Here is a 144,179-nt window from a genome sequence, read left to right as displayed (position 1 = left end):
CTCTCACCTGCGAGGCTGCAGGTTCAAGCCCCACTCCTGAACATGAGCACATAATCCATGCTGACACTTCATGTGGTAATCAGAGAGTGCTGCACCTTTGGAGGTGCTGCTTTTTAGATGAGGCCCCAGCTGCTATCCCAGGTGAACAAAAAAGATCCCATGGCTATGTTTGAATAAGAACAGGAAAGTTCACCCAGTGTCCTGGCCAATAAAGCACCAGCAGATTATGTAGTCATTTATCTCATTGCTGTTTGTGGGACCTTACTGTGTACAAATTGGCTGCCGCGCTTTCCTAGGTTACAAAAATGACTACACTTTAAAAGCACGTCATTGGCTGTGAATCGCTTTGAGATCTGAGATCATGCAAAGGGCTATGTATTCTTTCTTTGTATAGAGCTCAAAGTCAGGAATGTGATGGAATACTCCCCATTTGACTAGATGGCTGCAGCTGCAGTAACACTGAAGAGCGCAACATCAACTCGTGTGACTAGCACGCATAACACTGGAATCAATATTCACCCTCTCCGCCAGTGCGCACTGTGGCTGCAGTATGTCATAGTTGCAGAATGCACTGCAGCACTTCGCCAAAGTTACTTTGACAGCACCACCATCCCCTGAAGCCTCTTATACCAGAAAAGTCAAAGGCAGCTCGGTCATGGGAACATTAGCATCTCCACAAGCTACAAACCCAACCTGATTTGGACATACATCACCATTCCCTCATTGACATTTGGTCAAACTCCAGGGGCTGGAATTTACTTACCGAGATGAGTTGGGGGCGGGACTGCTGCCTTCCGGGTTCTAGTCCTGCCCTCAGCGACGAATGATGAACTGACGCTCTTTTGCCCTGATTGGCCTTGTTAAGCCCGTCCTGCGAGCTTGCCGGACAATTAAGGGAAAGCCGGTGTCAGATGACGTCAGTTGATGATGCTTCATCTGCCGGTTTTCTTAAAGGCATATGCACCACACTTGTTTGACAAATGATTTGACAGTGTTTGACAGCATTGAGATGCTGTTAGACACGGACAATCACTGTCCAAAGGTGAGCCCTTGCACCCAGGCTCTCCAATTACTTTCTCCTTAGGATAAAACAGATGGCAGATGCAGCTGAGATTGCAGAAGCCATCTGTCAATTCTCCCAATGAGATGAGCCTACACAAACACTTCACAGCTTGTCACCTAAACATCTAAACACATTGGCCTAGAAATTGAGTTTGCGCTGCGCCGGGGCTTTAGCGCTGGAAGTTAGCGCCAGCGCTAAGTCCCTTTGCGCGCGCCAAAAATTCAGTAGCGCCGCGCCCAAACGGCTGCCGGCGCTACTGAAGGGTTTTAGCGCCTGAAAACTGGCGCAACGCGCCGCATTGCGGCACTATTCCGGCGCTGCGGCCCCCGCTGCGGTGCGGCAGGCTCGGGAAGTGCAGGCCTCCTCCTTCCGTTAAGGAGGAGCTGCCTGCACCCGGCCGCGGCCCGCGGAAATCTCTTCAAAAATGAGCCCGGCACCTCAGACAAGTGCCGGGCTTGCATCTGTTCCGGGGGGGGGGGGGAGAAGTCCGGGGAGGGAGCTGCGGGCAGGCGGCCGGCGGGAAAGCGGCCGGCCGCCGCGGGGCCTTTAATGCGCCGGCGCAAACACATGTTGGACTCTGTTGCCAGAGTCTTAGTTGCGGCTGCCACGGGCGAGGCGGCCGCAACTGAATTTCGGCGCTGGGGCCCGTCGGCATGGCAACCGGGACGCTGCGCACACCGATGACGTCATCGGTGCCGGCGCAGCGCTACCGGTGCAACGCCGCTTTAGGGCCCCAGGGAATTTTTCAACTGGCCATAACTCTGGCGCTAGTCCCTCTAGCGCCTCAAAAGCGGCGCTAAGGCTCGTGAATTTCTAGGCCATTAAACATTACTTTCATAACATTTCCTTACCTCTGATACTAACCACTGTCACCTTGCATCCTTCACACCACTTCTGCAGCTGTCATCCAAACACTACTACAGACCCACAGCAGGCCTCACTTACCCTGGCGGGGTACCCCGATGTCAGGAACCCCGCAGCAGAAGACTCAAAATGGGAAAAGCCTCTTAACCGCTTGGAGTCGGGTCCCTACGCAAATCGGGTACCCGACTCTCAGGAAGATTGGTTGGAGGTGGGTTGGGAGCGGGTTCGGGACCCACTCCCATTTTTTTTGAATTTCCCAGCAATCCCGCCTCCAAACCTGCCTCCTCGGGGCTGGTAAAATCCAGGCCCAAGAGTTCATTCCCTAACAGAATCACGGGAGTCCCATCATCACAAGGACTATAGCAGTTGAAGGAGAAGATGCTGGTGGAGGAAGGGATGGAGATAAGGGTAGACGAGCAGGACCAAAGGAGGAAGGGGATGGGAACAAGGGAGAAAAGGGAGGGAAATTACTTTATTGGGGGAGAGAAGCTGACAAACTCTCTCAGGGAGCAGAAGCAGTTCTCTTTCTTCCTGAAGTAAGATTTAAAAATGAGCGTAACAAGGGCACGTTTAGTAGAACACAATTGCGCAGCAAAATGTTTAAAGATGAAATGTACTAATTATTCGTATGTTTAATTGCAGAAATGACCATACCAGTTTAGAGAGATGAAACTTACAAAAAGAGACAATGACATAACCCTTTTCTGGAAAAACGAAACTTAGTAGTGGTCAAGAGAGAGAGGGTCTTGTTTCTCAGAAATCACATGACCTGATGACTCATTTCCAAGAAATCAGAGGGGCCACAGGCCCATACAGTGAAAAGTGAAACTTATGTTATCGGTTACCTTGTAGAAGTTAGTTAGTGATTAATGTATAGACTTTTAAATCGATTGGACCTCTGGAGTAGGAGGTCTCGGAATATGTGTATAACTGTGTAAACCTCAAGAGATTCGGTGGAGTTGGAGCCTTGTGTTGGGACGCAAGAGCCATAGCTCCCCAGGCCTGAATAAACCATTTTTACTTCAATTATTGGGTCTGTCTTTCTTACAACAAGCCAGTGTTGTCAACTTTGTATATCACTCAGTCCACACTTTGGGGGCTTACATCAATTGGCGATGAGGATGGGATGCACGTTCTGAACCAGACTCTCGGACAGCGTTAACCTAAGACGGGTGAGTATGTTTTAATTACCACCTGTAAAATTAGGGGTTAATCGCTGGCGAGACATTGAGTCAGAATCGACGTATAAAAGAACTATAAGGAGAAAGACACCCTTAATTGAAGGCGGTTAAAAAGGTAGGGATAAGGTGTTCCCTAAGCCGTATAGCGGCAAACCGACAGGGGCGGAAAGACCCCTACCCCGGGAGGCGGGAAATCCTCATTTAGCCGTGTGGCGGCAAACCAACAGGGGCGGAAAGACCCCTACCCCGGGAGGCGGGAAATCCTCATTTAGCCGTGTGGCGGCAAACCGACAGGGGTGGAAAGACCCCTACCCCGGGAGGCGGGAAATCCTCATTTAGCCGTGTGGCGGCAAACCGACAGGGGCGGAAAGACCCCTTCCCCGGGAGGCGGGAAATCCTCTTTATCCATGAGACGGCGAAATCTCAACAATTGAATGAATGGGTGCACCGTGGTGAGTGAATGAGATAAAACCCTACGGTCATAAAGAGGTTAGAACGGACAAGGGTGAGGTCTGTCCCCAGCACCTAGCCTGAGCCTGAATTAAGAGGACAGTAGTCCCATGTGACGGCCAGGATCAAGTAGGACGCCGGGAGCTACAGACCCCACAGTACCGAAACCTCGGAACTAAAGGGCTGGTGTGTTTAATGAAACGAAGTGACTAACAGAAAGCAAGAAACTAACTAAGGTAACGCTATAGGGGTGAGCAACGTAGTGTATAAACCTAATTCACCAATACCGTGAATTACGCATTAAACATAGCAGTTAGTTATGACTAAGAGGGACCTGGATTCTATAACCCGACTCCTGGAAAAAAAAAACAGTGCAGAGAGCCAAAGGCTTGGTAGGGAGGAGCTAAAGATAAAGAGGCAACAGATAATGTAAGGAATTGAAACAGAAGGGAGAGATAAAGAAGGAAAAAGATCTAATTTGCAGGCGAACCAATTTGAAACCCCAGCAAAAAAAAAAGAAACAAACAGGGATTTGGAAACTAGGGAAAGCTGTTGAGTCACCGAGTTAAAAAGGAAGGAAAAGATAAACTTAAAGTTTTACCAACATGGAAGTTATTAGCATCTGTACCAAGACAAGTAAAACACGAGATTCGCTGAGTGAAAGGAACCTTAGACATATGCTGAAATTACAGTTTGTATAAAAATGTGTGAGTGTGGATGTTTTCCTGATTAGGAATGTTTAAGAGGTTACAATATTCCTTTGTCTGAAAATCTGTCCGTTAAGAAAAAGAAATGTCTGCTGTGTGTTGTAGCCCCACCCACTTCTCTGTGTTAAAGAAAAAGCATTTAACCCCTTTGTCTTGTCGGGGATTTTGGAAGTTTAAGAATGTGCAAATAAGATTGTGCCCTCAGAATGAAAAAAACCTATTACAATTTGAGTTAAGCTGGAGTGTAAAAACTGAGAAGAGCAACAAAAAGTTTGTTTAATGAAAGATTAAGTTTCAGTCTAAGATCTAACCTTGAAGTTATGAGGTAAATTAACCTATTAAAACCAGACTTTCATTGTGGCCACAGTGAAATTCTGGTTGATGTAAATTGGTGTAGTCCAAATTGAATAAGATAACTCCACTCCGCAAGAATATCTGATAGCGGCAGGTCCCTTTACAATATTTAATTGACTATGGTACTGGAAGCCTTATAGAAGGCGGGACTAGAGTTAAACCTTAGAAAGGTATAGGTAGGGAAGGATGAAGTAGTCGACCTAGGATACATAGTGACACAAGGGAAGAGACAAATGCCCAAAAACAGATGGGAGGGGCATTAGGACTGGCTGCGTGCTTTGATTGCTCGCAAGCTTCTAGGGATGGCAGCAGGAAGGGACCGCGCCAGAGAGGGGAGGGGGATCCGAGGATGTTTGTTGACGCATTGGTAGGGGGCCGACAGTGCAAAATGTTAATAGACACAGGAGCCACAATCTCATTGACAGACTTACCCTTACCCCAAACGAAACTTTCAGTTAGTATAGCAGGAATCGGTGGACGAAGAATCAGGACTTATAAGAGCGAAACAGTCTTACTAGAAATTGGATGTATAATAGTACCTACACAGTTGTGGGTATGCGAGAACACCGAAGGAACAATCCTAGGGATAGACATACTGCGAGAAGTAGGAGCTTTAGTCGACCCTAAAGCGAATGAAGTGTACTGGCTCCCAGATTATAAGTCAAACAAACAGGCAGGCCCGGGAAACAAAGTAGAAATGGCCCAGCCTATACAGGATTTGATCAAAGGGGGGTAGCCAAAGGAAAATGTGTAAACCTATATAGATAGTCGGAATGCCTTTGGGGTGGTGTTTGATTACATGATAGCGGGAGTAGGCAGGGATATATGACACCAGGAGAAGACCCGTAAGAGACAAGAATATAATCAAAGAATTAGTAGGAACCTCTCTCCTACCCAAAGAGTCTGTAATAATAAATTAAAGCACACAAGAGGATGGGCAGCTAAACGATCAACTGAGAGAGGGAATCTGACCAATGAAGCCCAAATGTTAATGTTGAATCAAAGTGTGAAACCACAACTGTCTTTCAGTCAGGGATGTTTTTTGGGTTGCGTGAAGTGACGCAATAATGTTTAGCTCCACCTTCAAAAGCCTGCGAAGGAGTTAACCCTTTCCACTGACAGCTGTTTGAGTTCACCAAGCAACAACTTCAGTATTACTGAATAGAATTTAAAGATATTGGACATTAATAAATGTAAATTTCTTAATGTTGAGTTAATATTTCCCCACAGTGATAGAAGGAAAATTAGAATTTGATAAATGGAAGTTATCTTATAAACTAATTGCAGCACCATCTCAAACGGCCGGGAGACTGCTGGGGAAGCTGTCCTGATACCCAAAGATAAATCTGGACAGATAGTTAGAGACATGAGGCCAAAGACCAACAGATTATACGGGATCGAGAACAGGATACACGGGACGACCAGAAGGAGGTCTTAGCAATAGATAGCAAAGTGATAGCAGAAATAATACCAGCCAAACCAGGGCTAGCACCCAGATGGTCAGGACCTTATGAAGTATTAATGAATAATGACACATGTGCTCATGTAGATGGGTCTGGAACGGGTAAAGGAAGGTGGAAACACTGGACTCAGTTAAAAATATATAAGAAAGACAATGAGTAAACCAGAGATGGTGCCCTTTTTGACAGAGTGAGGAGTATACTAGAAGATATAAAGAATGGGAAGGGGAGTTATTACATATATCAATGATAGGGCTGTGTATGATGATAATAGGCTGTGTATGATGATAATATTATATGCCATAGTTTGCATCTTCAGGTATGTCTGGGGACAGAGCCACAGAACAAGAAATGAACCAGATGTACAGCATTTTGAACTGATAAAATGGATAAGAGCAGAATAATTCTAACTGGCTGGTGACGACCAGCCCCCTTTTTGTAATTACAGGAACATCGGACGTCCGGAATGAGATGGAGCGTCCTCGCCTTGATTCTAGGGATAAATATAAGTATTGCCATTATCGAGGGGGATTAGTAATAAGGAGAACACAGGATGAGGTGTATTTTAGTGTAGCACATAGAGTTACTAAGCTTGCCATTAATATGAGTACTTTTGAGATACAAAACAAACCTGGAACTCCCTGTGGGTAAAACACTTAGAGGATCCACAGGAAAAATCTGTCTTACAAAGATGTAAAAAACGGGGAGTATTGGAAGCGACCGGAGCAGGGTATGCGGCCGGGTTAGCAACAGTTAATAGCTTGGACATAGAAGGAGTAAACGAAGGAGTAGAAGAATTACAAGCAAAAATAGAGAAGTTACTAAAACAAGCTACTGGAAATAGCCAGCAATTGACACTGGCAGGGAAACCAAACAATAATGCAATTGTCTGGGGTGGAAGAGATAGTAGCCCCCCATGCAGAAACAATCAATACAATTATTGATAGACTTAATAATGCTTCGCGCCAAACCGATAAGGAACTAATATGTGCCACATAGGGCTCATGGCTATTGTCGAATGCTCAGCATAACATGAGGCAAATAAATAATGGACAGATCCCTGATTGGATTACTAATAAGGATCTGGAACCTTGGATTGACACAAATAAAAGCCTATGCAAAGGATGTAAAATGGGACAAGTATACCGGGCAGGCGATTGTCTGACCCCATGGACTAAGATGATTGGCTTTGTACTGGCCATCCCACAATTCCCAGAAGGGGGACAACTCCGATACGACGTGATTAATATAGGAGAAGTACAAAGGGAAAGTGGGTTAAATATCATGATGTCCCTACCAAGGCGCTTTGGGAAAGGGATGAAGATAATAAACAGAAGAATGAAACCTAAAGGGGGGTGGTAGTGGACAGGTGCCACCACAAGGCAAGGACATGGGTGTGCACTCACGCCCCACCGAGGGAGACACATCCGAGTGCGGATTTGCGAAAATTACCAATTGCACCCTCGAGGTACACCCAAGGGGATACACCGGACCTGGGAAGCTTCAAGGAACAATGGGACCTGTTGTGTCACCACAATTGAACAGAAATATGAATATCAAGATATGGCTTATACCATTCCCCAACCAAACCGTTGTATTGGTCTAAAGATACCTACACAGATAGGAAAACCTGGTCATTTGATAATATGGGACTTACTAAAAAGGGTTGAAACTTATGTCATACCAGAGCCCAAGGCAACTCCTAAGTTAGAGGAAGCTTGGCAGAAGTTACGGCAGGAAACAAAGGAAATTTTAAAGTACTATCATAAAACAGAAGAAGGCTTAAAGAAACAACAAAAAGACATTAGTACAACATTAGAGGAAACTCACCCACTTCCTCATATTTTGATAATTGGGGACCAGGATGGTCGGGGACATTGGGCGCCTCAGTGATACAAGGCGTAATGATATTCCTCTTGGTTGTTATTCTGATATATTGTGTATTTTTATTTCTCCAGTGCCTTTGTGCCAGAATGAGTAAGGCCGAAATTGGTGCGGTGAAGGAAGTAGAGCCTGAGGAGGGGCAGGTAGCGATGTTAAGAATGGACAACTCCCCCGCCTCTCCAAGGCAAATGGTGTAAGACGCGATGGGACGCCCTGAAATTATATGGGATTAATTGGGCATGGTAATGAAAGACCGGGCCGGCCAACCGTAAGATGGAGGTGGCAGAAGGAGGGTGGTGAATGAGGATTGGTGTGTGATGACAGTCTCGAATTGGCACGTCACACACCCCACGTGGGAATGAGGGACAGGCTTGAGCAGAAAAGCCTCAACCATTAGTGCAGGGTCTAAGGGGCCCCGGGAATGGTTACACTGGAAGGAGTGCATAAAGGAAAGCCCACCCTAAAGGAAAGACCACCGTAAAGGAAAGATCACCATACCACAGGGGGGGAAGTCGGCCTCCAAATTAATAAGACATATACATGTATAACCTAGACTGGTAGAAGGCCAGGGAGTGCACGCTTTGGCAGACACCAGGCAGTGGAAATACATGTTGACCTGTTTTGGAACAATTGTCCAAAAGGTCAAAAGGAGGGACTGAAGTAAGATTTAAAAATGAGCGTAACAAGGGCACGTTTAGTAGAACGCAATTGTGCAGCAAAATGTTTAAAGATGAAATGTACTAATTATTCGTATGTTTAATTGCAGAAATGACCATACCAGTTTAGAGAGATGAAACTTACAAAAAGAGACACTGACATAACCCTTTTCTGGAAAAACGAAACTTAGTAGTGGTCAAGAGAGAGAGGGTCTCGTTTCTCAGAAATCACATGACCTGATGACTCATTTCCAAGAAATCAGAGGGGCCACAGGCCCATACAGTGAAAAGTGAAACTTATGTTATTGGTTACCTTGTAGAAGTTAGTTAGTGATTAATGTATAGACTTTTAAATCGATTGGACCTCTGGAGTAGGAGGTCTCGGAATATGTGTATAACTGTGTAAACCTCAAGAGATTCGGTGGAGTTGGAGCCTTGTGTTGGGACGCAAGAGCCATAGCTCCCCAGGCCTGAATAAACCATTTTTACTTCAATTATTGGGTCTGTCTTTCTTACAACAAGCCAGTGTTGTCGACTTTGTATATCACTCAGTCCACACTTTGGGGGCTTACATCACTTCCCCTCCAGTAGGTGTAGATGTTCTTGGTGGTTGATAGGGAGAAACTTGTTACCTTGAGGATGAGTTCATTGAGTGTATTAGGGATGGGTTTCTTGAGCAGTATGTAACTGAACCAACCAGGGGGCAAGCAACCTTAGATCTGGTCCTGTGTAACGAGACAGGATTAATTAAAAATGTCCTAGTAAAGGATCCCCTTGGAATGAGTGACCATAACATGGTTGAATTCCATATTCAGCTAGAGGGTGAGGAGGCTGTATCTCAAACAAGCGTGCTAAGCTTGAATAAAGGAGACTTTGAAGGTATAAGAGCGGAATTGAGTAAAGTGGATTGGGAAAATAGGTTAAAGGATAAGACGATACATGATCAGTGGTGTACATTTAAGGAGTTATTTTACAAATTCCAAAAAAAGTATATTCCACTGAGAAAAAAAGGGTGTAAAAGAAAAGACAGCCATCCGTGGCTAAGTAAAGAAATTAAGGATAGTATTCGACTAAAAACAAGGGCATATAAGGTAGCCAAATCTAGTGGGAGGATAGAGGATTGGGAAAACTTTAAAAGACAGCAAAAAATAACAAAAAGATTGATTAAGAAAGGGAAGATACATTATGAAAGTAAATTAGCAAAAAATATAAAGACAGATAGTAAGAGTTTTTATAGTTATATAAAAAGAAAAAGGGTGGCTAAAGTAAATGTTGGTCCCTTAGAGGATGAGACCGGGAAATTAATGGTGGGAAACATGGAGATGGCAAAAACACTGAATGAATATTTTACATCAGTCTTTACAGTAGAGGACACCAAGAATATCCCAACACTTGACAAGCAGGGGGCTATAGGGGGGGAGGAGCTAAATACGATTAAAATCACTAAGGAAGTAGTACTTGGTAAAATAATGGGACTCAAGGCGGATAAATCACCTGGACCTGATGGCTTACATTCCAGGGTTTTGAGGGAAGTGGCGGTAGGGATTGTGGATGCATTGGTAATAATCTTCCAAAACTCCCTGGACTCAGCAAAGGTCCCGGCAGACTGGAAAACTGCTAATGTAACACCCTTATTTAAAAAGGGCAGTAGACAGAAGGCTGGAAACTATAGACCGGTTAGCCTAACATCTGTGGTAGGTAAAATTTTGGAGTCCATTATTAAGGAGACAGTAACAGGACATTTGGATAATCATAATTTAATAAGACAAAGTCAGCATGGTTTTATGAAGGGGAAGTCATGTTTGACAAATTTGCTGGAGTTCTTTGAGGAAGTAACATATAGGGTGGATAAAGGTGAACCAGTGGACGTAGTGTATTTAGACTTCCAAAAGGCATTTGACAAGGTGCCACACAAAAGATTATTGCTTAAGATAAAAAATCACGGGATTGGGGGTAATATTCTGGCATGGATAGAGGATTGGCTATCTAACAGAAGGCAGAGAGTTGGGATAAATGGTTCATATTCAGACTGGCAATCAGTAACCAGTGGTGTTCCGCAGGGGTCAGTGCTGGGTCCCCAACTCTTTACAATCTATATTAACGATTTGGAGGAGGGGACCGAGTGTAACACGTCAAAGTTTGCAGATGATACTAAGATGGGAGGGAAAGTAGTGAGTGAGGAGGACATAAAAAACCTGCAAGGGGACATAGACAGGCTAAGTAAGTGGGCAGAGATTTGGCAGATGGAATACAATACTGGAAAGTGTGAGGTTATGCACTTTGGCAGGAAAAATCGTAGAGCAAGTTATTATCTTAATGGCAAGAAACTTGAAAGTACTGAAGTACAAAGGGATCTGGGGGTCCTGGTGCACGAAACTCAAAAGGTTAGTATGCAGGTGCAGCAAGTGATTAAGAAGGCCAATGGAATGTTGGCTTTCATTGCTAGGGGGATAGAATATAAAAATAGGGAGGTATTGCTTCAATTGTACAAGGTATTGGTGAGACCGCACCTGGAATACTGCATACAGTTTTGGTGTCCATACTTAAGAAAGGACATACTTGCTCTCGAGTCAGTACAAAGAAGGTTCACTCGATTAATCCCGGGGATGAGGGGATGGACATATGAGGAGAGGTTGAGTAGATTGGGACTCTACTCATTGGAGTTCAGAAGAATGAGAGGCGATCTTATTGAAACATATAAGATTATGAAGGGGTTGGATCGGGTGGATGCAGGGAGGATGTTCCAGATGATGGGTGAAACTAGAACTAGGGGGCATAGTCTTAGAATAAGGGGCTGCTCTTTCAAAACTGAGATGAGGAGGAACTACTTCACTCAGAGGGTGGTAGGTCCATGGAATATGCTGCCCCAAAAAGCTGTCGAAGCTACATCATTACATAAATTTAAAACAGAAATAGACAGTTTCCTAGAAGTAAAGGGAATTAAGGGTTACGGGGAGCGGGCAGGAATTTGGACATGAGTCTAGGTTCGGATAGGTCATGGCCCTGTGGGTAGCGGAGCGGGCCCACGGGCCGTATAGCCTGATCCTGCTCCTGTTTTCGTGTGTCTAATGCTGTTAGATTCAGGAGATAGTCCTGTCATAGTGGATTGGCGGTTAGGATCAGATCAGCCATGATCTTATTGAATGGCGGAGCAGGCTCGAGGGGCCAATTGGCCTACTCCTGCTCCTATTTCTTATGTTCTTATGTTCTTATAGTTACATCATCAACTGGCCCAATTCAAATAAAAGTGGAAGAGAATATGTGAACCTCTTACAGAAATGTTCTGACTTCATTCTTCTGGTGGGGAGCTTCATCAGATATCGGAAATTTCGGCACATGATTCTCTGAGTATTAATTTAAATGGCATGAAAATCATGTGTCATATGTGTCTGATTCTACAAAATGGTCTCTCACCAGGCCAGGAATGCAAAATGGAATATTATCTCTACTTTGTTCACAGTCATTATGGCTTTGGAGGGTGACATATTTATTACGAAAGATTTGTATCAAGGTCCCACATCTGTGATCTTCAGCCATCCCAATGATCTCCCATTTCTGGTACCTGAAAACTCAAGTTGCCACATAATCTAGGCTGGCACTCCAGTGGCATACTCAGGGAGTGCTGCATTAATGGAGGTGCCATACTTTCGAAGAGAAATAGTCTAAAGTCTTGACTGCCGATTCTGGTGGTTCAGGTGAACATAAAAGATCTCATGGCACTACTCGACGAAAGGCAAGGTGTTTTCCTGGTCTTGGTCAACATTTCCGCCCAATCAACAACACCAAAAACAGACTAGATTGTAATTTTATTTTAAATTCATTCCTGCGTTGTGGGCATCCATCGCTGGCAAGGCCAGCATTTATTGCTCATCCCTAATTGCCCTCGAGAAGGTGGTGGTGAGCTGCCTTCTTCAACCACTGCAGTCCGTATGGTGAAGGTACTCCCACAGTGCTGTTCGGGAGGGAGTTCCAGGATTTTGACCCAGCGATGATGAAGGAACGGCGATATATTTCCAAGTCAGAATGGTGTGTGACTTGGAGGGTAACTTGCAGGTGATGGTGTTCCCATGCGCCTGCTGCCCCTGTCCTTCCAGGTGTAGAGGTCAAATTTTTGGGATGTGCTGCCAAATAAGCCTTGGTGAGTTGCTGCAGTGCATCTTGTAGATAGTACACACTACAGCCACGGTGCACCGGTGGTGGAGGGAGTGAATGTTTAAGGTGGTGGATGGGGTGCCAATCAAGCGGGCGGCTTTGTCCTTTGTCGAGCTTCTTGTGTGTTGTTGGAGCTGCACTCATCCAGGCAAGTGAAGAGTATTCCATTACACCCCTGACTTGTGCTTCGTAGATGGTGGAAAGGCTTTGGGGAGTCAGGAGGTGAGACACTCGCCGCAGAATACCCAGCCTCTAGCCTGCGCTTGTTGTCACAGGGCTGGATTTTACCGGCCCCGAGGAGGCGGGACTGCCGGGAAAGTGGCAGAATTTGGGGGCGGGTGGCAAACCCACCCCCAACCTGCCTCCGTGCCCTCTTGCCAGGAGACGGGAAGCCGTATCACCCCAGGTCCCGTCTCCTTGGAGGCAGGAAGGGATTAAAGCCTATTAACTGCCTATTAACAGGCAGAAAATAGGATTATCCCCATTTTCCATCCTGAAGTGCGGGCTTCCCGACCTGGGGAAACCCCGTCGGGGTGTAGGAAGTGAGTAGGGGGTTTGCGGGGGTTTGCGGGGTCTGAAAGTGCAATGTAGAGGTGAGTGATGGGTGCAAGTGTGGAGTGGTAAGTATGTGAGGTGAGTGTAAAGTGTCAGAAAATGTTAACTTACCTTTGTTTCTACCTAGAGCCTTCAGCTGCTGTAGAGCCGGTGTCCCCGATATCTCCATTGTAGAGATCACAGACTGGCTGTTGCATCCTCCGATACAACAGCCAGCTGATTTCTGCAAAGTCAAAAGGTTTTTGAATCCTGAACACAAGGGCTCATCAAACTATACAGAATGTCAGTGTTTGACAGTTTCACAGAGCTGTCAAACGATGACATTTTTTCTTTCAAAAATTCTTGACAGATGACACGTCATACGTTGATGTGTTCTGTCACTGACTTCCACCTAATTGGCCTGCTGAGCCCGCCAGGCAGCTTAGGTCAATCAGAGGAAAATCCCGCTGGTTGGCCAGAAGCTGATGGAGGCGGGACTGAAACCCGGCAAGCAGCAGTCCCGCCTCTAACACGTCTCCATTCATAAAATCCAGCCCACAGTATTTATGTGGCTGGTCCAGTTAAGTTTCTGGTCAGTGGTGGCCCTCAGGATGTTGATGGTGGGTGATTCGGCAATAGTAATGCTGTTGAATGTCAAGGGGCGGTGGTTAGACCCTCGCTTTTTGGAGATAGTCATTGCCTGGCACTTGTATGGCGCAAATGTTACTTGCCACTTATCATCCCAAGCCTGAATGTCATCCAGCTCTTGCTGCATTCTGGCATGGACTGCTTCATTATCTGAGGAGTCACGAATGGAACTGAACACTGTGCGATCGTCAGCGAACATCCCCACTTCTGACCTTATGATGGAAGGAAGGTCATTGATGAAGCAGCTGAAGATGTTTGGGCCTGGGACACAGCCCCAAGGAACTCCTGCAGCTATGTCCTGGGGCTGAGATGATTGACCTCCAACAACCACCAGCCAGTGGAGAGTTTTCCCCCTGATTCCCATTGATGTCAATTTTACTAGGGCTCCTTGATGCCACACTCGGTCAAATGCTGCCTTGATATCAAGGGCAGTCACTCTCACCTCACCTCTGGAATTCAGCTCTTTTGGCCATGTTTGGACCAAGGCTGTAATGATGTCTGGAGCCGAGTTGTCTTGGTGGAAACCAAACTGAGCATCAGTGAGCAGGTTATTGGTGAGTAAGTGCCACTTGATAGCACTGTCGATGACACCTTCCATCACTTTGCTGCTGATTGAGAGTAGACTGATGGGGTGGTAATTGGCCAGGTTGGATTTGTCCTGCTTTTTGTGGACAGGACATTCCTGGGCAGTTTTCCACATTGTTGGGTAGATGCCAATGTTGTAGCTGCACTGGAACAGCTTGGCTAGAGGTGCGGCTAGTTTGGAGCACAAGTCTTCAGCACAACAGCCAGGATGTTGTCAGGGCCCATCGCCTTTGCTGTATCCAGTTTACTCAACCGTTTCTTGATATCATGTGGTGTGAATCGAATTGGCTGAAGACTGGCTTCGGTGATGGTGGGGACCTCAGCAGGAGGCCAATGTGGATCATCCACTCAGCACTTCTGGCTGAAGATGGTTGCAAATGCTTCAGCCTTGTCTTTTGCACTCGCGTGCTGGGCAATGCCATCATTGAGGATGGGGATATTAATGGAGCCTCCTCCTCTCATTAGTTGTTTAATGGTCCACCACCATTCACGACTGGATGTGGCAGGACTGCAGAGCTTTGATCTGATCCTTTGATTGTGGGATTGCTTAGCTCTGTCTATAGCATGCTGCTTCCACTGTCTATCATGCATGCCGTCCTGTGTTGCAGCTTCCCCAGGTTGGCACCTCATTTTTAGATACGCCTGGTGCTGCTCCTGGCATGCTCATCTGCACTCCTCATTGAACCAGGGTTGGTCCCCTGGCTTGATGGTAATGGTAGAGTGAGTGATATGCCAGGCCATGAGGTTACAGATTGTGGTGGAATTCAATTCTGCTGCTGCTGATGGCCCACAGTGCCTCATGGATGCCCAGTGCTAGATCTGTTCTGAATCTATCCCATTTAGCATGGTGGTAGTGCCACACAACATGATGGAGGGTGTCCTCAGTGTGAAGATGGGATTTCGTCTCCATAATGACTGTGCAGTGGTCACTGCTACCAATACTGTCATGGACAGATGCATCTACGACAGGTAGATTGGTGAAGACGAGTTCAAGTAGGTTTTTCCCTCGTGTTGGCTCTCTCACCACCTGCCCAGACTGGCAGCTATGTCCTTCAGGACTCAGCCTGCTCAGTCAATAGTGGTGCTACCGAGCCACTCTTTGTGATGGACATTGAAGTCCCCCACCCAGAGTACATTCTGTGTCCTTGCTACTCTCAATGCTTCATCCAAGTGGTGTTCAACATGGAGGGGTACTGATTCATCAGCTGAGAGAGAGCGGTAGGTGGTCATCAGCAGAAGGTTCCCTTACCCATGCTTGACCTGAAGCCATGAGACTTCATGGGGTCTGGAGTCAATGTTGAGGACTCCCAGGGCCACTCGCTCCCGACTGTATACCACTGTGCCGCCATCCCTGGTGGGTCTGTCCTGCCGGTGGGACAGGACATAAGGATGGTGATGGAGGAATCTGGGATATTGGGTGAAAGGTTTGATTCTCATTGTTACTTTGGGGCTGTTGCTGTGCACAGAATAACAGCTACCTTTGGCTACTTAACAAGTCACTGCATTTGAAGTGCTTTCCGGTATTTCAGAGAGATGCTATAAAAATATAAATCCTTCTTTCTTAATTTAAACCTTTGCAAACCAGAAATTGACAATGAGGATGTGCCTTTGCATGCTTCAGATTTATGGAAAAACGATATGCATTAATACCAACAAAACAATCTAATTTAATTCAGGCTTCAGAAAGTGTTATTGCTTGGGAGGTTGGAATAACTTTTAAAAGTTGCTGCTAGACAATCTGCTATTAATTTAAATTTCAACAGGGTCCTCTTATGACTAGGATTGTGCTCGTGCCCCAAAGGATTAGAACATCAAAGTGCACTGAAAGGCTGACTCAACTAGAAAGGGTCATCTTTCCCATAACGCTTCAAATTTTGAAGATTGCTTTCTTTAAAAAAAATAGCGCTTTAAGGACAACTAAATTATGATCTAACACTGGGAAACGAGCTTGATTGCAAATGATGTGACCCGATCTTTCTGAATGGTTGCACGTCACGCGCTGTTGCGGCAGCCACTGCTGAGAAAGTTTTATTTTTACACTGGCATCAATGTTGAGGCAAGATCTGAATGTAAAACGGCTGACCACAGACTGACAAATGATAATGTAGTTTGGCGTTCGCTGCAGAGAGAAAAAGTATTTGGAACCTGTTAAATTTCCTTTGCCTTTTAAGCATTTTCACTTGTCAGTTCACTCAATCTACTTCATATTCAGTTTGTGCTTTGACATTGTGAGAACGCAGCACACTGTGACTCCATGTGACTGAGCCCAGTGGTACTTGTTTGTCCCGTGATTAGTAGTTAGCCTTTTCTTCCGGTACCAGTGGGGAAACTAAACTCTGCTCATGAATATTTCATTGATACTGCTTGAGTGAGACACGGAGTCAGACCGCTTCCCAGGGTTGCTCTTCCTCGGAAACGGCATTCGCCTGCGGACAACTGAACTGACCCCACCCATTCATTTTTGTTTTAGTTGTGGCACTCCTAGTGCTTTACCGTATAACGTGCCTCGGGGCACGAAGACCCTCTTCAAGAATTGGCTATTGAAGGCAACTAATGATGGATGGCCCTATTACAAGCTACCCAGGAGTACCGCCAAAGCGCGCCAAAGGAACGCACAGTTCTCTGATCATGCCAGATCTCTGAACGAGCCATCCACTGGTCCCAGATAACTGATCAGCCTATGAACTGATTTTTCTGCTGAGCTATCTGAATCTAGATTCAAACTTGGATGAAACCGGCTTTTCTTTCCATAAAATAATCATCTTATCCAATGTTTTCTTAATAATAAATACAACAATTACAAAACGATTTGAACAAAATCTCCAGGAAAGAATTTCTGTGTATGTGCTTGGATGAATCAAAAGGACAGCCATCAGGTTCAGTTGAGATTCCCCTCCCTCGCCAGCCCACCCTTTGAGAATAACCCGCCAACACTCACTTTCTCACGTTACACATGGCCCATGACCTTTTGGATGAGGTAGCAGAGCGAAGCTTCTGGACGTGAAATTACCCCCAGCATAACTCGAGAAAGGGAGAACACGGCACAGAGGAAAGGTGTCAGTCTTATGTTTTGGATTTTGTTTTATATCTGCATTGCCTTGGTACTACAGAAGAACCAAATATGTCATATTAGTGAAACATAAGTTTAAAACAGACCTTCGAAGAATGTTTCACTCAAAGGGTGCAAAGCATTTGGAATACTCCAGCAGGATGAGATCGAAGAAATTAGGGGAGTTGAAAAATACAGCCAGATGCTTTGCTGCAGGAGTCAAAACACCAAAGGATCAAGCTCGATGGGAAAACATTTTCTTTCCTTTTCCCTGACTTTTTTTTAATGTTCTTAACTTTCTGAAGGACTTTTGGCGGCATCATACTTTATTTGTATTCCTTCATGTTCCAAACAAGTATCCTCTCAAGTAGAAAACTTAAGATGCTCGTACGTTAAGGCTGTCTGAAAGATACATGACATCTTCAGGTATATGAACAACATTAAGGTCTGTTTTGGTGATAGCTCATCCATCATGTAGCCTAGTTCTGTTCTACCAATTTCAATAAATCTTCCGAACACTGTGATTTTTTTTTGTTGCTTACTAACAGGAAAAGTAATGTTACCTGGATAGGAAATCAAAAAGATTCCTCAGATTTCTCTGAGGATTCCAGTGGCTTCTGTCACCTCAACCCTCGTACACTCCTACTGATTTGTTAATGCATAACATCTACTTCCTGGATCACTGACAGGTAGTCGTGTTAGAAGTGTCTCATATTAAAAGGACCATTTAAAAAAGGAATAAAGATAGAAATGAAAGAATGTATCCTTGCTATGCTTAACTGCATCAAAATATTAATTGATCTTCCAGTCAACCATTTCGGAGCATTAAAAAAAAATGTTCCGTGTGGTAACAGAGCCAATTTACAATTGGAACAAAACACTTGGCGAAGGGTAATGGGGTGTAAATGAATTAGAATAGATGAGAGATTAGATGATATGAAAGACTCCTGCCAGTACAAATGAATGTTGCTGTGAAAGCATCTCACAGACGTGATGCGGACAGTAATAGCAGCTGTACGGCTCAATAGTTCACCTATGTTTGGAGCGGAACTGAATTCATAAACCTCTTGATCAAAGCAGCTATCTAGCCTTGATGATATAGCCACCAAGGCCTAAATGTCACATCTGTGAAGAACTCCAATATATTCTTTCAGATCATAACCTCGGCCCCTATCATATTTTTATATATTTTTTATCCACACTTTTGGTTTGTGCCTTTTCCTTTTTTTTCTCTCTCCCACATGGCAGCTGTCTCTCACTATGCCAGCGTATTTCACACTTCATCTAGAGCCATTCTTTGTCTCTTTACCTGTCCTATTACCATCTCTTCTCGCCTTGAATATCTCTTAATGTCTCTTCACCTCTCACAGACCTTCCCCTTTGTCTTTCATCCCCTCCCCCATTTCCCAGCCCCCAAACTTGCTTTGTAATCTGTTTCATTTCCTGCTTTTTTCTCAGTTCTGACGAAGGGTCTTCGACCTGAAACGTTAACTCTGTTTCTCTCTCCACGGATGTTGCCTGGCCTGCTGAGTTTTTCCAGCGTTTTCTGTTGTTATTTTGGATTTCCAGCATCTGCAATATTTTGCTATCGTATTCTAAAGGTATCATGGATTTGCAAAATGTATTCAGCGTATCTGCACAACAAGGTCCAGAATCTGTACGATGGAGTCCGAATGCATGCACATTAACATTTTTTTGGTCTTTAAAATAGATGGGTTATCACCTCTGTTAAAATAGGGTGGAATTTCAGACAAATGCATTAATCATAGAATCATAGACGAATCATAGAAAGTTACAGCATGGAAGGAGGCCATTTCGCCCCATCGTGTCCGCGCCTACCAACAAAGAGCTCTCCAGCCTAATCCCACTTCCCAGCTCTTGGTCCGTAGCCCTGCAGGTTACAGCATCCCAAGTGCACATCCAAGTACTTTTTAAATGTGGTTAGGGTTCCTGCCTCTACCACCCTTTCAGGCAGTGAGTTCCAGACCCCCACAACCCTCTGGGTGAAGAAATTTCCCCTCAAATCCCCTCTAAACCTTCCCCCAATTACTTTAAATCTGTGCCCCCTGGTTTTTGACCCCTCTGCTAAGGGAAATAGGTCCTTTCTATCCACTTTATCTAGGCCCCTCATAATTTTATACACCTCAATAAGTTCTCCCCTCAGCCTCCTCTGTTCCAAGGAAAGCAAACCCAGCCTATCCAGTCTTTCCTCATAGCTAAGATTCTCTACTCCCGGCAACATCCTTGTAAATCTCCTCTGTACCCTCTCAAGTGCAATCACATCTTTCCTGTAATGTGGTGACCAGAACTGCACGCAGTACTCTAGCTGAGGCCTAACTAGTGTTTTATACAGTTGAAGCATAATCCCCCTGCTCTTGTATTCTATGCCACGGCTAATAAAGGCAAGCATTCCGTATGCCTTCTTAACCACCTTATCTACTTGGCCTACTACCTTCAGGAATCTGTGGACATGCACTCCAAGGTCCGTTTGTTCCTCTACACTACTCAGTGTCCTACTATTTAATGTGTATTCCTTTTCCTTGTTAGCCCTCCCCAAATGCATTACCTCACACTTCTCTGGATTGAATTCCATTTGCTACTGTTCTGCCCACCTGACCAATTTGTTGATATCTTCCTGCAGTCTACAGCTTCCTTCTTCAGTGTCAACCACACAGCCGGCTTTAGTGTCATCTGCAAACTTCTTAATCATACCCCCTATATTCAAGTCTAGATCATTGATATATACCACAAAAAGCAAGGGACCTAGTACTGAGCCCTGCGGAACCACACTGGAAACAGCCTTCCAATCACAAAAACAACCATCAACCATTACCCTCTGCTTCCTGTCTCCGAGCCAGTTTTGAATCCAACTTGACACTTTGCCCTAGATCCCATGGGCTTTTAACTTTGTGACCAGTCTGCCATGTGGACCCTTATCAAAAGCCTTGCTAAAGTCCATATACAATACATCAAACACACTACCCTCATCTACCCTCCTTGTTACCTCCTCAAAAAATTCAATCAAGTTTGTCAGACACAGCCTTCCCTTAACAAATCTGTGTTGACTATCCTTGATTAATTCGTGTATTTCTAAATGCCAAGAAGATTTATTCTGTCTTTCAGAATTCTTTCCAATAATTTTCCCACCACCGAGGTTCGGCTGTCTGGCCTGTAATTACTCGGTCTATCCTTTTCTCCCTTTTTAAACAAGGGTACCACATTAGCAGTCCTCCAGTCCTCCGGCACCACACCTGAAGCCAGAGAGGATTGAAAAATGATGGTCAGGGCCTCTGCTATTTCCTCTTTTGCTTCGCTTAAAAGCCTGGGGATTTATCCACTTTTAAAGCTGCTAAACCCCTTAATACTTTCTCTCTCACTATGTTTCTTTCATCTACTATTTCACATTCCTCCCCCCGATAGCGATGCCTGCTTCGCCCCTCTCCTTTGTGAAAACAGACGCAAAGTATTCATTAAGAACCCTATCGACGTCTCCTGCCTCCAAACACAGATTACCCTCATGATCTCTAATAGGCCCTATCCTTTCTTTAGATATCCTCTTACTCTTAATATATTTATAAAACATCTTTGGGTTTTCCTTGATTTTACTTGCCAAGAATTTTTCATGCTCTCTCTTTGCTTTCCTAATATCATTTTTAATTGCACCCCTGCACTTTCTGTACTCCTTTAAAGATTCTGGAGTATTTAGCCATCGGTATCTGTCATACGCCTCCCTTTATTCTTTATCCTACCTTGTATGTCTCTAGACATCCAGGGGGCTCTAGATTTGTTAGTCCCACCTTTTTTCTTTAAGGGCACATGTTTGGTCTGAACCCTTCGGATCTCCTCCTTGAATGCCTCCAGAGCAGTCTCTGACACTGATTTACCTTCCAGTCCACTATTGCCAAATTAAGCATTTATAATTTAGATTTAGTATCCCTCTGCATAACTTCAGGCATAGAATTTCGGGATTCAATAAAAAGCAAACAGGACAGAATTGATATCCTACTGAGAAAGTTTGTTATTCAAAAAGTTCAACCTTTATTTGTTTCTTTGAGTAAGATATATCTGGGTTGAAATTGCACGGTGCAGTAATTAGTAATGAACATGGAAATACCTTTGTATGAAATTCTTTCTTATTTTAATGAAGGCATTCTTCTTCTTAGGCAGTCCCTCGGAACCGAGGATGACTTGCTTCCACATTAAAAATGAGTTCGCAGGTGACTGATGAGTCCAATGCGAGACCTACAGTCTGTCACAGGTGGGGCAGACAGTGGTTTAAGGGGTGGGTGGGTGGGGTGCTTGGGTTGATGTGCGCTCCTTGTGCTGCCTGCGCTTGGCTTCTGCTTGCTCCCGGCAAAGAGACTCAAGGTGTTCGGCGCCTTCCCGGATGCTTCTCCTCCACTTTGTGCGGTTTTGGGCCAGGGATTCCCAGGTGTCGGTGGGGATGTTACACTTTTTCAAGGAGGCTTTGAGGGTGTCCTTGAAGCGTTTCCTCTGCTCACCTGGGGCTCTCTTGCCGTGCCGGAGCTCCGAGTAGAACGCTTGTTTTGGGAGTCTCGTATCGGGCATGCAGACAATGTGACCTGTCCATTGGAGCTGATCGAGTGTGGTCAAAGCTTCGATGCTGGGAATTAACCCTTTTATTTCAAGTACATCATTACTAATATTTCACATTACAATTTGAAGTACAGTTGTCAGATTTTCCATTTCTTCCTATCAAGTTAAATCACAGGTGCAGATACGCTTAGAAACTTTGCTGGAGGTTCCTTTCAGTAAGATCATGGGAAATTCTAAGTGGTTTATTCTATCATTCTTTTAGTAAAATTACCGTTTTTTACAGAGCATTTTTACGATGGCTACACTGCAAAAAGTTGGCTGTGAAGCACTTTGAGTCATCCTGAGGATGTGAAAGGCATTGTGTAAATGTAAATTCTTATTTTGAAAGGTGAGATAAGCTTCCCAAATTTCAAACGTGAAGCAGCATATTTCTCACAGTTGGGCCAGAAATTCGGGTCCCCACGGGTGAGTACACGCTGGGTACTCATGTGTAGGGCCAACGAAAGTGCCGGTTCCGTGCATGCACTGCGCATGTGCTGGAAACCGGAACTTCTGTTGCCTTGAAGGAAGGGGTTCACAGGTCGAACGCATGCGCCGGAGAGGCAGCGCGTAGGCCTGGTGTTAAGTCTGTGAGTTGTTCAAGTAATTAATACTCAGACTTAATCAGTAACAATAAAACAGGTCTTTACTGGTTGGAGGTAGGGACTACACTGAATACAAGGTTACTGCACAGTGCTTATATACCGGTGTGTTCACCCCCGGTATTACATCTACAGCAGCCTGAGAAAGTAGTACATCTCTTAAGGTGGAACAGGCTTAAGCTCTCTTAAGGTGGAACAGGTTACATACACAACACTCCTCCCTTCTTAGCTTTATAGTCATCCCCCCCATTTAACATAACGTAATAACATATATACATATATAACTTCATGTTTAACGTAACATATCACAGATTCAGTCTCTGCGAAAAACAGTTCACAGATTCAATCTCTGTGGTGTAGTCGGTTCACGTTACTCATTCAATAGTCCTTTCATGGATTTAACAGCTTGAACTTCCGAACTGATTTGGCTCCGTTCGGAGGGACCACGTGTGTGATCTGGTAGAGGTGATAATGGTTCAGATGGGTATCATCTTCTGCTTCGTCTTTTCCTTTTCTGCTTCTTAGAGACTCTCTGGGCTCCCCTGTCAGCTGCCAGCTGTAGCGCCACCATCTCCCTATGTTCCTTAGACTTTAAGTGATTCATCCTGATTTCTGCACTTTGGGAGTTTTCATCACAAGCTGGGCAGACCAGGTCACTATAATATTCAGTGTCACTCAATAGGTCATGGTAATATTCGGTGTCGTCCTGATCTAGGCCAGCGAGAGGGTCTTCTATTTCCTCCATACCCAGCTGGGCGTTAGCCAGCTTTTGTTCCAAGTCCAGACATCTTTCCTGAAGAGACTTCTTCATGCGTACCTCTTCATCCAGCTTTTTCTGGGCTTTCAGCAAGTCGTTTACTAATGACCTCATTTGAGATTTTGCTACTTCAACTTCTTTTGGAGATTGATTGATCGGACTATTCAATCTCTCTACCGGAGCAGCTGTTTCAGCGGTCTGTTGTTCTACGTTGACGTGAGTCAGCGTACTTTTGGCATCCAAGGGCTGCTCTGTTGCAGTCATCTCAGTCTGTGTTGCCACCTCAGCTCTTCCAATAACCTTTGAGAGCTCCGAACCCCTTTCGTTTGAATATTGAAGTTCGTGTTCAAGTTTTTCCCATTTCAGAGTCCTGTCCTTCAGCATATGCAGGAGTTGGCTGACCGTTAACTCCTCTGACATCAGACGTTTTGTGTGCTCCTGCTCCATTTGCTCCAGCAGCTGCTTCTGTTGTCTTTCCAAATGTTCCCACTCTATATCAAAGAACTCTTTCGTCGCATTCATCTCTTGCTCAAAACGGCGAATCATTTGTTCTAATTGCTGTTGCAGTTTGAAATGGAGTTGAGTTCGAGCCCGGTGTCCCTCAGAAATGTGCATGTCAGTAGACTGGACAGACTCAGAATTCTCTATCTCAGTGGAATTCTGTGCTGAAACTTTGTCTTTTGCACACGGGTTGGTCTTACCATCATCAGTTCCAGAGTCTGGGCTGATTATCTGCACCGAGTTCTCACTCTTTATGGCTTTTAGCGAATGCCAGTCCATATTTATGTTTCTAAACCACTCCCGGCCTAGTAGTGGTGGACCTCCCTCCGGTAGCACATATAAGTCCATTATTTGACTTCCTTCGCCCTTGTTGGCCACTGCAACCTTTATTGTCCCGATGGGGTACACTCTCTGCCCCGTGTAGGTTGTCAATATAATCTCCGTATCCTGTATGGGAATATGTTGGAATAACCTTCTGTAATCTTTCTTATTCATGACCGACAATGCCGATCCAGTGTCCAATTCCATTTTTACTTGGACTCCTTCTATCTGAAGAGTGACCCAAATTGTCTGGAGGTCTGCACCCTTACCAACGTTGAGTACCCTTAAGCTAGCCAGTTCAATACTGCTTAAGCCAGCCAGTTCATTACTGCTAGCGTCTGAATCGGACTCCTGTTCGGCCACCTTGTGTACCTTTGCGTATTTCCCTTGCGGTGACTTCTTGTTGCTGGTCTTCTTCCCTGACCTGCATACTCTAGCTATATGTCCAAGCCTACCACATGTTCTGCATTCTTGGTTTTTAAACCAACACTGGTTCTGATCATGCGTTGTCTTTCCACAACGATAACATTTAACAGAACTCACACCCAATTTGTGTGCACTGAGCTCCGGTGACCGTAGCTGCATTACTGCCGTGCCTCTCGCTGCGGCTTCGTGTGCTGCTGCCATAGTGACCGCCTTCTCAAGCGTCAGCTCATTCTCCTCGAGCAGTCGCTTTTGTGTATCTTGTTTAAATAAACCACACACAAATTTGTCTCGTAGTGCATCTGTCAGTCCCGTTCCAAACTGGCAATATTTCGCTAATTTACACAATTCCAGCAAATATTCAGCATTGCTTTCATGCTGTAGCTGCCTTCTGTCGTAAAATTTAAATCGTTCCGCTAGCATCAGCGGCGTGGGGTTTAGATGATCTTTCAGGACAGTAACAATCTCATCGAACGTCTTATCCGCCGGTTCATCTGGTGATAACAGGTGTTTCAATTGCCCGTATGTCTTCGCACCCATTAAATTTAATAATGTTAGAGCTTTATCTTGGTCACGAATTTTATTGGCCTCACAATAATTTTTTACTCTTTCAACATATATGGCCCAATCTTCGAGGTCACTATCAAAGGTGCTAATATTCCCGTGTTTAGGCATTGTAGATTTGCAATTTCTCAGATTTTATTTTCTTTACTTGTTATCAAAGATGGCGGCTTCCCGCTCTTGCCGTCGTCCTCCGCCCACAAAATGGCGGTTTTCCCGTGCTTGGCGGTCTTCACCCGTCCCCCGACGCCGTCTCCCTTCAGCCCCGAGTGCGGCCCTTATCTCCGCCGCGATCGATGGCCCGCGCTTTTCACTGCGGCTCTCGCGCCTTCAGTGTCTGCCGACGCTGCGCCTTTCAGCCCGAGTGCGGCCCTTATCAGGGATTGCGATCGCGATCGCCCTTGTACCTCCGACTTACCCCAGCCCTGTCTTTGCAGCCAACGCTGCTCGGCTTACCCACCACCGAGGTTGAAAAAGAAGCTGCAGGATGTCTTCTGCACTCCAGTTTTCAGTCGCTGATGGAGGCTTCAGGGTCCTAATGCCTGTCGCTTCCAGTGGGGTGGTGAGATTTGAAACCTCTCTTCACGTCCTGTCTGTGGACGAAGCCGCCGTGGAATAACTGCCGCAGGGTAAGAATCTGACTCGTCGCCAGTGTTAAGTCTGTGAGTTGTTCAAGTAATTAATACTCAGACTTAATCAGTAACAATAAAACAGGTCTTTACTGGTTGGAGGTAGGGACTACACTGAATACAAGATTACTGCACAGTGCTTATATACCGATGTGTTCACCCCTGGTATTACGTCTACAGCAGCCTGAGAAAGTAGTACATCTCTTAAGGTGGAACAGGCTTAAGCTCTCTTAAGGTGGAACAGGTTACATACACAACACCTGGAACTTCCGTTTTTTTTACAGGTTTCTTTGGGAGGGTAAGTCTCCAGCAGCTGTGCTTTTAAAAAGCAGTCGCAAGGCCTGCTTTTAACAAGGTAAGTGGTGAATTAAGTAAAATTAAAATATTTTTTCCACAGGTTTATTATTTTTAAATACTTTAAAGAAAGGTAAGTTTATTTTTAGCCCTGTTAAAAACTGTAATTAATTTTTTCAAAAATTTAAATTATTGTTTAAAATAGTTATTTTATGTAATTTATAGTTATTTTAAAAATGTGATTTAAAAAAAAATGTATTTGAAGTTTTGGTTAGGTTTTGGGGCCGATCTCTATTCATAGATTTGACAGCTCTTCCTGTCAAATCTATTGAATACAGATTCCCTGCTACCATTGGCTCTCCATGGCCCACGTGATCCCAGGGGACGCTTTGAACTAATTGCGCCCCTGGGATAAGCAAGCACTGCGCGCCAGCAGCTGGAGGAGGCCCAGGATCGGAATCCTATGTGGGCCCACAGCTCAACGGCCGGCATGCTAGGTAAGTGCAGGTCGGGGGCTTGCACCCGCGGGAAGCCTCCGACCCGAATTTCTGGCCCATTATCACCTGGTACAGAACTTCGTCCTGGGCATGATGACAACGTACTATTTTAGAGCCAGAATTACCCCACAGTGTCACTAATACTAGGTGAATGGAGGGAGAGCTGAGCCTCAGTAAAGATGCCCCAATAGTGCAAATTACGCTCAAAATTGGGCTCATTTTCTGAATTAAAATTTTTGCTCAAGTAACCGCTCAAATGTAAAATCTCCCATGAAACAGCGCAATCGGGCAGCGTTTTAGAACATAATTCTTTTTTTGCATTAAAAAATATTCCATGATGGGTTTATGGAAAGAAAGACTTGCATTTCTAAAGCGCCTTTCACAACTTCAGGACGTCCCAAAGTGCTTTACAGCCAATGAAGTAATTTTTGAAGTGTAGTCACTGTAACATTTGCATATTGATTTATCATTGGCCCGCAGGCATCTGTAAGGAATACCTATTATATTCACATGTGATCACATGCTGCGTTGTCATTGGCCTGCAGGCATCTGTAAGGACTGCTATTGTTTAGAGGACCCAGGGGCCCTGTCTCCATCTTGTCCACACGGTGCTGTACTGCTGTGAGTCAGATCAGATCTGATGCTTCATTAAAATAATTTAAACTGTAGTACTCCGTTGTCCTGCAATTTATTAGTTTTGTACAAAGTGTGCAAAATAAGACATGGTGTCAGAACAGGGATTTGAAATGGACATCGTTGGAGCTCCCTTACCTCGAATGAATTGGGGATCTTGGAACTTACCTAGAGAATGGAGCAAGTTCAAGCAACACGTGGAGTTGATCTTCTCGGGTCCACTCAAAAGTAAAGGGGAGGAAGAAAGATGCAGTTACCTACTCTTGTGGATCGGAGAAAAAGGGAGAGACATTTTTAACACATGGTCTCTCACCGCAGATGAAGCAAAGGTGCTGAAAAGTTATTTTGACCGTTTTGAAGCATATGTGATGCCCAAGACAAATACGATATTCACTAGGTACAAGTTTCAGGAGAAAGTACAAGGAGCTAGTGAGTCGTTTGAACAGTTCGTGACTGAGTTAAAACTGTTGCTAAAAGACTGTGCATATGCAGATAAAGATGAGATGGTCTGAGACCGCATCATGTTTGGAATACATTCAGCTAAAGTGAGAGAGAAACTTTTGAATGTTGGGTCCGGGCTAACGCTGGACAAAGCTATAGACATAGCTAGATCGCACGAGATAGCCCAACCACAGTTGAAAACCATAACCGGTGCCACGAGCAGCTCGAGTGAACAGACAGTGCATGCAGTTAATAGATACACACCAAAGAACACTGCCCAGAGAGCATGTTTCAGAACAGAAAGAACAGCGAGAGTTCTAAAAATGGGTGACACAGACATAAAACGTTTCAAAAACTGTGGATATTGTGGAAACAACTGGCATGGAAAAAAGGAGTACTGCCCTGCCAAAGGAAGGCAATGTACTAAATGTGGTAAATGGAACCACTTTGCTAAAGTTTGCAAGACTGTTTTCGGAAAAGCAGTACACACAGTGAGTGACAGCCAAATGCCAGATAGAGAGCCAAATGCAGAGGAACTGTTTATTGATTCTGTGTCACGGAAAAAACAGATTTCAGAGACTGAGCAAGCCTATGCCGATATTGAGATAGGAAAACAGGGCAAAGAGCTTAAGTTTAAACTAGACACTGGATCTCAGGTTAACGTAATTCCTCTGAGTGAGTATCGCAGCTTGAAGGATGAGTGAGATCTACAGCCCACCTCATGCAGACTGACCGGCTATGGGGGTGAGCAGCTCATTGTAAAAGGCACATGCGTGATGAAATGCAAGTACAAAGAAAGCGACATGATGTTGAACTTTTACATTGTTGACACTCAAGCACCTCCAGTGCAAGGTCTAAAGGTATGTTTAGACATGGACCTAATCAAGCTAGTACTATCATTGACAGCACCAGTTGAGAAGCAGACAGTCATGGAGGAGTTTGCTGATGTTTTCAAAGTAATCGGACTATTCCCAGGTGAATGCACTATTCACCTTGACCCAGCAGCAACCCCTGTGGTTTGCCCACCGAGAAGGATACCACTTGCTCTACATAGTCGCCTGAAGGAGGAGCTGCAGAGCATGGAAAATACAGAAATCATTGTCCGGGAAACAGAACCGACAGAGTGGGTCAACGCGTTAGTAGTGGTTGAGAAACCACGTACAGGCAAGCTCAGAGTCTGTCTCAACCCCAGAGATTTGAACAAGGCTATCAAATGCCCTCACTACCCTCTACCAATGCTAGATGACATCACACCCAAGGTAGTGGGAGCACGTTACTTCAGTATAATGGACGCACGATCAGGATACTGGACTATCAAGCTCACAGAAGTGTCATCTAAGCTAACAACGTTCAACACACCATTTGGACGCTACCGATTTCTGCATTTACCATTTGGTCTTATCTCAGCTCAGGATGAATTCCAGTGGAAGATTGACGAAACCTATGAAGGCCTCGACGGAGTAGTCGCAATCGTAGACGACATCCTCATCTATGGCAGGAATAGAGAGGAACATGACAGGAACCTCCGTGCGATGCTACAAAGATCACGGGAGAAAGGTATCCGGCTCAACCCCGAGAAAAGCATAATCGGATCCACCGAGATCAGTTATTTCGGGCATCGCCTCTCAACTGATGGCATTAAGCCGGATCCAGAGAAAATCTCCGCCATCAAGAAGGTGGAGCTGCCGAAGAACCACGCAGAGCTAGCGACAGTACTAGGCATGGTTAACCAAGTTTGCCCCGAGCCTCTCCGAAATCAACGCACCCATGCGTCAGTTGCTCAAACAATCCAATGAGTTCCTGTGGGACAAACAACATGACACAGCATTTCATAAAATGAAAGACCTAATCACCAGAGAACCAGGACCAGTTCTTGCCTACTTCGGCCGCAACAAAGAGCTCAGACTACAAGTGGACGCATCAAAGTACAGACTAGGCGCAGTATTACTGCAAGAAGGAAAGCCCATCAGCTATGCTTCCAGATCTCTCTCAGACAGTGAAATCAACTATGCTCAAATCGAGAAAGAGCTATATGCAATTCTGTTTGGATGTAAGCGTTTCCACCAGTACATCTATGGCTGACAAGTCATTGTGGAATCCGACCACAAGCCCCTTGAGTCAATCATGAGGAAACCACTAGCCACAGCCCCACCAAGGCTACAAAGAATGATCCTTCAGCTACAGAAGTATGACTTCACAATCATTCACCGTCCAGGCAAAGACATTCCTGTCACAGACACGCTCTCCAGAAAGTCTCTTAGCTACCAGGACAGCAGCCTCAGTGAAGGCATGGATGTGCAGGTGCACATGGTGTACAACAGCTTACCTGTGAGTGACTCAAAACTGAAGGAGATCCGAACAGGAACAGAAAAAGATGCACAACTCACACTGCTGAGCAAAGTCATACATGAAGGATGGCCTGAGGAAAGGAGGAAATGCCCTCAGAGCATATCTGAATTCTGGAACAACAGAGACGAACTGTCACATATCAACAGAATTGTCTTCAAAGGGGAGAAAATCATCATTCCTACCAGTCTCAGAGAAGAGATGTTGACAAAAATTCATGCTGGACATATGGGCATGGAAAAATGCAAACAAAGAGCACGTGACATTATGTTTTGGCCTGGAATGTGCAAACACATTGAGGACATTGTCGGAAAATGTTCCATTTGTCTAGAACGCCACCCATCAAATGTCAAAGAGCCCATGATACCTCATCATATCCCAGACAGGCCCTGGCAGGTCGTCAGCTGCAAGCAAGTGCATGCAAAATGTGTACAGAGACAGCAACACCAAAAGAGATACTATGACAGGTCAGCTGGACTACTGCCGCTGCTGCACAATAGAGTTATCCTTTACTTGTGAACTGTCAAAGGGTGTAGGCGGATCGCTGCCCTAAAAAAACTGTACATAGTTATTGAAATGTTGAGATGTTTTCAGTGCTAGTTAAATGTTGAGTTTACTTATATGTTGATGCTACTGAGAACATTATGTAGAAGAAAGGTTCAAAAGTAATGCATAACATTTTTCTTTTAAAAGAAAGGGGATGTAACATTTGCATATTGATTTATCATTGGCCCGCAGGCCTCTGTAAGGAATACCTATTATATTCACATGTGATCACATGCTGAGTTGTCATTGGCCTGCAGGCATCTGTAAGGACTGCTATTGTTTAGAGGACCCAGGGGTCCTGTCTCCATCTTGCCCACACGGTGCTGTACTGCTGTGAGTCAGATCAGACCTGATGCTTCATTAAAATAGTTTAAACTGTAATACTCCATTGTCCTGCAATTTATTAGTTTTGTACAAAGTGTGCAAAACAAGACAGTCACTGTTGTAATGTAGGAAACGTGGCAGCCACTTTGTGCACAGCAAGCTCCCACAAACAGCAGTGATAATGTCCACGTAATCTGTTTTTTTTCTGTTGATTGGCCAGGACACCAGGGACTCCCCTGCTCTTCTTCAAAATAGTGCCATGCAATCTTTTACGTCCAACTGAGAGAGCAGATGGGGCCTCGGATTAACATCTCATCTGAAAGAAGGCACCTCCAACTCCCTCAGCGTTACACTGGTGTGTCAACCTAGATTTCTGGGCTCAAGTCTCTGGAGTGGGACAACCTCCTGACTCCGAGGCGAGAGTACTACCAACTGAGCCACAGCTGACACTTTGGCCTGGTAACCTGGTGCAGTTTTATTAATACAGCTGAAAATGTGTTTATCATGAAAAATAAGCATTTTTAGTAAGTGTCTACCACCTGTAAGTAACTTGATTTGAAATAACTGCAAATGACAATTTTGACTAGTTTTGTTGGTTGACAGTAGCCAGTTTCTTAGTAAATTAAGTATTTTTTAATATTTGAAATCTTTTAAAAGGTGCCTATTCGTTTCCTTGCACCTAAAAAATGCTTAATTTTAAGAGCCTCTGAAGGCCTACAAATAGGCGCAGTTAGCAGAAACTCGCCACGGTGATTAATTCAATCTGGGGTTGTGATCAGTTTTGTGGGCAGGGCCAGCTTCCAGTGCAACCAGCGCAATGATCATGCAACTCAATTTCCGCTGGACGTAACTTGTGTCTGAAATTCTTTTGCGCTGCTTTGGTCGATTTTGGACGAATTGCGCTGGGAAAAACCAGCACCAATTAGCGGAGACCCTACCCCCTGCCTTTTCTACGGTGTGAATGCAATCTGCTGGAAGCTGAATGCTGCAGGTAGACCTAAGGTGCTATCTTTTCAAATATCTATCCAATTCCCTTTTGTAATCTCTGTCTCAATATTTACTTGTGGTAAAGCATACTGATTGCCTTCTGTGTGAAAATATTTCTTCTAACTTCCCCTTTCGATCTTCTTCTGTTGATGATCCTGAATATATGCCCCTGTGTTACTGATCCACCAAACAATAGATACAATCTTTTACTATTCAGTCTCTAAACTTCTCAGAATTTAAAAAACCTTAATAAAATATGATGAAGGGTTGAGCAGGTTGGGCCTATACTCATTGGAGTTTAGAAGAATGAGAGGTGATCTTATTGAAACATAAAAGATTCTGAGAGGGATTGACAGGGTGGATGCTGAGAGGATGTTTCCCCTAGTGGGGGTATCTAGAACCAGGGAGCATAGTTTCAGAATAAGGGGTCGCCCATTTAAGTCGGAGATGAGGAGGAATTTCTTCTCTCAGAGGGTCGTGAATCTTTGGAATTCTCTACCCCAGAGAGCTGTGGAAGTGGAGTCATTGAATATATTCAAGGCGGAGATTGACAGACATTTGAACTACAAGGGAGTCAAGGGGTATGGGGAGAGAGCGGGAAAGTGGTGTTGAGGTCAAGATTGGATCAGCCATGATCTTATTGAATGGCGGAGCAGGCTCGAGGGGCTGATTGGATTACTCCTGCTCCTGCTTCTTATGTTCTTCTTATGTTCTTAACTATAACCTAATTCCTGCTATCATTCTAGCGACCCTCACTGTACCCTTTCCCTAGTGCTGTTATCCCTCCTTTCATGCAATGCCCCAAACTGTACGCAATGCTCCAACTGAGGCCTAATTGAATCTTGTACAAATTCAATATCACTTCCTTGCTTTTATATTTGAAGACCATATATATATAAAAGATATATATATATGTATTATAGATATATATATCCCAGACCGTTTGGTCCCGATACTTAAGGGGAGGCAGGGAGGGTGCACGGGGAAAATCTGGGGAGGCGGAGGTTCTGCTGAATTTAACGGCAGGACCTCATTAGAAATTTTTTCTTCCATTTCCCACCAGCAACCAGCCAAACTGATAGGTTGGCCGGCTGCTGGGTGGGAAAACCAGCGGCAGGAGGCTGTAGCCAGGGACCCTTGGCAACGGTCCCCGGCAATTGGGAGGGAGGGAGGGAGAGAGAGATCTGGGCTTGGTGGGGGCTGGAAGAGAGTGGCAATCAGGAGGGAGAGAGCAAGAGATAAGTCTGGGGGGGTCGCCAATGTGCTGTGAGAGAAAGACCGCGATCAACAGAGGGGAGGCCCAAAGTTTCCTTGAGGGGCAGGCAGGGGGGAGCACTCTTGTTCCTCCTGGCCCCCAAATAGTCCTGTTCAAGGCACCTAACCTTCCTGAGCTGGCTGTTCCCACCCCCCTTTAACTGCCGGGTTTCCCGAGCCCTGGGAAACCTGGCTGGCAACTGTTAAATTTAAATCAGGCACTCAATTGCATTGTGGGAGCCTGATTTAACTATGTTAATTAAGTGTCCCTCCTCTCCAAGGCGGGACACTCGCACAGCACGCCACCTGCCACGATATAAATGGCAGCAGGAGTGTACATGGTGGGTTGGGAACGCGTTCTGCATTTAAAACATTTTCATCTTCCCCCGACCCCCTCCCACCCATCGTGGGAGGGTTAATATCAAAGCCTTTCTGTCTTTATTTTCATTCACGGAATGTAGGCGTCGTTGCCAAAGCCAGCATTTATTGACCATCGCTAATTGCCCTAGAGAAGGTGGTGGTGAGCCACCTTCTTGACAACTGAGTGACCTGCTAGGCCATTTCAGAGGACAGTTAAGAGTCAACCACATTCCTGTGGGTCTGGAGTCACATATAGGCCAGATCGGGTAAGGGCGGCAGATTTCTTTCCCGAAAGGACATTAGTGAACCAGATGGGTTTTTACAACAATCCAGTGGTTACAAGGTCACCGTTACTGATACTAGATTTTTATTTCAGAATTATCTAATTAACTGAATTTAAACTCCCCAGCTGCCGTGGTGGGATTTAAACTCAATTCTCTGGATCCTTAGTCCAGGCCGCTGGATAATCAGTCCAGTAAAATAATCACTATTCCACCGTCCCCTCCAAGGCAGGACACTTGCACAGCATGCTACCCGCCACCATATAAATGCCGGGAGGCATGTATGTGGTGGGTTGAGAAACCGTTCTCCATTAAAAAAAATTAATCTTCCCCCAGACCCCCTCCCGCCCATCGTGGGAGGGTTAATAATATCAAAACCTTTCTGTCTTTAAAGGTCTATGTATCTGGCCCCTAATTCTGCCTTTTCATTGACTGTTATGAAACTTACTGCTTATCCTATTACTGTTGTTGTTCCCAAAATTCCCTTATTATCCACTTATTATTCTGCAGCTTGTCCCTCCTCACAGAAAGCATGTGGACAAAACATCTGTTGGGCATATGGCAATCTGAATGCTTAGTACATCGGCCTGCACATGGAGTTAGAAGAATACCATGAATGGCTCTCCATTTGCTGGGCCATTCACTGGGGGAGTAGGTCAACCACTTCACCTCCACTTCATTTCTACTTCAACTCAAGACTTGACCCCCCTACTCCAGTTCCCACCTCACCGGAGCTCTGTGTACCACTCTGCACCGAACTGTTCCATTCTGTAGGGGGGGAAGGGTCCATCTTCTGTCTGCTACTGAAAGGTATCTGCACTACTAAATTTAGGCTGACACACCAGTGCAGTGCTCAGGGAGTGCTGCACATTTGGAGGTAGCGCCTTTTGGATGAGGCATTAATCAAGGCCGCGTATGCACTCAGGTGGTCATGAAAGATCCCATGGCACTATTTCGAAGAAGTGATGGGGCGTTCTCCCCAGTGTCCTCGCCAATATTTCTTCTTCTTCTTAGGCAGTCCCTCGGAACCGAGGATGACTTTCTTCCACATTAAAAATGAACTCGCAGGTGACTGATGAGTCCAATGCGGGACCTGCAGTCTCTGTCACAGCTGGGGCAGGTGGTGGTTGAAGGGGCGGGTGGGTGGGGTGCTTGGGTTGACGTGTGCTCCTTGCGCTACCTGCGCTTGGCTTCCACTTGCTCCCGGCGAAGAGACTCAAGGTGTTCGGCGCCTTCCCGGATGCTTCTCCTCCATTTTGTGCGGTTTTGGGCCAGGGATTCCCAGGTGTCATATGCTGACGTTCTCTGTAACCGGCTTCCCCTTTTTAAATTTTTTTTTATTCATTGATGGGATGTGGGCGTCGCTGGCTAGGCCTGCATTTAGTGCCCATCCATAATTGCCCTTGAGAAGATGGTGGTGAGCAGCCTTCTTGAACCGCTGCAGTCCATATGGTGTAGGTACACCCACAATGCTGTTAGGAAGGGAGTTCCAGGATTTTGGCCCAGCGACAGTGAAGGAACGGCGATACAGGTCCAAGTCAGGATGGTGTGTGGCTTGGAGGGGAACTTGTAGGTGGTGATGTTCCCATGCGTCTGCTGCCCTTGTCCTTCTAAGTGGTAGAGGTCGCTAGGTTTGGAAGGTGCTGTTGAAGGAGCTTTGGCGAGTTGCTGCAGTGCATCTTGTAGATGGTACACACTGCAGCCACAGTGCGCCGGTGGTGGAGGGAGTGAATGTTGAAGGTGGTGGATGGAGTGCCAATCAAGCGGGCTGCTTTATCCTGAATGGTGTCGAGCTTCTTGAGTGTTGTTGGAGCTGCACTCATCCAGGCAAGTGGAGAGTATTCCATCACACTCCTGACTTGTGCCTTGTAGATGGTAGAAAGGCTTTGGGGAGTCAGGAGGTGAGACACTCGCCACAGAATTCCCAGCCTCTGGCCTGCTCTTGTAGCCATAGTATTTATATGCAGGGCAGGCTTAACAAGGTCAATCAAGGTAAAATAGCGTGGGTTGGCCGGACGTCGTTGGGGTTGGGACTGAAACCCGGCAAGCAGCAGTCCCACCCCCAATGCGCCCCCATTGATAAAATTCCCCCCATAGTCAGTCATAGAGTCATATGGCACAGAAGAAGGCTATTCGGCCCGTGCCGGCTCTCTGTAGAGCAATCCAGTCAGTCCCATTCCCCCGCTCTATCCCCGTAGCCTTGCTGTGACGTCAGCAGGCTGCTTATGCAGCTAATGAATAGGCAGAATTCTCACAGACAGCGAACAACGAAGTGAGTAAGCTCTTGAAATTCTAACTTTTTAAACAGAGAGAGCAAAACAAAGGCAAACCTGAAATAAAGATGGACAAACTATAAAATTAATTTAAAAAATGTTTTTGAAAAGTTTCTTAACTATTTTAATTTTTATTAAAATGGACAAATTTCACACTGCACAAATTTAAAATTAGTTTTCCAGGCCCTTAACATTTGTTTAGCTGTCAAAACCCCAGTTACACCGAATCCCTTTGGGTCTAACATTTTGCGAGGAATTTAACTGCGTACTTACTGCGCAAGAGCCGAAGCTTTCGTCAGTTTCAATGATTTGGCTAATTACACAGATTGCTGGCTCTGTGGGGCGGGGTGGGCGGAGCGGGGGAACAACGCAGCCTGCGTCGGAGCTGTCAATGACTGACCGCAACTTTGGGATATCCGCGTGCGGAGAAGCATGCGCCAAATCCCGAAGTTGTGGACAGTTTCAAAGGCAGAATGACTGTAAGCGCTACCAGTTCACCATCATCCTGACCGCAAATTCCGGGCCATTATCTAATCATTATCTCATTGCTGTTCATGGGATCTTGCTGTATGCAAATTGGTTGCAACGTTTCCTATATTACAACAGTGACTACACTTCAAAAGTATTTAATTGGCTGTAAAGCGCTTTGGGATGTCCTCAGGTTGTGAAAGGCGCTATATAAATGCAAGTTGTTTCTTTCTCTTTTACGAGTGGTGCATCTTAGGCTCCCACCTCCCTAATATGCTGAAAAATCTGGCAACTGTTACCATATACATAGAGTGGCAGGGCGTAGAGCATAGATATGCCCTTACAGCCTGCTGTTTCAGGGATTACATTTACAATAACAAAATAAATTGTACCTTCCTGTTTCTTCAGAGGTCCAGACCATGATCCAAGCCTGGACTCCCCAGGTCAGTCCCTTTGACAGGCCAGTTCACTGTGCGTACCAGCTGCAGATCCTGCCCCTGACTGAGAGGCTGACTTTGGCAATCCCTGCTCCTGGCCCTGACCCCTCTGAGGCCACTGGCCCCACAAGGAACAGGCAGGGGCTTCACCCCTTACAAGGTGCCACGGAATCCCCATCATTAGTCTGAGACCCAGCGTATCAGGCCTTCCATCACTTTCCTGCCGGAGAACTTTACCAGAAGAGCTGAGGATGTTTGGCCCCAATAGGACCATGATAATACAGAGTCAATCATACCACTGGAAATTATTACGGCCTGATTGGCTGTCTTCTATCATAAGAACCTAAGAACATAAGAATTAGGAGCAGGAGTAGGCCATACGGCCCTTCCAGCCTGCTCCGGCATTCAAGAAGATCATGGCTGATCTTCGACCTCAACTCCACTTCCCCGCCCGACCCCCATATCCCTCGATTCCCCATGAGTCCAAAAATCTATCTATCTCAACCTTGAATGACTCAGCATCCACAGCCCTTTGGGGTAGACAATTCCAAAGATTCACAGCCCTCTGAGTGAAGAAATTCCTCCTCATCACAGTCTTAAATGGCCAACCCCTTATCCTGAGACTATACTCCCTAGTTCTGGACTCTGGCAGCACGGTGGCATAGTGGTTAGCACTGTTGCCTCACAGCGCCAGGGACCCGGGTTCGAATCCGGCCTCGGGCGACTGTCTGTGTGGAGTTTGCACATTCTCCCCGTGTTTGCGTGGGTTTCCTCCGGGTGCTCCGGTTTCCTCCCACAGTCCAAAGATGTGCGGGTTAGGTTGATTGGCTATGATAAATTAACCCTTAGTGTTAGGGGGATTAAATACGTGGGGTTATGGGGATAGGGTGGGATATGTGTTGGTGTAGGGGTTACGGGGATCGGGTGGGATATGTGTCGGTGCAGGCTCGATGGGCCGAAATGGCCTCTATCTGTACTGTGGGGTTTCTGTGATCTCTGTGATCTCCAGCCAGGGGAAACAACCTCTTAGCATCTACCCTGTCAATCCCCCTCAGAATATTGTATGTTTCAATGAGATCAGCTCTCATTCTTCTAAAGTAAAGTATAGGCCCAATCTACTCAATCTCTCCTCATACGACAACCCTCTCATCACAGGAATCAATGATTCAAGATTGATTGGACATACAGCTACACAATAAAGGATACCTTGCAGCACCAAACCTATGTACTATACAACGGTACCTCATAAACATTTGTATCGTTAGGTTTTACTAGGGACCTATCTGCATTTTTATTTGAAGAAACTTTCATTTGAAACTACCACTGAGAATTCAAATTACAATCGCTGTTGGCTCCATTCACCTTCCCGCACTGATAACGACTGCTGTAAGCTGTGCAGCAGAAAGAACGTGACTGTTGTGAAGTGAAGACTGGCTACAGTTTAACTGTTAGATCTGTGAGAAAAACTGGGACATTTTACAGTTGTCGCCGCCACAATAAGGTCATTTGATACAATCCCAAAAATGACCACAGGGACCAGATTAAAAGTAAAAGCAGTACAGGAAACTCTTTGGTATCCGGCATCGACAGGACCGGGATGGTGCCGGTTGATTAAAAATTCCGGATGACGGAGAGGGTTATCTACCGAAGCTATTTTTAACAAACAAAGAGTCAGACACCTGTTATTGAGGTGTTCGGACTTCCGACAGCGCCAAGAAGGCGAGTAGTGGCAGTTTAGAGAACTACCCCCACTGACTAACTCGGCCACCGTGGGAGACTCGGACTCGGGCTCTGCAACATTTCCGGTTATTGAGGTGTTGTTTTCGGAGTATGAATTTTGCTGGTTCATAGAGAATTCCGGATATTTAGGTGCCGTTTAAACGAGAGTTTCCTGTAATATGAAAATAACAGTTACCCCTGGGCACAAATTGTGGGATCCTGTTGCAAGTTTTTGTCGTAACCCCATGTTGCATGAGATAAAAGCAACAGCAAAAAGAAATCACAACAGAAAGGCTACCTCTTGTGACAACAACTGGTCGGAATTTTCTACGTGCATTAAATTTATCCCATGGGAAACACAATGAACCATACCAAGAAAAATAATTTCAGCTAACCAAAGCCAAATCTGACCTTCTGTATAAATTTGCAGAATTTTCTCATGACTAGCCTTTAACAAGGCCGTAGCAAGCAAAAATCATCCCTTTCCTTTCCTCTAATTACCCTGAAACCGTTTTTTGAACAGGAACATGGTAAATAACTAATTAGTGCTTTCTCGGGGCCATAAATACAAGATAGTTACTAATAAATCCAGTAACTAATTCAGGAGAAACTTCTTTACTCAGAGGGGTGAGAATGTGGAACTTGCTACCATATGCAGTCGTTGAGGCAAATAGCATAGATGCGTTTGAGTGGAAGCTAGATAAACACATGAGGGAGAAAGGAATAGAAGGATATGCTGATAGGGTGAGATGAAGTAGGTTGGGAGGAAGCTCGTGTGGAGCACAAACACCGGCATAGATCTGTTGGGCCGAATGGCCTATTTCGGTGCTGTAATATTCTATGTAATTCTACTGTTATCATTGTTTAAATATGCCTAGCTTTAGCAAGAAGTGGAAAACCTGACCCTTAGTTATCCATGGACCCATTAATACAATGAACGTCTATTAAAATGTTCTCCATTGGTGTAATAGTTTTGCCAGAATTCCATGTCGACACCTATTTCTTAAATTATGTCCCGTGTGCAAGGTTGACACTCATTCGGTCCCAGTGCTAGCGGTCAGAAAGATGTTCAAAACCAGCAACTGGTGGGCTCCAGTATTGATAAAAAGGGTAGTTCCTTTTGGAGGGATGGTGTTAAATCTGTTCATTTGTGTAAGAGTGCCCATTGATAATTGTTAACAAACCAAGTCCTAAAGCTGAGGGAACAATAGGAAGGTAGACGACATGGATTGACCTCCACATATCCAATCAGGTTGGAGCCACTTCCTAATACTTCAGTCAAATTTGAGCACTCTTAATTAAGTTAGTTAAGGCTGAGCATCTGACCTTTTAGGTAAGCGGGTGCTGAGGATGGTCAGAGATAGGGAAATTGGGCTTACAGTTCATCTACATAGCTGCATGCGAGTGTGAGCTGGAGTCTTTAGAAGTCTATCAGGAAAATCTGCAAGACATTGGTTGATGGAGATGAAGCATTAAGACCAAAGGGTTGATCCCAGATGTAGCCATTACAGCCGATGACACAGAAAATGGAGAGAGTCAGCCATTCTCCAGGGAAAGCACACATCTAGGTGTGAAACAGAACCTACCTCAACCCCAGTGCATCCACTCTGCTCTTAGAAATGCGTTGGAGTCCAATTATTACGCTAGGAGAAAGAAAGGCTGCAAAAAGTTAAACCTTCAATTGAACAGGTGGAAGCTCGAACTAAGGGGTCAGTGAGTGGGAGCTATCTAGCTTAAACGTTCCCAGCTGATAGGCTGGGTTTGCCAGAATGACCTGTAAGCTTGTCCAATGACAAGCTTACAGACTGGGAAAGTCCCAGGTTCGATCCTGAGGCTGCGCTGAGGTAGCTGAGCTCAGCTGCAGTTGGGGGGGGGGGGGTACAAATGTTACAATTATCCTCAGATACTCTGGGATTGGAAGGGGAAAATCAGCCAGGGGTCCTGCTCCTGAATGTTGTCCAAAAATGCTGGTGTGTGGATGACACAAGGATAGGCCTGTACTCAGCTGTGGTGCTCCGTGCAATCAAATAGCCCACCAACATCAAGGCAGACACGTGAATGATGGCCACTAGGCAAGATTGTGAATGGCGACTGGAAACTTTTACACCAACACTCCAGCAAGGAGCAAATGCCTTTCGGAAAGGAAGTAATGAGTGAAATTGATGGGAAAAAAATTATGCAAGAAATAATAAAAGGAGCGTTTTGACTTTAAAGAATGCTAGGAACTTTTCAAGAAGTATAGTAATTAAGTATTGTTATAGTTGCCAGTCTAAGGTCCCACAGACAGCAATGAGATAATGACTTGATAATCTGTTTTTTAGTGATGTTGGTTGAGGGATAAATATTGGCCAGGACAGCAGAGAAAACTCCCCTGCTCGTTTTCAAAATAGTGCCATGGGATCTCTTACATCCACTCGAGAGGGCAGACAGGGCCTTGGTTTAATGTTTCATCTGAAAGACGGCACCTCCAACAGTGCAGCACGCCCTCAGTATTGCACTGAAGTGTCAGCCTAGATTATGTGCTCAAGTCTCTGGAGTGGAGCTTGACTCCACAACTTTCTGATTCAGAGGTAAGAGTGGTACTGAGCTAAAGCTAACAAGCCAATAAATATCAAAGTGGGTTAAGGTAGAGTTATGGATAGCTACAATGGTATCCATGTAAACCAAATAGTACTGTGCAGCCACAAGAGTATCCAAGGTGAAAGGCAGTGGTATGGGGTCACCACTTTATGATGCCTCAGAGATAAAGTACTAAAAACCTTTTTGGTGCACAGGAGATGAAATATTCAATAGCCACCAACTCTTAACTCTAGAGGTAACTTTATAGCCAGATAGCTACAACAGTACCCAATAATCTCTGCTGATGCTTGCTCTAGCTCAGTCAATACTTCTATATTTGGCAGCAGAACTTGAGTTTACCAATAGCCATTGGCAAACTACAGAGGAAGAAAGTGAGGTCAAATAATCCAGAATCAGTTTCAGAAGGATTAATTTGCAAATGTATCTTCTACTCTTTAAGGTACTAGCTAATCCCATGAGAAAAACAGTTAGGATAGGGTATCCTGAGCTATATTTGCTGTGGTTATTTATTTGATAGATAGTACTTCAGATTTATGACTGTCAGATATCATCATTGGTAGAGATGAAGCTCAATTTGACTTTCACAGATTGTCAAGTGATTTTGAGCTTGTATTTTCTCACCACAATTGCTGACGATTGTAATTCATTTTATTACCTTGGAGGGCTTCTTGCCAGCACAAGATCAACCAGTCCCAACATAAGGAGAATGTATACTGAACTGGGGAATTCAGTATAAATAACAGGACCTTTGTGCCAATAACAACGGTTAGTAGCTCATTTAGCTATAGTTAGAATTGTAATCTAGATCTTGGCTGAAAAGGGGTCATAAGGGATTACATAGAAATGGCACCCAGGGTTATCACTTCAACCATCAAGAGAAACATAGAAAAGCTGTGGAGCACCATTATTTTAGCTGTGAAAGAAAGGAAGTCAGAACCTGCATTTATTTAGCACCTTTTACAACCTCAGGACATCCAAAATTGTTTTACAGCCAATTAAGTACTTTTGAAGGATAGTCACTGTTATAATGTAGGGAAATGCGGCAGCCAATTTATGCACAGCAAGCTCCCAACAAATAGCAATGTGATAATGACCATATAATCTGCTTTTAGTGATGTTGGTTGTGGGATGAGTATTGGCCAGGCCACTAGGGAGAACTGATGGCGGAGCAGGCTCGAGGGGCCGAATGGCCTACTCCTTCTATGTTTTTATGTTTCCTCTGCTCTTTTTCAATATAGTGTCATGGGATCTTTCACATCCACCTGAGAGGGCAGATGGGGCCTTGGTTTAAAGTCTCATCGAAAAGACAGCACCTCAGACAGTGCAGCATGCCCCCAGTACTGCACTGGAGTGCCAGCCTAGATTGTGTTCAAGTCTCAGGAGTGGAGCTTGAACCCACAACCTGCTGACTCAGAAGTTAGAAGCTACCACTGAGCCACGGTTGACAAGAACAAGATGGTAATGCTACATATACAATTTTTTATCTGTGAGGAATAATATATCAGTGTCACATATATATAAACCCTGCAGCAATGTCTCCCAGGAAACCTGCTCCATGAAGAACAATACAGCAATACCACATGGGATTTTCTCTCTAGCTTTGAAGAACAGCATGGCAATGGTGCACGGCAATTATTTCCTTCATGCAGAAGAGCTTAACAATATTGCCAGGTCCATTGTTCGAGCTTTGAGGAACAGCACAGCAATATTGTTTAAGCCATGAACAAAACTCTAAAATTGCCTTATGGGTCCCATTGTTCTCCATATCTAGAATAGCATAGTCATCTCACATGAGCCCATTGTTTCTGCTTTGAAGAATGGCACAATGGTGTCATGGTTCTAGTGGTGAAGAACGTGATTGGACTATCATATAAGACCATGATTGTAGCCATGAAGCTCAATGTAGCAGCACCTGATAGGGCAATTGTTCCACCTATGAAGAACAACAAATGGTATGTCGAGTCCTTGTTCCAGCTGCAATAATCAATATAGTAATACAACAGCAACAACTTGTATTTATATAGTGCCTTTAACGTAGTAAAACATCCCAAGGCGTTTCATAGGAGTATTATAAGACAAAAAATTTGACACCGAGCCACATAAGGAGAAGTTAGGGCAGATGACCAAAAGCTTGGTCAAAGAGGTAGGTTTTAAGGAGTATCTTAAAGGAGGAAAGAGAAGTAGAGAGGCGGAGAGGTTCAGGCAGGGAATTCCATAGCTTAGGACCTAGGCAACAGAAGGCACGGCCACCAATGGTTGAACGATTATAATCAGGGATGCTCAAGAGGGCAGAATTAGAAGAGCGCAGCTATCTGGGTGGGATATTGACTGAGACACAAAGAACAACATTGGAAAAGTGCACAGCTGTATCAAAACCCTTCATGATTTTGAACACCTCTATCAAATCCCCCCTTAACCATCTCTGCTCTAAGGAGAACCATCTCAGTTTCTCTAGTCTCTCCAAACAACTGAAGTTTTTCCTCCCTGGCACCATTCTAGTAAATCTCTTCTGCACTCTCTAGGGCCTTGACATCCTTCCTAATGTGTGGTGCGCAGAATTGGCCACAATACTCCAGTTGAGGCCGAACTAGTGTTTTATAAAGGCTTAGTATAACTTCCTTGCTTTTGTACTCTATGCCTCTATTTATAAAGTCCAAGATCCCATATGCCTGTTTAATAGCATTCTTAACTTGTCATGCCATTTTCAAAGACTTGTGTACATATACCCCCAGGTCTCTCTGTTCCAGCACCCCCTTTAAAATTGTACATTACGCAGGATGTAATGTACAATTTTAAAGGGGGTGCTGGAACAGAGGGACTTGGGGGTATATGTACACAAGTCTTTGAAAATGGCATGACCATTTAGTTTATATTGCCTCTCAAAATTCTACCTACCAAAATGATCACTTTTTAAATATTTCCCACTTGCTAAAAGGATTAAATTATGAGGACAGGTTGCCTAGACTTGCATTCCTTGAATATAGAAGATTAAGGGGTGATCTAATTAAAGTGCTTAAGATGATTAAAGGATTTGTTAGGGTCGACAGAGAGAAACTATTTCCTTTGGTGGGAGAGTCCAGAACATAAGGCACAACCTTAAATATATAAATTCAAGTCTTTCTCTTTTAAAATTAGAACTAGGCCATTCAGGGTTGATGTCAGAAAGCACTTCTTCACACAAAGGCTAGTGGAAATCTGAAACTGTCTCCCTCAAAAGCGGTTGAGACTAGGCCAATTGAAAATTTCAAAACTGAGATTGATAGATTTTTGTTAGGCAAGGATATTAAGGGTTACTAAACCAAGATGGGTAGATGGAGTTAAGATACAAATCAGCCACGATCGAATTGAATGGTGGAACAGGCTCGAGGGGCTAAAAGGCTTACTCCTGTTCCTATGTTTACTTGTTCCTATGCTTTTCTATCTCTTTCTCTGTCATTTTGTTTTTCGAATTTAGCTTCATTGGTTTCATTCTCATCCCCTCAAATTGGTTTTCTTTCAATCCATTACTTTGGTCTTTTGTCTTATTTATGTATTTCTCATTCTTTATCTTAAATCTCCTTATGTTGTGATCACTATTGCCAAGATGTTCCCCTACGCTTACTTCTTTTAATTTGCTCTGGTTCATTTTTCATGACTAAATCCAGCAGTGATTCCTCTCATGTCCCTCCACTGTCTCTAATTTGTCACATTGCTTGTCCGAAATCCAGTACTGGATGAGCAGAAATTTCCTCCAAATAAATATTGGGAAGACCAAATCCACTGTCTTTGGTCCCTGCCACAAACACTTTTCCCTAGCCACTGACCATTGGCAGCCGTGCCTTCAGTTACCTGGGCCCTAAGCTCTGGAATTTCCTCTCTAAACCTCTCCACCTCTCTACCCTCCTTTAAGATGCTCCTTAAAATGTATCTCTTTGACCAAGCTTTTGGTCATCTACCTTAATATCTCCTTATGTGGCTTGGTGTCAAATTTTTTTGATGACGCTCCTATGAAGAGCCTTGGGACATTTTACTATGTTAAAGGCGCTATATAAATGCAAGTTGTTGTCATTTTTGTTGTTGTGCTTATTATGTACTGGGTAAGAAAGGAGTCTTAAACACACTGCAAAAAGTCAATTTCCTTTTCCCTATCTCCTCTTGCCGGTTTATTTTGGCACAGTTGAAATCTCCCATGATTAGGCCTAGAAATTGGGTTGGGGCGCCAAAGTGGCGCAAAAGTCGCCTGAGCGCAGGATTTAGCGCAGCGTTCGAGGCTTTAGCGATCGTCAGATATTCAGTTTCATTGCTGCTCGAGGGACACGGGGCGAGGCTCGAGGCGCTCCGCGTCCCTCTTAGGGCGCTGAAACTGAATATCGCAGCACAACGTGCCGCAGCACCAGATGCTGCGGCACGGCACGCTGCGGTACTGCAGGCCTTCCACCCACTGTTAAGGGGGAGGTGCCTGCAACAGCGCGATCCCCGCTCGCGAGTGCCGGCAAATGAGCCCGGCACCAAGGAGAAGTGCCGGGCTCTCGGGAAACAGCCGGCAATGCCGCGGGGGGGGGGGGGTTAGGAGGCCGGGGACGGAGGTGCTGGCAGGCGGCCGCCCCGCACCTCCACCTTAACTTGCGCCGCTGCCAGCACAGTAAGGCCCCGTGAACCGGGCGCGGGTAGCGAGTGGTGCAACTGCGGCATTCGCTACCAAATATCGCGAACGGGGCGCTGCGCACACCGATGACGTCATCGGTGGGTGGCGGCGCAGCGCAAATGCCTAACGCCACCATTAGCGCCCCTACTGAATATTGCGGGAGACGCAGCCAGTGGCGCTACAGCCACTGACTGCCTCTTTAGGCGCTAACAGGTGGCGCTACTCACCCAATTTCTCCCCCTATGTCTTTTACTCATTTCATAGATTGGTTTACATACTTCTTTCTCCACTTCCCTTTCACTATTAGGTGGTCTGTAGAATAACCCTATTTGCATGATCGATCCCTTCTTATACTTTATCTCAATCCATAGGAATTCTCTCTCTATCTTATTGGTAGTTATGTCCCTTTTGTACATGTTTAATTAGTACAGCTACCCCACTGTCACTTCTTCCTTCCTTCTCTATCCTTTCTAAGTATGTTTTATCCTGTACTATTTAACTGCCAATCCTGTTCTTTATGTAGCCACATTTTAGTTATCCCTACTATGTCTGGCTCCTCGCTATGAGGAACATTCCTATTAGCATGATCAATCCGTCTTACACCGCATCCCATTTTGTTTTCCATTGACGTCAATGGAAAAGAAAAATCAGGCACATTAAACGAGCTGTTGATTCGCTATCAGCCCATTTTGTGCTACTGGCATAGACCAGTTTCACCCTCGAAATCTCCAGTAAAGTGAGGGCTTGCAGGTCATGACAATAATGTTGCTTTTCTTGAAATTTCACAACAAATTAATTGGAGTAAAATGGATATTATTCATGGGTTACTGATGAAACTAAGTTCAGCCAAAACGGCATGCATCACCTTTGATAAACATTCCTTCTTGAAAGTCAGTCAGTCACACTTTATTTTGTAAAATATCTGGTATGTTGTGAGAGATGGACAGTCTACCTACACGCTGTGTTCAATTAAGAATATGGATGAGTGTAGTTAAACTTCATGTGAGATTGATATCGTCAATATTTTGTCACCTTACTGTGTCCTTTGTGACCTTCGCGGATTCATTCGGCAATCTGTCATTTTGAACCTTTAACAAATGAGGAAGGGATATTTATTGGCATGATAGGATATAATGAGCTGTGGTATGATTGTTTAATTATTAATAAGTTGCTCAAAATATTGGACATGACATTACTGTAAAACACGGAATGTTTAATTAGTCCTTTGCTGAGGGTCTTCTTGCAGCATTCTATATCGCTGAAATGATTCATTTGTAGTTTATACCATAATAGTATATTTCAAAAGCTAAGACAAAACATATTGCTTTCAGTTCGTTCGCTATAAACGTATATGAACTTTTGCAAGGAAACGCTTACAGTGTGACGTAGATAGAATTAGCAAGAGATTATTTGAATACATCAGAACGTCTTCATTGATAATCACTTTGATTGGTACAAGTGTGACAGCATTTGCATAACATCCACCAGTGCAGCAGGTAGTATATGGAGGGGGCTTCTAGTACAGAGGAGCATTTCTTTCATGTTGGTGGCACTCACTTGGGTCGCAGGGATACCTCGAATGATCTGATTTAGGCCATGTCTTGTGTTTTCATCTTGACCAAAAGGGACACCTCTGTTGGTCCAGTTTCAGAAACTACGGCTTTGGTCTGTGAGGTTTGTATTTATTCCTAAAAATGTAGGGCCTGAGCACTGGAAGATCTTTAAGACTGTAAGTACATCTCTACTTGGTCTTGTATAACAATTTGTTCACTTCTTCTGGGTGATTGGAATATGTCTAGCTTTGTAGCGAATGCAGTCTGTTTCCTTTGAGGTTCTCCACTTAAGTGGCATCAGCACAGAGCTCAGAACACCACAGGAATTGATCGTGAACGTTCACTGAATAAATGGTGTCAAAATAACGAACAATGAAAAAGATCTAGGAGGTTTAGTTGACTTAATGCTCAACATGAGCAGTGACAGCAGAGCAGCAATTAATGAGGCAAATGAAATGTTGAGCTATATAAGGTAACTCTGTGCAGTGTCTCACTTGACATAATCATAGATCGGAGAATCAGGCACTAAGTTGAGTATTACCGGGAGCACAGCTTTGACAAATTCAACCTTATAGCCAAAGTAGAAGCGTACAAGTCAGATGAAATCATTCTGAAATTGGATAGTGAAATCGTCAGACCACATTTGAGTCAGGTGTTTTGTTCTGGCCATCAAGAGGTAAGAGAGACATTAAAGCCTGACAGGGAGAAATTCGGTTGGTTTGCACCTCCCATTAGCGCCCTAAGCCCTAAGAGGGCGCTAACGGGGTGCAAAGCAACTAGCACCCAGGAGCGTCACCGCCAACACCTCCTGCAAAATTCAGCGGGAGGTTAGTAGCAGCGGTAACCATTGGCGCCCTGCAGCGCTGATGTCATCGCTGTGCGCAGCGCCCCGCTCGCGCCCCAGCCGCAAACTTCGGTAGTGCCCCCTGACTTGCCGCCAGATGCTGTGTCCGACGGGGTCAGGGGGGCTTACCTGCGGCTGGGGCGGCGCTAATTAAAGGCGAGGTGCCGGGTGGCCATTTTTTTGCTGGCCGCCTGCCAGCACCTGCCTCCGTTGCCGTCCCTGGCCTCCTGAGCATCCCCCCGCGCAGTGTTGGCTGCGCTCCATGAGCCGGGAACTGCGCAAGGCCCCTCTGATTTAAAAAGGACGTGTAACGCCGCAATATTCCCTTGCAGCACCACAAGAGGGTGACGGAGCGCATCCAGTAGCTCTTGGGGTGCTACTGATGAATTTCAGCCGCGGGGGTGCTAATTTTTTTGGAGCACTAATTTTAGTGCCCCGGCAAATTTAGTGCCCCAAAGGGGGCGCAACGCAATTTTTCCCCCTTGGAGTCAATTCAGGAAAATGCCACAAAGCTAATCACTAGCACCAGAAGAGTGGAAACCTGGGTTTTTTTGTCTTTCAGATGTTATAGAGGTATGTAAGAGTAAGCAGCATGGAAAAGGTAAATCTGAGAAATTACTTCAAAATAATTATGATGGCAGGACAAGGGCTACAGGTTCAAACCAAGGCAAATTTAGGTCCAATGCCTGGAGACTCGTCACACAAAGAGTGATCAGTTCATGCAATGGACTCCTGGATAGAGTCATGCAGGCAAAAATCTGGAATCACCATAGACCAGAAGCTTAATTGAACCACCAATATCAATAATATGGCTACAAGAGCAGAGCAGGGCTCTCAAAGCCTCTCCACCATGTACAAGGCTTACGTCAGGAGTGTGATGAATACTCACCACTTGCCTAGACTGGTGCAGCCACAACAACGTTGAGACTTTAGTAGGGCCCTTAGCACCCAAAAAACGGGCAATGCTTGGCTGGATTTTTAGCCACAATGTGCAGCCAGGAATACTGATTGATTCTGCTTCACCATAGAGTGCAGGCCTTCTCTCTTGTGATGAGGATATCTGCTGAAAAGACATGGTTCGGATGGTCTTTTTGCATTCGTTTTTCTATATATATATATGTTGACCTTTGTTTCTACCAGAGTGGAGCGATTCTGCCACATCAACTATTTCTTCCTATTTGAATGGAGAACTGCTTTCTAACGTGTGTTTTCTCTTCATATTGAAACCCACATCAGTGCTTATTGTTTGATACCATATATGGGCATTGTGGGCTTTGGTTCCAAAGTTGATTTGCTTGGGGTCATCCACCCTGTCCCTAACTGATGTTCAGCTTTATTTAAGCACAGAGTTTAATGGCTGGACTGCAGTTAATTCAGAGTAATTCTTGCACAAAGAGTTTGCATTATCCATAACTTGATTTAATCAAAGTAAATAAAAAGTCAACATGAAGAAAAAGTGCAAAACAGTTCATAGAAACATAGAAACATAGAAGATAGGAGCAGGAGTAGGCCATTCAGCCCCTCGAGCCTGTTCCACCATTTAATGAGATCATGGCTGATCATCCAAATTCAGTACCCTGTCTTTGCTTTCTCCTCATATCCCTTGATCCCTTTAGCCTTAAGAAATATATATAACTCCTTCCTGAATATATTTAATAAGTTGGCCTCAACTGCCTTCTGTGGTAGAGAATTCCACAGGTTCACCACTCTCTGGGTGAAGAAATTCCTCCTCATCTCCGTCCTAAATGGCTTACCCCTTATCCTTAGACTGTGACCCCTGGTTCTGGACTCCCCCGCCATCGGGAACATCCTTCCTGCAACTAGTCTGTCTAGTCCTTTCAGAATTTTATAAGTTTCAATGAGATCTCCTCTCATTCTTCTAAACTCTAGCTAATATAAGCCTAATCAACCCAATCTCTCTTCGAACGTCATTCCTGCCATCCCAGGTATCAGTCTGGTGAATCTTCGCTGCACTCCCTCCATGGCAAGAACATCCTTCCTCAGATAAGGTGACCAAAACTGCACACAATACTCAAGATGTTGTCTCACCAAGGCCCTGTACAACTGCAGCAAGACATCCTTGCTCCTGTACTCGAATCCTCTCGCTATGAAGGCCAACATACCATTTGCCTTCTTAACCGCCTGCTGCACCTGCATGCTTACCTTCAGCGACTGGTGCACAAGGAAAGCCAGGTCTTGTTGCACTTCCCCTTTTCCCAATCTATTGCCATTCAGATAATAATCTGTCTTCCTGTTTTTGCTACCAAAGTGGATAACCTCGCATTTATCCACATTTTACTGCGTCTGCCATGCTTCTGCCCAATCACCCAACCTGTCCAAATCATCCTGGAGTTTCTCTGCATCCTCCTCACAGCACACACGCCCACCCAACTTTGTGTCATCTGCAAACTTGGAGATATTACATCTAGTTCCCTCATCTAGATCATTAATATATATTGTGAATAGCTGGGGTCCTAGCACCAATCCCTGCGGTACCCCACTAGTCACTGCCTGCCACTCGGAAAAAGACCCGTTTATTCCAACTCTTTGCTTCCTGTCTGCCAACCAGTTCTCCATCCAAGTCAGTACCTTACCCCCAATCCCATGTGCTTTAACTTTGCATGCCAATCTCTATGCGGGACCTTATTGAAATCCTTCTGAAAGTCCAAATACACCACATCCACTGGTTCTCCCTTTTCTATTCTACCAGTTACATCCTCAAAAATTCCAGTAGGTTAGTCATGTAGTGTATGTAACTGTTCTACCTTTAAGAGAACTATTGTATGTAACCGTCCACCTTTAAGAGAACTATTTTAGGTGTGGCACTACTTTATCTTGGCTGCTGTATACTGTAATACCGACGGTGACCACCCCGGTATATAAGTGCTGTGTCAGGATTTATTGGGCAGATTCGCCCTGACCTTCGAATAGTAAAGTCCTGTTAAAGTTACTCTTGTAGTCTGTGTATTAATTTGCCATAATACCTACAGACTTTACAGTGGCGACGAGTTCGATCTTACCTTGCGGCAACAATACTTCCGAAGCAGTTAACGAGCGTCGAGAAGAGGCACCCGCCCTCGTCGTTCCGCTGAGAGAAAACTCGAGTCTGCAGAGCAAGGAAGAAGGAAGAATTCAGACACGAAGCCTTCCATCAGCAACAGGCACTGATTGTCCCTTCTGCCATGGTGGTGAGTGAGCCGATCAGCACGAGAAGCAAGTCGGCCACGGTGACTGTGAGTAAAGGGAAAATAAAAAAAATAAACGGAGGATAAGGGCGGTGAACTCGACCACGGTCGGGGGAAAGGAGCCGGACAGAAGTCGGGCCCAGAGGCGCTGAGACTGGGGCAGCGTGGAGCACGGAAGCCGCGGTACAAGCGGGCTGGGAGACGCAACGGCGTCGTGAGACAGCTAGACCATGACCGGCGAAAAAGGCCGGGCAGCTACCGAGGCCACGAGGCGCTGCGACCGGGATCGTAAGGCGCGGGAAGGTATAAAAATAAATAAGCCGTGGTGAACTCAGCCGCAGCCGGGGAGGAAAGCACCGGACTGCGAGAGGGCTGGGAGGCGCGATTGGAGTGAAAAAGGCCGGGCAGCGACCGAGGCCACGAAGCGCTGTGACCGGGATCGTAAGGCGCGGGAAGATATAAAAATAAATAAATCGCGGAGAACTCAGCCGCAGCTGGGGAGGAAAGCACCGGACTGCGAGAGGGCTGGGAGGCGCGATTGGAAGCCGCTGAGGGAGAGACAGAGCCCGAGCGAGCGGGAGAGACAGAGCCCGAGCGAGGGAGACTGAGCGAGATCCAGCCCAGTGGCTGAAACTGTTCGCCGTCAACGGGTTGTACCCAGCGCCGGTTGCCCTGCCAAGAAAAGGGAACAAGGAACGCACTGAAGCCGACGCGCAGGCTGCGAACCCCGAAAGCCAGCGGTCGTCGCCCGAGGGAAAAGCTTACCCCTCCCGCCAGGGGAAGAAACGCGGGAAGCCGCCAGTAGGCGGGGAAGAAGACAGAAGCGGGAAACCGCCATTTTGAAAGTGGGCGGGGAAAGAAGACAAGCGCGGGAAACCGCCATTTTGAAAAAAAAAAGTTAAAGAAACATTTCGTTGTTGTTTCTCAGGAAGAGTGTGAAGATGCCTAAGCGTAGTAACATCAACAGTTTCGATTCCGATGTGGAAGATTGGGCCACATATGTAGAACGCATCGAGATATATTGTAAGGTCAATAAGATAGCAAATTATGACAAAGCTCTAACCTTACTAAACTCAATGGGTGCGAAGACATACGGGTTATTGAAGCATCTTCTATCACCAGCTAAACCGGCGGATCAGTCTTTCGCTAATATTGTTGCTGTCCTGAAGGATCATTTTAACCCCGCACCGCTGATGTTAGCGGAACGATCAAAATTTTACGTGAGAACGCAACGAAAAGAGGAAAGCAACGCGGAGTACCTGGTTGAACTGCGTAGGCTAGCAAAATACTGTCAGTTTGGGGTAAATCTGACAGGGGCACTGAGAGACAAGTTCGTGTGCGGGATGTCGAAGAAAGGAACACAAAAACGACTGCTCGAAGAGAACGATCTTACACTTGATAAGGCTGTCCTTATTGCAGCATCGCACGAAGCCGCAGCGAGAGGCACGGCGGAAATGCAGCGGAAGACAGCGGTACTCAGTGTGGATCAAATGACTTCGGGTACAACGAAATGTTATCGTTGTGGGAAGACAACACACGACCAGAACCAATGCTGGTTTAAAAACCAGGAATGTAGAAAATGTGGCAAGCTTGGTCACATAGCTAAGGTATGCCGGTCAGGAAAGAAGACCAGCAATAATAAGTCACCGCAGAAGAAGTACAGAAAGGTACATAAGGTGACTGGGAAGAGTCCAGATGAACAGAATTCGGACTCAGACTCCAACAGCAAGGAACTGGGTAGTCTGAGGATTCACAATGTGAGTAAAGAAGCTGACCGACAAACTATCTGGGTCACACTACAGATTGCAAAAGTCCAAGTGAAGATGGAAGTGGACACCGGATCGGTGTTGACGGTCATGAATAAGCAAGATTACAAAAAGTTATTCAAACATATTCCCCTACGGGATACGGAGATAGTATTGCAGACATACACGGGGCACAAAGTATACCCCATCGGAAAGATAAAAGTCAAGGTGAGATACAAGGACAAAGATCACCAAGGGATGGACATGTATGTGCTGCCCAAGGGAGGTCCACCACTTCTGGGACAGGAGTGGATCAGGAAAATAAAGATAGACTGGCATTCACTAAACACAATGACGGTAGATTCCGGAAAGGAAGATGTCAAACCTGAACGGTTGTCCAGAATATTGGACGAAGCTAAAGAGGTATTCCAGCAAGGACTGGGAACACTGAGAGGAATTAAAGCAAAAATCAAGATTGCAGAACATGCAAGCCCAAAATTTTTCAAAGCCAGATCGGTACCTTACGCGATACGACCTGCTGTGGAGGCAGAACTGGAAGAGCTTGAACGTTCAGGGGTACTGTCTAAGGTGGACTGGAGTGAGTGGGCCACGCCCATTGTTCCCGTCATGAAGTCTTCATCAAGTAACAAGCCAGGGGGACCGGGAAAGGTCCGCATCTGCGGAGACTTCAAGATCACAGTTAATCCGGTGCTTCACACGGTACAATACCCGCTCCCGCGGATTGAGGATATCTTTGCTTCATTGTCTGGCGGGAAACACTTCACCAAGATAGACCTGGCACAAGCATACTTACAAATGGAAGTCGAGGAAGAGTCGCGCCAGTATCTCACAATCAACACGCACAGAGGCTTGTATCGTTATAATAGACTGGTTTTTGGAGTAGCTTCGGCTCCAGCAATTTGGCAGAGGGCCATGGAGCAGGTCTTACAGGGTATTCCAAGCACGCAGTGTTACTTGGACGATATCCTGATTACGGGAGAAGACGAGGAGGAACACCTCACAAATTTGAAACTGATGCTCACCAGGTTGAAGGAATATGGCCTTCGAGTTAATCACCAGAAATGTGAGTTCTTCCAGAAACGGATCTCGTACTGCGGTCATGTCATTGACCAAGAGGGGCTGCACAAGTCACCTGACAAGATAGAAGCTGTCGTGAAGGCCCCCGCTCCGGAAAATGTATCACAGTTGAGATCGTTTCTGGGGTTGATTAATTATTACCACAGGTTTCTGCCAAATCTATCCACGGTGCTGCATCCGCTGAATGCTCTGTTGCGGAAAGAAGTACCATGGAAGTGGAGCGAGGACTGTAAGAAGGCCTTTCACAGAAGCAAGGCGTTGATTACCTCTGAGGAAGTGTTGGCTCATTTCAACCCAACGTTACCTCTTCGTCTAGCTTGTGATGCTTCCCCTTATGGTATTGGAGCAGTACTTTCACACAAGTTACCAAATGGCTCGGAAAGGCCAGTCGCATTTGCGTCCCGATCATTGACCTCCGCTGAGCGAAATTATGCTCAGATAGATAGGGAGGCCCTCAGCCTTGTGTGGGGAGTAAAGAAATTCAATCATTACCTGCAGGGCAAGAAGTTCACATTACTGACAGACCACCAGCCGTTGGTGTCCATATTCAACCCTAACAAGGCCGTTTCCACTATGACAGCGCAAAGGCTACAGAGGTGGTCCGTGTTACTTGGGGCACACCAATATGACATCGAATACAAAAGGTCCAAACAGCATGGAAATGCTGATGGGTTATCGCGCCTACCGTTGCCAGTAGTAGAAGAGGCGGCTACAGTGGACCCGGTAGAGATGTTCCACTCATCCATAGTGGAATGTCTACCAGTAACAAATTCGATGATCGAAAATGAAACAAGAAATGACCCGACTCTCTCACGAGTCTACGATTTAACAGTGGAGGGATGGCCAGCACATGGCGAACCAACGCTGCCCGCATTTTCGCAAAGAAAAGAACAGCTGTCAGTGTGCCGAGGAACCTTGATGTGTGGGTCTAGAGTGGTGATTCCACCCAAACTTCAGCATAAGGTGCTAAAGGAGCTTCACGAGGGGCATCTGGGTGGAGTGAAAATGAAGAACCTAGCAAGAGCGTCTGTGTGGTGGCCAGGTATTGATGGAGACATCGAAGAAATAACCAAGAGCTGTCTAGGATGCCAGAAGGTCCAAAACGCGCCACCACAAGCTCCTCTGCATCCATGGGAGTGGCCCTCATCTCCTTGGCAAAGGGTACACGTCGACTTTGCTGGTCCATTTATGGACTCAATGTTCCTAATCGCGGTGGATGCACACTCCAAGTGGCCGGAGGTAATAAAGATGTCCTCCACCACCACGGAAAAAACCATCACAGTATTAAGGACCATATTTGCCAGGAATGGGCTGCCGGAACAGATCTGTTCTGATAATGGACCGCAATTTGTGTCCGAAGAATTCAGGAAGTTCTTAAAAAGGAATGGGGTCAAGCACTACACGTCAGCCCCATGCCATCCCGCCACCAATGGATTAGCTGAAAGGTTTGTCCAGACCTTCAAGAAGGCCATAAAGGCCATGGGTAATGAAGACATCAACCTACAACATAAGGTAGATAACTTCTTGTTGGCGTACAGGAATGCAACACATGCGGTCACAAACCAAACTCCCGCCATGATGTTTTTCAGTAGGAGACTAAGATGCCGGCTGGATTTGATTAAGCCAAACGTCAGAAGGGATGTAGAGAACCGGCAATTTCAGGGCATGAATGAAAGGCCAACTAGATCCTTTCAGATAGGTCAACAAGTTTTGGCCCGGGACTACCGTACCGAGAAATGGCAGCCTGGAACTATTGGGAAAAGGCTAGGGCCGCTGATGTATACCGTGGACATTGGTGACAGCATAATAAGGCGCCATGTTGACCAGATCATAGGGTCATCCACAAAGGACCAACCTACTCCACAACCTTACACGGCTAATGTTGAAGCAGAGATACCCAGAGCACCTACCTCCGATCTGGTAATACTGGAATCAGATGAACCTGACACTGTCCTTCAAGCCGAATCGACCTTGCCAGAAGAACCTACTACCCCGCCGAAAACTACTACACCACCGAGGCGTTATCCGGACAGAGTCAGGAAGCCTCCAGAGAGACTGAATCTGTGAACTGTTTTGCATAAGTTGTATATATGTTATGATGTTATGTTAATGGGGAATAAGTATGTTGTAAGCTAAAAAGGGAGGATTGTAGTGTATGTAACTGTTCTACCTTTAAGAGAACTATTGTATGTAACCGTCCACCTTTAAGAGAACTATTTTAGGTGTGGCACTACTTTATCTTGGCTGCTGTATACTGTAATACCGATGGTGACCACCCCGGTATATAAGTGCTGTGTCAGGATTTATTGGGCAGATTCGCCCTGACCTTCGAATAGTAAAGTCCTGTTAAAGTTACTCTTGTAGTCTGTGTATTAATTTGCCATAATACCTACAGACTTTACAAGTCAAGCATGATTTACCTTTTGTAAATCCATGTTGACATGGTCCGATCCTGTCACTGTTTTTCAAGTGCTCTGCTATTACATCTTTTATAATGGACTCTAGCATTTTCCCCACTACCGATGTCAGGCTTACCGGTCTATAATTCCCTGTTTTCTCTCTACCACCTTTTTTAAATAGTGGGGTTACATTAGCTACCCTCCAAACCATGGGAACTATTCCAGAGTCTACAGAATTTTGGAAGGTGACCAGCAATGCATCTACTATTTCTAGGGCCACTTCCTTAAGTACCCTAGGATGTAGATTATCAGGCCCTGGGGATTTATCGGCCTTCAATCCCATCAATTTCCCTAACACCATTTCCCTACAAATACTGATTTCATTCAATTCCTCCCTCTCATTAGACCCTATATCCCCTGACATCTCTGATAGGTTATTTGTGTCCTCCTTTTTGAAGACAGAACCAAAGTATGTATTTAATTGGTCAGCCATTTCTTTGTTCCCCAATATAAATTCCCCTTATTCTGACTGCAAGGGACCTATGCTTGACTTCACCAAGCTTTTTATCTTCACATATCTATAGAAGCTTTTACAGTCAGTTTTTATGTTCCGTGCAAGCTTACTCTCATATTCTATTTTCCCCTCTTAATTAATCCCTTTGTCCTCCTTTGCTGAATCCTAAACTGCTCCCAGTCCTCAGGTTTGCTGCTTTTTCTGGCCAAGTTATATGGCCTCTCTTTGGATCTTATGCTATCCCTAATTTCCCTTGTTAGCCACGGTTGAGTCACCTTTTTTGTTTTATTTTTATCCCAATCGGGGATGAGCAAATTCTGTAGTTCATCCATGCGATCTTTTAATGTTTGCCACTGCCTACCCATCGTCAACCCTTTAAGTAATGTTCCCCAATCCATCCTCGCCAACTCGCGTCTCATACCATTGTAGTTTCCTTCATTTAAATTCAGGACCCTAGTCTCTGAGTCAAATACTTCACTTTCCATCTTAATGAAGAATTCCATCATATTATGATCGCTCCTCCCCAAGGGGCCTCGCACAACAAGATTGCTAATGAATCCTTTCTCATTACTTAATACCCAGCCTAAGATGGCCTGGTCTCTCGTTGGTTCCTCGACATATTGGTCCAGGAAACCATCCCGTATACACTCTAGGAATTCCTCCTCCACAGTATTGTTACTAATTTGGTTAGCCCAATCTATATATAGATTAAAGTCACCCATGATAACAGCTGTGCCCTTATTGCATGTGTCTCTGATTTCCCATTTAATGCCATCCCCAACCTCAGCATTACTGTTTGGGGGTCTGTATACAACTCCCACTAACGTTTTCAGCGATCATATGAATTACGAGTAGACAGTATTTCCAAAACTTGCCTATTGTTTAGTCATGAGCGGACATGATGAGCATATTTTAAAAATTGCAATTAGTTTTGTTCTGCAATAATTAAAAATCTAAAAATAAATCTTTAATTGATCACACTCAGTAATTACAGTGTTTTCTACATTGTCCTGAAATACAAAACATATTTGCGAGGCCAACAATGTCTTCATTTTTCTTTGGCACTTTCCCCCTGTACATGTCTCTCCATGCATCTCAGTAGTTAAGAGGGTGAGCATGTATCTTAGAGAATGGCTAAGCCATTCAAATACAAGCAATCTTTGGGATTGTTTGATTGACATCTCCATTTGAGTTTAACACTTAATTTTCCTTTGTCCTGGATAAATTTTAAAATTGTACATTGTCCTCTTTTGTTCCAGTGGTGTGGTGCTTCTGATGCCATCAGAGGAAGAAAGAAAGAACGATCTTGCATATTCACTGTTGCAATATAGGGATGATTGGCTATGATAAATTGACCCTTAGTGTTAGGGGGATTAAATACGTGGGGTTACGGGGATAGGGTGGGATATGTGTTGGTGTAGGGGTTACGGGGATCGGTTGGGATATGTGTCGGTGCAGGCTCGATGGGCTGAAATGGCCTCTATCTGAACTGTGGGGTTTCTGTGATTTCTGTGATAATCTGTTTATTAGTGATCTTGGTTGAGGCTAGAACACAGGGAGAATTTCCCTGCTTCCTTCACATCCACCTGAGAGAGTAGATGTGGCCTAGCTTTAACCGTTCCTGCCGGGCTGTTAAAAATCACCCCCGTGGTGTCAGCCTTGGTTCAGTGCTAGCATTCTTACATCTAAGCCAGAAGGCTGTGCATTCAAATTCCACTCCAGAGACTGTATCTAGATGGTCACTTCAGTACAGTACTGAGGAAATGCTACACTGTTGGAGGTGCCATTTTTCAGATGAGACATTAAACTGAAGTCCTCTCTGTGCTTTCAGGTGTATAGCTAAGATCCCATGACACTATTTATAGAAGAGCAAAGGGGTTCTCCCAGTGTCTTGGCCAAGGATAATATTACAATTCTACAGAGGGATGATATACTGGAGAGTTCAAAGACTGAATCTATTTGGTTACAGTTAAGGAACAGAAAGGAGCTGTTACTATAGACCCCCAAATAATGAGGAGATAGAGGAGCAAATCTGTAGGCACATTTCAGAGAAATGTAAAACCAATAGAACAGTGATGGTAGAGGACTTTAATTACCCTAATGTAGACTGGGGCAAAAACAGAGTAAAGGGCAAGGAGAGTGAAGAAATTTTAAATGTGTAGTGGAGAACTTTCTTAATCAGCATGTTTCTAGCCCAAGGAGCAAGGAAGCAGTGCTGGGTCTAGTTCTGGGGAATGTAGTAGAACAAGTAGAATGTGTTTCACCGAGAGAACATCTGGGTAATAGTGATCATAATATAATTGGATTTAAAGTAGTTATGGAACGTGACAAAGATAAATCAAAGGTGGAAATACCCAACTGGAAGGGAGCCAATTTCAGTGATTTGAAAATGGATCTAGCACAGATGTCAGGGTCAGAATATAATCAAAAACCAGAGTGTGCAGGGGGAAATAAAAGAAAGGATACAAGAAGGGCAAAAAGAGAGTATGATGAAAGATTAGCAGGTAACATAAAAGGGAACCAAAAAATCTTTTATAAACGTATAAAAGTGAAAGGATAGTTAAAGGAATGGTAGGGCCAATTAAAGACAAAAAAGACTTTCATGACTTCAGGACATCCCAAAACGTTTTACAGCCAATGAAATACTTTTGAAGTGTAGTCACTGTTGTAATGTAGGAAAAGCGGCTGCCAATAGGCGTGCAGCAAGCTCCCATGAACAGCAATGTGATAATGACCAGATAATCTGTTTTTTAGTGATGGTGGCTGAGGGATAAATATTGGCCAGGACCCCAGGGAGAACTCCCCTGCTCTTCTTCGAAATAGTGCCGTGGGATCAATTACATCCACCTGAGAGGGCAGAAGGGGCCTCGGTTTAACATCTCATCTGAAAGATGGCGGGCTGGATCTTGCCAGCCCTGGGGAGGCAGATTTGGAGGCGGGATTCCCGGGAAAATGGCAGAATCTGGGGGTGGGTACCCATCCCGCCCCAACCCGCCTCCGTGCCATCTTACCAGGAGGCGGGTACCCGACCCGCACCGGGTCCCATCTCCTGGAGGTGGGAAGGGGACTGCAACCACTTAACTGCCTGTTAACAGGTAGTTAACAGGCAGTTAAGAAGACTATCCCCATTTTTCCACCAGAGGTGCGGGCTTCCCGACGTTGGGAAACCCCGCCATGGTCACCGAGGCGCGCAGTGGGTCTGCGGGGGTCGGAGGGGTGCAAAAGTGTGCTGTGGAGGTAAGTGATGAGTGCAAGTGTGGAGAGGTAAGTATGAGAGGTGAGTGTAAAGTGATAGAAAATGTTTACTTACCTTTGTTTCTTCCTGCAGGCTTCCACAGTTGGAGAACCGGAGAGTCCCGCATCGCACAGGCAAAGATGACAGATGGCTGCTGCATTCTCCAATGCAACAGCCATTTGATTTCTGCTCACAAAAGAGGTTTGATGAGTCGTGAATACAAGGACTTGTCAAACAACAGAGAATGTCAGTGTTTGACAGCTTCACAGAGCTGTCAAATGATAACAATTCATCTGTCAAAATTTTTTGACATGAAACGTCATACGCTGACGTTCTCTGTAACCGGCTTCCCCTTAATCAGCCTGCTAAGCCTGCTGGGTGGGCTTAACAAGGTCAATCGAGGGAAAATAGCATGGGTTGGCCACAAGTCGATGGAGGCAGGACTGAAACCTGACAAGCAGCAGTCCCGCCTCCAACGCGCCCGCATTGGCAAAATCACCTCCAGCATCTCCGTCAGTACAGCACTCCCTCAGTACTGCACTGGAGTGTCAGCCTTGGTTTTGTGCTTAAATGTCCGGAGTAGGACCTGAACCCACAACCTTCGGTCTCAAATGTAAGAGCACTGAGCCACAGCTGACACATCTTGTGGTGGCAGAGAACATGACTGAGGTCCTGAATGAGTACTTTGCATCTGTCTTCACAAAAGAAGAGATGAAGTTAATTTTGCAGTAGAAAAGGTGGGAGTAGAGATATCTGGTAGGTTAAAAATAAATAGAAAGAAGGTGCTAAATAGATTGGCATCACTCAAAGTTAACAAATCACCCCCTCCTGCTGGGTTGCATCCTAGGTTGCTGAGGGAAGCTGGGGTGGAGATAGCAGAAGCTCTGACCACAATCTTTCAATCCTTCTTAGACATCGGAGTGATGCCAGAGGACTGGAGGATTGCAAATGTTAAACCCACGGTTAAAAAATGGGAGCAGGATAAACCTGGTAACTGCAGGCCAATCAATCTAACGTCAACGGAGGGAAAACTACTGGAGACCATTGTCAGTGACAAAATTAATTACGGGTTAATAAGGGACAGTGCGCGGATTTGTTAAAGGCAAATCATGTCTGACAAACCTGATTGAGTTCTTTGATGAAGTAACAGAGAGGGTTGATGAAGGTAGTGCTGTAGATGTTTTATATATGGACTTTCAAAAGGCATTTGATAAAGTAACACATAACAGACTGATTCGGAAAATAGAAGCACATGGTATTAAAGGTAAAGTGATAACTTGGGTACGTAATTGGCTAAGAGATAAGAGGCAGCGAGTAGTGGTGAATGGACATTTTCTGACTGGGGAGAAGTATACAGTGGCGTCCCCCAGGAGTCAGTATTAGGACCATTGCTTTTCTTGTTATATATAAATGACCTGGACTTGGGTATATGGAGTACATTTTTGAAGTTTGTGCAATATATAGAACTTGGCAATGGAGTAAATAGTGAGCATGATAGTAGCACAGCTCAGGAGGACAGACAGACCGGTGAAATAGGCAGACACATGAGAGATGTAATTTAATGCGGATAAGTGTGATGTGATGCACTTTGGGAGAAACAACAGAGACAGTATAATCTAAATTATGCTATTTTGAGGGGGGTACAAGAGCAGAGGGAGTTGGGGGTGAATATTCACAAATCTTTGAAGGCGGCAGAGTAAGTTGATAATGTGGTTAAGAATGCATATAGAATAATTGGCTTTGTAAATAGGGGCATTAAATACAAAAACAAGGAAGTCATGCTAAACCTTTATAAATCTCTGGTTAGGCCTTAGCTGGAGTAATGTGTTCAATTCTGGGCACCACACTTTAAGAAGGATGTCAAGGCCTTGGAGAGGATGCAGAAGAGATTCACTAGAATGGTACCAGGGATAAGGGACTTCAGTTATGTGGAGAGACTGGAGAAGCTGCAATTGTTCTCCTTACAGCAGAGAAGGCTAAGAGCAGATTTGATAGCGGTGTTCAAAATCATGCAGGTTTTTGATAAGAGTAGATAAGGAGAAACGTTTTCCAGTGACGGATGGGGTCGGTAACCAGAGGACACAGATTTAAGGTGACTGGCAAAAGAACTAGAGGCAACATGAGGAAACATTTCTTTATACAGCGAGTTGTTGTGATATGGAAGGCACTACCTGAAAGGGCGGTGGAAGCAGATTCATAAGAACATAAGAAATATGAGCAGGAGTAGGCCATTCGGCCCCTCGAGCCTGCTCCACCATTCAATAAGATCATGTCTGATCTTCTACCTCAACTCCACTTTCCCGCACTATCCCCATATCCCTTGATTCCCTTAATATCCAAAAATCTATTGATCTCTATCTTGAATATACTCAGTGACTGAGCCTCCACAGCCCTCTGGGATTGAGAATTCAAAAGATTCGCCACCTTCTGAGTGAAGAAATTTCTCCTCATCTCAGTTCTAAATGGCCGACCCCTTATTCTGAGACTTTGACCCTGGCTCTAGACTCTCCAGCCAGGGCGAAACATCCCCCCTGCATCTTACCTGTCAAACTCTGTAAGAATTTGTATGTTTCAATGAGATCACTGACATGAATCTTGTCATTCATGTGGAAATGACTTATGAAATAATACTGGGTGGCCTGCGGGTGGCGCTGTCCAGGGAGAGTATAAATACTCGGGCATGGTCCCAGCTTGCTCAGAACATTCTTTAACAGGAACTGGTGAAGGACACAACTAGACTTCCATGTTGTAAAACAGTTGATTAAAGCTTTGTTTAACGCTTAGACCAAGTGCCTAGTAGTTTTCTTACGTCAATCACCTCTCATTTTTCTAAACTCTAGAGAATATAGGCCTAGTCTGCACAATCTATCCTCATAGGACAATCCCCCCATTCCAGAAATCAGTCTGGTGAACCTTTCTTGCACTCCCTCTATGGCAAGTATATCCTTCCTTAGTTAAGGAGACCAAAACTATACACAATACTCCAGGTGTGGTCTCACCAGGGCCCTATATAATTGCAGTAAGACATCTTTACTCTTATACTCAAATCCTCTTGTAATAAAGGCTTTCCTAATTGCTTGCTGTACCTGCATGATAACTTTCAGTGATTCGTGTACAAGGATACCCATGACCCTCTGAACACCAACATTTCCCAATCACTCACCATTTAAAAAATACTCTGCTTTTCTATTTTTCCTACCAAAGTGGATAACTTCACATTTTTCCACATTATATTCCATTTGCCATGTTCTTGCCCACTCATTAGCCTGTCTATATTCCCTTGAAGCCTCTTTGCATCCTCCTCACTAATCACATTTCCACCTAGTTTTGTATCATCAGCAAACTTGGATATATTACATTTGGTCCCCTCATCCAAATCATTGATATAGATTGTGAATAGCTGAGGCCCAAGCACTGATCCTTGCGGTACCCCACTAGTTACAGCCTGCCAACCCGAAAATGATCCATTTATTCCTACTCTCTGTTTTCTTTCCATTAACCAATCCTCAGTCCATGTTAGTATATTACCCCCAATCCCATGAGCCCTAATTTTGTTTAATAACCTCTTGTGTGGCACCTTATCGAATGCCTTCTGAAAATCCAAATACACCACATCCACTGGTTCCCCCTTAACTATTCTGCTAGTTACAACCTCAAAAAACTCTTAACATATTCATCAAACATGATTTCCCTTTCATAAATCTGTGTTGACTCTGCCCAATCCTATTATTATTTTCCAAGTGCCCTGTTACCACGTCCTTAATAATAGATTCTAGCATTTTCCCTGCTACTGATGTCAGGCTAATTGGTCTGTAGTTCCCCATTTTCTCTCTTCCCTCCTTTCTTAATTCAATAGTAACATTCAAAAGAGAATTGGATAAATACTTGAAGGTAAAAAATTACAGGGCAATGGGTAAAGGGAGTGGGACTAATTGGATCGCTCAACCAGAGATCCGGCACAGGTAGAATGGGCCGAATGGTCTCCTTCTGTGCTACGTCATTCTATGATTATGAAAGGGAGAGATATTGTACAAATATTTTCCTGAATGTCACTACTTTTAGGATCAGTAGAATGGATTAATAGGATTAGATCAAATCTCCGGGTTTTGTTAATATTCAGAACATTGAATGCATGATTATGGATGAGACCTTAAAAAAAGAACGTCTGAGCAGATGTTAACAATAATATCATCTATCATGGTAATAAAATTGCATAAAAGCATCAAAAAGCTTTCTAATCTAGAAAAACAGACACTAATGGCATGATTATTCCTCTTATTCTCCATAGCCTTGAAAAAACATTAAGCTTTATCATTTAACCTTTATTTTGTGATAGATTTATATTACAATCTTGGTTTAACACATAAATATGTCTTTCTTATTTTAATTACAGTCTCTGCTTAGCAAATAACATTGTGTTTAAGGACAGATGTTCAATTAAACCCATTTAATTAAGAGTTTTAAATAATTGATTAGTCCTAACCTTAATCAGTGCTCTGTGTACTGGAACCACATTGCTGCAAGGCTGGTTAACTGTTCTTAATCTTCTTGAGTCTTTTGTGGATTGTTTTAATAATGGCCAAAAAAATAGATTTCTCCTATCCATCACCGCGAGCAAGGAAATGACACTTTTTAAACAGCTATTGTATGCACTTGAATTAATTTTCTCCAGAATCCACACATAGGTAAATTATTAATTATCTAAGTTATTAGACGCTTTAGAATGGACTGCCCAGAACAACAATTGAGGTGCAAATTCAAGAGGGAACTGTATAGCTTCATGGTGGAATGAGTGATTGAGAGGTACGAAGAGAGACACCCCAGATTTGTGCAGCCATTCCGGTGGATTCCTGCCCAAAGCCCCACTATAGATAGTTGTATCTATAATTGAAAGCATAGGTTTGGAATCGTTGGCGATAATACTTAGGCTGACAATTTTTCAGTTTATATCGGTTAAGTACAAAACTGGGAATTGTGTTTCTTGCCAGCATAAGAAATGCCATGTACCTTGAGCAATCATATCATCTGTAAAGTTGGGAGTTTAGACCCTCCAGCCAGATGTCTACGATTATGTGTAGAGCTAGATCAATCCGAATGAGTCTCGTGAGTTCGTGAGTCCAGTTTGTAATTGAAATTTTTTTGCTTTTGTGCTAAATCTTTTTCCAATTTCTTTCCCGATAGTGTGTGCATATATCCTTTAATCCAGAATCATTTCACTCATTGCTTTTTTTTTTGCATAATTTTATAGTTGAATGGAATCAAGAATGGCAGGAACATTAAAGCTGTACAACCAGCTGTGAAAGCCATCGAAATCTATGTAAATGACATATCTTCTTTCGATGTATTAATGATTAATGAATTCACTAACAATGAAAAATGGTACATTGGGAGAATTTGGAAATCCTGGGTTTGGAAAGGTAATGTTATTCATGCATTGTAGGACTAAACCCTAGTGACGTGCCTCCAGTTACTTGTGGCTTTTAACATGATATGCAAGAGACTTTAAAAATTCAAACTTTCTGTCACCGAGCAGAACCAGAATCTCCCTGGTGCCTTAGTTAAACTGGAGGCAATGGATTCAAAGTAAAATCAAGATAAATGATAATGATTTCATCAAAGGGAGGCAGGTTCTTTAAATAAAGAGAGTGATTTTAAATGAGTTAACTAATAAAATGTTTGGTGGTGCAAAGCATTTGCCTTCTGGTTGGTGACGACTCTTCAGAGAACAAAGAGAGATAAATACGGGCTTTGTTTTCAAATGTAATTTCATTCTTTATTTCGGAACTCAGAAAATGCCTTTAACAAAATAAGAACCTATTTCAAAAGGAAATTGGATAAATATTTGGAAAGGGAAAATAGTGAAAAAGCAGGCGAGTGGGACTAATTGGAGAGGTCTTTCAAAGGCATGATGGCCTGAATGGCCACTTACTCTGCAGTATCATTCCATGATTCTACAACAGTCTTTAGCATTGCGATCGATTTTCATGTCAGAAAGTGCAGGGGGTCATTTTCCAACGTTGTGACCCAGCAAGGAGCCTCACTCACCTGGAGCACACGTTGGGAATTTGGACATACACAGCATGATTTTCCAAACAACCATTTGAATGGTCAGAAAGACATGTACAGCAGCTGCCTGACTTCCTGATAGGTGTTCCTGGTGGATGAGCCTCTTTGCTGAGAGCGTGAAGTTGCAAAATCATCCACATAATATCTTCAGAGGATTTCTCAATTAGACTAACGTATGAAGCAATGATCCTTTAAATGTATTTTTTTTTTCTCCCATACAATTTATGTCCTGCTGAAGGTTGTGAATCTTGCTGCGGTTCAGATCCCTGATCATCCTATCATACTTCACCCAACTGGTCAATTCTCGAGTGTGAGGCTAGCTGGAGGGGATATCGCAGCCGAGCACAGTTCACTCTACACACATGCACTTTTCACCAGTTTGTTCTGGGCGAACGTTCTCTCCTCCCCATGGATGAGTGGTCTTTGAGAAGGAGGTCGGCCTGGGAGGATGGCCTCATCTGCCAAAAATACCCACTGCTCCTTCCTCCCCTGTTGCAAACAAATTGGACCCCAGCAAAATACTGGGCATCCAGTTCACCGTTGTAAGTGGGGCCTACAGGCATAATCCAGACTGGGGATATAACCTGAAACATTTCAGAAGTTGAAACAATGTCAAATTCAAATTGGCTGTTTTATAAAGGAGGCTGATTTCTCTTGCTCTTTTAAGTCAGGCCTGTCGGCTTTGCTCGCGTGCAGCTGGCAGTTGCCACCTTCTGCAACTCCCACCAGCAGGTGCCCAAGATAGTGGCACGGGCACCCACCTATTTTATGAAAATGGCCAGGCACCAGAAACTATGGCAAGGTCAGGTTCACAGTTCACCAGTGGGATCCAAATCCTGCTCCACCATTGTTCGAACTTTGAAACAGGGTCAACAGATGCTTTCAGAAAGACTTGCATTTAAAGAACACCTTTCACGGCCACCAGACATCCCAATGCATTTTACAGCCAGTGAAGTACTTTTTGGAGTGTAGTCTGTAAGGTTTGCAAAATTCTACAGATTCCCCCAAACCAAGAAAAGAAGAGATTTTGGACTGTTTGAAAGAATATTGAGCCAAAAGGGGCTTAAAATCAAAACCCCAGGATTTTGGCTATTTTAAAAAGGCATGTCCAGGCCTGTGGAAGGCTGCGACAAAGGAGTTGGGATGGGCCCTGTAAAACAAACAGTTTGAGTATTGGCATAAGCCAGATTGTCTGGGAATGTTCTGGACCGTCTCAGTCATTCTACATGAAGACAATAGGCCTACGGAAGGACAGTCCCCGCAAAAACTACAGAGCCATCAAAAATATGAATAATACAGTACATGCCACTAATCAACAAAAGGGACCCTGACCCCAGCAGGAGAAGACAATCGAACAACAGTTTAAACCACTCAGAGAGATTTCCAAAACCACTTCACACACTTAAACCGATTTTGAAGCAATCCCGAAACTAGTTAAAAATCAATTAAAGATAGATGGGACCAAGTCGAAACTCGATAAAGAATTTAAAACTATTAAAGTTAACAAGCCCGCCAAAATTAACAATGGGCCAGAGAAGATTTGGCGGGCAGATAAGCAAGGCCTCAAATGGTATAATTGAGGCCTGCTTTGTCTGTTCAACGGTAGTTTTTCAGAACAACAACACGGGAGAAGTCACAGTACTACAGGAAACTTTGTGCTATCCGGCACCCACAGGACCGAGCTGCTGCCGTTGCCTCAAACCTTCCAGCTAGACCAGCGTCAATGTTATCAGATACGGAGCTTTTCAACTCCGTATCTGAGAACAAAGACTGTTGCTTAGCAACGGCTTGTCAACACTCGGCCCGTACCTTGGAAGCATCTCTGAAGCTGTTGCTAAGTTACAGAGACACTTTCCAGAGCCTGGCTGTTAAAAAAAAATGCTCGGGGATGCTAGGGGAAGAAAAAAAACCTAACAAAAATGGCTGCTGATTTCTGCTGTTAGCTCGAAGTTGCCGGACATACAACCTCCAGATAGCACAAAGTTTCCTGTACTCATCATCATCAGCATCACACACAGTCGGAGAATCGGAGACTTGAGGAAAAGGAGAATGGAACAGAAGGAGAAAGGAACCGCGGCAACCAAGGGCCCCAAGAAACCAACACCCAACAATATTACCAACAACTAGGTAATATTGGGCCACCGCGACCAACAAGAAACCAACCTGGAAGAAACCGAAGATTCGCAAGTTTGTTTCCACTCTACAAGCTATCCTGACTTACCCCTGGGTAAAATTTGATGATAAAGACTCTAAACCCTATACCTAACCAAAGGAAATTGGGTACTTACCCGATTGATCCAAATACGCACCCGACCACATCAGCGGACACGCGAAGACTGAAGACCCAACGCAGGTGAAGTCTTCCACCACATCCGGGGTACGGCAGGCCCCAACTGCCACACCTAAAGAGAACCCCAAAATCGCGAACCTCTACAACTGTCAAGAAAGTCGTTTGGTGAGCATTTCCCTGACCCTCTGGAATCCAACCTAGTTAGTGTAGTGGGATTGGGAGGAGTGAAGTATTTTGTCTATTGTCATTCTCCCTCATATATTCTGAAGTGTTCCCCCTTTTAGAGTGATAAGATTATTGTGTTGTGTATATTTTCCTTTCTCAAATAAATATCCAAGTTCTTTTCACCAACTCAGTTGTCTGTTGCAATTTCATTACAACCCCCAAATAAGTCCAAAGTCTAGAACCAAGGGAGTGGGAGTGATTCGAACCGCTCAGGGAGTCGGAGGCAAAGCTGACCACACACACCACCCCTTACAAGTCATTGTTGTGGTGTAGGAAATGCAGCAGCCAATTTGCACACAGCAAGCTCCCACAAACAGCAATGTGATAATGACCAGATAATCTGTTTTTGGTTATGTTGATTGAGGGATAATTATTGGCCAGGACCCCGGGGTGAACTCCCGTGCTCTTCTTCGAAATAGCGCCACGGGATCTTTTACGTCCACCTGAGAGAGCAGACGAGGCCTCGGTTTAACGTCTCATCCGAAAGACGGCACCTCTGACAGTGCAGCACTCCCCTAGTACTGCACTGGCATGCTAGCCTAGATTTATTTGTTCTCACATCTCTGGAGTGTGACTTTCAACGATAGAAGGGCAGGGAAGGGAGGTTGAAAAATACAGTTTGTGGTATGAAAAGGGAGCTTTGGAAAGTTGTACTTCAAACGGTTTTAATTGCAGTGCTTTCAATTAAATTATCCAATTAACTCCAAGTTTGATTCCTCAATCTACAAACAGATGGTTTTGGTCTTCAAACCGTTAAATCAAATCAAAATCAAATCAAATCAACTTTTATTGTCATTGTTAGTGCACAAGTGCAGTACAACGAAATGTAGGCTTGCGGCTCCCGAGAGTGTACATTTAGATTAAGACATTTAAACATTCAACATACATTTGGCTTGTAATACATTAACATAAACATAACCATAATAAAGTGCATTGGCAGATGTGCAGGCTTTAGAGTTTATTTGTGGAGTTCAGTAGGATGACAGCCCTGGGAAAGAAGCTGTTCCTAAATCTGGTCGTACGGGTGCGAATGCATCTGTAGCGTCTCCCAGATGGCAGGAGGGCGAACAGACTGTGGCTGGGGTGGGTAGGGTCTTTGATGATGGACCGTGACCTCCGTAAACAGCGTTTCTGGTATATGTGCTCTATGGTCGGTAGCCGGGTGCCGGTAATGCGTTGGGCAGTTTTGACTACCCGCTGCAGGGCTTTCCGGTCATAGTAGCTACAGCTGCCATACCATACTGTGATACAGTTTGTCAGGATGCTCTCTATTGTGCAGTAATGAATGTATATATGAATGCAGTAATAAAGTAATGAATTGTGTTTTTATAATAAATTATTGCCCTCAAAGTACTTCATGTTAAATTAAATTAACTTGGAGCGCACTGACTGCTATATTTCCAAATACAGCAGTCACTTTGTACACAGCATGATCCCAAAAACAAGAATTAGACAGAAAGGACTTGCATTTGTATGCACCTTTCATGACCTTCTGACTCAGAAGTGAGGGTGCTTTGAGTGAGCCACAGCTGACATTTTGCTCAACAGTGGATGATAGGCTACACTACCTCTTTGAAATAAGGAAAGCAATCAATAGTTCAATATCACTATACTAAACTATATATTTTATAATGACCTTAAACATACCCTGATGTTCTTTCCTTATATTCTTACTAACTGCAGGAGTTGATTTGGTCAGATCTGTTTTTTGAAGTTTCAAACTGGTTATTGAGTAGTTCAAGTTAATTAAATAGCTCCCAAACGGTTCGCAGGGCCAGTAGATTTGAATAACTGTCAGCTAAATTCAGAAGCATACTGTGTGATTTGTTCAGTTGTGTGCTAGTCCATGCACATAACTGAACAAATCATACAGTATATTTTTGCTTCAAAGGTGTAGCTTTGCTCTCCCCTCAGGCCACCTGTTCAGAGACAAAACTGAACTATCACAACTTTTGTATCAATTTAGGCTGGGCTCAAGACTCTGAGTGCAGTTTTTTTTTTAATTCTTTATGTATTGCGACCGAATTAAAGGATGCACTGCCAATTTAAAAGTAGAGAGAAACATTTTCTTTTTTTTTTGTCACAGAGGAGTTAAGGCCAGGCATTTTAAAGGTGGTGGCCGTGACTGCAGTTTGGAAGGCGCAATAAGGGAACTGCTGACCAGATCCACAAGCACTGGGCTAAGGAGAGGTACTTGAGTAGTCATGACTCTGATAAGGGCTGGGAGAGACAGGGAATACGCTGGGGTAAAAGGAGGCCTGGGGAGGTCAAGGCTCGGGGAAGCAATGGGACAGTGGAAGACTGAGGCAGTCCAGAAGATTGTTTACTTTTGGAGGCGAAGAAATTTGAGAGGACCTTGCACCAGATGTTAGAGGTAAGGATGGAAGGGCAGGGAAGGGAGGTTGAAAAATACAGTTTGTGGTATGAAAAGGGAGCTTCGGACCTTTGGGAAGTTGTACTTCAAACAGTTTTAATTGCAGTGCTTTCAATTCTATTATCCAATTAACTACAAGTCTGATTCCTAAATCTACAAACAGATGGTTTTGGTCTTCAAACCATTAAAATAATGGATTGTGTTTTTATAATAAATTATTGCCCTCAAATATTTCATGTTAAATTAAATTAACTTGGAGTGCACTGACTGCTATATCTCCAAATACAGCAGTCACTTTGTACACAGCATGATCCCAAAAACAAGAATTAGACAGAAAGGACGCGCATTTGTATGTACCTTTCATGACCTCAGGATATCCTAAAGTGTTTAACAGCATATTTGAAGTACTTTTAAAGTGTAGTCACCTTTGTAGTGTAGAAAACAGTAGACAATTTGTGCACAGCAGGGTCCCACAAAGAGCAGTAAGTTAATGACCCGATAATCTGTTTTAGTGACGTTGATTGAGGGATAAATATTGGCCTGGACACTCAGGAGAACTCACCTGCTCCTTCAAATAGAGTCAGATGGGGGGATTTTGCTGGCGCTCAGGGGTGGGTTTGGAGGTGGGACCGGTGGCAAAATGGTAAAAAGTGGGAGCGGGTCCTGAACCCGCTCTCAACCCGCCTCCAAATGATCTTCCCGGGAGGCGGGTCCCCGATTCGCGCAGGGACCCGTCTCCTAGAGGCAGGAAGGAGATTAGAGCCAATTGCCAGCCTGTTAACAGGTAGTTAACAAGCAGTTAAGAGGCTTTTTCCCATTTTGCGCCTGCTGCTGTGGGCTTCCCAATGTCGGAAAACCCCGCCAGGGTAAGTGAAGTGAGCTGTGGGTCTGTTGTACTGTAACTGTAGAAATGGCAGCTGCAGAGGTAATGTGAAGGCTGCAATGGGACACTGGTAAGTATGACAGCTGAGAGAAAGTTGGGGAATTTTTTTTTAGTGTGGTTTGATGCTTCTGCAGGTGACAAGCTGTGTGTGATGTGTTTCTGCAGCCACATCTCATTGGGAGAAGTGACAGATGGCTTCTTCAATCTCACATGTAGCTGCCATCTGTTTCATCCCAAGGGCAAAGTCATTGGAGAGCCTGGGTGCAAGGGCTTGCCTTTGGACAGTGATTGTCAATGTTTGATCGCACCTCAATTCTGTTAAACACTGTCAAAAAATTATGGTGACTGTCACTAACAAAACCGGTAGATGATGCGTCATGCACTGACGTCATCTGACACCGGCTTTCCCTTAATTGGCCAGCAATCCCGCAGGACGGGCTTAACAAGGCCAATCAAGGGAAAATAGCGTCTGTTTGTCAGACGTCGCTGGGGGTGGGACTGAAACCCGAAAACCAGCAGTCCCGCCTCGACCTCCGGATCTAAGGTAAAATCCAGCCCATAGAGTCATAACGGCACAGAAGGAGGCCATTCGGCCCATCAAATCCATGCCAACTCTCTGTAGAGCAATCCAGTCAGTCCCATTCCCCCGCTCTGTCCTCGTAGCCCTGCAAGTTTACTTCCCTCAAGTGCCTATCCAGTCTCCCCTTGAAAACATTGAGTATGTCCGCTTTCACCACTTCCATCGGCAGCGAGTTCCAGGTCATCATCACTTGCTGCATAAAAAAGTTTTTCCTCACATCCCCCCTGTATCTCTTGCCCAAAACCTTAAACCTTCATCCTTGTACCATCAACTAGTGGGAACAGCCTTTCCCCGTCTAGCCTATCCAAACCCGTCATAATCTTGTACACCTCTATCAAATCACCCCTCAACCTCCTTTGCTCTAATGAAAACAAATCCAGCTTCTCCAACCTGTCCTTGTAGCTAAGATCCCCCATCCTCTGAATCATTCTGGCAAATCTCCTCTGCACCCTCTCAAGTGCCTTCACATCCTTCCTAAAGTGTGGTGACCAGAACTGGGTGCAATACTCCAGTTGTGGCCTAACCAGCGCTTTATAAAGATTCAGCATAACTTCTCTACTTTTGTACTCAATACCTCTATTTATGAAGCCCACGATCCCATATGCTTTGCTAACCACTCTCTCAATATGTCCCGCCACCTTCAGGGACCTATGCACATTAACTCCCAGGTCCCTCTGTCCCTGCACACTCTTTAAAACTGTGCCATTAAGTGTATATTGCCTCTCCATGTTCCTTCTGCCAAAATGCATCACTTCACACTTCTCCGTATTAAATTCCATCTGCCACTTGTCTGCCCATTCTGCTAGCCTTTCTATGTCTTGTTGCAGTCAATTGGTATCATCCTCACTGTTTGTCACCACCGCCCCCCCACCCAAGTTTGGTGTCATCAGCAAATTTAGAAATTCTATTTTGTATTCCAATATTCAGGTCATTTATATATATCAAAAAAAAGCAGTGGCCCCAGCACTGACCCTTGGGGAACACCACTGTCTACCATCCTCCAGTCTGAAAAACAGCCATTTACCACAACTCGTTGTTTTCTGTCCTTAAGCCAATTCCTTATTCAAGCTGCCACTGACCCACCTATTCCATGAGCCTCAATTTTGTTAACCAGCCTTCTCTGTGGTAATTTGTCAAACACCTTCCTAAAATCCATGTAAACATCATCAATTGCATTCCCTTCATCGATCCTCCCGGTTACTTCATCAAAAAATTCAATTGGATTAGTCAAACATTATCTGCAAATCCATGTTGACTCTCCAAGTGCCCGTCAATTTTTTCCTTGATTATTGTTTCTAAAACTTTACCCACCACTGATGTTAAACTGACCGGCCTGTAGTTATCAGGATTGTCCTTACACCCTTTCTTGAACAATGGTGTCACATTTGCCACTTTCCAATCCTCAGGCACCTCCCCCACCTCTAGGGAAGACTGGAAAATTATGGCAAGCCCTTCCGCTATCTCCTCCTCCAATTCCCTTAGCAACCTGGGATGCAAGCTATCTGGACCAGGCGACTTATCCAATCTTTCTAGTACATCCTGTCTTTCAATTTTCACCCCTTCCATTGCTTCTACCTTTTCCATTTCTACCGATATTTTGTCAGTATCCACCTCCTTAGTAAACACCGATACAAAGTACTCATTGAGTATTCTAGCCTTGTGCTGCGCCTCTAAGCATATATCACCTTCTATGTCCCTAATAGGCCTCTTACTACCCATTACTGTTTACATGCCGGTAGAAGATTTTTAGGTTCCCTTTTATGTTAACTGCCATTCTACTCTCATATTCTCTCTTTGCCAATCTTATTTTCATCTTCACTTCCCCTCTCAACTTATTGCATTTGGTCTGGTTCTCCCTTGAAGAATTCACCTGACCTGCATCATACACCCTCTTTTTTGTTTCATCATCTTCTCGATCTCCCTCGCCATCCAAGGAGCCCTTGCTTTGGTTCCCTTACCCTTCCCTCTTGTTGGAATATACCTAGCCTGTACTTGGAACATCTCCTTCTTAAAGATCACCCATTGTTCCGTTACAGTTTTTCCTGTCAGTCTTTGGTTCCATTTTACCCTGGCTAGATCCTTTTGCATCCCATTGAAGTTAGCCCTATTCCAGTTTAGAAGTTCCACTCTAGATTGTTCCTTGCTCCGCTCCATTGCTAATCTAAATCTTATGATACGATGATCACTCATACCCAAGTGTTCTCCCACAGACACTTGGTCGACCTGGCCCACCTCATTCCCCAGCACCAGATCCAGCAATGCCTCCTTCCTAGTTGGGCCAAGAACATACTGGTCAAGGAAATTCCCCTGAACACATTTTAGAAATTCCTCCCCCTCCTTTCCCTTTCCCCTAGCAATATCCCAATCATTATTTGGGTAATTAAAGTCCCCCAATATCACCACTCTATAGCTCTTGCACATATATGCAACTTCCCTGCAGATTTGCTCCTCTACCTCCCTCTCATATTTGGAGGCCTATGGAATACCCCCAATAGTGTGATCATACCCTTTTTGCTCCTCAACTCTAACCAAATGGATTCTGTCCTTGTCCCCTCAAGAACATCCTCCCTTTCCAACACTACAATGTCTTCCTTAATCAGCACTGCCACCCCACCTCCTCTTTTCTTTCCCCATCTTTTCTGAACACCTTGTACCCTTGAATATTAAGTGCCCAGTCCTCACCGTTTTTAAGCCACGTTTCCGTTATTATCACAACATCATATTGCCATACGGCTAATTGTGCTTGTAGCTCACCAACCTTATTCACCACACTTTGTGCGTTTACGTAGATGCATTCTAAACCCATTTTTGAATTTTTCGTAGTCTTAGTCTGCTCCTATCTAATATGGTACTACTCTGCCTCTAGTACTACTTTCTTCTCTAGTACTATCCAACACACTCACTCTTATGCACCTTATTCCTCTTTTCTACTCCTATATGCTGGTGCCCATCCCCCTGCCAAGCTAATTTAAACCCTCCGCAACAGCACTAGCAAACCTCCCCGTGAGAATATTGGTCAAGGCTCTGTTGAGGTGCCATGGGATCTTCTACATCCACTTGAGAGAGCAGACAAGGCCTCCACCGACTAGATAATCTGTTTTAGTGATGTTGGTGATGAGGGTTAAATGTTCGCCGGGATACTATGAGAACTTCCCTGCTCTTTTAATAGTTTTATTGGATCTTTTACATACATCTTAAAGATGGCACCTCTGGCAGTGCAGCATTCGCTTAGCACTGCACTGAAGTGTCAGTTTAGATTATCTGCTCAAGCCTCTGGAATGGAACTTGAACTCACAACCTTTTGATTCAGATAAGAATGCTCCCTTTGAGCCAAGGCTGATACCACTTGGATGACTAGTTAACCTGTTGTTGGTCAAGGAATTTTGACCAGTATAACCTCTTATTCTTCTTCAAATAGAGCAACGAGATATTTAATATCCACCCTGAACTATTAGAACAGGCACAGAGGCCTGCACTTAACATGTCACCTGAAGGATTGCTCCATAGAAAATGCAGAACTCCCTCAATACTGAATAGGTCTCTCAACCTAAATGATGTGCTCAAGTTCTGGAATGGGAATTGGACTCATCACCAAGTATACCTCCCAACAAGCCATGCTACATCTCATGTTAAAATTGTATATTTCCCAGTTATTTCAACATGCATATACTATTTGTAATTATAACGTCCTTAACTCTTCAAAGTGCTTGGAACTGTTCAAAGATGCAAGGGTGAGTTCCAACTTTTTGGGGACATTATAATAACACTCTTTTAAATGTAACCTTAATAAAAAATGTAATCCTTAAATATTACCTCAATAAAAAAAAATGTAATCCTTAGCTGCAAGGGAGTCAGTCACCTCTGGGTCATATCCGAGCAAAGCTGACTTAATTGCTACTGTTAATGTCTACATCTAGCTATGACCTTGCCTGCAGCCCCAGTCAACAAAATGTGACTGCTGATGGATACTTTGAAAGTCATTTTGTGTTGTACTAATGTACATTAATTTATCGATGTTCTATACATTTTTTCTATCCAGCAGAAGGTTGACATTCATTCTTTAACCTAGATGTTCTTTCCACTTTCACCAAGATAGTTTATGAATACATGATGATATTCTGTGCCATGTTTGTGTCCTTCCCTGTCAACTATATTTACTGAAAGGTAAAATACATGAAATCAGCATGCATCACCATCAAATGCCATTTCAATAAATCACACAAAATATGACAGACCTGTCACATCACATTTTTTATCTGGCAGATGAGAATCTTTTTAATAATATGATGAGGGGGGTTCCTTACTCAAAACTCACAGAAAGCATGTTTACTGACAAATAAAGAGGGAGCTTTTTTCCTGCTAACTTTGTCATAATGCATCTGTCAATTTATCTAACAGAAGACTTTGGTTAAAGTGAGGCAATCATTCTATCTCTTTCTCTCAGTTCATATTGTAACCACACTTGAGGGGCTGGGCTGTAAGAAGATGAAATTGTGGCTCCTGTCAGTCCTCGAAGTGGAAAGGGAAGTTTGGTAAATAAGAACATAAGAACTAGGAGCAGGAGTAGGCCATACGGCCCCTCGAGCCTGCACCGCCATTCAATTAGATCATGGCTGGTCTTCTACCTCATCTCCACTTTCCTGCCCTATCCCCATGTCGCTTGATTCCCTTAGGGTCTAAAAATCTACCAATCTCTGACTTGAATATACCCAACAACTAAGCAGCTACAGCCCTCTGGGGTATATGGAATTCCAACTCTCTAAGTGAAGAAATTTCTCCTCATCTCAGTCCTAAATGACAGGCCCCTTATTCTGAGACTGTGGCCTAGAAATTCAGTTGCCTTAGCGCCGCTTTTGAGGTGCTAGAGGGACTAGCGTCAGAGTTATGGCCAGTTTAAAAATTCCCTGGGGCCCTAAATCGGCGTTGCACCGGTAGCGCTGCGCCGGCACCGATGACGTCATCGGTGTGCGCAGCGTCCCGGTTGCCATGCCGACGGGCCCTAGCGCCGAAATTCAGTTGCGGCCGCCTCGCCCGTGGCAGCCGCAACTAAGACTCTGGCAACAGAGTCTTGCATGAGTTTGCGCCGGCGCATTAAAGGCCCCGCGGCGGCCGGCCGCTTTCCCGCCGGCCGCCTGCCCGCAGCTCCCTCCCCGGACTTCCCCCCCCCCACCCCCCGGAACAGATGCAAGCCCGGCACTTGTCCGAGGTGCCGGGCTCATTTTTAGACAGATTTGCGCGGGCCGCGGCCGGGTGCAGGCAGCTCCTCCTTAACGGAAGGAGGAGGCCTGCACTTCCCGAGCCTGCCGCACCGCATCGGGTGCCGCAGCGCCGGAATTGCGGCGCGAAACGGCAGTTAGCGCCGATTTACCGCCGCAAAGACCCTTCAGTAGCGCCGGCAGCCGTTTGGGCGCGGCCCTGCTGAATTTTTGGCGCGGCAGGGGGACTTAGCGCCGGCACTAACTTCCGGCGCTAAAGCCCTGGCTAAGCCAAAACCCAATTTCTAGGCCTGTGACTCCTAGTTCTAGACTCCTCAGCCGGGGGAAACATCCTCCCTGTTAAACCCCTTAAATACTTTATGGCCTAGAAATTGAGTTGACGCCGCGCCAGGGCTTTAGCGCTGGAAATTTAGCGCCGGCGCTAATTCCCTTGCGCGCGCCAAAAATTCAGTAGCGCCGCGCCCAGACGGCTGCGGGCGCTACTGGCGGGCGTGAGTGCCTCCCAATGGGCGCTGAGTGCCGCATTGCGGCGCTAATCCGGCGCTGCGGCACCCGATGCGGTGCGGCAGGCTGGGGAAGTGCAGGCCTCCTCCTCCCGTTAAGGAGGCGCTGCCTTCACCCGATCGCTGGCCGTTTGATTTTTTCAAAAATGAGCCCGGCACCTCGGGGAAGTGCCGGGCTCGCAGCCCGGAAGCATCTGTTCCGCGGGGGGGGGGGGTGGAGGAGTCCGGGGAGGGAGGTGCGGGCAGGCGGCCGGCGGGAAAGCGGCCGGCCGCCGCGCGACCTTAAGGCGCAGGCGCTAACTGATGTAAGACTCTGTTGCCAGAGTCTTAGTTGCGGCTGCCACGGGCGAGGCGGCCGCAACTGAATTTCGGCGCTGGGGCCCGTCGGCATGGCAACCGGGACGCTGCGCACACCGATGACGTCATCGGTGCCGGCGCAGCGCAACCGGTCTACCGCCGATTCTAGGGCCCCAGGGAATTTCTAAACTGGCCATAACTCCGGCGCTAGGCCCTCTAGCGCCTCAAATGCGGCGCTAAGGCTACTCAATTTCTAGGCCTATATGTTTCAATGAGATCACCTCTCATTCTTCTAAAGTCTAGGGAATATAGGCCTAGTCTACTCATTTTGGACAGTCCCCCATCCCAGGAATCATTCTAGTGAACTTCATTGCACTCCCTCTAAGGCAAGGATATCCTTAGAGGGTATACCTAAAGCAGTCAAGTATTTTCACCTAAATAAGTAAAAAAAAAACAGCAATGTTCTGAAGAGGGAGAGGTTGTGTGCCATTGTTTTGTTGACTTGTTCCCACTTGTAATGAAACACCTCTTGTGCTGTATGTAACCATATCTGGAAGAAGTTGGAGACGATATCCAGCGATTCACCGGTTTCCTCACAATATGAAAATACGATCTCTACTTAAAGGAAAAAAGGCTTGCATTTATATAGCGCCTTTCAGGCTGTCCAAAAGTGCTTTACAGCCAATGAAGTACTTTTTGAAGTGTAGTCACTGTTGTAATATGGGAAATGCAGCAGCCAATTGCGCACAACAAGCTCCCACAAACAGCAATGTGATAATGACCAGATAATCATTTTTTTGTTATGTTGTTTGAGGGATAAATATTGGCCAGGACACCAGGGATAACTCCACTGCTCTTCTTCGAAATAGTGCCATGGGATCTTTTACGTCCACCTGAGAGAGCAGATGGGGCCTCGGTTTAATGTCTCATCTGAAAGACGGCACCTCCGACAGTGCAGCACTGCCTCAGCACTGCACTGGGTTGTCAGCCTAGATTATTGTGCTCAAGTCTCTGGGGTGGGACTTGAACCCACAACCTTCTGACTCAGAGCCGTGAGTGCTACCCACTGAGCCGCGGCTGACACTTACTGGCATACAGTATGCCTGTGATCCTCTGTAAGATAGATATTTTTTTTAATTTAGCATCTCATTCATCATTTTTCTAAAAGCTTGTTGGCCTTCAATTACCTAATCAAAGTTTTGGCATGCTATTGGAAAATCAATTGATAAATCAGGTAAGTGTCATTTATAATCTCCACATTTCAGTTACTCAAAGTATGTTTTCGATGGAAAATAATTAGGTAAACAAATAAATAGCTTTCTCATGACTAATATTGAAGTGACACCTAACTAGCCAATGAGGCATGGGAAAGAACACCAAATAACTTATTTTTATAACTGTGGCATTGGTCTATATTTCAGTTTATGGAGATATTGTGAACACTGATTATCAAATAGATTCACTTTTTGGAGACCCCTTTTTTGAAGAGGAATTTTGTATTTTTTAAAATTCGTTTATGGGATATGGGCATTGCTGGCAAGGCCAGCATTTATTGCCCATCCCTAATTGTCCTTGAGAAGGTGGTGGTGAGCCACCATCTTGAACCGCTGCAGTCCATGTGGCGAAGTAGGGAGTTCCAGGATTTTGACCCAGCGACGATGAAGGATCGACGATATACTTCTAAGTCAGGATGGTGTGTGATTTGGATGGGAACTTGGAAGTGATGGTGTTCCTATGCGCCTGCTGCCCTTGTCCTTCTAGGTGGAAGAGGTCGTGGGTTTGGGAGGTGCTGCCGAAGAAGCCTTGGCGAGTTGCTGCAGTGCATCTTGTAGATGGTACACACTGCAGACACAGTACGTCGGTGGTACACACTGCAGACACGGTATGCCGGTGGTGGAGGGAGTGAATGTTTAAGGTGGTAGATGGGGTGCCAATCAAGCGGGCTGCTTTGTCCTGGATGGTGTCGAGCTTCTTGAGTGTTGTTGGAGCTGCACTCATCCAAGCAAGTGGAGAGTATTCCATCACACTCCTTACTTGTGCCTTGTAGATAAAGGCTTTGAGGAGTTCGGAGGTGAGACACTCACCACAGAATACCTAGCCTCTGACCTGCTCTTGTTGCCACAGTATTTATGTGGCTGGTCCAGTTATGTTTCTTGTCAATGGTGACCCCCAGGATGTTGATGGTGGGGGATTCGGCAATGGTAATGCCACTGAATGTCAAGGGGCGGTGGTTAGACTCTTGCTTGTTGGTGATAGTCATTGCCTTGCACTTCTGTGACGCGAATGTTACCTGCCACTTATCAGCCCACGCCTGAACGTCGTCCGTGTCTTGTTGCATGCGGGCATGGACTGCTTCATTATCTGAGGAGTTGTGAATCGCACTGAACACTGTGAACATCCCCATTTCTGACCTTATGTTGGAGGGAAGGTCGTTATATTCTAGTATTTCAAAAAATACCAAAGCGCTCCCTTGACCAGCATAATACTACTGATGCGATGCCTCATGTGGAAAGGGCAGTGGGAGTTGTAATAATTGTACATTGCTCTGCTTGCCTGGACTGCATCTCATATCATTTCCCCTTTGCAGAAGTCAGTATCCACACTAAAATTACAATTGAAAAACCAGTAAAGCAACCTACGTTTTGATACTTGGGTCTTTCACTGTAAAACAACAACAACTTGCATTACATAGCGCTTTTAACGTAGTAAAACATCTCAAGGTACTTCACGGAAGCATAATCGGTCAAAAAAATTGACACCGAGCCAAAGAAGGAGACATCAGAACAGGTGACCAAAAGCTTGGTCAAAGAGGTTTTAGGAGCGGCTTAAAGGAGGAAAGTGAGGCGGAGAGGTTTAGGGAGGGAATTCCAGAGCTTAGAGCCTAAACAGCTAAAAGCACAGCTGACAATGGTGGGGGCAATGGGAATTGTGGATGCGCAAGAGGCCAGAATTGGAGAAACTCAGTTTTCAGAGGGATACAGGGCTGGAGGAGGTTACAGAGATAGGGTGCGGTGAGATTACAGAGGAGAATATGGAGTGATTTGTTAGAAATGTTTACAATTAAGAAGGAACAGGACAGAATAGATAAAAACAGACTGTGTCCAGTAGTAGGGATCTAGAACGAGGAGATATGTGTATATATATATTAAAAAAACGTATTTTCCTAATTGACTTCTGTACGAGATGCAGTCCAGCCAAGCAGAGCACTGTACTGTTCTGACGACAGGTCAGCTGTCTGACCTGCTGAGTATTTCCAGCATTTTCTGTTTTTATTTCAGATTTCCAGCATCCGCAGTATTTTGCTTTTGATATTCAAGATTAAATGTAACAGAATTGTTTTTTTACACAGAGGGTTGTTAATCTGTGGTATGCATTACAGGAGTCAGTTACTGAAGCCAAAACTATGTCAGCATTTAAGAATAGGTGGGATAGGTGCTTGAAAGAAAGGCGGTGGGGGGGAGGTGGGGACAGGGTTACAAGAACAGGGCGGGCACATGGGGTTTGGACTAATGCTCATGTGGAGGATAAACACCAACACGGATTTCTGTGTAATTCTATGTAACCTCTGAGCATTTTCAATATATTGTAAGTGTGGAGTTTGCACATTCTCCCCGTGTTTGCGTGGGTTTACTCCGGGTGCTCCGGTTTCCTCCCACAGTCCAAAGATGTGCGGGTTAGGTTGATTGGCTATGATAAATTGACCCTTAGTGTTAGGGGGATTAAATACGTGGGGTTACGGGGATAGGGTGGGATATGTGTTGGTGTAGGGGTTACGGGGATCGGGTGGGATATGTGTCGGTGCAGGCTCGATGGGCCGAAATGGTCTCTATCTGCACTGTGTGGTTTCTGTGATTTCTGTGATTTCTGAAGTGCAGGGTTCTCAAAATTCCCACACTCCCCAAATTATGGATCAAGGGACCCTGTTTGGACAAGTTATTAAAAACAGGGTACCCAAAATGGCTTCTGTAACCTCGTGACCAAAACCGACAGGATTTTAAAGCAAGGCTCTGCAGACAGGCAGGCCCGGGGACGAAACTTAAAATGCAGGAATCTGTGAAAAGAACTCTGTGGAGACAGACAGCCAAAGTAAACACAGAATATGCATTCATTCGACTTGAAACAGATCAAGTTAGAATGGACCTAAAATCAAGGCCATTAGGTTTCTGCATATTTAATCGGTAACAGCTCACAGTAGCCATCAAGTCAGGATGGGGACAATTAAGTCTCATCCATGACAAACAACCAGGACATTGGGGCCATTAGACCCAGAGACAACCACACCAGAAGTCATTAAAATAAATGGCTGTAATCATTTAAACAAGCCCGCCAAAAGTTAGACAAAGGACTGACCTGATTTGGCGCGCAGATAAGGAATTGAAGAACGGGTATAATTGTAGGCTCATCAGTAGCAATCCCTCTCTTGACTCTTGCTCTGGCCTCTTATCATTTGGCTTTGGCCTGCTGCCACTCGCTCTCATGCCCTGGCCTCGTGGCGGGCTCTCTTCTCGCTCCCCGCGCCGCTCAACAACCAAGGACGCCCATTGCACCGGGGCCAAACGTGGGAGGAGAATGAGACCCGAGTTCAAAACCACACAGGAGACACAGGCCACAAACGGGCAGACGAGACGATACGAGACGAAGAAGAAGGTAAACCGGTAAAGGCAGAGAAGGGCAGCGGAAAGACGCATCTGGGGACAAACGCCCAGTTATAAGCTGGTGTTTGGTGAATAAGTTGGTGTTACATGCACGGACAGTAAAACCCCGTTTTAAGAATATGCTGGCGTTCGAAGAATGGGTAGCAAAATCGAGACAAACAGCTTAGTTATAAGCTGGCGTTTGTCACATGGACAGTAATAGCCTGGTTAGAGAATAAACTGGCGTTCGAAGCATGGCTAGCAAAATCATTTAAACGGTAAAGATTGCCAACCGACCCCCAACCGTAACATTACCGCCGATGACCGCCCGAGGGAGAAGAAGAAGAAAACCCATCGCGACTCGACGACGACGGTAGCTGAGGAAAAGGATGGTGCTTCGCATCAACAACTTCAGCGCCACGCCCTTAGACCACGTGGCGACGGGATACCCCAAAGGACAGCAAGAGCGGACCTCAAAACCAACCCAATTAAAGCAACAGGTTTTGGGTTGATGAGCATGAATTCCTGGCCCCTCATAGCTTAATCTAGTTAGGTATAGGGGGTGGGATAAGGATAAGGGGATTGTAAATGTAGTTGTTTTCCCTCGATGTGCCGTGTGTTCCCCATGCCTATATAAGTGTAATTGTTTGTGCCTGTATTTCATACCAGTAATTTTCATAAGATTGTTTTATTCTGCTTTTAATAAAATTTTGGTTTTTCTTACACCAAACCACTTGTCTACTCGATTTTCTGTATCGCCGCCTGTACCTAAGTCCGGTGTCTAGAACCCAGGGGTGTGGGAGCGATTCGAACCGCTCAAAGACAGTCAGAGGTGAAGCTGACTGGGCGCACGCCACCCCCCCCCTTACAATATATAATCGATAAAATAGGTACCGTACAGAGTATTACAGCACAGAAAGAGGCCATTGCGCCCATACTGCTTGTGCTGATGCTACCTTTTCACTCGGAGTTCTCCACTCTAATCCCATTTCGCTCTCTATTATTTTATATTTCTTTTAATCTTCCTCACTGTCCCCCATCCCCATTCCCTGCCATCAAAACAAATTAACTGATCATTGATAACCCATAGTTAAAATCTATGCTAACATTACTCCCCATTAACCTTAATCTGCTTCACACAAAAAAGAGTTAGGACACATTCTAGTAACAGTCAATCCAATTTTTATTAACCCTCATTCCCCTACCCCCCACCCTCCCCTGCGCCCTTACCATCAGCTGCAGGATAGCTTTAAAAATGACCAGCAGCTGTTTAAGGGCTGCTGACGATGGATAATATCCCTCCTGACTCCTCATTGCTCTCAGCGTGTCATGCGCTGTACATGAGGGAGCATTTAATATTTATTATAATAGGAATGAACATACACTTATATATTGCCCTTTCTTGACCTCAAGATATCCCACAGTGCTTCACAACCAGTGTAGTACTTTTGAACTGCAGTCGCTGCTGCCATGTCAGGAAACACAGCAGCCAATTTGTGCACTGCACAATCCCACAAACAACAACGAGGTAACTGAATAGATCATCTGTTTGAGTGACGTTGGTGATAAAGTATAAATGTTGGCCAGAGTGCTAGGAGAACATCCCTGCTCTTCAAATAATGTCACTGGGTCTTTTACATACATCTGAAAGATGGCACCGCCAACAGTGTAGCACTCCCTCGTTATTGCACTGAAGTGTCAGCCAAGATTATGTGCTCAAGTCTCTGGAGTGGTGTTTGAACTCACCATCTTCTGATTCAGAGCCAATAGTGCTATCGCTGAGCCAAGGCTTGCAGTACATCAAGAGGCCAGCTGGATGCACCAGAGTCTTTGCAGCACCCAAAGAGTAGCTGTCTCGATTCTGTTTCTCCATCATTGCATTATCCACCTGAGTTTCATTCTGTTCTATTCTCTCTATATTTATCATATACCTCTTCTTGAAATCTTATTTTTGCTCTATCTATCTAGCCGTTGATATATTCCCTTTTATTCCCGGTAAGAATGTATTTAACCCATCTCATAATTAAGCAACTCCCATTGCTGGGCCACTTCAGGTCACTCAGGGAGGATTGACACTGCAAGTTTAAGTACTGATGCAAAGTGATTTCAGTTTCATTAATACTAAACTGGTACTATAAATCCAGAGTTACTTGGAACTCCATTATTACAACTCTGTTACCGTTGCAAACTTCTCAAAATTACTTGCAAATCTCTTCTCAATTTCTTTCTTTCAGTGGTCCATGATATACTCCCAATTTGCTAACAGATCTCTTAATATTCCATAACTCTACCTAGATAGACTCTGTCTGGGTACCACCAGGTGCAGAATGGGCCAGCAAGCGGAGTAGCCCAGACGCCTGAAGAATTTGCCCCCTTGCCAATCGGGAGCTGACTGGGTACTCCAGTGATGGCAGGTGCAAGATTTCCCAGCTGCAGGCAGTGTCAGAGATGCGAGTGGCTTCCCACTGGCCCCATGTAAATGAAATGAACTCATGTTGACCCTTCCAACCATAACAGGGTCAGCACTGAGTGCATTTTCCAGTACAATCCTGGCACAACTGGTGGAATACATCCTATGGATTTTTGGGGCCACTGTTTTTATAGTTTCATGGTCATGGTGTAGATAGGATGCAACAAAAACTTGCATTTATATCGCACCTTTAATGTAGTAAAATGTCCCAAGGCGCTTCACAGGAGTGTTATCAAACAAAATTTGACACCGAACCACATAAGGAGATATTAGGACAGGAGACCAAATGCTTGGTCAAGGAAGTAGGTTTTAAGGAGTGTCTTAAAGGAGCAGAGAGAGGTAATGAGGCAGAGAGGCTTAGGGAGAGAATTACAGAGCCTAAAGACCAGGCAGCTGGAAGCACGACCGTCGATAGTGGAGCAATTAAAATCGGGGTGCATACGAGCCAGCGAGCACAGGGGTGATGGGTGAACAGGACTTGGTGCGAGTTAGGCTGCGGACAGCAGAGTTTTAGATGAGTTGAAGTTTATGGAGGGTGGAAGATGGGAGGCCGGCCCGGAGAGCGTTGGAATGGTCAAGTCTAGAGGTAGCAAAGGCAATGGGGAGGGTTTCAGCAACAGATGGGTGGAGACGGGTGATGTTACGGATGTGGAAGTAGGCAGTCTTAGTGATGGAGCGGATATGTGGTCGGAAGCTTATCTAATTCAAATAAGATGCCATGGTTGCGAATGGTCTGGTTCACCCTCAGACAGTGATCAGGGAGAGGAATGGAGATTGTGGTGGGGATCAAAGACAATGGCTTCCATTTTCCCAATAATTAGAGGAAATTTCTGCTCATCCAGAACTGGATGTTGGACAAGCAGTTTGACAAATCAGAGACCATGGAGGGGTCAAGAGAGATGGTGGTGAGGTAGAGCTGGGTGTCATCTGCATGCATGTGGAACCTGACATGTTTTCGGATGATGTTGCTGAGGGGCAGCATGTAGATGGGGCCATTTCAGTACAGTGGCAGGGACAGATACCTGATTGGAGGGGTTCAAACATGGTGTTGCGGGAAAGATGGGCATGGGTTTGGGAGGAGACAACACGGTCAAGGACTTTGGAGAGGAAAAGGAGGTTGGAGATAGAGTGGTAGTTTGCAAGGATCGAGTGGGTCCACCAGGGTGGGTTTTTTGAAGAGAGGGGTTGATGATGGCAGATTTGGCGAGGAGGGGGACCAATGTTCCTGTTAACCTGGAGGTCCAGTGCAGGTCACTCAATGGTGTTACAATTGAGATAACCGTGCATGCGCAAGGAATTGAATGGACCGCGCAGCCCATTAAAATGTCCGTGCACTCAAAAAAATAATTAGCAGGAACATTGAGGTGGACAGTACCTGAGGAAAGGGAACCATTAAAAATATCAACTAACATGGAGGCCAGGAAGTGAAGCTGGGTGGTCAGCAGTTTGGTAGGAATAGGGTTGAGCCAGAAGAAGGTGGATCTCATGGACAAGATGAATTCAGAGCGGGCATGGGGGGCGATAGGAGAGAAACCAGAGATAGATTTGAGTTCAGGGCTAGGGCAGGGGGGAGCCTTTGGGGAAGTTTTGCTTGTTGGGCTAAGGGAAGCAGCAGAATCAGCTGAACGGATAGTCTCAGTCTTAGTGACAAAGATATCCATGAGCTCCTCACACTTGTTGTTGGAGGGGAGAAGGTTTAAGAAGATGGTTTGTCGTGGAGAAGAGAAGCCAGGGGCTATCTTTTCATTCCAGGATGATCCTGGAACAGTGAGCAGTTTTGGCAGAGGAGAGCAGGACCCGATAGTGCTTTATGTGGTCCAGCCAGATCTGGTGATGAATGACTAAACCAGTTGTCTGCCATAAATGTTCAAGTCTGCATCCCTTGGACTTAAGGGAGCGGAGATGAGGGCCATACCAGAGAGAACGACCAGGGTGACAGAAAGTAATAGTTTTACCACAATACATTAGAGAGTGATATAGTCATGATGCACTATATACCACCAGAATTGGTCTGAGACTGGTACCTGCTTAGAACAATGCAGAAAGCCAAGCCATACTGCTGACTACTTTGCTGTCTAGCTAGGGAACGAAACACAGAACTCCACTCACTGGCACCCAAAGGTGAGCAAAGAGCTGACATGATATAGAGCACATCATGATGAAATGTGACATATGTACTTATAAAAGGTTTCATTAAAATTGGAGAATCTGAACAAGATGTTCAGTAGCTGAAACCACACGTATCTCACAGCTCGTAAAAATGTAATATGTACTGGGCAGGGGGTTTAAATGATGCACGAGGTTAAGAACTCTCTTACCTTTGGGTTTTCAAATGCAACTCAGTGATGGGATTAGTTTTAGCTTATCTAGCAGCAATTATAGTTCTCAAGTCAACTGAGTTTAGACAGCCTCACCTAGTTCCCAGTTAACACAAGATTGCAATCTGCAATTGCCCTTTCAGCAGTATTAATTGGGCAATCTCCGTTACAGAAGCATTAACGGTGCCTGGGATAGAATACAAGTCCCAGGGAGTAGTATGGAACTTGTTTAAGGCACTGGTTTAACCACACCTGGAGTACTGTGTACAGTTCTTGTCACTTTACAACAATGGGAGTATCCCACATTGGGGAAGGAAAGAAAGACTTGCATTGATATCGCGCCTTTCACAACCATAGGCCATCCCAAAGTGCTGTACAGCCAATGAAGTACTTTTGAAGTGTAGTCACTGTTGTAATGTGGGAAATGCAGCAGCCAATTTGCGCACAGCAAGCTCCCACAAACAGCAATACAGCAATGTGATTATGACCAGATAATCTGTTTTTGTTATGTTGACTGAGAGATAAATATTGGCCAGGACACCGGGAAGAACTCCCCTGCTCTTCTTAGAAATAGTGCCATGGGATCTTTTACGTCCACCTGAGAGAGCAAACGGGGTCTCGGTTTAACGTCTCATCCGAAAAACGAAAGAAGGTAAAGAGGAGGACAATTAAACTGATAGTAAGCGACCACTTTAAATAGCACCTTTCACATCCTACTGATGTCCCAAAGCACTTCACAGCCAATGCAATACATTTCAAGTGTAGTGACTGTTATGATGTATGGAAACGCAGCCAACAAGTTGCACTCAATATGGTCTCACAAACAGCAACGAGATCAATGGCCAGTTAATTTGTTTTGGTGGTCTTGGTTGAGGGATAAATGTTGGCTCGGCCACCAAGAAAACTCCCCCAATTTTCTTCAAATGCTGCCATAAGATCTTTTACATCCAGCTGCACAAATCCTGGCATGGGCCTTGATCCCACAGCCTTTTGTTCCAGAGGCAAGAGTGCTATTTTCAGTCACATAGCACCTTATTACATCACTTAGAAATATCTCAGCACAATCAATTTCTTGAAAGTGCAGTGACTGTTGTGTGGAAAAATAGTTGGCACATAACAAGACCCCACAAACAGTAATGAGATGATAACCAGATCATCTATCTACATTCTGTAACTCGGGGTACAGATTCACAGGGAAGGTGTATAGACAGTTTAGATGAATGACTTCATAGAGAGGGCACTGAACTTGTGGAGCAGACTGGTCAGGGAAACAATGGCCGTGGATAGTGTCACCAAATTCAAGAGGGATCTGGAGAGTTTAGCGATTGAGAAGTATAAAAAATAGAGAATAACACTGTTAAAGTATTTTTGACCTTTGAGATTGGCCTTTTCTGGTGCTGTATGTGATGTTCCAATAGCTTTAATGGGAATTGGGTATGTTCTACCATGGAAGATGGTCTTGGGATAAAGAAGCCTGCTGGAGCAGATAAGAGTGTTCCTTTTATTCTACCCATGCTGTAGACCCTGAGGGATGTTTGATATTGATACTGGGTACAGAGCATGACAAATGTCCCGTTCTCTTCCCCCATTTGGTGAACACAAAAAAATTAACAGCAACAAAAAAATGATCTTGTTTGGCAGTACAAAATAGCAACTGAAGGAGCATTAAGTTTTGTTTGTGTAGGAATGGTTTTCCACTACTTAACATCAACTATTTTTAAATAGTTATTAGCAATCACTAGACAAAGTACAAATCAAGTTATAGCATAATGATTAACTGTAGTTGATGAAGCCCTGCAAAATTGATGGGAAATGTTCGCAAAATAATTTTTTACTGCCGACGGGTAAAGCAGCATATGAGTGTGCATGTGTGATGAATATTGACGATCTGTGGTAAATGAATCTTAGCACTTCATGAGTGGAGAATTAAGTTGTGACTGAGGTTATCATATCGTTAATTAAATGCTAGCATCTCCGATTCGCTTTCATATTTCTTCATCTATAATAGTCAAAATATTCAAATACATGATTCAAAAACAAGAATATAAACAGCAGCCTTCAATTAAATGATGATATGAAATAGATATGCATTTTTAATTTGTAGCTTCAGTGCAAACCAAGGTTGCAAACACTGCCATTAATCATTCATGGCACTTTGCTATTCCTTATGTAGATTGCATTTATTGTTGATGGTGCACTCTCGAAAACCTCATTCGGGTGTGTGTGCTTAAGTGAGGATATAGCGCTGAGGAGAAGATAATTTTTCTATTTTGAGGCTGTTGACAATACCACACACACAGAACTTGTAAATTACATGTGGCATTAGAAGGGACCATCCTACGCAATCCAGGCTTAACTTTGGCCTCAGAGAGAGTGTTACATTTGGAGATCTGTCAGTATTTCTAGTTGTTATGCATTTATTGTGAATTTCTAAGTACGCAGACCATAAGTTGGTTAGTTTTGCTTCTCACTGTTGCACAGTTCTCATTTTTTGTGAGGGAAAATCTTTGCCCCCAAGCCGTTTTGATTTCTAGTTCCTTTCTCAGCTTAGGACGAATGTTGAGCATCGGCTAAGAGGACAGACTACCCAACACTGAAGTGATGCCACAACATACTGTTAACTGATGGCAGCACCAGAGCACATGATAGCAAGAAGGTTGGAAGAGAATCATACAGCACAGAAGGACATTCGGCCCATCATGCCTGTGCCGGCTCTTTGAAAGAGTTATCCAATTAATCCCACTCCCCTAGTCTTTCCATAGAACCCTGTAATTTTTTCCTCCTGTTACAATTATATATCCAATACCTTTTGAAAGTTACTATTGAGACCCTTTGAGGCAGTACATTCCAGATCATAACAACTCGCTATGTAAAAAGATTTCGCCTCATCTCCCCTCTCGTTCTTCTGACAATTCACTTAAATCTGTGTGCTCTGGTTTCCGACCCTCCTGCCAGTGCAAACAGTTTCTCCTTATTTACACTATCAAAACCCTTCATAATTTTGAACACCGCAATTAAAACTCCCCTTAACCTTCTCTGCTGTAAGGAAGAGAACGATCCCAGTCTTTCAAGTCTCTCCACATAACTGAAGTATAATTCGAGTAAATCTCCTACGCACCCTCTCCAATGCCTTGACATCCATGGTCAATAGGAAGGGCCTTCAATAGCAAAGAATCGTGTGATTATGGCTGAAAATCAGCATCCGCCAAAGCTGGGAAAAGACCACATGTTAGAGTAAGGTTGAGATGATGAGATGCGTACAGGGAGAGCTCAAGGAAAAACTGACAATGGACAGACAGCAACAGGACCTATGACAGAAGACAGCACAATAGCAAAGTCTTACGGCACCAATTGCCAGCTTGATTATAGCAACTAATTTATTGACTGGCTCCAATAATTTTAGGACCATGCATTCGGAGCGGGGAGGGAAGGAGGATGGGAAACCTGGAAGTACGGGTTTCCTGAACATCGGAGGTCTTTTAAATTTTTTCTCATGCCGGACAGCCAGTCTGATTGACAAGGTCTTGTGGTGGCCAGGTGGGGAGACCTTAGGGGGAGAGATGGCAGGGGGAGGGGGGACTGGTAGAGCATGGTTGGGGGGAGCGAGATGGCGGTCGGGGGCGGAGATGGTGGTCGCGGTGGGGTGCAGATGGCGGTCTGGAGTGAGTGATTGTGGGGTGGAGTGAGTCGGCAATCACGGAGGAGGTGGGTTTACAGATTTGCATGGGGAGCCTGGAGGAAATACTCCTGTTCAGGACAATATAGATGGGTTGGTCAGATGGGCAGAACAGTGGCAAATGGAATTTAACCCTGAAAAGTGTGAGTTGATGCATTTTGGGAGGACTAACAAGGCAAGAGAATACACAATGAATGGTAGGACCCTAGGAAGGACAGAGGATCAGAGGGACCTTGGTGTGCATGTACATAGATCCCTGAAGGCAGTAGGACAGGTAGATAAGGTGGTTAAAAAGGCATATGGGATACTTGCCTTCATTAGCCGAGGCATAGAATATAAGAGCAGGGAGGTTATGATGGAGCACAAAACACTAGTTAGGCCACAGCTGGAATACTGTGCGCAGTTCTGGTCGCCACACTAGGAAGGATGTGATTGCATTGGAGAGGGTGCAGAGGAGATTCACCAGGATGTTACCTGGGCTGGAGCACTTCAGCTATGAAGAGAGACTGGACAGGCTGGGGTTGCTTTCCTTAAAGCAGAGAAGGCTGAGGGGGGACCTGATTGAGGTGTACAAAATTATGAGGGGCAAAGATAGGGTAGATAGAAAGGAACTTTTCCCCTTAGTAGAGGGTTCAATAACCAGGGGGGCATAGTTTCAAGGTAAGGGGCAGGAGGTTTAGAGGGGATTTGAGGAAAAACTTTTTCACCCAGAGGGTGGTTGGAATCTGGAACTCACTGCCTGAAAGGGTGGTAGAGGCAGGAACTCTCACAACATTCAAGAAGCATTTAGATGAGCACTTGAAACGCCATAGCATACAAAGCTATGGACCAAGTGCTGGAAAATGGAATTAGAATAGACAGGGCTTGATGGCCAGCACAGACACGATGGGCTGAAGGGCCTCTTTCTGTGCTGTATAACTCTATGGCCTAGAAATTCAGTATCGCCACGTTTGGGGCGTTATAGCCAAGCGTGCGCTAACTTTAGCGTCCGGTGCAAATTATCGCCACCTTTAGCGAAATTGACTTGCTTCGCCCCAAGGGGTGCTTGGTGCGCTAACGCAGGTGCTGCACGACTGTCCTAAGGTGCTAAGCCGGAGAGGCGAGGCGCTACCACCGAGGGCGGGCGCAGCGCAGGTGCGGCCAGTTAGCGATTGCAGGCAGACACGCTGGCGCCGGTCACCTCTTAAAGGGGGAGGGTCGATTTGGCTTGCAGCCACGCCCTGCACATTGGAGCTCTGATTCTCGGCCTGGACAGACCTGCTGCGACATTCTAACGCCTAGGACCATGGAGAGGGCCAGGGAGTGAGCACAGCGGTTCAGTGAGGGGGCCCTGAAGGTTCTGGTTGGCGCAGTGGAGCGCAGGCGATCTATCCTGTTTCCAGACAGTGGCAGGAGGCCGCTGCCCAACGAATATCGAAAAGCTTGGAGGGAGGTGGCACATAGTGTGACCTCCAGCAGCATGGTACCTTGGACCCCTGTGCAATGCAGGAAGAAGTTCAACGACCTCACTCGGGTTGTCAGGGTGAGTACCCTTTCCAGTATCCTCTTCATCCCTGCCTGTGCACCTCACTTTATGGCCAAAGGGTCCTGAAAGCCCCAATGCCCAGCCCTCATCCAACAGCTATGGGCCTTTCATGAAACTCACATGCACATTCACCACTTTACACACTGTAAGGGCTATTTGACCATGGGAGGCAGTGCAGCCAAGATCAGGGCTTCACACTGTAAGGGCTATTCCACCATGGGAGGCAGTGCAGCCAAGATCAGGGCTTCACACTGTAAGGGCTATTCCACCATGGGAGGCAGTGCAGCCAAGATCAGGGCTTCACACAGCAAGGGCTATTCCACCATGGGAGACAGTGCAGCCAAGATCAGGGCTTCACACTGTAAGGGCTATTCCACCATGGGAGGCAGTGCAGCCAAGATCAGGGCTTCACACTGTAAGGGCTATTCCACCATGGGAGGCAGTGCAGCCAAGATCAGGGCTTCACACTGTAAGGGCTATTCCACCATGGGAGGCAGTGCAGCCAAGATCAGGGCTTCACACTGTACTCAGAGCCCGTCCTTTCTCTTGCAGGGCAAGCTGGCGCACAATAGGAGGCAGCAGCAACGGACCGGGGGAGGCCGTCCTGACCTTAAAGAGCTCAGCGATCTGGAGCAGTGAGTGGAGCGGATTATGGCAGGCTGGATGATTGGCCCCGTCGCCACTGGAGATGCCGACCCCGTTCTGGACAGCAATGGTAAGGTCATCACCTTTTTGACCTCTCTCCTTCCACTTGTGCCTCACACCAGCATCCTTTGCCACTGTCGAACCAATACAGTGCATTGCAGCACTCATGCCTCCCTCGCTGCCGCCCTGTCCTCACGCTAAAGCAACTCTTGTATCTCCCTGCTTTCAGATGCTGATTCGCCAGGTGAGGAGGCAGGCCCTCAAGCTGCCACTGTGAGTGATTCTGAAGGTGAGGAGGAAGAGGAAGCCGGACTATCAGTGCCACCATCAGCCGAGGCAGCCCATGGCCATAATGGGGACACGTCTTCCCTGGGGCGGGGGGGGAAGGGTCTGAGGAGGGTGAAGCTCCGGGGCTCAGCGGGCTGCAGCAAAGCGGTGGGGGGGCGGTAGGGAAGCTCGGCGGCCTGCTCCCCAGAGGGAGAGTCTGGCCTCCAGTCCTGCTACAGTGAGTGCAGAGGAGGTGCGGCTCCTCGCTGAAATGGGCGCCCAGGCTGAGCGCAGGCACACTGAGCTCATGGCTGCAGTGACAAGGATGCCTGACTCCATAGAGTCACTGGCAAGGAGTGTGCAGGAATTCGGGGCAGCACAGGCAAGGAGTCTGCAGGACTCCGGTGCAGCACTGGCAAGGAGTCTGCAGGACTTCGGTGCAGCACAGTCGGCTTCCACGCAAGTGCTTATTCGTGCCATGCAGTCAGTGGCTGGTCTGATGCAGACACAGATTAGGGCCACACGAGCACTGACTGCTGCCACCCTCGCTGGATCGGGCAGGATTCGCTGGGGCCCTCGCCGCACCGCAGCAGGCCAGCAGTCTGTGCTTCAGCAGATTGCTCCGCATGCTTCAGTGCTGCCCCGTGCGAGTGCCAGTGTGTCGTCCGACCAGGGAGTGCCTGTGCTCTGTCAGGATGGCAACATTCCTGCTGCCAACACTGTCACTCCTCCACTGCAGCTGCCACCACCCGTAGGGCAGACTGCTGCCGCCCATGCAGAGTTGGAGCAGTTAGCAGCTGGGCCCTCCAGGCCCAGAGCTGGTCCAGGCCATCCCCCAAGGGCATCTGCCAACTCACTTTCTGACACTCAGCAGCCTTCCCCCAGCCTTGCTGCAGCCACTGGGGTCCCATTGCGGAGGAGCTGCTGGGTGGGAAGGGGCCAATCTCGCAAGCGAAGCAGATCACCCTCGCAGGCCAAAAAGTAGGAGGTGTGGCAAAATGCTGTGAATTTTTTTAGTGAAGGCCGAGGATCATGGTCATTTTTGGTTACTCCTTTGTTCATTGTCTCCAGGTTGTGAGAGCCAGTTATGTGTCTGACTGGTTTTTTGGGGGTTTCTCTGTATTTGTTTGTCATGCGGAAAGGGCACAGAGTTTGTTAAATAAATAATTGTCTTTATTCAGATTGTGCATGTTTGCTCTTTGAACTATTTGTTGCCTTGACCGGCTCAGGGTTTGCGGAACGGTTCCATTCATGTTCTTTCAATGGCACAAGCCATTCCCTCAGAGGGGGCCTAGAACCGACCTGCAATAAGCCGCTGACGGACGGCCCTTGCACTTTGTGCCTCCCTCCCGTCTTGGTGCTCCTCCTCCTCCTCCTCCTCCTCTGCTGGTCCTCCAATGTCTGCTGGCAGTGGCTGAGTCCTGAGGATAGCCAGGTTGTGCAGCATGCAGCACACTACAACGAAATGGGAGACTCGCTCAGGCGAGTACTGAAGGGCTCCCCCGGAATGGTCCAGACAGCGGAACCGTTGCTTTAGCACGCCGATTGTGTGCTCAATGATGTTCCTGGTCGCTTGATGGCTCTCATTATATCGTTCTTCAGCAGGGGTGCTGGGCGCATGGAGCGGGGTCATCAGCCAGGTGCACAAAGGATAGCCCTTGTCCCCGAGAAGCCAACCTCCTGGGTGAGCCGGGGCTTCGAAAAGGTCTGCCACAGAAGTTTGGCACAGGATGAAGGCGTTGTGGCTGCTGCCTGGAAAGCGGGCATTGATAGCTAGTATCAGGTGTCTGTGGTCACACACCAACTGCACTTTCAATGAATGGAACCCCTTCCGGTTGCGGTAATCCTCGGCATTCTCTTGAGGCGCCCGCAAAGCCACATGCGTGCAGTCAATGGCGCCCTGGACCATGGGGAAGCCCGCTATTCTTGCAAATCCCATTGCGCGCTCTTGCTGCTTGTCCAGGGTCATGGGGAAGGAAATGTACTGACGTCTCCTTTTGAAGAGGGCATTCATGACTTGGCGGATGCAGCAATGTACAGCGAACTGGGAGACATTGGCAATGTCCCCAGTAGCGGATTGGAAGGAGCCGTTGACATAGAAGTTGAGAGCCACTGTCACCTTCACTGCCACCGACAGAGACGTCCTACTCCTCAGCTGAGGCTGCAGGTCTGTCTGAAGAAGGTGGCAGAGCTCAGTCACCACCTCCCTTCTGAATCGAAGCCTCCGAATACACTGCTCCTCAGACATGTTGAGGTAGGAGAACTGCTGGCGGTATACCCTGGGAGGGTAAGGCCTCCTGTGCCGACGCCTGTTGGCCCTCCTCCGTCTGGCCATGATTGGCACTCTCTCTCGGCGTCTCTGAGCCCTCTCAATGCAATGGAGAAACCCAACGTTTCCATCCATTGCAGCCCCCATAATATGTGGCCAATCAAGGCTATGGCACTGAAAAATCAGGCCAACTGCAAAGTTCTGGGCTGAAGCCAGAAGTACCTGTGCGAGCGCTGACTCAATGCCAAAAGCTCTCTCCCTTTGTCTCTCTGCAAATCTCTCTCTCTCTCTCACACAGAAGGAGTGGTCCAAAAATGGCTACCACTAAGAAGCCAGGAAGAGCCCCCTTTAAATAGCGCCCCCCCCAGCCCCACAGCGACTGGGAACCGTTCCAGTCAACCAGTCGCTGGGAGCACCAGATGGAAAGAAGGGGGGCGCCACTGAAGTTCCAGTTCTGGGCGCACCAAGGGCGTTGCACCATGAAATGAGTAAGGATCTGCGTGCGCAGCTGAGCGGGTGTTGTGGTTTTGCGCTGCCGTTAAATGTCCGCTCAATTTCGCGAGAGGCGCAGGTGTCGCTGCGCCCGGGCTCTAGCCGCTTCGCGCCCCACTTATCACCCTCTTAAGGCGCTAACGGCTGGCGCTAACAACTGAATTTCTCCCCCTATGACTCTATGCTCCTCCTGGCCCACAACGGTCTTGTGAAGCTACTCTCATGAATCTGGCCCTTCTCGCCTCCTTGAACCTGCCGGGTTTCCCGAGGCCCGAGAAACCCGGTCGACATTCGTTAAAAATAAAAAGCTTGTAAAAATGGAATCTGTTACAGACTGACCCAGCTCCTGAGAGCAAATTGTTCATCTGCCCTCCATCCCACCTCTGATAAAACCCGAAGTGGGCGGGTTGGGGCTGGGTTTGAAATTTAAATTTTTTTAACTTCTCACCCAAACCCACACATATTTGGGGGTTTAAAATTACCGCCACTGGTTATTTTTCTGATCACCACTATTCCATTGCTGTATCAGAGTGATGCTTCCCATTTATCAGGCAGGCTAGAATGCTTGCAGCAAAATGGAAATAAGGTATCATTTTACCATATTGTCCTCCCAGTGAGGAGTCATACCCACTGCTGAGTGCCTATCAGGAATCAATTTAAATAGGTGGAAAATTCTGGGAAGCACTTTTGCAATTTCCCAATAAGCGCTCCAAACAGATAAGGGTCCAGATGCTTAGAATTTGCCCTCTGGTGCCAGTTCTTTCCTGAGATAATATTCTCTATCTCAGAGAGGAAATTTTACCTGGTTGCATCAGCAATGGTCAATCATCTCAGCCCCAGGACATCGCAGCAGGAGTTCCTCAGGGTTGTGTCCTAGGCCCAACCATCTTCAGCTGCTTCATCAATGACCTTCCCTCCATCATAAGGTCAGAAGCAGGGATGCCTGCTGATGATTGCACAGTGTTCAGTTCCATTTGCAACTCCTCAGATAATGAAGCAGTCCATGCCCGAATGCAGCAAGATCTGGATGACATTCAGGCTTGGGCTAATAAGTGGCTAGTAACATTTGCGCCACACAAGTGCCAGGCAATGACTATCTCCAACAAGCAAGAGTTTAACCACCACCCCTTGACATTCAACGGCATTACCGTCACCAAATTCCCCACCATCAATATCCTGGGGGTCACCATTGACCAGAAACTTAACTGGACCAGCGACATAAATACTGTGGCTACAAGAGCAGGTCAGATGTTGGGTATTCTGCGGCTTGTGTCTCATCTCCTGATTCCCCAAAGCCTTTCCACCATCTACGAGGCACAAGTCAGGAGTGTGATGGAATACTCTCCACTTGCCTGGATGAGTGCAGCTCCAATAACATTCAAGAAGCTCGACACCATCCAGGACAAAGCAACCCGGTTGATTGGCACCCCATTCACCACCTTAAACATTCATTCCCTCCACCACCGGCGTACCGTGGCTGCAGTGTGTAACATCTACAAGATGCACTGCAGCAACTCGCCAAGGCTTCTTTGGCAACACCTCCCAAACCCGCAACCTCTTCCACCTAGAAGGACAAGGGCAGCAGGCGCATGGGAACACTATCATCTCCAAGTTTCCCTCCAAGTTACACACTGTCCTGACTTGGAAATACAATGCCGTTCCTTCATCGTCGCTGGGTCAAAATCCTGGCACTCCCTCCCTAACAGCACTGTGGGAGTACCTTCACCACACGGACTGCAGCGGATCAAGAACTGCAGTGGGCCAGCGACTCCCACATCCTGGGAATGAATAAAATAAAACTGATAAAGTCCATCACACAGCCATTGCTCAGATATAATCCTGTCATCACGGGAATATTAAGCAAGCATTTGAAAAGTTACATTGCCAAGCCATGAAGTATGAGGGGAAAGTGATGAAAATCTTGGCCGTTTTGCCAGATCCCAAAAAGTTGTAGAAACTATTTGGCCAGGCATTCCAATTGTTTTTGAGAAGGAACATGTTGAACTGTTTAATGGTACAGGAGCCTGTCCATTTGTTGTCTGAGTCAAAGAAGGATATGTAGAACATTAATCTTCAAAATAGCATATAGTTCATGTTGAAGTAAACACAGAAAATGCTGGAAATGACGGATTAACGTTTTAGATGTAGACCATCCAGAATAGGGAAAGTGAGCAATAGATGGGACTGAACAGAACAAAGAGGAGGGACTGGGAGAACAAAAGGTAAAAATTGGCTCCGTTTGGTAGCACTGCCATCTCTGAGGATGTGGGCTAAAGCGCCACTGTGGACTTGAGCATGTATTCTAGGCTGACACTTCAGTGCAGTGCCGAGGGAGCGCTGTCTTTATTGTAAAACATTAAACCTAGGCAACATCAATCTACTCAGGTGGGTGCAAAGATCCCAATCCACAATTCAAAGAAAAACAGCGAGTTATCTGGGTATCCTGGCCAATATTCTATCCTCAACCAACATTAACATAAACAAATTGTCTAGCCATTCATTTGTTATTTGTGGGACCTTGCTATCTGCAAATTAGTGACAGCATTTGCCTTCACGATAACATTGACTACACTTCATAGGATATACATCACAGAAACAGGCCATTCGGCCCAACCAGTCCATGCCGGCATTTATGCCCCACTCAAGCCTCCTCCTGTCTTTCCTCATCTAAATCTATCAGCGTAACCCTCTATTCCCTTCTCCCTCATATGCTTGTCTAGCGCAAGCAGAAGCAGGGTAAGAGGGCCGGAATCCAAAATAGGCTGAAGAGGGCCCCACACAAACCCTCCCTCCCAAGTATTTTCCTGGCCAACGTCAGGTCACTGGAAAATAAAATGGATGAGATCAAACTTGATCTCTCCTCACAGAAAAGGACAAAGGAATGCTGTGCCATGATCTTCACAGAGACCTGGTTGAACAACGGCATCCCTGACACCACCATCCAGCTAGAAGGATGCACGGTCTTCCGCGCCGACAGAACTGCAGACTCCGGTAAGAGCAAGGGAGGCGGTTTGTGCACTTACACTAACAATGCCTGGTGCACTAACACGGACATAATCGATAGATCCTGTTCGGCTGATTTGGAATTCCTCATGGTAAGGTGCAGACCCTTCTACCTGCCTCGGGAATTCACGGCTGTTATTATCACTGCGGTCTACATCCCACCACACGCTAATGCCAAACTAGCACTGAAGGACCTCTACAGGGCCATCAGCGAACAACAAACTGCGCACCCAGACGGAGCTTTTATCGTCGCGGGGGACTTCAATCACATAAACCTAAAATCTGTACTCCCGAAATTCCACCAGAATGTTTCCTGCCCCACAAGAGGGAAGAACACACTGGATCAAGTCTACACGAGCATTGTAGACACTTATAAGGCCATTCCCTGCCCCCACTTTGGGAAGTCTGACCACCTCTCCCTGTTTCTAGCCCCGGCATACAAACCGCTCATCAAAAGAGTGAAAATATCAGTGAGATCAGTGAAAGTATGGCCAGAGGGGGCAGTCTCGGAGCTTCAGGATTGCTTCGAACGCACTGATTGGAGCATGTTTGCCCATAATGACATCGAGGAATATGCATCCACAGTGCTATTCTACATCAACAGTTGCATCGAGGTCGTCACGACCCATAAAAATATCAGGACATACCCCAACCAGAAACCCTGGATGAACAGAGAGGTCCGCTCGCTGTTGAAAGCACGCGACGTAGCATTTAAATCTGGCGACGCGGCGGCTTACAGTGCAGCTAGGACCAACCTAAAAAAGGGTATCAGGACTGCCAAAAGGAAACAGACACTGCGGATTGAGGATCATTTCCACAACAACTCGGACCCCCGGCGCATGTGGCAAGGCATCCAGTCCATCACTGACTACAAGAGTAAAAACACCAGCCCCCCGGTTAGCGATGCCTCCCTTCCGGAGGAGCTTAACAACTTCTACGCTCGCTTTGACAGGGACAACAGGGAGCCGGCTACCAAAGCCTTGCCACCCCCGGAAGACCAGGTGCTCACTCTGTCGACCTCCGACGTAAGGGGTGTTCTACGCGGAGTGAACACACGTAATGCTGCTGGACCTGATAGCATCCCCGGACGAGTACTCAAGGAATGTGCTGATCAGCTGGCTGATGTCTTCACCGCCATCTTCACAGAATCACAGAAACCCCACAGTGCAGATAGAGGCCATTTCGGCCCATCGAGCCTGCACCGACACATATCCTACCCGATCCCTGTAACCCCTACACCAACACATATCCCACCCTATCCCCCTAACGGTCAATTTATCATAGCCAATCAACCTAACCCGCACATCTTTGGACTGTGGGAGGAAACCGGAGCACCCGGAGAAAACCCACGCAAACACGGGGAGAATGTGCAAACTCCACACAGACAGTCACCCGAGGCCGGATTCGAACCCGGGTCCCTGGCTCTGTGAGGCAACAGTGCTAACCACTATGCCACCGTGCTGCCATCTGTCATTGGCCCAGGCAGTAGTCCCTACATGCTTCAAGACCGCTACCATTATTCCTGTGCCAAAGCAAACGGCTGTGACGTGTCTGAACGACGATCGACCTGTCGCACTCACACCCATCATAATGAAATGTTTTGAGAGACTGGTCCTGGCTCACATCAAATCAGTATTCCCGCCTCTCTTGACCAACACCAGTTTGCCTATCGTGCAAACAGATCAACGGACGATGCAATCACAACTGCTCTACACTCTGCATTGAATCACTTAGACGGTAAAGAGACCTACATCAGAATGCTGTTCATAAACTACAGCTCAGCATTCAACACTATCGTCCCCAACAAGCTGGCCTCCAAACTCCACACTCTTGGCCTGAACACTTCCCTTTGCAACTGGACCCTGGACTTCCTAACAAACAGACCCCAGTCTGTCAAATTAGGTAACCACACCTCCACCCCCCGAACACGGGGGCCCCACAAGGATGTGTGCTGAGCCCCCTCCTCTACTCCCTCTTCACCCACGACTGTGTGGCTGTTCATGGTTCCAACACCATCATCAACTTTGCGGATGATACCACGGGGTTGGTCAGATCTCCAACAACGATGAGTCAGCCTACAGGGAGGAGGTCCAGCATCTCATGAAGTGGTGCGCCGATAACAACCTGGCCCTTAACATCAAGAAAACCAAGGAAATCATTGTGGACTTCAGGAAGTCTAAAGGCGGAAGTCACACCCCCATCCACATCCATGGGGCTGTGGTGGAAAGGGTGGACAGCTTTAAGTTCCTCGGAGTCCACATCACGGAAGACCTCTCCTGGTCCCTCAATACCTCCTTTTTGGTGAAGAAGGCCCAGCAGCGCCTATACTCCCTAAGGAGGCTGAAGGGATGTAACCTGTCACCCCTGATCCTCTCTAACTTTTACCGCTGCACAATAGAGAGCATCCTGACAAACTGTATCACAGTATGGTATGGCAGCTGTAGCTCCTATGACCGGAAAGCCCTGCAGCGGGTAGTCAAAACTGCCCAACGCATTACCGGCACCCGGCTACCGACCATAGAGAACATCTATCAGAAACGCTGTTTACGGAGGTCACTGACCATCATCAAAGACCCTACCCACCCCAGCCACAGTCTGTTCACCCCCCTGCCATCTGGGAGATGCTACAGATGCATTCGCACCCGAACGACCAGATTCAGGAACAGCTTCTTTCCCAGGGCTGTCATCCTACTGAACTCCACAAATAAACTCTAAAGCCTGCACATCTGCCAATGCACTTTATAATGTTTATGTTAATGTATTACAAGCCAAATGAATGTTGAATGTTTAAATGTCTTAATCTAAATGTACACTCTCGGGAGCCGCAAGCCTACATTTCGTTGTACTGCACTTGTGCACTAACAATGACAATAAAGTTGATTATGATATTATGATATTATGATTATGATGCATCTATACTTTTCACTTCAACCACTTCCTGTGGTAGCGAGTTCCACATTCTCACCACTCTTTGGGTAAAGAAGTTTCTTCTGAATTCCCTATTGGATTTCTGGGTGACTATCTTATATTGATGGCCTCTAGTTATGCTCTTCCCCACAATTGGAAACATTCTCTCTGTATCCACTCTATCAAAATGTTTCATAATTTTAAAGACCTCTATTATGTCACCCCTCAGCCTTTTTTCAAGAGAAAAGAGACCCAGCCATAAGCAGAGTTTAGTTCATGTTGCTTTTTAATGGCTGCTCCACACACACGCTCCCAGGCAAAAGCCATCGAATACCTATACACAATACAATGATAACAGCACTATCAAACTCCATGTGCTCAGGCCAAGGCAATCGAGTACCTATCACCAATGTCAGACGTAACACCAGCCTGTTCATCCTTTCCCGATATGTATTCCCTCGCATTTCTGGTATCATCCTTGTCAATCTTCTCTGCACCCTCTCCAGTGCCTCTATATCCTTTTTATAATATGGCGACCAGAACTGCATGCAGTACTCGTAAGTGTGGCCTTTTCAAGGTTTGATACAGGTTTAGCATAACTTCCCTACTTTTCAATTCTATCCCTCTAGAAATAAACCCTAGTGCTTGGTTTGCTTTTTTATGGCCTTGCTAACCTGTGGTGCAACTTTTAGTGATTTGTGTATTTAAGAACATAAGAACATAAGAAATAGGAGCAGGAGTAGGCCAATCGGCCCCTCGAGCCTGCTCCACCATTCAATAAGATCATGGCTGATCTGATCCTAACCTCAAATCTTCTATCACTCTGCATCCACCCGAACCCATGTGATCTCCCGGGAGAGGCGAAAAACCAGATAAAGACCCAATGGCCAATTTGGGAGAAAAAAATCTGGGAAATTCCTCTCCGACCCATCTAGGCGATCGAAATTCTTCCAGGAGATCACTCTGTCCCTATATTTTCTACAGTACTTACCTTCTGTAAAGGCGATCTCCACCCCAGCCAGGAACAGGAATAAAACCATCTCCTGAAATCTAACAGAATTAGAACACAGTAGGAGCAGAACAAGGCTACACGGCCCCTGGGCCTACTCTGAGATCCCTTTGTTCCTCTACCCCACCTAGACTCACACCCTCCAAGTGATAAGTGACCTCCTTATTCTTCCTACCAAAAGGTAATACCTCACATTTATCTGTGTTGAACTTCATTTGCCAATTATTTGCCCATTCTGCAAGTTTATTAATGTCCTCCTGTAATTTGTTGCAGTCCTCCTCAGTATTGACAATCCCCCCCCAATTTGGTATCATCCGCAAATTTAGAAATTGTGTTTTTGATTCCAAAGTCTAAATCGTTAATGTAAATTGTGAACACCACTACCCACCTTCTGCCACTGTGAATAGCTATACTTTACTCCCACTCTCTGCTTTCTGTCTTGAAGCCAGCCAGCAATCCATTCTGCTACTTGTCCCCTGACTCTGCATTCTCTGACCTTATTCATTAGTCTATTATGGGGTACCTTATTGAAGGTCTTTTGAAAAATCCAGATAAATTACATCTACTGCATTATCATTGTCTACTCTCTCTGTTACCGCTTCAAAAAATTCAATAAGGTTGGTCAAGCAAGATTTTCCCTTTGAAATCCATGCTGACTATTCATTATTATACTTTTCATTTCTAGATGTTCTTCTATTCTCTCCTTTAGTAGGGATTCCATTATTTCTCCTACCACCGATGTTAAGCTGACTGGTCTATAATTCCTTGGACAGCTTCTATCCCCCTTCTTAAATATCGGTATTATGTTAGCTATCCACTAGTCCTCTGGCACCACACCATTTTTAATGAATTATTAAATATGTGTAGTAATGCCTCTGCTATCTCTTCCCTAGATTCTTTAAAAATGCATGGATGCAATCCATCCAGACCAGGGGTTTTATCCTTTTTGAGTTTGATTAGTTTATTTAATATATCCCCTTTTTTATTTTAAATGCACTTATCTCTTTACTCATCTGATCATCAAATATCATGTCCACCTGTTCTATCTCCCTGGTAAATACCGAAGCGAACTAATGATTTCATATTTCTGCCATCTCCCTATCGTTACCTGTGGTATTGTCCTGTCCATCCCTTAATGGCCCTATTCACATTCCAACCTTCCTTTTTTTATTGATGTGTCTGTAAAATATTTTACTATTTTGTTTTATGTTCCTTGATAATTTAATTGCATAGTTCCTCTTTGCTTTCCTAATTTTTTTGACTTCTCTCCTAATCCCTTCATATTCTCTCTTATTGTGCACTCCTCTGCTGTCTATGTACTTAATGTATGCTTCTTTCCTTACCCTCAATTGTTTCCTTATGTCTTTATTCATCCATGGAGTCTCATTAGTGTTTATTTTGTTCTTTCTTTTTAGTGGAATATATTTTTCCTGTGCACCGTTTTAAATGTTTCCCATTGTTGTTCTACATCATTGTTTGCCAATATTGTTGCCCATTTTATCTTCCAAAGTTCTATTCTCAGCCCCTCAAAAATCAGCTTTTCTCCAATCTATTAACCTAGTTTTTGTCATACTTATGTCCTTCTCTATTATCATCTTAAAGCATATTATATTATGGGCACTATTGCCTAGATGTTCCCCTCCTTTTACTTCTCTTATCTGCTCTGGCTCATTCCCCATAACTCGATCCAATAGCAAATCTTCTCTTGTTGGGCTTTTTACTTATTGGGTTAGAAAGGAGACCTGTAGACATCATAGGAACTCCATTCCCTTATTCCCTTTACCTACCTCTTCTGTCCAATTAATATCAGGGTAGTTGAAATCCTCCATGATTATTATTCTATGTTTTTTAAACATTTCTCTAATTTGTCTGTATATTTCTTCCTCTACCTCCCTTCCACTATTAGGTGGTCTGTAGACTGCGCCTATTAGTGTGATTGATCCTTTATTATCTTTTATCTCGATCCACATGGATTCAATTTTTGTCTTGCTGCTATCTACGTCCCTTTTTTCTACTGCCATTATGTTATCCCTAATAAGTACAGCTACTCCACCTCCCCCTTTTTCCTTTCTATCTTTTCTAAATATGTTTTATCCTGCAATGTTTAATTCCCAGTCCTGATTTTTCTGTAGCCATGTCTCAGTCATCCCTACTATGTCTGATTCCTCCCAACGCATGATTGCCTCCAGCTCCCCTGTTTTATTACAGACCCTGTAAACAGACAGTTTAACTCATTTTTAATAGGATTTCTAGAGTAATCCATTGGTTGTAAACTGCTTTGGACATAGTAAGGTTTTAAAAGGTACGATATAAATACAAGTTTTTTAAAAATGTCAAGATATGAAAGTCAAGAATCAGTTATCACAGAGGCAGTTAATGAGTTCTATTGCCTGCATGTGTTCTTTTTAGAAAGCTGGAAAGATGTGAAAATATGCTCGACATGGTACACAACGAAATGTTGAGGAATCTTTTCCTTTTTCAGAAGCTGTTGGCCCTGTCTTGCATTTTCAGTTTTCATTTTAGGTTTCCAGCATTTATAGCCTTTTCTTTGGGCTAAAAATTTGGTAGCGCCCCCTTTGGGCTAAATTTGCCCTGGAAAAATTACCGCCTCTGTGACGGAAATTGAGTGGTAGCATCCCAAGAGGGAAGCGGGGCGCTACTGGAAGCACCCCGCCTCCCTCCTAGGGTGCTGCGAGGGAATATCGCGGTGCTACGTGCCATGGTATTGCAGGCCTTCTTCCCCTTCTTAAAGGGGAGGGACATTGTGCAGCACGACCCGGGGCCCAGCTGGGCCCCCGGGGATCGAGAGTGCCGGTAAAAGTTCCCGACACTCGAGAAGTGCCGGGCACTTGGAGTGCAGCCGGCACTCCGCGGGGGGGAGGCGGGTAAGGAGGCTGGGGACGGGAGCGGAGGCAGGTGCTGGCAGGCGGCATGCAACAAAAATGGCCGCCCCGCACTACGCCTTTAAATAGTGCCTCCCCGGCCGCAGGTAGGCCCCCCTGACCCTGTCGGACATAGCATCCAGTGGTAAGTCAGGGGGCGCTCCCGCAGATCGCGAGCGGGGCGCTGTGCACGGCGATGACGTCATTGCCGGCGGTGCAGCGCTACGGGGCAGCGCCACAGTGCACTACCGGTTACTGCCGCCGCTAACCTCCCACTAAATTTCGCAGGAGGTTTTGGCAGTGCCGTGCCCAGGCGCTAGTTGCTTTGCACCCCAATAGCGCCCTCTTAGGGCGCTAACAGGAGGCGCAAAGCATCCGAATTTTTCCCCCTTTGTATTGCTACTCCATGTTTCTCCATTGAATATGACAAAAACAGTAAGACAGCGATAACATGCTAAAATCAAAAGATTGATCTTTATCTTTGGTTAGCACTGTTGCCTCACAGCGCCAGGGACCCGGGTTCAAATCCGGCCTCGGGTGACTGTCTGTGTGGAGTTTGCACATTCTCCCCGTGTTTGCGTGGGTTTCCTCCGGGTGCTCCGGTTTCCTCCCACAGTCCAAAGATGTGCGGGTTAGGTTGATTGGCTATGATAAATTGACCCTTAGTGTTAGGGGGATTAAATACGTGGGTTTACGGGGATAGGGTGGGATATGTGTTGGTGTAGGGGTTACGGGGATCGGGTGGGATATGTGTCGGTGCAGGCTCGATGGGCCGAAATGGCCTCTATCTGCACTGTGGGGTTTCTGTGATTCTGTGATTCTGTGAAATCAAAAGCTATTTTCTGAAAAAAAAACTAGCTGGAAAAGATATACCAAAATTGCAAACTTTCAACCATATTTTGGAGATCTTGAATATCCTTAATGTGTTTGAGATTTCTTTGATCATTCACAGAATCACAGAAACCCCACAGTGCAGATAGAGGCCATTTCGGCCCATCGAGCCTGCACCAACACATATCCCACCCGATCCCTGTAACCCCTACACCAACACATATCCCACCCTATCCCCGTAACCCCACATATTTAATCCCCCTAACACTAAGGGTCAATTTATCATAGCCAATCAACCTAACTCGCACATCTTTGGACTGTGGGAGGAAACCGGAGCACCCGGAGGAAACCCACGCAAACACGGGGAGAATGTGCAAACTCCACACAGACAGTCGCCCGAGGCCGGATTCGAACCCGGGTCCCTGGCGCTGTGAGGCAACAGTGCTAACCACTATGCCACCGTGCTGCCCCCTCTGAAGTAATTAGATTTAAAATTTTCTAAAGGCCCTTGATTCATACGACAACTTCAACTATCTTAAGAACTGAAGAATCTGTGACTTTTTTCACAAATTGTGCATCATTTAATCCACTAGTTAATTCAGACAGAAAATCAAAAATGCTGCTGAAAGATTAGATCCTTCAAACAGAAAGATCGGCATCTAATGGAAGAATTATGCAAACCTAGAGATCTTATGAAACTAAAAGAAACGTATAGGAGTAATATCCATTAGTAATGCCTTTTGAAAAACTAAGTTCTCTGAAGAACCCACTTTGATCCATTAACTTTTAACGGTCATGATGTGGTGAGTATATTAATCTAAATTTTTGCTCCTTCAAATTACTTGCAGTTAATGACAGAAGCAAGAACTAAATAATTTAAGCAAAGAGAGACTCATTATGTGCTCTGTCCAGGCTACTTAAATGTCTTCAGTAATAACTGTTGAAATTTTGTTTGAAGTTGTGGAAATAATTGATTGGCCCTGCTTTAACGAGCACATTTACATCTTGCAGTGAGAGCGAAAAGTACATAAAATGTAACAGGACTTTATGTCAACTGAATGAAATTATAATTGAGTGGTTCTCGCAGGGAGGTTCAAGTTGTTTTTGCACTATTATTATGAAAGAATCTTGCACTTTCCTTTGTTGCACTAAACATTATCGTGCACAAATGCCATTGTTCTTTTAGCGAGAGGAATTGAGCAGAATTCCTCAGCGATACAGTGGAACCTTTTCAGCCACTTTCTTCTCTCATACTATATTCTGAATGTAATCTGATGTCCTGAGCATCTATTTATCTGCCTGTCAATCTGTCTGCTTCTCTAAACCCTGCCCATCAATCCATCTACATCTAAATATCAATGGGAAAATTATTCATGGGCTTCAGAAGCTCAATATGGTGCATTCCAACCATAGAAAATATGGAAAAACGGCTATGGTTGGCGAAACTCTCCACTGGGTACTTTTAATTAGTTAAGCTCTGCATCACTTTAAGCCAATTAGAATGACAGTGACGAATCAAAGCCGTTGCACAACCATGTACAGAATTTGAATCAGATGAAGATAATGTCAGTTTATGCATTCATCACTGTTACGATAAGAAATAAGAACTCCGAGGGTCGCAGTCCCGTGACATCACGGATCGTGATACCCGTGAAACAGCCTGCAATATTTGATGCCGTTCACTTGCGAGTTCAATGGTGCCCAACAAAAATTCCAAGAGAACCTAACGTGAAATCAAATAAAGTTTCTACAGACTGATACATCAGCCTAGCATGTCCCTGTTAGCCTGTAGACCACTGATTGATGGCAGAGAGTCTAGCCTGAGGAAACATCAACTGAAGATGAAAAGATGAGAATGATGGAATCTAATAAAAAAGATGAATCTGATAGCTGCTTGATAATTAAATATACATTCCCAGATGGGCCTCCTCAAATAATGCTATTTCGGAGCGAGGCATTTTGCCGATTATTTTCAAATCCATGTATTCTTTTGCACTATATTGAGCACATTACTCTTACTAATCATACTTTCATCCTTTTATAGTACAGCACTTTGATGAATAAAATAGAAGGGTTGTATGTTATGCATTATTCTGATTCCCAGATCAGAGTACCTGAAGGACAAACATTTAAAAACAAACATAATATGTAAATGATACAAATCATACTCGGTCAGTTTTCTGACAGTTTATACCTGAGCTGGGTTTTTAGTCTCCCAAACATTTTTTTAAAAAGTCCACACTGACAACCAAATGTCGAGCCTCGAGCGTGAATAGATCAAGGCCTAGAAATTGGATCACTTCTGAATCAGGGTGAAATCTGGCTGCAGGAGCCTAATGCGGCCAGCGGCAAGTCCACGGCAAATCGGTCCTATGTTTTCCCTACACTGATCTTACATTGTTGGCCTGTTTCTCACCAAAGACTTGCAGCTATCTCTCCTAAGTTTTGTTTATTTATCAGGGTGGAAGTGGGGATGGAAGCATTGCTCCCAGGCCGCGGATGCAGTGCCGTAAGAAGTATAATGATTTGACTGGCTTTGTCAAGGTAAGACCACTGTTCAAATGCCTTCTCATCAAAGCTGCTCCACTCACAGCCACATTCATTGCAGCAGCACATGCTCTGCACCAATCAGCACTGCACATTTCACAATATTCTTTACGCCATCCTCACACACTTAGCACTGTTACAGACTTCACTCTGTCTCTGTTAGGTCAACAGACAGCAATGGCACTGGAAGTTTATTGTAAATTGGTGGAAGCATTTGTTCAAATAAACAAATGCCCTCATGTCTTAATGTCACACAGCACATTTCATTTGCATTAGTGGCAAGCCTCGAGATGCTATTTTTAATTTATTCATGTTCATTGCTATTTATGAAAAAAAATTGAGAGAAATTCAAAGACAAAAATGTCAGATTCCAATCAGGATTTCTTCAACATTGTATTTTGCATAATTTATACATTAGTTCATCTCCCACAGCTTTCACGGGGCGGGGCATTGGATTTGACTTTTGGGCATCTAGTGGCCTCAAAGCAATGAGGCAGCCGCAATTTTGAGGCCTGGTCTCATTCACATCGAGTCAGCGAGTTGCGAGGCACCGAACGACCGCATTTGGAGGTGTAATTCATTCAGGTAAACATATATAAAACATTAGTTCAGCCCCCAGCTAGAGCATTGTGTCCAAAACTTTAGGAAAGAGGTGAAGGCTTTTGGAGAGGGCGCAGAAGAGATTTACCAGAATGATTCCAGTGCTGAGGAATTACAGTTACGTGGATAGACTGGAGAAGCTGGGGTTGTTCTCCTTAGAGCAGAGGAGGCTGAGTGGAGATTAGATAAAGGTGTTTAAAATCATGAAGGGTTTAGATAGAGTAAATAAAGAGAAACTGTTTCTAATGGCTGAAGGGTCGATAACCAGAGGGTACAGATTTAAGGTGGTTGGCAAAAGAACCAGAGGCGACATGAGGAAAAACTTATATACGCAACGAGTGGTTAGGATTTGGAATGCGCTGCCTGATGGGGTGGTGGATACAGATTCAATAGTGGCTTTCAAAAGGGAATTAGATGCATACTTGAAGGAGAAAAATTTGCAGGGATATGGGGAAAGGGTGGTGGAGTGGGACTAACTGGGGTGCTCTTCGAAAGAGCCGGCACAGAGTCAATGGCCGAATGTCCTCCTTTTCTGCTGTACTGTTCTATGTATAACGGGTAGAATCATAGTGCCAAATTGAGGCCTACCAACATTTGGCTGCCCCGGCCACCAGAAAGGTAAGACCATTCCTGCTCCATCGGACCTTGCTAAAACAATTCTAAACTTACCTTTGCTGGGCCTCTTTGGCTCCATTGCCCATGGAACTGATTGGAGGGCTGCATGTCTCACATTCCAACCACTTTCAACCTAAAATAGCAATTAGGTCCTATTTATGTCACAGGACCCCGATTTGCATATTAATCAGGCAGGCTGTTTGGACGCCCAGTGGTAGGCCCCTTTCTATATGGAGTTGGCCGCATTGTAAGTGTTAAAGGGGCAGTAAGGGTACTGACCCCATTTTGAGGCAGTTTCTGCCCATTAACAGCAGCTGAATAAAGTCAAGATTGACCCCAGGGACTCTGTTAGGCAGTGACTGGCCAGCTAATGTTGTTTTTTGGATGACCGATCCTTCCGGCCTAAATATGCAGGTACCGTGACATGCATAGCAATGGGCCGTAAGTGCCGGCCTTGCTTGCGATGCCCACATCCCAAGAATTTTTTAAAAATGCAATGGCAGCTCCTGACCCTGTTATAACCTCATTTGATTAAAAATGCTTCCTTAAAAGTCACATTTAATTATTTGCATCTATTAATGAAGAAGGACTGCTTGACAGGAAAGCTCAGGAGATTTATTTTAATTCTGATATCAAGTCACAGAGAGGAGATCCTGAGGGTCGACAGAAAGTGCCTCCCATTTCATTGTACAGGTCTCGCTTGCCGTCACTCAACTATATCACCTACCAATAAAATAGACCATCAAATTTCAGGCTAAACTCTCTATTTTATTTTAACTATTTCCCCCATCTATTTCCCACTCACTTTTTTAAAATTACGACCAAACCCTCTGCAGTCACACAGCTGTCTGGTGAGAAAGAACATATATATCATTTTATTTCATGGCACAATGTTGTGACTGGACTGAAAAGCAAATGTAGCTTGTGGTGCCTCTCAGTGAGAAGTGTAACTCTTGTTTTATGTTAAATGCGAAGTCAACTGAGCTGCTTGACAACAATTTACCTTTTGATTTTTGCTTTGGTGCAGAGCTGTTTAAACCTTTCTCTAACTGTGTAGTTTGAGCGAAAATATGCATATTATCTAATCTGAGCTATTAACCTATAACGAATCCTAACGAGAAGGCCATATAAATAGAAAGGAAATGTTCAACATTCCTTCATAGCAGCGTAATTTTTCGACAGTCTACAATATCCCAGGGCAAGTTATTTAAAAGCAGACTATCATTTTTCAAGGTCCTTTGCCGTGTTAATTATACATGATTTATTGCAGTTTAATGATGACTTGAAGTAGTGGTTACCTCATTAATTACTACCTACAGGGAGAGTTAATTTTAAGTTACCTTTTTAACATGCTTTTATGCATATTTATAGAATTAGCCTTCAACATAAAAAAAGTGACAATGCAAAGAATGTTCTTACTTTGCAAACATCCATTTAACGATACAGTAACTGATCAAAGGACTGCAGCACATCTCTGGTTTCCAGTATGGAGACTGTGCAATATTGGGCCAGAAATTCGGGTCCTCACGGGTGAGTACGCGTTGGGTACTCACGCGTAGGCCCAACGAAAGTGCTGGTTTCGTGCATGCACTGCGCTTGCGCGGGAAACCGGAACTTCCGTTCCCTTAAAGGAAGGGGTTCACAGGTCGAACGTGTGCGATGGAGAGGCAGCGCGTACACCTGGAACTTCCAGTTTTTTTGCAGGTTTCTCCGGGAGGGTAAGTCTCCAGGAGCTACGCTTTTAAAAAGCAGTCACAAGGCCTGCTTTTAACAAGGTAAGTGGTGAATTAAGTAAAATTAAAAAAAATTTCCACAGGTTTATTATTTTTAAATGCTTTAAAGAAAGGTAAGTTTATTTTTAGCCCTGTTAGAAACTGTAATAAATTTTTTCAAAAATTTAAATTATTGTTTAAAATAGTTATTTTATGTAATTTATAGTTATTTTAAAATGTGATTTAAAAAAAAATGTATTTGAAGTTTTAGTTATGTTTTGGGGTGAATTGTATTCATAGATTTGACAGGTCTTCCTGTCAAATCTATGAATACAGATTCCCTGCTACCATTGGCTCCCCATGGCCCACGTGATCCCAGGGGACGCTTCGAACTAACTGCGCCCCTGGGATACGCAAGCACTGCGCGCCGGCAGTTGGAGCAGGCCCAGGATCGGAATCCCACGCGGGCCCACAGCACAACGGCCGGCGCGCTAGGTAAGTGCAGGTCGGAGGCTTGCACCCGTGGGAAGCCCCCGACCCGAATTTCTGGGCCATTGTTCCAACTTTTAGAAAGAAAAAAAAAGAGACTTGCGTTTAACAGCACCTTTCACGACCTCCGGACCATCCATTGGCACTTTTCTTTTAGCACTTTTTTTGAAGTACTTTTGAAGTTTAGTCACTGTTGTAATGTAGAAAACGCTGCAGCCAATTTTCGCAGCGCGAGGTCCCACAAACAGCAATGAGATAAATGACCAGGCCATCTGTTTTTGTGATGTTGGTTAAGGGATAAATATTGGTCAGGATGCCGGGGAAAACTTACTTGCTTTTCTTTGAAATAGTGCAACTTTTACGTCCAACTGAAAGGGTAGACGGGGGATCTTATCCCAAAGACGGCACCTCCGACGGTGCAGTGCTCCCTCAGCACTGCCCTCGAGAGTCAGCCTAGATTTTGTACTCAAGTCTCTGGAGTTAATAGTAGGAAATAGGAGATGGATAATTAATAGTTATAGGAGATGGGTAATTAATAGTTAAAGTGTAAAAGATCAGGGAATTTAAAACATAGGTGAGTTATGGCCTAAACCACTTGTGCTCGTGTTTTCTGCGATCTTTTAGGCTGGTTCAAGATTCAATTTGCCCAAATCAGACCCCACCCACAAAACTAACCCTGGCCCAGGTTGAAATTACAAATTTCCGTTGATTGCACTGGTTCGGGAAGGCTCTTCAAAGTGTACTCATTTTATTAGGCATGAGTAGGCACTTTAAAGTTTTTTTTCTTATCAAAATACATTAAATTTGCTAAGAAACTGACTAGCGCACACCAATGTAACTAATAAATGGTTCTGTATAGTTTTTTTAAAAGTCATTTTCAGTGATGTTAAATCAGGTTACTGACAGGTGCCGGACTGCATACCCTTATTAAAGATGCTTATTTTGGTGATAAACCCATTTTCAGTCGTACTGATAAAACGGTACCAGGTTACCACTCTTAAATACATCAAGGAATACTTTGAATGGGGAAAAAAAAGGAACAATTATGTTCTATTACACTGCATGATTACACTGGCTCATTGAAGATTTCACGTTTGTGATTATGCAAAACATTTTTTAGCAGAAACTTGAAGCGTAACCTAACCAGTATCAATTTCAAGCGCATTTTGGGTGCAATTTCCCAATTGCGGCCAAAGCGGAAACTCCACCTCACTTTCTTTAATTCCGTGTGTTTTTCCACCTCTTCTAAATTTGTTGACTCCTTGTTGGTGTTTCCTTCTCTGGTTGTTGTCTATCCTCTGATACCTTACAAAAATGTTTGTTCCCCAGGTGTGAGCCAAAACAGTGGGTTTTGGCATCCTATTCAACTGTGCAGGCATCACATCTGATCCATCCTGGGGAGTCTAGAACCAGGGGCCACAGCCTCAGGATAAAGGTTGGGCCATTCAGGACTGAAATGGGAAGACATTTCTTCACACAGAGTGACATGAATCAGTCATTCATGAAAGAAAGACATGAAATAATACTGAGCGGCCTGCGGGTGGCGCTGTCCAGGGAGAGTATAAATACTCGGGCACAGGCCCAGCTTGTGCAGGACATTCTTAACAGGAACTAGTGAAGGACACAACTAGACCTCCATGTTGTAAAACAGTTGATTAAAGCTTTGTTTAACGCTTAGACCAAGTGCCTAGTAGTTTTCTTACGTCACAGAGGGTGGTGAATCTTTGGAATTCTCTACCCCAGAGGGCTGTGGCGGCTCAGTCATTGGGTATATTCAAAACAGAAGTCAATAGATTTCTGACTAGTAAGGGCATCAAGGGATATGGCGATAGGCCCGGTGAATGGAACTGAGGCAGAAGATCAGCCATGATCTCATTGAATGGTGGAGCAGGCTCGAAGGGCCGAATGGCCTACTCCTGCTCCTATTTTTTATGTTCTTATGTTCTAATACTGTCTTCATGCACAAGCATCCTTCCAGGTCATGCTAACAATCAGGAGAGGGAATTGTAGCCCTTTCTCCCCATGCTGCACCTTGGGTTGTGGGGATCCAATTCGGATCCATCCTGGTCTGTAAAGCTCAGTTACTCACTGCCTTATCTATCGACTTCTGTTTTGAATGTACCCAATGACTGAGCCTCCACAGCCCTCTGGGGTAGAGAATTCCAAAGATTCACCACCCTCTGTGTGAAGAAACTTCTTCTCATCTCAGTCCTGAATGGCCTAACCTTTATCCTGTATCCTGCTCATTTCTGAAATGCTTATGTTATTCTGCATAAATCAATTTACCAACACAAGTAGGCGTTGCTGCTAGAAAGATTTAAAAATTTGCAAAGCATGTCTAGTTATCTGAAATCAAACAAAGCAATTAATTGCTATGCAACATACAGCCTCAGCATTCTATTTATTAATGTAAATTTGTATCCTAACTCTGGCCAAGTCCCATTTTCCCATCGCCCCTGTGCTCGCTGACCTGTATTGGCACCTGGTCCACCAACACCTCTATTTTAAAATTCTCATCCTCGCGTTTGAATCAACTCCATGGCCTCGGCCTTCTCTATCTATGTAACCTCCTCCAGCCTTGCAACTTCCTGAGAACTCTGCAGGCCTCCAAATCTAGCCTCTTGTGCGTGCCTGACCTCCTTCGCCCCACCATTGGTGGCCGTGCCTTCAGCTATCTTGAGCCTAAGCTCTGGAATTCTCTCCCTAAACCTCTCCGCCTCTTTATCTCTCTCTCCTCCTTTAAGACGCTCCTTACAGCCTACCTCTATGACCAAGTCACCTTGGTCACTGTGGTAAACCACTGTATTGTATATTGCCACCTCTGGGTGGCGCTGTGTATGGAGGCATGCCTCAGCTGACTCCACCCACCACTGTGTGGGTTTCGTTCAGACTTGTTCAGTCACTCACGAAGAAGCATGGTCTCTTCTTAGCTAATAAAAGCCTTATTCATCTCTTCTTTCGACTCATCATCTCTTCTTCGACTCATCACCTTTTATGAAGTAATTGATAAGCGTATCAATTTTATTAGCTAAAAGTTAAATGGCGACACCTGAGGAGCAACAACAGCAACGGATACAGCAGACATTGCTGAGAGCTCTCAGACCAGCACGCCTGGACCTCGACCCTCAAGATGTGGGTGCATCAGCCAAGTTTGAACACTGGTTGAGCTGCTTTGAATCCTTCCTCGCAATCTCACAGGTTACAGAGGAGGATCACAAACTGAAAATTTTGACCGCCCAGGTGAGCCATCAAGTATATATGCTAATCCGGGACTCTAATACGTACGTGGCGGCCCTCGAGCTACTAAAAGGGCAATATACGCGCCCAGTGAACACAATTTACGCCCGACACCTCTTGGGATCCCGCAGGCAGCAACCGGGAGAATCGGTAGGGGCATTTGCACGGGCGCTACTGGCACTCTGCAGAGACTGCGATTGTAAAGCGGTAACGGCTGTGGAGCACGCGCAGGGACTCGCCTGTGATGCCTTCGTCAGGGGCCTCCAGTCAGACCACACCCGGCAGAGACTGCTAGAAAGCAAGGAACCCGACCTGAAGACGGCCATTGCCCTTGCGCTCTCGTTAGAGGAGGCCCACCGAAACCTCGAGGCATACCCCCGTAACGGCGCCGAGACATGGCAATCGAAACCGTGGGACACGGGACCGCCGCCCCCGGCACCAACCGCTGCAGCGACCCAACCGAGACAGCAGCCTCCGGTAAGAACTGCTTCGATGCCCAGTAACCAGGCCCAAAAATGCTATTTCTGTGGCCAGTTAAAACATCCCAGAGCGCACTGCCCAGCTAAGACAGCTACCTGCTCGGGCTGCGGGAAGAAAGGCCATTACGCTAACGCCTGCAAGGGGAAGCCAGCCAGCAGCGCAGCGTGCGGGCCGTGGGAGCAGCCATCTTATCCGCCATTTTGTGTACCCCCGGCCGCATGGCATCCGCCGCCATCGTATCCAACGCACTCAACCGCCATTTCGTCACCGGAACCGACTACCGTCTCGGCGGATGACTATAGTGACTCACTAAGCCACATACTGGCCTCCGTGACGCTGGATCAAGGCCACCCTCACCATCTATCCAGCTCCATGATGGATATCGCGGTAAACGGCCGCGCCACCAGTTGCCTGATCGACAGCGGGAGCACAGAGAGTTTCGTCCACCCCGACACGGTACGTAGCCACTCCCTCACGATTCTGCCAACGCACCATCGCATTTCTATGGCGTCCAAGTCCCAGTCAATGGACATCAGCGGCTACTGTGTGGTGACCCTGTCAGTAGGGGGCACTGAATATCAAAAATTTAAACTGCTAGTCCTGCCCCGTCTTTGCGCTGCCGTCCTGCTAGGGTTGGATTTTCAGTGCCACCTTAAGAGTGTCACACTAGCATACGGTGGACCCCTCCCCCCACTCACAGTCTGCAACCAACAACTTTTAAATCGCCCGCTGCAAACCACCTGCAGCCTTTCCACATTAAAAGTCCCCCCCCCTCCCCTGTTCGCTAACCTCACCCGCGACTGTAAACCCATCGCTACCAAAAGCAGGCGGTACAGTGCCGGGGACAGAGCTTTTATCAGCTCTGAGGTGGAGCGGCTCTTGAAGGAGGGCATTATCGAAGGTAGCACTAGCCCCTGGCGAGCCCAGGTTGTAGTCGTTAAAACCACTGCAAAACGCCGCATGGCAATCGACTACAGCCAAACCATAAACCGGTACACCCAGCTGGACGCGTACCCCCTCCCTCGCATATCTGATATGGTCAATCAGATTGCGCAATACAAAGTATTCTCCACCATCGACCTTAAGTCAGCGTACCACCAGCTGCCCATCCGCCATGAGGACCGCCAGTATACTGCCTTCGAGGCAAACGGCCGCCTCTACCACTTCCTTAGGGTCCCCTTCGGCGTCACCAACGGGGTTTCGGTCTTCCAAAGGGAGATGGACCGAATGGTTGACCAGAACGCGCTGCGGGCAACCTTCCCCTATTTGGATAACGTCACCATCTGCGGCCACGACCAGCAGGACCACGACGTTAATCTAGCAAATTTCCTCCGTACGGCCCAACGGCTGAACCTAACGTACAATAAGGAAAAATGTATGTTTCACACCAAGCGCCTGGCCATCCTCGGCTGCGTGGTGGAGAACGGAGTCATCGGGCCCGACCCCGACAGAATGCGCCCCCTAATGGAGCTACCCCTTCCCCACTGCCAAAAAGCACTGAAGAGATGCCTGGGGTTTTTCTCCTACTACGCCCAGTGGGTGCCCCTCTATGCAGACAAAGCCAGGCCCCTCATCAAAGCCACCTCCTTCCCCCTGACACCAGAGGCGTGTGCAGCCTTCACTCTTATCAAGAACGATATCGCGAAGGCCGCAATGCACGCGGTGGATGAGTCCATCCCCTTCCAAGTGGAGAGCGATGCCTCCGACTTCGCCCTAGCCGCGACCCTTAACCAGGCGGGCAGACCCGTGGCCTTTTTCTCAAGGACCCTCCAGGGCCCCGAGACGAGACACTCCTCCGTCGAAAAGGAGGCCCAGGCTATTGTAGAAGCGGTGCGTCACTGGAGGCATTACCTGGCCGGGAAACGATTTACCCTGCTCACTGACCAGCGTTCAGTAGCTTTTATGTTTAATAATAAGCAGAGGGGTAAAATCAAGAACGACAAGATCTTGAGGTGGAGAATCGAACTCTCCACCTACAATTATGATATCTTGTATCGGCCAGGGAAACTCAATGAGCCCCCAGATGCCCTATCACGTGGTACATGCGCCAACGCGCAGAGTGATAGGCTGCAGTCCCTCCACAATGACCTCTGCCACCCGGGGGTCACCAGGTTTTTCCATTTTATCAAATCCCGTAACCTGCCCTACTCCATCGAGGAGGTCAGGACCATGACCAAGAGCTGCCAAATCTGCGCCGAGTGCAAACCGCACTTCTATAGGCCGGACAGAGCAAGCCTGATCAAGGCCACCCGCCCCTTCGAACGCCTGAGCGTCGATTTTAAAGGGCCCCTCCCCTCCGCTGACCGCAATGTGTACTTCCTCAACATAGTTGATGAGTACTCCCGTTTCCCCTTTGCCATCCCTTGCCCAGACATGACCAGTACCACGGTCATCAAGTGTCTGAATGACATCTTCGCTCTGTTCGGGTTCCCCAGCTATATACATAGCGACAGGGGCTCATCGTTCATGAGCGACGAACTTCGGCAGTACCTGCTAACAAGAGGTATCGCCACGAGCAGGACCACCAGTTACAACCCCCGGGGGAACGGCCAGGTGGAAAGGGAGAACGCGACGGTTTGGAAGGCAGTCCTCTTAGCACTAAAATCTAAGGGCCTTCCGACCTCCCGCTGGCAGGAGGTCCTCCCTGCAGCGCTTCACTCCATTCGGTCACTGCTTTGTACCGCCACTAATGCGACCCCTCATGAGAAAATGTTCGTTTTCCCCCGGAAGTCTACATCGGGAACCTCGCTACCGGCATGGTTGACTTCTCCTGGGCCCGTCCTACTGCGGAGGCACGTGAGGACGCATAAAACGGACCCCCTGGTCGAGCGGGTGCACCTCCTACACGCCAACCCCCAGTATGCCTGGGTGACATACCCAGACGGGCGGGAGGACACGGTCTCCATACGAGATCTCGCACCCTCGGGTACCCCTGAATTACCACCGTTATCCCCCTTACCACCGTTATCCCCCTTACCACTGTTATCCCCCACCACCCCTCCCAACCCAACCCCTGCAGACGGCATGCCAAAGCCCCAGGAATCTTCGCCAACCACCCAGACACCAGACCCGACGTCGGATGCTGCAACACCACCGCCGCCACCACGACGATCAGGACGTCAGACAAGGCCTCCTGATAGACTTAACTTGTAGTACCCTTCACCCCGCCGGACTTCACATTAAACAAGGGGTGAATGTGGTAAACCACTGTATTGTATATTGCCACCTCTGGGTGGCGCTGTGTATGGAGGCATGCCTCAGCTGACTCCACCCACCACTGTGTGGGTTTCGTTCAGACTTGTTCAGTCACTCACGAAGAAGCATGGTCTCTTCTTAGCTAATAAAAGCCTTATTCATCTCTTCTTTCGACTCATCATCTCTTCTTCGACTCATCACCTTTTATGAAGTAATTGATAAGCGTATCAATTTTATTAGCTAAAAGTTAAATGGCGACACCTGAGGAGCAACAACAGCAACGGATACAGCAGACATTGCTGAGAGCTCTCAGACCAGCACGCCTGGACCTCGACCCTCAAGATGTGGGTGCATCAGCCAAGTTTGAACACTGGTTGAGCTGCTTTGAATCCTTCCTCGCAATCTCACAGGTTACAGAGGAGGATCACAAACTGAAAATTTTGACCGCCCAGGTGAGCCATCAAGTATATATGCTAATCCGGGACTCTAATACGTACGTGGCGGCCCTCGAGCTACTAAAAGGGCAATATACGCGCCCAGTGAACACAATTTACGCCCGACACCTCTTGGGATCCCGCAGGCAGCAACCGGGAGAATCGGTAGGGGCATTTGCACGGGCGCTACTGGCACTCTGCAGAGACTGCGATTGTAAAGCGGTAACGGCTGTGGAGCACGCGCAGGGACTCGCCTGTGATGCCTTCGTCAGGGGCCTCCAGTCAGACCACACCCGGCAGAGACTGCTAGAAAGCAAGGAACCCGACCTGAAGACGGCCATTGCCCTTGCGCTCTCGTTAGAGGAGGCCCACCGAAACCTCGAGGCATACCCCCGTAACGGCGCCGAGACATGGCAATCGAAACCGTGGGACACGGGACCGCCGCCCCCGGCACCAACCGCTGCAGCGACCCAACCGAGACAGCAGCCTCCGGTAAGAACTGCTTCGATGCCCAGTAACCAGGCCCAAAAATGCTATTTCTGTGGCCAGTTAAAACATCCCAGAGCGCACTGCCCAGCTAAGACAGCTACCTGCTCGGGCTGCGGGAAGAAAGGCCATTACGCTAACGCCTGCAAGGGGAAGCCAGCCAGCAGCGCAGCGTGCGGGCCGTGGGAGCAGCCATCTTATCCGCCATTTTGTGTACCCCCGGCCGCATGGCATCCGCCGCCATCGTATCCAACGCACTCAACCGCCATTTCGTCACCGGAACCGACCACCGTCTCGGCGGATGACTATAGTGACTCACTAAGCCACATACTGGCCTCCGTGACGCTGGATCAAGGCCACCCTCACCATCTATCCAGCTCCATGATGGATATCGCGGTAAACGGCCGCGCCACCAGTTGCCTGATCGACAGCGGGAGCACAGAGAGTTTCGTCCACCCCGACACGGTACGTAGCCACTCCCTCACGATTCTGCCAACGCACCATCGCATTTCTATGGCGTCCAAGTCCCAGTCAATGGACATCAGCGGCTACTGTGTGGTGACCCTGTCAGTAGGGGGCACTGAATATCAAAAATTTAAACTGCTAGTCCTGCCCCGTCTTTGCGCTGCCGTCCTGCTAGGGTTGGATTTTCAGTGCCACCTTAAGAGTGTCACACTAGCATACGGTGGACCCCTCCCCCCACTCACAGTCTGCAACCAACAACTTTTAAATCGCCCGCTGCAAACCACCTGCAGCCTTTCCACATTAAAAGTCCCCCCCCCTCCCCTGTTCGCTAACCTCACCCGCGACTGTAAACCCATCGCTACCAAAAGCAGGCGGTACAGTGCCGGGGACAGAGCTTTTATCAGCTCTGAGGTGGAGCGGCTCTTGAAGGAGGGCATTATCGAAGGTAGCACTAGCCCCTGGCGAGCCCAGGTTGTAGTCGTTAAAACCACTGCAAAACGCCGCATGGCAATCGACTACAGCCAAACCATAAACCGGTACACCCAGCTGGACGCGTACCCCCTCCCTCGCATATCTGATATGGTCAATCAGATTGCGCAATACAAAGTATTCTCCACCATCGACCTTAAGTCAGCGTACCACCAGCTGCCCATCCGCCATGAGGACCGCCAGTATACTGCCTTCGAGGCAAACGGCCGCCTCTACCACTTCCTTAGGGTCCCCTTCGGCGTCACCAACGGGGTTTCGGTCTTCCAAAGGGAGATGGACCGAATGGTTGACCAGAACGCGCTGCGGGCAACCTTCCCCTATTTGGATAACGTCACCATCTGCGGCCACGACCAGCAGGACCACGACGTTAATCTAGCAAATTTCCTCCGTACGGCCCAACGGCTGAACCTAACGTACAATAAGGAAAAATGTATGTTTCACACCAAGCGCCTGGCCATCCTCGGCTGCGTGGTGGAGAACGGAGTCATCGGGCCCGACCCCGACAGAATGCGCCCCCTAATGGAGCTACCCCTTCCCCACTGCCAAAAAGCACTGAAGAGATGCCTGGGGTTTTTCTCCTACTACGCCCAGTGGGTGCCCCTCTATGCAGACAAAGCCAGGCCCCTCATCAAAGCCACCTCCTTCCCCCTGACACCAGAGGCGTGTGCAGCCTTCACTCTTATCAAGAACGATATCGCGAAGGCCGCAATGCACGCGGTGGATGAGTCCATCCCCTTCCAAGTGGAGAGCGATGCCTCCGACTTCGCCCTAGCCGCGACCCTTAACCAGGCGGGCAGACCCGTGGCCTTTTTCTCAAGGACCCTCCAGGGCCCCGAGACGAGACACTCCTCCGTCGAAAAGGAGGCCCAGGCTATTGTAGAAGCGGTGCGTCACTGGAGGCATTACCTGGCCGGGAAACGATTTACCCTGCTCACTGACCAGCGTTCAGTAGCTTTTATGTTTAATAATAAGCAGAGGGGTAAAATCAAGAACGACAAGATCTTGAGGTGGAGAATCGAACTCTCCACCTACAATTATGATATCTTGTATCGGCCAGGGAAACTCAATGAGCCCCCAGATGCCCTATCACGTGGTACATGCGCCAACGCGCAGAGTGATAGGCTGCAGTCCCTCCACAATGACCTCTGCCACCCGGGGGTCACCAGGTTTTTCCATTTTATCAAATCCCGTAACCTGCCCTACTCCATCGAGGAGGTCAGGACCATGACCAAGAGCTGCCAAATCTGCGCCGAGTGCAAACCGCACTTCTATAGGCCGGACAGAGCAAGCCTGATCAAGGCCACCCGCCCCTTCGAACGCCTGAGCGTCGATTTTAAAGGGCCCCTCCCCTCCGCTGACCGCAATGTGTACTTCCTCAACATAGTTGATGAGTACTCCCGTTTCCCCTTTGCCATCCCTTGCCCAGACATGACCAGTACCACGGTCATCAAGTGTCTGAATGACATCTTCGCTCTGTTCGGGTTCCCCAGCTATATACATAGCGACAGGGGCTCATCGTTCATGAGCGACGAACTTCGGCAGTACCTGCTAACAAGAGGTATCGCCACGAGCAGGACCACCAGTTACAACCCCCGGGGGAACGGCCAGGTGGAAAGGGAGAACGCGACGGTTTGGAAGGCAGTCCTCTTAGCACTAAAATCTAAGGGCCTTCCGACCTCCCGCTGGCAGGAGGTCCTCCCTGCAGCGCTTCACTCCATTCGGTCACTGCTTTGTACCGCCACTAATGCGACCCCTCATGAGAAAATGTTCGTTTTCCCCCGGAAGTCTACATCGGGAACCTCGCTACCGGCATGGTTGACTTCTCCTGGGCCCGTCCTACTGCGGAGGCACGTGAGGACGCATAAAACGGACCCCCTGGTCGAGCGGGTGCACCTCCTACACGCCAACCCCCAGTATGCCTGGGTGACATACCCAGACGGGCGGGAGGACACGGTCTCCATACGAGATCTCGCACCCTCGGGTACCCCTGAATTACCACCGTTATCCCCCTTACCACCGTTATCCCCCTTACCACTGTTATCCCCCACCACCCCTCCCAACCCAACCCCTGCAGACGGCATGCCAAAGCCCCAGGAATCTTCGCCAACCACCCAGACACCAGACCCGACGTCGGATGCTGCAACACCACCGCCGCCACCACGACGATCAGGACGTCAGACAAGGCCTCCTGATAGACTTAACTTGTAGTACCCTTCACCCCGCCGGACTTCACATTAAACAAGGGGTGAATGTGGTAAACCACTGTATTGTATATTGCCACCTCTGGGTGGCGCTGTGTATGGAGGCATGCCTCAGCTGACTCCACCCACCACTGTGTGGGTTTCGTTCAGACTTGTTCAGTCACTCACGAAGAAGCATGGTCTCTTCTTAGCTAATAAAAGCCTTATTCATCTCTTCTTTCGACTCATCATCTCTTCTTCGACTCATCACCTTTTATGAAGTAATTGATAAGCGTATCAGTCACCTCTCCTTTGGCTCAGTGTCAATTGTTTTGCCTGATTACGCTCCTGTGAAGTGCCTTAGGACATTTTACTACATTAAGGGCGCTATATAAATTTGTTGTTGTAACTAGTTTGAAAAGTTATGAATTTATCTTGGTCCATTATAGTGCACTGGTGTGGAATCATGCTGGGAAGCAGAGTGGTGGCTGGTTGCTTTTTACTCCCCATTCCCCACATGGCGATTCCCAATTGTATCCAGAAGTGTGCACGAATGATAGGAAGAGTAAGTTGCTTCCCAGAGGGGAACACCTCTCACGGGTCAGGAACAAAGCAGTGCTGACACAAGCCGACGAATCAATTAACCTTCTCAAATGGGGATTGTGTGTTAAGGTAGAGTCTAGATGGCAATGGAGAAAAAAATAACTTTAAACTCACCTCTGTAGAAAACCCAATTGCTGCTATCAAAGAATCTGGCTCCTTTCATGAGTTTCTGTCCTAGACTGTCCCACCTTCTTGACTCAAAGAAAAAACATGGCGTTTGGTCACAATGGTTGGATTCTAACAGTAGTAATTGTGCAAATGTATCAATTTAAAATCTGCACAAATGAACCTCTATTTGCAAAACACCTAAAAAAAAATTCTTTAAACTTACAGGGTTCCTTTCTAACGCAACATGTGTAAGTAGGATTAGCACTAAAAACGTAAAAGAAGTGGTTAGAAATGGGTTATTAGAATATGGGAATCATTACTATAATAGGTTAATGAAGCTCAGGAGCCTATCACAACATTTCAGAGGGAATTAGAAAAACTCTTGAACAAGAGAAATATTCAAAGTTTCAGTGAAAGTGCTTAGAAATTGGATTGGGGTCGAATACCTCCGATGGGGCTAGCACCAGGCTTGAAAGCTGAAGAGCATTCTTCTGTACAGAATATTTTGTACATATAAATCCTATACTAAACATATACTAAATTATTAGGCAATTTATGAAACCAATTTAAATTATGATATTGAATATGTTGCATTATTGAAATTGTGCATTGACGTTTTACTCAATAACAAATTACATTTTTAATCCACATTGCTTTTTTTTATTATTTGGCCAAGCTATAGTCAAAGAGTAGGAAACTGTATTGATGTGTGTCACAAGCTGGGATACAGCAGCAAATAAGGTGTAGAAGTTTTTCGTCTTTCAGATTAGATGTTAAACCGAGGCCCAGGATCCTCTATGCTTTTTCATAGAGTCATAGAAACTTACAGCACAGAAGGAGGCCATTTGGCCCGTCGTGTCTGTGCTGACTCTTTGAAAGAGCTGTCATGCTTAGTCCCGCTTTTTGTCCGTTACCCTGTAAGTTGCTCATCCTCCAGTACCTGTCCAACCTCCCTTTTAAAATTATTTATGGAATCAGCTGCCAACACCTTTTCAGGTAGAGCCATATTTTTTAAGCAGCCTTATCAACTTGACCTGTCGCCTTCAAAGATTTTTGGGGGGAAAATTGGCTCACACCCCCTTTGGGGAACTAACTTCGCCGGGGCACTACTTCTAGCGCCCCGAACACATTAGCATCCCCACACCCAAAATTGAATGGTAGCGCCCCAAGCAGGAGCGCTCCCCCTCCCTCTTGGGCCGCTCCCATTGAATATCGCGGCGCTACGTGCAGCAGTGCCAGGGTATTACAGGTCTCCCTCCCCTGATTAAAGGGGAGAGGCTTAGCGCAGCGCGCACCGGGGCCCTGCTGGACCACAGGGGAGCGGGGTGCCAGGAAAAGAGCTCGGCACTCAAGAGGAGTGATGGGCAGACCGATCGCATCTGGCATCCCGCAGGAGGAGGTGAAAGGGGACAGGTACTGGCAGGTGGCCCAATAATAGTGGCCGCCAAGCACCTGCCCTTTAATTTGTGCTGCCCCAGCCGCAAACAGGGCACCCTGCACATAGCGTCCAGCGGTAGGTCAGGGGGTGCGAGCGAAGTTTGCGGCTAGTGGCGCGAGCGGGGCGCGGCGCACAGCGATGACGTCATCGCCGGAGGCACAGCGCCGTAGGGTGCTACTGGCTACTGCCACCGTTAACCTCCCGCTGAATTTTGCGGGAGGCGTTAACGGCGCCGCACCTGGGTGCTAGGTGCTTTGCCCCCCATTAACGCCCCCTCGGGGCACTAATGGGAGGCGCAAAGCAACAGAATTTTTCCCGCTTTGTCTTTAAACCCTCCCAGATCTCTCTCTTCCTGCACTTTCCACTCAACCAACATCACTAAAACAGATCATCTGGTCATTATCTCATCGCTGTTTGTGGGAGTTTGCTGTGTGCAAATTGGTTACCGCATTTCCTGCAATACAACAGTGACTACTGTACTTCAAAAGTACTTCCTTGGTCGTAAAGCGCATTGGGACATCCTGAGGTCATGAAAGATGCAATATAAATGCAAGTTTTTTCTTTAGAAGTTGGACTGATTTGTTTTTGTTGTTTGATGAAATCCAATTTTGGCCAAGCTCACACCATTTTAGATCTAGAGTCTCTCCATGAAGTACAATTGTAATACACTTAGACAGATGCCAAGGAAACCTTCTGTACATGCACACCATCATTTTCTGATTGCTATCAGAGCATTTGATTTTTTCCATTATGGCTGTGGTCTGTGGACGGAGCTATTGCAGTGAAGGTAGGTTTCTTCTTTAAAAAATAACCTATATTTTATTTTTAAGGGCACCTCGGTTTATTTGTGTCCTCATTTTATGGCCCAATCTGCGAATGGCTGTCCTTCTGCTCTGAGCTGCTCTCGTAAAATGTAAACTGGAATCAGAGGAGACAAATGCCGTATCCTCCAAGTTCAAAGTCTGAACAGTTTGGGATGTTCTTTGCTAATGGGCTTGCTTTTTAATTGTTTTGAAACATAAATGATGTAGGCCAAGGAAAATGATACTGTCGATAATGATTATTAAAGTGAACCGCGGGGGGGATAATTACAGTTAATGGCATGACAAGGGATAAGATCCTATTGATGTACAATAATTAGTGCTTCCTCAGGATAATGTTTTATGATTGGCAGGTGGAGAAATTAAAATAGAAATAACCTCTGACACTGATTTTAAAAAGGTGTAGTTATCATTACAATATCAGCTATATTTTTGAAATATTTTTCCTGATACATGTTTGAATTTAACTTCAAAGCTCCTAAGTCTAATATTATAAGGCCCTGGATGTCCCGTCACTGAACAAGCGCTTCTTGATTGATCTCATCTTCTCTCTGTCCTTTCGACCCTGGTGGTTTCTGTGCTGTGAGCATCGGTCCTTCACCTGAAGAAAAAGCTTAAAATGCAACTCATCTCTCAAAGACATCCTCTCCGCTTCAGGCCAAGATTTTTTTTTAAAAAAGACATTCAACTAGAATAAAGGGAAATGGTTTAAGTGTTCCGAGTCCTCAACCGGGAAAATGACCTTGCCCGCCTCATGGCAAATGAGGGGATTAATTGTCATGGTGGTGGTGCGATACCTCACAACCAATGAAGACTTGGAAATATGTACCCAATAGTGTTTACGATTTTATCCATAATCTGTACGTATGTCGTCGCTGGGTCAAAATCCTGGAACTTCCTCCCTAACAGCACTGTGGGAGTACCTTCCCCGCATGGACTGCAGTGGTTCAAGAAGGCGGCTCACCACCACCTTCTCGAGGACAACTAGGGATGGGCAATAAATGCTGGCCTTGCCAGCGATGCCCACATCCCATATACGAATAAAAAAAAATTTTTTTACAAATAGCATATGCTTGAATAATTACAATTCTCAAGGCCACGATCGCAGGCCAGTGGAAAATGGGGCGAATCAGTCACAGGATGTTAATCACAACTATTTGCATTTATATAGCACTTTTAACATAGTAAAATGTCACAAGGCGCTTGGCAGGGGCATTATCAAATAAAAATTCACATCGAGCCACATAGGGAGATATTAGGACAGGCGACCAAAAGCTTGGTCAAAAGGTAAGTTTTAAGGAGCATTTTAAAGGAGGAGAGAGAGGTAGAGAGGCGGAGTGATTTAGGGAGGGAATTTGAGCCGTTAGGGCCTAGGCAGTTGAAAGCACGGCCGCCAATGGAGAAGTGATGAAATTCAGGGTTGTGCAAGAAGCCAGAATTGGAGGAGCGCCGAGATCTCAGAGGGTTGTAGGGTTGGAGGAGGTTACAGAGATAGGGAGGGGGGTGAGGCCATGGAGGGATTTGAAAACAAGGATGAGAATTTTTTAATTGAGGCGTCGGCGGACGGGGAGTCAATGTAGGTCAGCAAGAATAGGAGCGATGGGTGAACGGGACTTGGTGCGAGTTAGGATACCGGCAGCCGAGTTTTGGATGAGCTTAACCCAGAACTAATGCAGCTCAGCGAAAGAGGAAATATTGGAAATGCACATCAGTTAGTCCTACAATTTAAAGAGAAAGGCAGGTTAACATTTTGGGTGTGATCCTCAACATAATAGCTCCAAGAAACAATAGCCTATCTTTCCTTTTTGGACTCCAACTGACCTGCTATGCAATTCCAGGCTTTTTTGTGTTTATGAATATAAGAACATAAGAATTAGGCGCAGGAGTATGCCATTTGGCCCTTCCAGCCTGCTCTGTCATTCAAAAGATCATGGCTGATCTTCTACCTCATCTCCACTTTCCTGCACTATCCCCATATCCCTTGATTCCCTTAATATTCAAAAATCTATCGATCTCTGTCTTGAATATGCTCAAAGACTGAGCCTCCACAGCCCTCTGGGGTAGAGAATTCCAAAGATTTACCACCCTCTAAGTGAAGAAATTTCTCCTCGTCTCAGTCCTAAATGGGCGACCCCTTATTTTGAGACTGTGACCCCTGGTTCGAGACTCCCCAGCCAGGGGAAACATCCTCCCTGCATCTACCCTGTCAAGTCCTGTAAGAATTTTGTATGTTTCAATGAGATCACCTCTCATTCTTCTAAACTCTAGGGAATATAGGCCTAGTCTACTCAATCTCTCCTCATAGGACAATGCCCCCATCCCAGGAACCAGCCAGGTGAACCTTTGTTGCACTCCCTCTATGGCAACTATATCCTTCCTTAGGTAAGGAGACCAAACCTGTACACAATACTCCAGGTGTGGTCTCACCAGAGCCCTATATAATTGCAGTATGACATCTTTACTCTTATACTCAAATCCTCTTGTAATAAAGGCCAACATACCATATAATTCCAGCACTCCTATTTTTATTTCTAGCACTTGATGGTTACTTCCTATTCATCACACCCGTGCGGCCCCCACCCCAGGCTCCTTCATAACATATGACAACGATCAAATTAAATTCACTTTGCGGTTTTCCTTATTATAAATAATTTAAGGTGCAGCAACCATTGCGTTGCCAACATTCCTGATTTCTTTAACAATCTATTGATTTTGCACTATTGTTTCAATGTACGTGATGCACAGGAATAGAAGGAGATGGATAGTTTTTCACTCTCCTTTCCATCCCAGTAAATCAGTGCTTTCAAATTGTACAAAAATCAATCACTAACCAAGTCGCCAAGTGTTGACAATCATACAAAAAAAAGTTGAGAGAGACAAACAAATAAATTGCCTCGCACAGGATGGAGATCAGACACCTAGAAGTTGATTGATAGTTTCATTGCCCCTTTGGCTATTCCATTAGTGACCCACAAGCACTCAGATTGATGAGGTAGCAGAGCTACGATGTCATTCAAATAGTCCTTGGATGGCAGAGGCTGGAAGTTTTCCCTTAATTTCTCTTTTACAACTTTTTGGGAGGAGGATGCTTCCGGTCAGCTTGGTTGAATGTACGAAAAAGCATAGCCTGCAAATGACAATGTGCCGTTTCGCTGTAATGAATGTTTAACATGTTCTTATCACTTTTTTTTTTGACTATAATTTAACAGAGGTCTTAAAGGATGATTTATTTTAAGCTGTTCAATACCTCCATTAAAATAAAGGGAAAGAAAAAAACATGCATTTATTTGGCACCTTTCACAACCTCAGGACATCCCAAAGCACCTTACGGACTATGAAGTACTTTGTGAAATGTTGTAATGTATGAAATGCGGCAGCCAATTTGCACAGGGCAAGCTCCCACAAACAGCAATGAGGTAATGACCAGATAATCTGTTTTAGGTGTTGCGTGAGGGATAAGGACAGCAGGGAAGAACTGCCCATGCTCCTGTTTGAAATAATGCCGTGGGATCTTTTATACACCCAAGAGGGCCGACAGGACCTTGATGTAGCTTCTCACGTGAAAGACGGCACCTCCGACAGACAGCTGGAGTGTCAGCTTAGATTCTGTGCTCAAGTTTCTGGAGTGGGACTTGAACCCACAAAACCTTCTGGACTCAGATGCAAGAGTGCTACCATTCAGCCAAGACTGGCTGCTGGAAGTCTTTGACTTAGAGAACAGCCCAACAGGACCACACCTCCCGACAAAAATCTGCCGCCACAGATGCTCCTCCCACTCAGAGAGTACGGCGAGACACGCCGCCTAGGAGCAGCGAGAGGAAATGCAAGCGTCGGGCTCGGACCACAAACTTTATGTAAATAACGTAAAATAGATTGTCAAAAAAGAAATTAGGTTTCAAAATTAGAAACAATGTTGGAAACACTCAGCAGGTCAGGCAGCATCTGTGGAGACATGAAGGTAGAAGAAGAAGATGATGACTTGCATTTATATAGCACCTTTCACGACCACCGGACGTCTCAAAGCACTTTACAGCTAATTAAGTACTTTTGGAGTGTAGTCATTGTTGTAATGTGGGAAACACGGCAGCCAATTTGCACACAACAAGGTCCCACAAACAGTAATGTGATAATGACCAGATAATCTGTTTCTGTTATAATGGTTGAGGGAGAAATATTGTCCAGGACACCGGTGCTAACTCCCTTGCTCTTCTTTGAAATAGTGCCAGGGGATCTTTTACATCCACCTGAGAGGGCAGACGGGGCCTCGGTTTAATGTCTCACCCGAAAAACGGCACCTCCGACAGTGCAGCACTCCCTCTGTACTGCACTGGAGTGTCAGCCTAGCTTTACGTGCTCAAGTCCCATTGAGTGGGACTTGAACCCACAACCTTCTGACTCAGAGGCGAGTGTGCTACCCACTGAGCCACGGCTGACACTGGGTAGGGTTAACGTTGCAGGTCGATGAACTTTCGTCAGACCCGCGGAGCAGTTTCTGTTTTCATTTCAGATTTCCAGCGTCCGCAGTGTTTTTCTTTTAAATTTCAAAAGTAATTGAAATACTAGCACCCTTGCTTTAATAAACACTTTGAATTAGGCCAGAGACATGTAGCTGTGCCTATTTTATAAGGGCGAGGTGATAGCAAGCATGTTCTAATGACTGTTGGAGGGCTGCTTCAAGGGCAAGGTGCGCGCTAGGGGCCGAGCCTCACCCAAGGAACGTGAAATTTTGCATGAGATTTCATCAAATCATTGGCCCTGATCTATACAGAGAGCGGGGAAGAGCGGATGCGGGGGGGAAACCCAGAACACCCAGGAACGCAGAGGGCCTGCCAAATTTAACGGCTGAATAAAATGGCAGGTCCTCATTATCGTAAAAATGGCGGCAGGCACGGCATACGGGCGGATTGGGGTCGCATTACGTGATTTTAACTCTTAATTCTGGGCAGCTCACCCACTCCTTCCCGTCATTGGCTGGTTGGGGGGGGGGGCGGTGTGGTAGGTTAAAACTCCCCCCATCAAATAATACAGCACAGAAGGAGGCCATTCAGCCCAATCGCGCCTGTGCCGGCTCACTGAAAGAGCTCTCCAATTAGTCCCACTCCCCTGCTCTTTCCCCATAGCCCTGCAATTTGCTCCACTTCAAGTATTTATCCCATTCCCTTTTGAAAGTTATCACTGAATCTGGTTCCACTTTTCAGACAGTGCATTCCAGATCATAACAGCTCACTGAGCACAAAAACCTTCTCATTTCCGCCCTGGATTTTTTTTGCTAATGATCTTAATCTGTGTCCTCTGGTTACTGACCCCCCCCCCCCGCCAGTTTCTCCCTATCTGCTCTATCAAAACCCCTCATAATTTTGACCACCTCGGTTAAATCTCATCTTAACCTTCTCTGCTCTGAGGAGAACAATCCCAGCTTCTCTAATATAACAACAAAACATGCTGGAAGCACTCAGCAGGCCAGGCAGCTTCCGTGGAGAGAGAAACAGAGTTAACGTTTCAAGTCTGTGACCCTTCGTCAGAACTGGAAAAGATTAGAGATGTAACAGATTTTAAGCAGGTGCAGAACCAGCTTCTTTAATCTCTCCACATAACTGAAGTCCCTCATGCCTGGTACCATGCTGATAAGTCTCCTCCGCACCCTCTCCAAGGACTTTACATCCTTCCCAAAGTGTGGTGCCCAGAATTAGACCCAATACTCCAGCTGGGGCCTAAACAGTGATCTATAACTTATTTATAAAGTCCAGGATCCCGTATGCTCTTTTAGAAGTCTTATCAACTTATCCTGTCACCTTCAAAGATTTGTGTATGTGAACCCCCAGGTCTCTCTGTTCCTGCACCCCCTTTAAAATTGTACCATATAATTTATATTGCCATTATCTCAATGCAAAAATCTAGGTGTGTTATTGTTCTTGGGCCTTGCCTCCATTGTCAACCCAAAATCGTGCGCCGTAAAATTGGGTATTATTGCGCCCTGGTTTTATAACCCGCACCCATTGGCGTAATAAAATTCACTACGCACTTGGTTTGAGTATAAAGCAAGGCTTTAATCAACTTCTTTCTGTAGTGTATGTACCCGTCTACCTTTAAGGGAACGATTGAGTGTAACCGTTCACCTTTAAGAGAACTACTTTAGGTGTGGCACTATTTGATTGGCTTCTGTATACGGTAATACCGACAGTGACCACACCAGTATATAAGTGATGTTACAGGATAACTAGGGCAGATTCGCCCTGACCTCTGAATAGTAAAGACCTGTTTGTTTGTACTTCAAAAGTCTGTGTATTTATTTACTGCACAACCCACAGACTTTACAGTGGCGACGAGTCCAATCGTACCCTGCGGCAAGAATAGCAAAGTAACAAAGAGCGTCGAAGAGAGGCAACCGCCCTCGTCGTGCTACCAAAAGAAAACACGAGGCTACAACAACAGAAAGTGTGGTACTTTACAGAAGCTGGAAGACTAGCAACAAAAGCTTCATCAGCAACAGGCACTGATTACCCTGCTACCACGGTGTGGAGTGAGCCGACCAGCAAGAAACAAGGCGGCCGAAGAGACTGTGAGTAGGGGAAGGGGTAGAAGTATCCGGAGGAGAAGGGCAGAGCACTCGACCTCGGTCGAGGGGGAGCTGTACCGGCCAAAGGTCGGGTCCAACGGCGTCGGGTGACAGCCGGACCGCGATCGGCGGGAAAAATCCGGGCAGCGACCGCAGCCACGAAGCGCTGAACCTGCGAGTAGGCGCGGGAGGAGAAACCCAGCCGCAGCCGGGGAGGGAAACACCGGTCTGCGAGAGGGCTGGGGAGGCGAACGGGAACCGTGCGGGTGAGAGCCGGGTGCGGAGTGAGAAACTGCGAGGAGCCAGTCCAGCGGCTGAGCTGTTCTCCACCAACGGGGTACTCAGAGCCGGCAAAACCGAACGTGCGGGAGTGGGAGAGCGAACAGGAGCCGAGAACGGGGAGAGAGACTGCGCGAGAGCCAGCCCAGCGGCTGAACTGTTCTCCACCTACGGAGTACCCAGAGCCGGTAGTACCGAACGTGCGGGAGAGGGAGAGACAGAGCCGAGCACGGGGAGAGAGAGACTGCGCGAGGGCCAGTCCAGTGGCTGAACTGTCCTCCGTTAACGGGGTGTACCCAGAGCCGGTAGAACCGAACGTGCAGGAGAGGGAGAGACAGAGCCGAGCACGGGGAGAGAGAGACTGCGCGAGAGCCAGTCCAGCGGCTGAACTGTCCTCCGTTAACGGGGTGTACCCAGCGCCGGTAGAGCCGTGCGGGCGGGAGGAAAAGACAGAGCCGAGTAAGGGGAGCTGTGCGAGAGCCAGCCCAGCGGCTGAACCTGTCCGCTGTGGGGAAAGCGTACCCCTTACACCAGGGAGAAACGCGGAAAGCCGCCATTAGGCGGAGAAGACGACAGAGGCGGGAAACCGCCATTGAAGTGGGCGGGGAGAGAAAGGAAGAGCGGGAAACCGCCATTTTCGCGGGAAAAGAACCGCCATCTTAACTGCCATTGAAGTGGGCAGAGAGAGAGAGAGAGAGAGAGAAGGGAAGAGCGGGAAACCGCCATTTTCGCAGGAAAACCGCCATTTTAGAAAAAAAAGATAATAAATAATACTTAAAGAAATACTGTGCTGCTTCAAAGAAAGAAAGATGCCTAAGCGAGGGAATATTAACGATTTTAATTCTGAAATAGAAGACTGGGCCACGTACGTGGAACGCATAGAGATCTATTGCGAAGCCAACAAAATAGAGGAAGACGACAAGGCGATAACATTGCTAAACTCAATGGGGGCAAAAACATATGGGCTCTTGAAGCATCTAATAGCACCAGCTAAACCAGCGGATCAGACCTTCGAAGAAATTGTGGCTGTGCTGAAGGACCACTTGAACCCCACACCGTTGATGCTGGCTGAGCGATTCAAATTCTACGCAAGAATGCAGAGGAAAGACGAAAGCAATGCGGAATACTTGGTCGAACTACGTAGGCTAGCGAAATACTGTCAGTTCGGAGGGAATCTGACAGAGGCACTGCGGGACAAGTTCGTATGCGGATTGTCCAAAGAAGGAACGCAGAAGCGACTACTGGAAGAAAACGACCTCACACTGGACAGGGCTGTCCTCATAGCTGCATCACACGAAGCCGCAGCGAAAGGAACGGCCGAAATGCAGCTAAAGGCGGCGGCACTCGGGGTGGACCAAATTACTTCGAGCACAACAAAATGCTACCGTTGTGGGAAGACCACGCACGACCAGAATCACTGCTGGTTTAAGAACCAAGAGTGTCGGAAATGTGGCAAACTGGGTCACATCGCGAAGGTATGCAGGTCCGGGAAAAAGACCAACAATCAACGGAAGCCACCACAAGAAAAGTACAACAAGGTACACAAGGTGGCTGAAAAGAGTTCAGACGAACAGAATTCAGACTCAGACCCAAACAACCAGGAGCTGGGTAGTCTGAAGATCCACAATGTGGGGAAAGAAACTGATCTACAAACGATTTGGGTCGTACTAAAAATAGCTGGAGTCCAAGTACGAATGGAGCTGGACACTGGATCAGCTCTATCAGTCATCAACCGAAGGGACTACCACCGGCTGTTCTCTCACATACCTTTGAGAAATACCAAGTTCGTATTACAGACATACACGGGGCATAATGTATACCCCATGGGGAAAATAAGAGTCAAGGTGAGAGATAGAGGGAAAGAACACCCAAGAATGAATTTGTACGTATTACCTGAGGGAGGACCACCACTTCTAGGACGGGAGTGGATTAAGAAAATAGACATGGAATGGCACTACCTAAAAGCCATAATGAAGGAGGATTCGGTGCAAGCTATCAGCTCAGATTCTGAGATGGATGACGATAAGACCAATTCAAATATGCATGACAAGGCTAAAGGGGACTTGCCGACGATGGGGAAGGAAACAAAGACATGCAGAAAGACTTATGTCACCAAGAAGAATAAAGTTACAGAGCAGAACTCCAGGTTGACAGAGAATTCAGAGCCTGTTCAAGCTAAGGATTCATCCACGACGGAAGAACACCGAGCTCGGACTCAAACTTATGTCAAAGTACGACAACAATTAGAACAGTGGAGTGACCGTCTCGTACAAGAGATGAAAAATATGGAAAAGTTCTGGGACACTGAATGGGAGAACCTGGAAAGACAACAGAGACAGCTAGCTCGAGAAAAGAGCGACCATAGAGCCATCGTGGCCAAGTACCGATCACATCTCCCTGAAACTGTTCAGGAACTAGACTATTTACAGAACGACCTAAAGGAAGAGGAATCTTCAGGAAGCCAGGATTTTATCCTAGTTCATCTCTACGACTCGTTGCAAGCAGAGTGTAACAAGTTGAAGGAACAGTATGAACGGGCCCAGACTACAATCCTGGAAGGGGTTAACTCGGCAACCTCCGAAAAGCTAGTTTTAGTGAAAGCATATGAACAACTAAAGTTTGAACATGAGCGAGAATTACAAAGGCTGCAGGAAATGTTTGACGAGCTCCAGGCCAAGACAGACTCATCGGTAGAGATTCCATCTGTAGATGGAAAATTAGAGGTGGAAGACATAGCAGAACGTGAAATTCAAGATGTCCAAGAACTCGTTAAATTATTGAAGGAAACCCAAGACAAATATGAGGCGGCAATGGCAGAGGTCCAACAACTTGAAGAATATATTCAACTAGGAATCCGGGCAGTGGAAGGAAAGGCCAATGGAAGGAACACAGAGACTGTAGGAATGGCCCCTGATCAGGAGTTAGAGAACACCAAGGCGCAATTTCTTCGAGCGCTTAAAACCAAAGGACCGGAGGAAAGGAAGGTGAAAACATTGGAGGGAAAGGTGGATGAAATGGAGAAGGCGCTAATCCACAGTGTCCCCGTAGAAGAGTTAACGGCCAGCCAACTCTTATACACGCTGAGGGACAAGACTCCGAAATGGGAACACGAGTTTCAGGTTTCAAAGGGAAAGAATTCGGAGCTTCCAAAAGTCACGGAGAGAGCTGAGGGGGCAACACAGCTTGCACATGGATGTCAAAAGTATGCTGAATTACGTCAAGGGGAACAGAAGAATGCGGAAACAGCTACTTCAGTAGAAGGATTAAATAGCCTGATAACGGAATCCCCGATGGAAGGGAAGGTATTGAACTCACAAATGAGGCCAGGCGTGAAGGAATGGCAGACATCCCAGGAAGAGCGGGATGAATATGAATGCTTGAAGAAGTCTTTTCAAGAAAGATGGTCAGAGAAGGAACCACCGTCGGCTAACGTCCAGTTGGATAAGAAGGAAGTAGAAGGGCCCCTCACTGGCCTAACTCAGGACGACCCCGAATACTATCCTGACCTATTGAGTGACACTGAATATTACGAGGATCTGGTCTGCCCAGTTTGTGATGAAAACTCCCAAAGTACAGAAATCCGCATGAAGCACTTAAGGTCTAATGAACATAGAGAGTTGGTGGCGCTACAGATGGCCACAGAGAAAGGAGCTCCGAGAGTTTCAAAAAGGCAGAAAAGAAAAAGAAGAAGCAGGAGATAATAACTGTCTAAAATACTATCATCTCAGGCGGGACACCATGAAAGGAGCTAAATTAGTTGAAAACCCGAAAATTATCAAGACAGCCAGTTGGTTGTAAAAGTCCGCACTGCTGGTTCAACAGGACGGGAGGTCAAGCTGTTACGTTAAGAAAAAGGCTATGGAGGAGTCCCGCTAGCCATGTGAACCGGCTACACCAAAGAGATGCTGTTTGGAATGAGTCAAGATCAGAGACTGAATCTATGAACTGTTTCCGCAGAGACTGAACCTGTGAACTGTTCCCACCGAAAGTATATCTGTAAACTGTTTTATATGACGTTGACTCCACCGGAATTATCTCTGTAAATTGTTTGTTCTCCACCGAGAGTATATCTGTAAATTGTTATGTGAAGTTGAAGATATGTATGTTTAACGGGGACCCTGTAAGTAATAAGCTAAAAAGGGAGGATTGTAGTGTATGTACCCGTCTACATTTAAGGGAACGATTGAGTGTAACCGTTCACCTTTAAGAGAACTACTTTAGGTGTGGCACTATTTGATTGGCTTCTGTATACGGTAATACCGACAGTGACCACACCAGTATATAAGTGATGTTACAGGATAACTAGGGCAGATTCGCCCTGACCTCTGAATAGTAAAGACCTGTTTGTTTGTACTTCAAAAGTCTGTGTATTTATTTACTGCACAACCCACAGACTTTACACTTTCAAAACATGGAGGTCTAGTTATCTTTCACTAGTTCCTGTTTACACAATGTCCTGGACAAGCTGGGCCCACGCCCGAGTATTTATACTCCTTGGACGGCGCCACCAGCTGGCCATCCAGTATTATTTCATGGGTCTTTCTTCATGGATCAAAAGATTCATAACACCCACCACCAGCAATATTCCATGCTGCCAGCACAGCCTCATGAAACAACCCTACTGGGCTGGATTTTCATTCAGCAGTCGGGAAGGAGGTGGACGACAACTTTCGGGTTTTAGTCCCGCCTCCATCGACATCTGGCCAATCGACGCGATTTTTCCTTGATTGACCTTGTTGAGCCCGCCCAGCGGGCTCAGCAGGCCAATTAAGGGCCACCCGGCAACAGGTGACGTCACAGACTAAAATTTCATCTGTCAAGATTTTTTGACAGGTGAAATATCAGTGTTTCACAGCTGTTTGAAGCTGTCAAACACTGACAGTCTGACTTCTAACCTGAGTCCTTCTACGCAGACTCAGTTAGAACTGTCACCGGCACTGAAAGCTGAAGGCTGTCACTTTTGACAGTTCGCAGACATTCAGCTTTCAGGGCCGTCTGAGTGATGGACTCCCGACGCCTAGAAAAAGAAAGGCTGCTAAGGTAAGTACAGGTAATTTAAAATTCTTACACACTTTAGACACAGCAAACACACTTACCTTTGCACTCATGCACCCATCACTCACCTGTACACCGACATCTCAACCCCTCCAAGTCCTTCAACCCGACGGCCCGCCTGCTCTAACCTGGCGTGGTTTGGAGCCATCGGGAATCCCACATGACACCTCTCAAAATAGGGATTAGGCTAAAAACTGCCTGTTAACTACCTGTTAACAGGCAGTTAATTGGCACTAATCCCTTCCCGCCTCGGGTCGGCGGGTCCCAGTGCGGGGCGGGTACCCGCCTCCTTTGAAACTTACGTCGAGGCGGGTTTTGGGCGGGATGGTGTTGGGACCCCCGAATTCGGGATTTTTGCCCCCCGCACGCCTGAAAGCCTGCCTCATGGCACACTGAAAACCTGGCCCACAGTGTTCATTAGAACATGATTGCTATCAGTGTGTCACCAATTCCTGTGCCGCCCTTCACTGAGACCAAGGTCGCCTGGCCTCGCCCTTTGCTTCAGGCTTCACTGAGGCCCTGTTATCTGGTCCTGCGGCTGCCATCATAGTGGTGTGGAGCATCCGGTCTCACATTATTGCTCACTGCAGAGATCACTAAATGCAACAAAGGGTCACGTTTAATGAGCAGGGCCGCCAGCAAATTAATTAATCAAGAATGAACGCAGTGGAGATAATTCACTCAACATGACAATTCTCTCTTAATGTTCCGTAGATGTTCGAATTATTCTGCAGCCCATATCTGTTTATAGATTAAAGATATAGACGGGGGCTTCATTACTGTTGCACAGAAAAGAAAATATTTAACCTTTTCCCATTTACTTAATGAATGCATCCAGGCATTAAATGTGGAGATTAGAGAACATCTTCCATTAAGCATCATTAACTAGCACATCTGGTTTCTAAGCATGTCTCGCAACGAGAAAAATATTCATACAGCACCGCGACATAGCATTACTCTGATGAAAATTTACTGGAAAATCTTAGATATGTATGTATCCAATACATGACAGAAATAAAATCAATTTTATTAATATCTGTTGGCAGCTAAGCTGTACAGTAATATTTATATTTAGTATTTTAATATATACGTGTGTGTGGAACCTGCTTTCAACTGTTGGATCTATATTGCTATAACCATGAGTTAAACATTTCCTTTAAGTAGATAAATCTACAAATAAAAGAAAATTACTCATCTGGAAATTGCTATGATGTTATTGTATGGACGCTTATCTTATTTGTATTGGATTTCTCTCTCTGCTATTTTAACAAGGCATCAACCCATTTCAAATAAAAAAGCTTAATGCCTCTGTTACAGCAGCAGCAAAAGGAATTTGATATGATCGTGTTAGGCATTCAGACAATAATATCACTCAGTCATTTCCAGGGTATCATAGCATTATTGTCGAATATAATAGGACAAATCCAGAACATATTACTGATGAAGGGAATTAAAGTAAGTTCATTTTCACAACAGCAGTGAAGTCCAGCACCAAGAGATTACTGTGAGCAGTGTTATTATGGAGGCTTAATTCGTCCATATCTAATTCCTCTCCCTACTGATCCAATGCAGTATGTGACACCCGTTTAAAATGAATGGATTAACACCTCTGTAGAAATAGCAGTCAAAGAAATTTGACACAAACAAGTTGGGCATTCATACAATATCATACCTAAACCTAGAAACTACAGTGTATGTGTCTACCTTCCTGGTACAGTTACCAAATTAATTTAAATGAGGATGGTTGTCATAAGATTTTTGTTAGGTAAGGGTATTAACAGTATTATGGAACAATAGAGTTGAGATACAGATCAGCCATTGAATGGTGGAACAGGCTCGAGGGGTTGAATGGCTGCTCCTGTTCCTATGTTGTTATAAGAACATTAAAAAGTGTACCTCTCCTCCCACAAACCATGTAAAATGTACCTTACCACGGACTCCATCCCACCCATTTAATCTTCCGAGGGAAAGCTCTGCTTATATAATCCCTTCTCCTCAAAATCAATCAGGCTCTGCTATTCTCCATTGCTGTCCTCTAGACAAACATTCTAACGAGCCAGCTTTCTCCACTGGGTATTATATTTTCTCATTCTATACTTATTCCTATAAGCAACAATTCTATCCCCTTTATCCGGCTCCTTTTTAAAGATGTTAATCATTGCATCCTCTACTTTATGTGAAGCAGTTTCAGAGTTCAGTCACAGACAAAACCCTCTGCAGAGCCTCATTGCTAAGAAGGTGTGTTTCGCCTGAGGGAGAATGGGTGAATCTGAAAAGGAAAAGCAACTTGCAATGTGCAGATATGCTCCTTGCAAGCTGACTATAGGATGATATTGGTTGGCATGAAACAAGAGCAAATTACAATGCATTTCCTGAGGGAGAAAGAGTGAATCCGACCATAAATTTATACAAGGCAATGTAAGGCAAAAGTTAGAGTACTGTGTGCAGCTTTGAGTGCCCCATTATAAAAAGGACACTAAAGTCGTTGAGAGCATTGATTCGCCAGGATGATGCCAGGAATGGGAAACTATAGTTATAATGACAGACTTGAGATAATGGGACTATTTTCACTGAAGCAGAAAAGGCTACGAGGAGATTTAGTTTATTAAAATTATCAAGGGTTTTCACAGAATGAATATGGAAAGACAATTCCCTCTGGTTGGGGAGTCAGTGACAATGGTCATCTGTTTAAAATTTTCACTCAGAGAATAAGAAGAGAAATTAGGTGAAATTATTTATGCAGAACATTGTTCGAACGTTGAATGCTTTGTCGCAGGGAATGGTTAAGGAAGAGACCATTGTAACTTTTGAGGAAAAAGTAGATAAACATTTGAGGTAGAAGATGATACAGGGCATTGGGAGAATGTGAGGCACTAAGATTAGTTTTGGGTTGTTCGAGCAAAGAGCAAGCACAGTTAGGATGGGCCAAATGGCTTATTTTCTGTGTCAATCTCTAAGGTTCGATGGACAACAGGGTTAACTTGAATTGTGCAGACATGCACCCTACATGCTGATGCCAGTGTGGTTTTAGTTGTGTGTGGAGGAAGAGCAAGTTAAGGTTATTCCCCCGCTGGAGATGACATTTTGATGCAGGAGAATTTAACAGAGAAAAGAAAATACATGAAAAAATGGGGGCGGAAAGTTAAAATTGTATCTCAAATTAAACCATTCTTGTGTATTGGGAAACAGCTATTCACTTTACTTTCTATATCCCTTTGCAGCCTCTTTGCATCCACCTCACAGCCTAGTTTCCTAACTAGCTTATCATCCGCAAACTTGGATATATTACACTCTCCTCTTGGCTGGATCAGTGCAGCTCCAACAACACTCAAGAAGCTCGACACCATCCAGGACAAAGCAGCCCGCTTGATTGGCACCCCATCTACCACCTTAAACATTCACGCCCTCCACCACCAGTGTACCGTGGCTGCAGCGTGTACCATCTACAAGATTCTCTGCAGCAACTCGCCAAGGCTTCTTCGGCAGCACCTCCCAAACCCACGACCTCTTCCACCTAGAAGGACAAGGGCAGTGTAGTGTCTGCGCCTTAATAATACACGGACTGGAGGAGAACAATAAAACAGCTATTTTACTGAACAGAGGGTAAACGTCAGACTGAAGTACAGAAGCCTGCTAGGGCTTTTTATACAGGTGTGGTCACTGCCGGTACTGCAGTATAAAATCAATTCTTCTCTTAAAGGTACATACACAACAATTCCTCCCCTTTTAGATAAATAGTACATAACATTCATTTAACAACTAAATAATAACTAATTACAATTACAATTTTCTCGGTACTATATACATCAACTGAAATAATTATTTATAAGTTCAGTCTTTGAGGAGGCTTCCTGATCCTGACTGGATAGCGCCTTTCTCGAGTATCCTGTTCTTGCGGTGGAGTCGATTCTGGCTCATTGTCATTGGTTGGTTCGTCAGCTTCCAATACCACTGCTTCTGAGGTAGACGCAATCTGTACTTCGGGTTCATTACCAGGTGCACATGCTCGTGGTATAGGTTTGGCTTGTTCCTGTGACTCTAGAATCTGGTCAGCATGGCATCTCACGATGCTCTCTCCAACGTCCACTGTGTACATTAGTGGTCCCTGCTGTGTGCATATCGTTCCTGGCTGCCATTTTTCTGTTCGGTAGTCGCGGGCCAAGACTGATTGTCCTATCTTGAAGCTCCTGGTTGGCTTCTCGTTGATGTGCTGGAATTGCTTATCCTCAACATCTCGTCTTATGTTTGGTTTGAGCAAATCCAGGCGACATCTTAGCCTTCGGTTGAAGAACATTATGGCTGGAGCTTGGTTGGTGACTGCATGTGTCGCATTCCGGTAAGCAAACAAGAAATTATCTACCTTGTGTTGTAGTGGTATGTCGTCGTTATACATCGCCTTTATTGCCTTTTTAAA

The sequence above is a fragment of the Somniosus microcephalus genome, chromosome 1 (assembly GCF_052327205.1).
Source record: "Somniosus microcephalus isolate GS21.2 chromosome 1, FLI_Smic_1.0, whole genome shotgun sequence".
Lineage (NCBI taxonomy): Eukaryota > Metazoa > Chordata > Chondrichthyes > Squaliformes > Somniosidae > Somniosus > Somniosus microcephalus.
This window is presented reverse-complemented; position numbering follows the sequence as displayed.